This window comes from Mesoplodon bidens (assembly GCF_964165515.1).
Source record: "Mesoplodon bidens genome assembly, chromosome: 16".
Classification (NCBI taxonomy): domain Eukaryota; kingdom Metazoa; phylum Chordata; class Mammalia; order Artiodactyla; family Ziphiidae; genus Mesoplodon; species Mesoplodon bidens.
Window position 1 is genome coordinate 43,767,934 of NC_138173.1, and position 144,179 is coordinate 43,912,112.

The window sequence follows — 144,179 nt, forward strand, 5'->3', positions numbered from 1 at the left end:
TCTAAAAGGGTTTGAATACTTACATCCCACTTTTTAGGATTCCCAGATGAAATGCAACATGTGTCCAGCCCGAACGAAAAAGGTGGCAGGTCGTGGGAAGTTCATTTACTGGAAACTTTTTTTTTTTCGGCTTACCAACAACTCCAATTCTACAGCCAAGAAGACTTGCCCTGCACAGTGATCCTCCCTCCCCTGAATTCTAGCGTACTCGCTCAGCCAAGCCACCCTCTATGGGGTCTCAAGTCCTTCCATTCAATGGCTACTATTCAGTCTAACAGTTTGCTCCTGGAAATGTCATGTAAATGTTTAGGATTATTGTCAAATTTGAGAAAACCTCTATCACATCTCTTTCACATAAGAATAAGATGTCAGGGACTTCCCTGGTGGCACAGTGGTTAAGAATCCGCCTGCTAATTCAGGGGACACGGGTTCGAGCCCTGGTCCGCGAAGATCCCGCATGCCGCAGAGCAACTAAGCCCATGTGCCACAACTACTGAGCCTGTGCTCTAGAGCCTGTGAGTCACAACTACTGAAGCCCGCGCACCACAACAGAGTAGCCCCTGCTCGCCGCAAATAGAGAAAGCCCACGCGCAGCAATGAAGACCCAACGCAGCCAAAAATTAATTAATTAATTAATTAAAAGAAAAAGATTTCAGGCATTTCATATTTTCTTGTGCAGTGACTAATCATAAATATTAAATACCCTTTGAATTGATGACATTTATTAACCAATTTGTCATTGATGTCCTCCTTGAGGTTGTGTGTTAAGTTTGTTATATCTTCATTGATGCCTGTAAATTGTGTCAAATCAGCAAAGAATTTCCGCCTTCTCCTAGTGTGTTCATACAGTTACCTCCTTTTCATTAATTGGTTTATCAAACAATCCAAGAGCCTGTTCATTACTTCTGTTCAAATGAATCTCTCCACCTTCATGAACTACTGCTTTTGTTTGATCTGAAAAAATGTGGAGACCGTTAAGTGTAAGCAGTGCTGCTTTCCTTCTGGAGGCTCTGAGAATCCGTTTCCTTGCCTTCTCTAGCTTCTAGAGGCCACCTACAATCCTTGGCTCATGGCCCCTTCCTCCATGTTCAAAATCAGCAGCTTAGCATCTTTTCAGCTCTCTGACCTCTGCTTCCAACCTTGCATCTTCTCTAACTTTGACCCTCCTGCGTCTTTATAAGGACCCTTGGATTATGTTGGGCACATCTGGATAATCCAGAACAGTCCCTCCATTTCAAGGTCTTTAATTTTAATCACATCTGCAAAGTCCTTTTTACCATGCAAGTTAACGTAGTCACAGATTCTGGGGATTAGGACATGGACACCTTTAGGGGAATGTTATTCAGCCCACGGCAAGGGCCCTGAAGCTTAAACTCCATTTCCTTCAGGTAAATCTACCTTTTCTTCCTCATTACCAAAATCTGTTTGGTCCTGAGTTCTGATTTTGAGAGTTCCAACAGGGAGGAATACCTGTAATTATAAGTGGATAAGTGGGAAAAGTGTTATGAAGTAGAAGAAGAGAGATGTTATATGAGGGCAAACTGTCCAGGGCCTAATTTAGATGGAAGGGCAGCAATGCCTTTGAATAAGTGATATTTAACTGAGATACACAGGATGAGGAATTAATTATACAACAAACAGGGCAGCAATGCCTTTGAATAAGTGATATTTAACTGAGATACACAGGATGAGGAATTAATTATACCACAAACAGGGCAGCAATGCCTTTGAATAAGTGATATTTAACTGAGATACACTGGATGAGGAATTAATTATACAACAAACGGGGAGTGTTTCAGACAGAGGGGACAGCATGTGTGGCCTGGGAATACAGTGATGTCAGAAGGTCAGTGTGGCTGAATTGTGTCCCTGCCATCAAATCCTCAGCACCACCACAATGAGCGGCATATAGTTGGTACTCAAGATTATTAGCTTAGCAGTTCTTAGCCCTGGCAGCACATTACAGTCACTACAGGACTTTAAAAATACCAACACCCTAGCCGAGACCAAGTCAGAATTGTTTGGAAGTGTGGCCCAACATCCATAGTTTTTAAAGCTGCTCAGAGAATTCTAATGTGCAGTCAGCGTTAAGAGCCACTGTGTCAGATACAACCACATAAGTAAAGAATGAAAGAATGACAAAATATTTGCTTGGGGTAGGATTTTCTCTAAGGAGGTTTTCTTCTGTTTAAAGAAAAGAAGGGTTTTGGCCATCTTGATTATACATTCCTATTCAGTCTTAGAAAATGCAGAAAAGTCTTTCAAAAACATTGTTAAAATAAATAAGTTACAAGGATATATTGTACAACACGGGAATGTAGCCAATGTTTGATAAATAACATTTGTAATATAAATGGAGTACAACCTTTAAAATTTGTGAATCACTGTGTTGTACACCTGTAACATATATCAACTATACCTCAAATTTTTAAAAAGAAAAAAAACACTTTGTAATAGAACGCTTATCAGAAGAGACTCAGAGTGATCTAGCAACCACCCCAGTGTAACCAGTTGTCTCAGTAGAAAAGAGATGTGTTGGAATGGAGAGGTGTTTAAAAAACACACCATATCTACAAAGGAAAGGGCATTTCTTGGTTTTGAGTTCTATTTCCAGAAGGCATTCCAGTTTTTGGTAGTACTAACGAATGACCATCAGAGGGAGACATGCTCCCAGAAAGCTTGGCTTCCCCCAGTCTCCAGTCTACACCAGGCTAACAAGTATCAGGTGTTTTTAACAACATTGAGAGCTCTCAAGGCATAACCATGGAGTGAGCAAGTCACAGGATTAGAGATAGGTAGCATATATTTATCTATGCCAGAGTTCGGTTCATTTCAGTTCTCCAACAGTTTAAACATTTAAACCACCAGAAAAAAAATGAATTACGTATGTGTGTCAGGTATTGTATTTGCAAAACTAAGGAAAATTTTCCTTCAGCAGACAGTACAATTGGAAATGAAGTATCAAGCAAATCTTTCGGAAAGAGATCTCTTGTCTTTTGTTAATTGCAAAGAAAACATCATAGGTCTCCTTGAATTTCTGGAGTTAAAATAACAGCTAGACCCCTCGGGAAGAAGGAACGAGCTCGGCTACTTGCTAAAAACCCAATTTGTTATTTTTCTTTGCATTTACCCACACATGGCAGAACCACACAGGGTTTCACATATACGTTAGATGAAATAACGTATGTGATGGGAATGTATATAGTGCCTAGCCCTAGTTAACCTTTCTTTCCAAAAGTAAAGTAGCTGATCGTTAGCAAGGGAATACCTTTTGCAAAGGTTTAAGCAAATGCATTGCTTTGCTTAATCAGCCTATCTTCATTGTAATCCCCAGACTGCACGTCACCTGTTTTAATTTTGACAAATGAAAAGGAAAAAGAGGAGATGAGGTAAGAAAAGGGGGAAAAAAGAACATCTGTGATACAGACAACCCATAGTTAATTGCAAAAGACTAATATTTACATACATAATGGATATAAATTCAGTTACCTGTAAACATCTTAGGTTTAACCACTGTGGTATGTGTTCAGTCAATACATGAAAATAAACTCTGATGTACAATCTTCCTATTTTCTTCCTTAATGTGGTGCTATACAAGTGATGGGAGTGGAACTGCATTCCCTCTGAACATAAGGATGTGTACTTATTGGCCTAGTGCTTCTGGAAAGCATGAAGCTCCACCAGCTCTTGTGAAGCAAAATCCAGGAATCAACTCTACGATTAATTGATTTTTGAATAAAACTCGTCTCCAAGTTGTTGACTTTTGCAACATATATGTTTAATAACTGCCATTTCACTTGTCTTACTCATCATTTTTGTTCTGACCTTCCCTTGATTGGGACCCTGAAGTAGTAGATTTACATCATCTCTTCCTCTGCTCACTAGACCCCATTCCAAAGGATTGGAGCACCTCAGAAATTCCACAGGGACCAGTTTCTAGTGAGAATAAGAGCACGCATGTGGACAGCAAAGCCAACTCAGACTTTTCAGCCTGCTGCTCCGAGCGCTTCCACGCCAGACAACTGCTGTACCACAGACCCCATCAAATATGTGCTCATGTGGACAGATGGAAAACACATTAGGAAGTACAGCCAACTCTCTGTTCCCACACCCACATTTCCAGGAGAGGAACCACATTTGGTGCAAAGCAGTGCAAAACCACTAGGGTCAGTGCCTTTTTTTTTTTTTTTTTGCGGTACGCGGGCCTCTCACTGTTGTGGCCTCTCCCGTCACGGAGCACAGGCTCCAGATGCACAGGCTCAGTGGCCATGGCTCACGAGCCCAGCCGCCCCACGGTATGTGGGATCTTCCCGGACCGGGGCACGAACCCGCGTCCCCTGCATCAGCAGGCGGACTCGCAACCACTGCGCCACCAGGGAAGCCCGGGTCAGTGCCTTTAAATCAACTGAATGTCTAACCTCTTCTAAAATATTACACAAGCAAAGCCCATATGGTTAGCTAAAGACTACCCTACAAAATGTACATGTGCTGGGGCTACACCAAAGACCCAAGCCCACTATGTATTTTTTCTATAGCTCTATCTAATTTTTCTTATTTGGAAAATTGTTATACAAATGATTTGCTTATTAAGAACACTAACAGGGCTTCCCTGGTGGTGCAGTGGTTGAGAGTCCGCCTGCCGATGCAGGGGACGCGGGTTCGTGCCCTGGTCCGGGAAGATCCCACATGCCGTGGAGCGGCTGGGCCCGTGAGCCGTGGCCGCTGAGCCTGCGCGTCTGGAGCCTGTGCTCCGCAATGGGAGAGGCCACAACAATGAGAGGCCCGCGTAAAACAAAAAAAAAATAATAAACAAATACTAACAAATAGCTATTATAAAGCAACTTATAAGTACAATTATAGCTCAATAAAGTGGGGGGAAAGTAGAATTAGAAGACTTAAAAGCCATCTTATAAGGGATTATTAGTTTGCCATACTTTTTCTAAGTTAACTCAGCACATCTTATTTTGGGGGTGTTATGAGCCAGCAAAATGTACGTAACTTTTTCTGGACTTTTTTTTCTGGGATCACTGATGGCAGGATTGAGAGCTTCCTCATGAAGGAGCGAATCGCTTTCTACTCCATCTCCTCCCTGAGTCCTCATGGGCCCCTTCTTGAGCCTGCCTGGTGGACCACTGCCCACACGCTGCAGGAGGAGGGATGACCAGAAAGCATCTGGAGAAGTAGCTGCCTCCACTGTGGAGTTTTCTTTCGTTCTGTATTTTAGGGTCATTTTGGCCATTATTTTCCCACTGAGGCTTGTAACCTATTTGGTTTTCTGCAAATTAAGATCCCATAGCTCTTCTTAAAATCACTCTGAGGGGGAACGTAAGGTAATTTCTAGTTTACATATTTCACATAAAATTTGCTTCCCGATTGTCCACATGGGGACCTGTGCGAGCCGTAAGCTCACCACATACTGGTGGCTTTGGCAAGCACATCAGCTCTTCAAACAAAGCCCGCGCGTGCTTCCCTCCGTGGGACGCAAAGGGGCTCGGACCTCCGGGCCTACCTACAATTTAATCAGCTCTGTCCTTTTTTTCTCATAATTATTTTTGTGAAATTTTGAAACCCAAGTGTGTTTGCCCGCGGGCAGAGTGCTTATGACACTTATTCTAGGAGTTTGAACCTCAGTAGAAACAAATACATATGTCTACACGTGGAGAGAAGTGATGTTGGTGAATTTAGATGTAGCAGGAGAAAATCTGGCTGAGTGGGGTCCATGAGGAGTGAATCTATAGATTAAACCATATGCTAATTTGCAAAGCCACGTCGCACCCCTTAGGAGTTACTTGAAGGAATTCAACAGCTGCCTACCTTTATAACTCATGCCCTGCATGATGTCTTCTCCCCTGCTGGATGGCTGTGCTGTTGGGAAGGTCCCGACCCAGCAACACCACCTGAAGAGTGAAGGCATCACCCCCAGTGGAGACGGGGTTTCACTCTCCATCTTCTCTCGGAGCCTGCAGCAGGACACTGACAGGTGGAGCTTAGGCTTTTTACTCAACGATGAAGTGTTTTGATCCACAAGTGATTCAAACTCCCAACGCCGTCTAGAGAAAGATAGGCCCAGTAACCCCCAAAGGGGCTAACAGCCCCTTCTTCTCTTGCATAGCTGCTGAGGAATTTTATTTTCTACTATCTCAGTTCCTTTATTCTTCATGTTATATACTGTGGAATGCACTTCATCACTTGTAGTTTTCTTCACTTGTATTATTCTGATATTGATGATAATCTCAATGTCTTGGAAAAAAACTATTAAATTCAACATTTCAATTTTTGCCATCTTCAAATGGGGATAAATCGCTCTATTATATTATAGGGATGCTGCAGTCGTGTATGCATATATACTGATCCCTCTTTCCTCTTATCTCCTAATCACTCCCTTAATCTCAAACTTTGCTAGCACAGTTGCTTATCCTTCCCTAAACACTGTACTCACTCTCCCATCAGTGTCTATCCTTTCCTTTTACATGTGTGCCCCCATCTCTGCCTCTACTCGTCTCTACTCTTTCTTCAAAGTCCCTCTTCCCCTCAGGCCTTCCTGACTCACCCCACCCACCAACTTCCTATGACACACAGGTCCACACTACACATTGGACACCTAATCCATGCTGTCTTGGATTACTCGCAATTATGTATCAAGTTGCAACATATGAAATGGGTAACATTCAACTATTTTTGACCTACAAAACAGCAGTTACATATGGTTCGATCTAATATATGCATCTTCTCACCCCAAATACAAATTCTCTTTGCATTCCTAGGGTCTTCAATAGATCCTTACACAGTGTAGGCATTTGCTATTAAATAGACATAGACTTCGACTATTCTTAAACTGGCAAAATAGAGGATAAGCTTCTATTTTAATCTGAAAATGCATCCTAGCCCATTAATACACTCACCACGAGTGATCTGGGATGTTTATGATTCCCCTTGCAAAAATGTCTCACTACAGCCTAAAATATAAATGTAAAACTTTACGGTGCTAGAAGTTATGGCTAGAGACATTGCTTTATAAATATTATAGGGCTTTAATAGATTCTACACTTCAAAAAATGATGCACAGAATTTTCATCAATAAATTCTATGTTCACTAGAATATATTTCATATTTATTATATAATTAGTTACACAACCCAGTTAGAAAAGAACATTATAATATCATACTTTACCTAATTACATTGATCCCTCTGTCCCTCTCCCTTACTGCAATCTTAGTTCTATATATAATTCTATTCTATAATTCTATTAATTAGTGATGAACTGAAACTGGATAAGAAACAGTCTAGAGAAAAAGTATACATAGTTTTAAAGCTAAGGTATCTGATATCAAGTGCAGGGGCCCATTGGTTTCCAAAATAAAAATATTCAAAATAGTGTCATGACTATTGAACTGAATTCAGTATTCTAAGAACAGAATACAACTACAACAGTGGAGAAACAGAGAACTGGGTAGCCTATTACTTTGAGTACATCTATATTGGGAGGCTCAGAATTATATAAGGAAACAAATCGGTATTTCATCAACTCCTTGCTCTGGTGATGGATTAGTGAAGTCCAGATTTCTTTTTCAATGATTCCATTTCTTAGAGCCACAGCTGATGAGTCATGTCCTCAGATCTTAACCCAAAATGCATTTTTAGTGTTTTATATTAAGCCTTTCATTCATGCAATATCAGAACATATAAAAAGTTTCATGAAGCCAGGTAAATATCTATTTTAGGGGAAAAAAAACCCCAACGAACTTTGTACTAATTGGTTCAGACTTGCCATTTGTCATATATATGTCACTAAAAGCAAACTATATAACTTTGCTTTGCATTTCCTTTTAATCTTGAGATGAGCAGAGTTCTGAAGTAGTCTTGATGAATATGGTCCATCTTAATGTGAAAAAAATGGGAAGGAGTCACATTTCTTCCACTGGTGGTAGGAAGCCTATTTTCAACCCCCAAGCTCTCTCTCATGGTCAAGACAGCCTTTGAGAACATTTTAAAACGTTAGACTTTCTCTTCAAAGACCTTCTTCCTTTATGGTCCCCAAACCACAGTCAACTTCAGCTGTCTTAATCTTGCTTTTTCTTGGCAGAAAACTAGAATAGTCTTTCTGTTACGAAGTAAACAGAGAGGTTAGAAATATATATGAGAGGAAATAATTTCCATAACAACAGTAATAGTTAAAAAGCCAAAGTTTAAAATAATATAAAAAAGGCAACTAAAAGGTTGTATCTGTTAAGCACTGGTTGTTTTAAATGGCTTTATCGTGTAGAAGCTTTGTTTCTGAGGTAGGTATACATCTGTTAGTGCTGAGAATGCTTCCTATGGGTATGGAGAGGTACGCATGTCCAGAGCACCTTTCCAGGCACTGGGATCTCTCCAGGTAACACTTGAACTCTGCCTCTGTCTTTTTCCCCTCTCTTAAAGACATATGACTTTCAATTGTTAACTTCACCCAAAACCTTTAGTGCACATCCCACACAAAATTTTAAAAAGTATTATAGATATTTTTCAATATTTTAAGAAGTTATGGTTGCTGCAAACCTTCAGTAAGTGAACAGTTGGCTTTCAGTGTTTATAAAATCTCTAAGACAGGGCCATGGAGAGTGGGCTTTGGCCCTGGTGAAATAAATGTGTGGCAGCTCACAGGCAGAGCAGCTAATTTTTTTTTTTCTCTGAGAGATTTGTCTTGATAGAGAGGCCCCATGGCAGAGTGGTTAAAGGAACAAATAAACTTTATTTGTTAAATAACAAATAAAGACTGCTTGGGTACGGAGACTAACTCCATCATTTACCAGCTGTGTGACCTTGGGAAAGTTACTTAACCTTTCTGTGTTTTCAGTTCCCTTGGCTACAAACCAAGGATAATAATAATACTTGGGTTGCTGTGAAGATTAAATGAGTTATATGTGGAAAGCAACTATAACAGTGCCCATCTCAGGATAAGCTCTCTATAAAGGTTGGCTAAAATAAGTTGGAATTCAATATAATTGGACACCAGGGCCCCTTCCGACATGCTGGCCCGGCTCAGAGCATGAGGGAGGTTCGCCTGCTTTAGCATTGCCGCTCCACCCATGCTGACTATTGTGTTGTCCGTTGTTCTAGGACAGTGGCTCTCAAACTCAAACATGCATCAGACTCAACTGGAGGGCTTGCTAAATACTGATTGCTGGCCCCCAACCCCAGAGTTTCTGATCCAGTAAGTTGGGGGCCTGAGAATTTGAATTTCTAGTAAGTTCCCGAGGGATACTGACCCTTCCGGTCTAGGGACCCCACTCTGAGAACCACTGTTTTAGGATAATAGTTCCAATCCTGGCTGTACTTTAGACCACGTGGGGAGCTTTAAAGAATTCTGCTGCCAGGCCCCTCAGATCAGTTAAATCAGAATCTTTGAGGGTGCAGCCCAGCCATCATCAGCTTTTCGAGCTCTCCAGGTGATAATATGCAGCCAAGGTTGAGAACTACAGCTCTATGCCATCACTATGCTGCCGAAATGGATGGATTTAAGTGACGGAGTGATTTTCCAGATAAAGAAGCTGAAGCTTGGTACAGTGTTTCCCACTGGAGTTCTTGTTATAAATGCTGATATACTGAATCCATCTTTTGGGGTGAGGCCCAGGAATTTGTATTTCAGTAAGCACCCCAAGAGTCCCTTATACACATTTAGTTTTTTGATCTGCCTGAAGACACACAGCCAGTAATTGGTGGAGTTCTCACCTCCTGTCTCTGATGTAAGCAGCCAGAAATGCCGTTCTTATGTAGGAGAGACAGCTCTGCATTTAATCTGTTTTTAAAATTTTTCTCTGAGCTCATTCACTCAAGGAAGGACCTTATATATTTATAAATACTGTACTTATATACTATCTTTATATACACAGCAGACTCTATGACAGGAGCTGGACCAATAATAAATCCCATTCAAATGCTACTTAGAGGCTACCTTTATTTTGTTCACCCACACTAGGATTTGAACCTCGAAAGGAAGAGTTAGTTAAGGGCACAGCTCTGGAATCAGACTGCCTGCTTCCTCCTACCATTGATAACTGTACAGCCTGGAGCAAGTCACCTAACTCTCTGTGCCCCAATTTCCTCAACTGACTTACAGGATCATGGTAAGGATAAATGCATTAATCCACAGAAAAGTGCTTCAAACAGTGCCTGGCAATGAGTGTCTATTAATGCTTTCTATTATGATATTTATTGTTATTGCTATCTGCACAGCAGACCTAAATGCTTGAAAAAGTAGTTTATAAACTTAAAAGTTCTTTTATACAGAGTTCACTACAGAAAGTCGATGAAACTAAAATATACAAACTAGAAAGAGGAGTTTTAAAAAATGTATGGAGTGTAGAAGAAAATTACTAAAGAATTTTGTATGCTTCTTGGAAGTTTTCTATATATAAATTCAGGAAAGTATTTCTCCTCGCCCAACTGGGTGCCACGGTAAAAAACACTATTTCTATGATAAGTGTCCAACCGGACCAGCGTATATGGACGAACTTCTGTGAAAGACAATTCTGGCTTAACCTTAAAAGTAGAATGACTGGTTACTTAAAGGGGAAAAACGGGCAGATTTATCAGAATTATAATATATCCATTACATAATTTTACTCACAGACCTGGCTTTGTTGACTGTGGTGTTTTTTACTTTTGCCTTGTTCTGGAACTTCAATCTGCTAAATAGATTAGTGAAATGTCAGTCAGCACAGCCGGAGAAGCGAGCACACAAATAATCTATTTAACCAGCACATTTCTCCTTCCACAATAATCCTCTTAATGGTCCCGAAGGCTGCCAGTCAGCAGGACACCTGCTCATCATCTGCACAGGCCCCCTTCGTTTGCAAGTATCTCAGCGTTGCAGAAATTGAGTCCCCCAAAGTGAAGTGAAGCTTAATGTTTAACATTGGTGGCTGCCTGTGGATTTTGTGATTTAACACAGCTTTTAAAAGGACTTCACACGAAATGAACTCCTAAATCCAGAAATAAGCCACAGAGCTCCAATCCATATGCTGAACCAAAGCCAGATGGGGCTTTGATTAATAAAAGGCATCATTAATCAAGGGAAGAATCAAACCAAAGTTTAAAATACTTGAATATATCTCATGCACATAAGGTAAACTTAATATAACGGTCAGGGGCCCAGCAGAAAACAGATGGCCCACTCTTGGGGTAGCTGAGGGGAGTTTCTAAAAGGAACTGCCTAATGGAGGTGTGGGGAGGATTCAAGTGAATCAGTGACGGGGTGTGGGAGCCCTCAGAGGCTAGCAGTGAGGGGCTAGGGAGGGTGGGAGTAATTCTTACCGCTTCTAGGCCTGAAGGGGTGAGGGCAGCAGCTGGTACTGGAACCAGAGTGGCCGTAGCAGCAGGGAGGAGAGGTCACCTACAGGAACTGTGGCCCTCAGTAGAGGGCCGGGCCAACCCCAGAGACCCAGCTGGGACAGAGTTGGAGAAATAAATACCCCAGTCTCCATTTTCTCCCACTCTCCAACCTCACTGGGTTTCCCCCTGGGTGACACCAGTTGGAGGCTGGAGGTCAGAGGGCAAGGTCACAGCACACAAAGGTCAGTCTCCTAGCCAGGGTTTAGGGGAAAGTGCTCTTAGACTCTCCTTATAGAAAAAGAAAAGAACTGCTATTAAACAACTATGCATCATGTGTGTATCTCAATGTATCATTCTATAATCCTGAATGTTTCTGTACTAATTGCCTTTCTCCTTCAACAAATAAACTTCTTAACACTGGATTCTCAGTTTCTAGCCACTGTATGGTAAACATAGGCATTGGTAAATGACAGAATGAGGGGGTGAATTAACTAAGTTGTTTACTATTGCTTATTATTCATGAGACTATGGAGTGGGACATTACAAAATAAGTGGGATAAATAACATGACACTGCAAATGAGCATTATCTTTTAACTTAATTTTGCCATAAAATACATTGCTTTGAAGGCTATGTAGGACTTCCTTTAGGTTAATATTCTCAACAGAGATAGTTATATAGTTGAAGCCTATATCAATAGTTTAAAAAAATCATTATTAGGTCTTGGTAAATGAGAAATTAATGTTCTGATATCTTATGTGTTTCATTATTATTATTTTATGATATTACATTATAGTTTGTAAGTAGTCTTGTGCGACGAAATACAGAAGTTGGGAGAAACCTCCCAGAATTTTTCTCTCTCCTAGTCTCCTTCCCCTCCCCCTCCCCATGTAGAAATGAAATAAAATAGAACCCACTACAAATGTTAAGCAATTTCTGAAATAATCAGTTTCCTTGACTTATTTCAATAGGCTTTATATATTTTATATACTGGGGTAATAAAGTTGGGGGAAAAAGGTAATCCTTTTTCATAATGCAGTATCCCTGCACTCTCTCTCTCATCAACAGAATTTCTGTTAATAATATAACCCTTCATTCCTGCACAGTAACTTCCCCCTGGCTCTCTAAAACTTTGTCCTCCTGCTGTGCTCAGACCATTCTTGTGATGACTGTAATGTCAGTACATTTTCTGTTTTCTGAACTGGACCAGCTATGCAAAGGCTACCATTCTTGGGACATCAGACAGCACTCCCTTGGTGTTTCCCCTTCTCATCACGTAGCAGAAGCACACTTCAAAGCACTCATCTCTGAACCCAGCGGCCTTTTACATAGTCTGATCTTGCCCCAAATGAAAGAGGAGTGGAGAGAGAAATATTTATGGCAATGGTAGTTGGGGAGGGGATGGGAGGTATGAGGCAAGCTGGAATCAGAATGCTACCTGTTCTTTGCCATTTTTCGGAAAACCAATTTAGACATTCAGACCCACAGAAGACAGTGGAGCAGAAAGGTCTCTGGTGACATCATGGAGTCACCATCCCAGCCCCAGACTGCCTACTTCTTGGCTTCTTTTAGATGAGAGAGAAACAAACTTTTATTTTGTCCAAGACACTTATTTTGTCTTGTTTTGTTTTTTGTTACAGGATGCCAAATCTATTCCTAACTAATAGACTTTATTTTCAAATAAAATAATCTTTTAATTCTGTTCTAGTTACAAGTAGCAAATATTTAAAAAAAAACAATTTAGGTTTTTGTGTAGGAGCATAGCTCTAAGAAGAATGTTACACTTCTTTTTCCCTTTCTGGTTTTCAATTAATACTGTCTGAAGAATTTAACATGTTTTTAGTTGGGTGTTTACATTTTTCTTTAGTGCATTTGTTTGACTTCAAATTTTAATGATCAAATTTTAATGATCTCTTCATAAATGTTTCAAGTCTTACCTTTGAAAGCATTGCTTAAAGCTAACTAAGCTAATTAACTTTGTTAGCACTAAATTTCTTCTTTCACTCCTTCCTTCTTACCAGGATAAAACAGTACTATTTAATCTCCCTAGGGACCATCTGCTTTATTTATGGGGCTCATTTGGTTACAGTTTTCTTAATTTCTCTTTCCCTCCCCAGATTCTTCACAATTATCAAAATCTTAGAATTTATTCTGCCTTGCAAATTAGAGACCTCTGTATCTTAGTCCATACAAGCCTTCTATAAGTGACAGGTGTCAGTTCAGACGTTATGTGCTTACCTAGAAAATGAGTGAATGTCACAGTCAAACATTTATACGGCTACTTTAAGCTCCATAAAATGACTTGTTCTCATCAATTGTGCTTTGTGAGGAGGTCTAGAACTTAGTCGAAGTTCAAACAGCTGATCTGTCTGTTCTATTTCCCTTCCAGGGTCTCATTCTACCCAGGGGTTTGTACATGAAATTCCAGACTAAAATGTGGACTATTCCTACAACATTCGCTTGAAATGTGGACTATTCCTACAACATCCAATTTTCAAGAGGAAGGGTCTTAACTTTTCTTTCTAAGAACCAAAATAAGGGAAGAAATTAAAAGTTCATGAATAAAACTTGAATATTTGGATAAAACAGTACAAGTTTTATTGACTACCATGCTGATTTTGCTGTCAGCCACTGGGATAACTATAGATTTTAATTTGCGTGCAAATCTAAGGAATGTGGTAGCATGTTTGTTTTTCTTTAAAACTTTAAATAGATTACTACCTTCTCCTATTATAGAGCAAACTCTTTTGCTATTCACTGTACGAGTATTTCCTGCATCAAATAGCTTACACTTTACTGAACCACATTTGAGAGTAGTTCTCCCTTTTAATGGGGCTACTTTAATTACTTTTCTCTCTCTGTCTCTCTGTATCTGTCTCTCTCTCTCCCTACATATATATACACACACATATGTATAATGACGTGATATATTTATGTTTATACATATTTATCATATGTATATGTAAATATGTAAATTGGAGCCTAAGAGGGTCCATCCTGCCTAGGAGGTTAGATTTTATTAACTCTTTTAAAAAGATAATCCTTGGGACTTCCCTCGTGGCGCAGTGGTTAAGAATCTGCCTGCCAATGCAGGGGACTCAGGTTCAATCCCTGGTCCAGGAAGATCGCACACACCGTAGAGCAACTAAGCCCGTGTGCCACAACTACTGAGCCTGTGCTCTAGAGCCCACAAGCCACAACTACTGAGCCCACGCACCACAACTACTGAAGCCTGTGCGCTCTAGGGCCTGCATACCACAACTACTGAGCCAGTGTGCTGCAACTACTGAAGCTCGCGTGTCTACAGCCTGTGCTCTGCAACAAGAAAAGCCACCACAATGAGAAGCCCGTGCACCACAATGAAGAGTAGCCCCCGCTAGCCGCAACTAGAGAAAGCCCATGCGCAACAACGAAGACCCAACACAGCCAAAAAAAGAAAAAAAAAAAGACACGTTCTTAATTAAAAAATAAAAAAGCATCCTTGATTCTTTCATCGCTTTGAGTTGCTACTTTCTAGTACATTTTGAAGTGTTTGAACACCAAGGGGCAGTGAATTTTATCTTCCCTGGGAAAATATTTTCAGTTCTATAAGAAAGAGAAATAAGTATAAAATGCAAGTTTTTTCTTAGAAAAAAGCTGCTAAGTCAAGTAAAGATCAATGTTAAACTAATGGTATTATCCACCCTTTTTTTTTTTTTTTTTTTTTTTTTTGCGGTACGCGGGCCTCTCACTGTTGTGGCCTCTCCCGTTGTGGAGCACAGGCTCCAGATGCGCAGGCTCAGCAGCCATGGCTCACGGGTCTAGCCACTAAGCAGCATGTGGGATCTTCCCGGACCGGGGCATGAACCCGTGTCCCCTGCATCGGCAGGCGGACTCTCAACCACTGTGCCACCAGGGAAGCCCTGGCACAAGCTTTTTAATGATGGTGACAAGGCAAGTAGAAAGTTTAAAATCTCAGGAACTCTCTTTATAGCACCAACACTTTCAGTGAGTAATTAGGCCTTTATTGAAGACATGAAGACTAGAAAAACAAAGTAAATTTTACATTGAGGAAAAATTATAGCCTTGAGAGCTTCTTTTACTCAATGGCTTCTCCCAACTGCTAAAGGCATTTTAATTTGGCACAGTGGAAGTATTAAGAGGCTGTGAGTTCTTTCTAGAGACAAAACTGCAGAGCTTATGTAAGCTCATCGCTGCTGTGTTAAAGACCTCTTAAGATCCTGTCTTTATGATGTTGCTTTTGTGGTAAATCTGGAGTCTTCCGTTTGGGGGAAGGCAGAAATACAAGGATACAGAGTAGAGGATTAGAGAGTTCTCAGCAATCCGAGGACGACTTCTCCTTGGAAAAAATGGCTTGCATCACTTCTGGGCAGTTGGGTTCTTCCCTTGAGGACCAGACTTGCTGGCCCAGGGAATTCATCCGTGTAGTTTAGTGTCAGCTGATGGTGGAAATAAAGTGAAACATATACACAGATAAGAGCACTTACCATTTCTGGATTCTCTGCAGCTTGCTTTGCCATCTTTTCTGAGATCATCTTTTTCAAGCAGCTACTCAGCAAAAAAGCCTAAGAAACCCAGAAATAAAGAACTCTCTCAATTGAAGAGATCCTCATTCTCTTCCTTCCCTCTTCATACAGCAAAGCAGATTTTGTTCTCTGCCCTACAACAGTATGCTTTTAAGAATTTAGAGTTCTTCTTTAACTTTCATTAATTTGCATAAGATACAATTAGTAAATAACCATAAATTTTCTCAATTACATGGATATATTTGCAGTAATTTTTTAAAAGGTAGATTAAAAATGACCAGGATCTCATTTTTAATCTTTTTCCCTTTCAAAAGTCCCCCCTTACATCCCATTTGTTTCTATTACTTTGTAAACAGCTCATGTCTTATGAGCAACAAATAATAAAAACCGCTTATAATTGCAATCAAATCAACCGATGGTCAGTCTTATATTTAACTGTATGCATAATGACCGAGAGACCTATTATTACGTATACATACTAACCTGTTTGAAAGAATATATTAGTGCCTTATGGCTTTTACTGAACTAAAGACAAAATTAGTTGTTTTTCTTCATTTTTAAATTTTCTGGTATTTTTAATCATTCACTGCCAAGACAGTCAGTTGCCGCCAACATCACCTGTAGCTTATTGCTGGCTCATCACTGTTAGTGCCAAGACACACATGTCATCCATCTTGCTGCACAAAAGCCGGGGCTTCCTTTTTCCAGCAATTTCACCCCATGTGCCAAATTTAAGGTTCCCTGTGATTTTCCCATTTGCTCCTTTCCCACAAATCCTTTTTTCCCCCCTCTTTTTTCTTTTCTCAACTCTTGGCTTGTTCTTTTCTTATTCAGCCCGACTGAGGTTTGAGACAACTGAAGCTCAAAGCTTGAGGCTATAAAACTTTAGTATAAATTTGTGCTCAAGGATGGTCACTGAACAGGGTGGCTGGGGACTGGGGGAATGATGGAGAGGAGGAGGGGGAGAGGGAGAGAAAACTCAGCTGGGGGTGGTAGCCAATATACAAAACCCTTGGAGGACAGGACATAGAAAGCAGAATTAGAGGGCGACTGGGCTACACAGAGGGAGCATTCCAAAGTTTTGCAGGACTGTAGAGCATGATGGGTTACATTTTATTCAAGGGGAGAGAAAGGAGGGAAGGGAAAAGAAAGGGCTGCCACCAACAAGGAAAAGAGTCACAGATGTGGGTTTTATACACAGAAACAAAATTTGCCTTCCTGGTTTAGCTGAAAACTAACCCTGTTTATCTGTGCCTATATGTAACCTACACAAAACCAGGGTACGAAATAGTTAAACAACAAACTGAGCTGATGCAGCTAGGAAGGGTGTTTAGTGGTGTCTCACAAGGTGGGGACTGATTCCATACTCCTATACAAAGTTACAGAGATATGTACGTTAGGCTTCTGCTATAAGCCAGGTAAGGTTTATTAAATATGAAGGGACTGAGCTTCTGTTTAAAGGGCTCAGGAACGATTTGGGCCCCAGCCCTCTTTTGTATTTGCAAGGCACACAAGCCACATTTCTGTCTTTTGCAGAAGTAGCCCTTGGGTGCATATCAAAAAACCCACACTCCAAAGGAAATAAGACCTTACCAGGAATCCCTTAAAAGAATGTTTATTGCACCTCTCTATAGTGGCTTAAACTCATTTGCCTCGGACTAGATTAAAAGACCATAATAAGATTTAACTACTGCACATAACATTCTAGCGGAAGGGCGTGGTTTCACTGCCAGAATCTCTCTGTGTCTCTCCAAGTGACTGCAGATCTCGCCTCAGCAAACCATCCTATCATTTCCCTAAGAATGTTTTCTATTTAAGGTGAACCTGGGGAGACATTTCTTTAACCTAGGATGTTGGTTTAGTACTTTGTGTTTTTCAGAGGACATTGATATCTGTTATCTCCTGATCACCACTGTACCATAGGGAGTTGAAAGGGAGCTTTGTGCCTGAGACCAGAATGCTCCATGGAACACAGAAGTGAGTATGATCACCAGGGACTCAAGCTGAATACAATGTTGATGCAAAGATTACTTTGATATTTTGGTTTCATTTTAGAACTTTTGTAATTTTGACTCCAAATTGAAATAGTTTATCTCGGTAAAAAGAATTTTCAATTGGATTTGGCATTTAGAAAATTAGATTTTTTAATGGATTTTTATTTCAATTATTTCAAATTTACTTCAAATTTAATTATTGCTACCCAACAGCCGTTGTTCCTTCTTCCCTCGTAACAGAACACTGATTTTGGAAGTACCCGGCTCTAGGCAGTGATGCTTATTCTAAACTGATCATGAATCCAGTTCCTCTATGCTAAATGCTTGATTCCCAGATTCCCTTGCAGCTAGGAGTGCCCATGTGACCCAGTTCCAGCCAATGAGACAAAATGGAAAGTCTACTGGGGGGCTTCTGGGGTAAGGCTTTGGCTTTCCAGATAAAAGGGATAGCTTTTATCTACTTGGAAAATGCCAAAAGAATTACAGAGATGCCAATCATTTGCCTCCAGTATTCTTATTAAGTAAGATGACAAATGTCTGTATTGTCTAAGCCAGGGGTTGGCAAACAAATCTAGCTGCCCCACCTCTTTTTATAAATAAAGTTTTATTGAAACACCCATTCATTCATGTATTGTCTGTGGCTGCTTTTGTGCTACAATAGAGTTGACTAGTTGCAACAGAGGCCATATGAACCTCAAACCTAAAATATTTACCAACTGGTTCTTTGAGAAAAAGTTTACTGACCCATGGTCTAAGTCACTGTTAGTTGAGTCTTCTGTTACTTGGTAACTAAATTCATTTCTGACTGATATGAAAGCTTTGGTGACTAGTAAAATAAAATAAAATGAAACCAAACAAAATAAATGACATTACAGGCTCAAAGGAGCATGTGTAGCATACTCTAGTACTCTGATCCAGTTGGGTTAGGGTAATGTGCTTTGTCCACCCCAGAGTGCAAGAGAGCATTTTAGCACAGAAGGTTTTCCTGCTCTGCCCTAAGAACTTACCTGTTTGGTGTAAATAACAAACCACTGCCAGTGACTATCCTCACTATACTGAAATCTGAGCTCTAAGTTCTGGTTGAGAGTTTGCTGGGGCCCATCTGTATCCAGCAGAGTCCCCTACAAAGGAAAAGATATTATTTGATATTCAGTAGGAATGTAAGTGGCTACTATGTGCTGGGCAAAATATCAAAACAAGTGAGACTATTCCTATTCTCAAGAAACTATAAATATCAATCTATTTGGGAGCCATTAAAGCAAATCATCATAGTGTGATATAATAAGTATCAATATTATAAGGGAAATGAATACAGGTCTATGGAAGTAAATAGGATGGACACCTAATCCAGACTAGGATGTAAAGGAAGGCTGGCGGAGGCTGCGGTGGGGGGCGGGGGGGTGCGGTGTTATTTGAGCAGAAGTAGAAATTATCCAAGTTTGTTGTATGTTTTTTGGGGGGGAAGGGGGGTGATGGTGACAAGTGGTTCCCGGTAGAAGAAAAAACAAGTGCAAATGCATTGAGGCCTGAGGGAACCTGGCACACTGGAGTGTGGCTGAAGCACAGACTGCAAGGCATGGAGGGTGGTGAGAAAAGGGGCTTAGAGAAGCAGGGTAGGGCCAGATCCTGAAAGCCTGGAGAAAGCTCCTGTGGTTTTTGCTATACAGCATCTATCCCTTTCTCTTCTAGTACTAGAGTTTCAAATTCCCTTGGGAAAAATTTCCCTCTTTGCTGTGGCTCTCTAGGTAGGACTGTCAGGAAATGCTGCCCTCCTGGAGGGTGGCACATGTATTGCATGGTTTATGAATTATATCTCACTAAAACTGTTACAAAGGAAGAGAATGATGGTGTGGTATTGGTGGAGGGACAGACACAAAGATCAGTGGAACAGAGCAGAGAATCCAGAAATAAACCCACACAAATGTGCACAACTGATTTTTGACAAAGGTACAAAAGCAGTTCAGTTGAGAAAAGATAGCCTTTTCAACAAGTGGCGCTGGAGCAATTGGACTTCCATAGGCAAAAAAAGAGAACCATGTTCTAAATTTCATACCCTATATGCAAATTAACTCAAAATGGGTCATGGACTTAAATGTATAACCTATAACTATACAACTTTTAGGGGAAAAAAATGAACAAAATACCCGGGGAAAAATTCTTCAGGATTTTAGGGTTTGGCAGAGAATTCTTAGACTTGACACGAGAAACAGAATAAAAAAACAGATGAATTAGACTTCATCAAAATTAAAATCTTTTGCTCTGCAAAAGGCCCTATTAAGAAAATGAAGGGCTTCCCTGGTGGCGCAGTGGTTGAGAGTCCACCTGCCGATGCAGGGGACACGAGTTCGTGCCCCGGTCCGGGAAGATCCCACATGCCGCGGAGCGGCTGGGCCCGTGAGCCATGGCCGCTGAGCCTGCGTGTCCGGAGGCTGTGCTCCGCAACGGGAGAGGCCACAACAGTGAGAGGTCCACATACCGCAAAAAAAGAAAAAGAAAATGAAAAACTGCAAAGTGAAAGAAAATATTTGCAAACCGCATATCCAACAAAGGACTAGTATCTAGAATAAATTTAAGTACTCTCAAAACCCAACAGTAAACAAACAATCCAATTGGAAAATGGGTGAAAGATATGAAAAGACATTTCACCTAAGAAGATATACAGATGGCAAATAAGCACATGAAAAGATGTTCAACATCATTAGCCATGAGAGAAAAGCAAATCAAATCAAATCATTAAATACCATTAGACACTTATCAGGGTGGATAAAATAAAAAACAGTGAAAACACCCAGTTGCTGAGGAGGATACAGAGAGACTGGATTGCTCCTACATCACTGGTGGGAATGTAAACGGGCACAGCCCCCTTGAAAACAGTTTGGCAGTTTCTTAAAAAATTAAATATGTAACTTCCATATGACCCAGCAATTGTACTCCTGGGCATTTATCCTAGAAAAATGAAGACCTGTGCTCAGACAAAAGCTTACACATGAATATTTATAGAAGCATTATTCATAATAGCTAAAAACTGGAAATGACTAGATAGTGGTTAAACAAATTACAGCCATTCTCTACCATGGAATACTGCTCAGCAACAAAAAGAAACAAACTACTGAAATACACAACAAGCTGAATGAATTTCCAAAGAATTATGCTAAGTAAAGGAAATCCCAAAAAGCTACATAATGTTTGATTATATTCATGTAATATTTTATTTTTTAGGGTAATCAATTCCTTGCTTGTATTTATATTTTTACCTCCGAAACACAGTCAATTCTTATTATTCACAGTAGTCGTGTTCTATAATGATACCATAAGCACTAAATTAGTGGGTACTGAAAAACAGCCCAAGGGGAAATATAGGTTTAGGTTCCTGTGAACCTCTGGTCACAACATTTTCATCAACTGATCAATACATAACCTTGTTTTATGTGTGTTTGTTTTTTCAGTTGAGGTAAAATTGATATGCAAAAAACTGCACTTATTTAATGTACACAGTTTGAAGAGTTTGGACATATGCACATATACATGAAATCATCACCACAATCAAGTAATAAATATATGCATTACCTCCAAAAGTTTTATATAATATTCTTGAAATGATACAATATGAAAATGTCAAATAGATTAGTGGTTGCAAAGGTTTAAGGAGGGATGCGGGTGGGAGAAAGTGGATGCAGCTATAAAAAGCCAACATGAGAGATCCCTGTGATGATGGAAAAGTCTTGACTCTTCATTGTATCAATGTCAATACCCTGGGTGGTGATGTCATACTATAGTTTTGTAAGATGTAATAATTGGAGAAAAGTGGGTAAAGTGTATGCAGGATCTCTGTACCATTTCTTTCAACTGCATGTGAATCTACAATTACGTCAAAATTAAAAGTTTACCTAACAAATAATTAACTGTTTAAAGCAAAAATAATTATAACATAGCATGAGGCTTATATGTAGAAATAAAGTATAGCAATAAATACCACAAAGGACAGAGGTACACTGTTGTAAGGTCTTTACCCTTTTTGTGAAATAGTGTAATATTTGAAAGTAGACTGTAATAAGTTAAAGATATATATTAAAATCTCTTAAATCACCATAAATTTAAAAGGTATAGCTCAAAAAAAACCCCAATGGTGCAAATGAGTAGAATCATAAAATAGTCACTCAGTCAAAAGAAGGCAGGAAAAGAAGGAAAAAACTGATAAAACTCAAAGAAATGGACAAATCTACAATTATAGTTGAAGATTTTAACACTTCTCACAATAACTGACAGAACAAGTAGAGAAATGTGTAAGGACAGAGGCTATTTGAACACCATCAACTGCTTGACATTACTGACATTTATAGACTATTCTACCCAATAGTGGCAGCATATATTTACATTCTTTTCAAGTGCACATTGGACATTTCAAGATAGACCAAACTTTGGGCCACAAAACAAGTTCCCATAGTTTAAAAAGCCTGAAATCATATGATATATATATTTTTTCTGACCCCCAGAGGGAAAGAGTGGTGCAGAAAGAAGGGTTAGGAGGCTGTGGATTTCATCCAGGCAGGAAATGTTGAGACCAAGCTGTGAGGGCAGAGAGAAAGGGAGAGTTTTGAGGGACAGCAGGGTCATAGAATAGATAGGTTTCTATCAGCAATTAAATGTATAAGGTGGGGGGAGGATAAGTTAGGAATTTGGCATTAACAGATACACACTACTCTATGTAAAATAAACAACAAGGACCCACTGTATAGCACAGGGAACTATATTCAATATCTTATAATAACCTATAATGGATAGAATCTGAAAAAGAATATATACATATATATATATATGAAACTATCCCTTTGCTGTACACCTGAAACATTGTAAATCAACTATACTTCAATAAAAAAAATTTTTTTTAAAAACCACGTAAGGGGGCTTCCCTGGTGGCGCAGTGGTTGAGAGTCCGCCTGCCGATGCAGGGGACACGGGTTCATGCCCCAGTCCGGGAAGATCCCACATGCCGTGGAGTGGCTGGGCCCGTGAGCCATGGCCGCTGAGCCTGCACGTCTGGAGCCTGTGCTCCGCGATGGGAGAGGCCACAACAGTGAGAGGCCCACGTACCACAAAAAAAAAAAAAAAAAAAAACCATGTAAGGTAAGAGAAAAGCCAGAGATTATTTCAAGATTGCTGGTTTGGCAATTAAGGAGTGGTGGTAGAGGTTCCCTTTATCAAGATAGGGAACACAGGAGGAAGAACCTTAGGATGGGCATGAGAGGGAAAAGATGACTCTGGTTTGGGGAAAGGTTGAGTTTGAGGTGTCTATGAAACACTTGGTGAAGATGTCAAGAATGCAGTAGGAAATACTGGACTTTTAACCAGTCATCTGTACTTGATTTCAGGGAATGTGCAGAGGAAAGATGCTAGAAATGGAACCCCAGGAAGCACCAGCATGTCAGGAGTCAGAGGGAGAGGCAGCCCACAAAATTAGGGGAGGAAGCAGGGGAAGTTTTGAAAAGGAAGACATGGTTGACTGTGTCAAATGCCACAGACAGGCCTAGTACCACGCCAGCTAAAAATTCCCTGTGGGTTTCATGGATTTAGCAACTGGGTATCATGGTTGCTCTAGTAGCATTCATCCTCTACTAGTTAACCTCCATTTCCTGTGTAAAGGGGATAATCCCTCTTAGCTCACTGGGTTATTTTTAAGAACTTAATTAAATAGCAGACGTGGCATTGTCCCGCACAGCACCTGGTACAAAGTAGGCACTCAATAAGTCTGATCAGAAGGGTTTCTCTTGGGAGGAGATGGCAACGTAGGTATGATGCCAGGGATCCTTAAAAATAGCTCTGATGGGCAGCGTTCAGTTTCCAAGCATAGAGATCTTGTCGGTACTGAGAACGTATTGAGCGCTCAATAAATGGTAGCTGTTATTGCTACTCGTTGTTATTACTTTAAACACCCTTCAAGCAGTAAAGAAGCCTGAAGGTGGAAGGTGGGAAGATGGTTGTCTCTACAGCAAGGGTGGGGAACTTGTACCAGATAATAGTCAGGTTTTTACCACTAGGTGATGTTTACTGTGGCTTAGATGCCAGTCCACTCGAGGTACTGATTCAAATGGCAAATCTGTCTTCCCAATACCACTGTTGTCATCCAAGAATACTAGGATTTTAAAATCATGGGTGGAGGCTTTAAATCATGGGTAAGGCAAGCTGCCAAGATACTCACAAGGAAAGTGACCTGCCAGCGCTTCACTCTGTTCATCTGGAAAATGACATCCTGGGTCTGGTTGTCAGGCAGGGTTATGCAGCAGCTGATCTCATTATTGCCAACAGAAAGGACGGTCCCACAGCCGGGTTCTGGGTAGTCACAGGTACAGGGATCCAGCTGTACGTATCCATAGTGCCACACCTCTTGGGATAGCTCCAAAAACTGCTCCAGAGGGGGGTGGGGGATGGAGGAAGCAAAAGACTGCTTGAAGCAGATGAAAATCTCATGTCAGAAGCTACTACCATTCTAATGCAACACATGGAATGGAGTCACAGTGAAAGCACGTTTATCTTCTGGACGATACAAATGAAGACAATGCCCCTTGTGCTGACAATAAAGGCTGCTCACGTTCATGGTGTGTCCTGCCTCGTTGACCATCGTGTCCCGGCTCCTGTTACAGTGCTCAGACATCGTGGAAATAAAAATATTCGATGCGTGAATGAAGAAGGAAGAAAAGAGTAGAAGGAAATCGAATGAAGAGCTAGGATTCTATCTCAGCAGATTATAGCAGCAAAATAAACAAAAAGTGTATATTTAAAATGCTGTGTTTTAAAAAACTAAGCTGAGATCAGTATAGGAGGAAAGTAGTTCATTTTTACAGGCTGTTTTATATGCTGGTGGCATTAATTGTCAGAGACAGAGTTTTTGGAAATGGCAACGAAATGAGGGCAAGAGTGAGTCTTCTCTCTAGGTTGAGCTCCACAGCCCAAAGGTGCCAAGGGAATGTTTAATGTTAGTGATGCTTAAGGTTTAGATTTTCCCTCTGCTTCTGATGTTACTCCAGAACAGAGGATAGCTGCATTTCACACCTGTGTGCCTGGCATCCTGTCTTGTTAAGGTCTACTGAGGACTTTTTTTTTTTTAAGTGATTTTTAATGACTGCATTCAAATAACCTGAAAGAGAAAGACAAATACCGTATGCTAACACATATATATGGAATTTAAGAAGAAAAAATGTCATGAAGAACCTAGAGGTAAGACAGGAATAAAGACACAGACCTACTAGAGAATGGACTTGAGGATATGGGGAGGGGGAAGGGTAAGCTGGGACAAAGCGAGAGAGAGGCATGGACATATATACACTACCAAAAGTAAAACAGATAGCTAGTGGGAAGCAGCCGCATAGCACAGGGAGATCAGCTCGGTGCTTTGTGACCGCCTGGAGGGGTGGGATAGGGAGGGTGGGAGGGAGGGAGATGCAAGAGGGAAGAGATATGGGAACATATGTATATGTATAATTGATTCACTTTGTTATAAAGCAGAAACTAACACACCATTGTAAAGCAGTTATACTCCAATAAAGATGTAAAAAAACAAAACAAAACACCCAAATAACCTGATATCAGTTTAGTGACCTCCACCTTGTTCTTCCAGCCTTCACCATGGTCCTGCCTGATGGGGTGGGAGACGTGTGTTCAGAGAAGGTAGTTCTCACTTTACCACATGGTTAAGTCAGAAGGACCACCCAGTGACAAGCTGGCTCTCTCCCAATCCTTCCCTGAAGCAAGGTAACTTCCACCTCCCTTTCAAGGACCACGTGAGCGCTCTCTGATAAAGGGAAACCTGCTGAGACATATGTGGTGAGGGACAGCTGACGCTTGCTACTAGGTGGCAGAGGATTCCAGGCTACTCTCCCTCCCGGCCACATGTTGGACCAGCTCATTGTGCTGCAGCGCATGCATTCAGCTTAGGAGATGCGTTAAGCTGCCGGGCCTCCCTTTGGGTCAGTGGGCAACAAAAGAAATGACAGGTTGTAAGTAGATGCTACCTACCTGTGTGGGTGGGGACCGGGGCTGAGCAATCTTGCCACAGAGCATTCAGAATAGTTTCATGGCTTTTACTACAAAAGTTCTTTTTTATTATATGGTATAAATCTTTAATTTAATTAATTTAAATTAAAATAAATTTCCTTTAGTTTATTCTTTGGTAACACTTAAAACTTTTTGTAATAAACTCTTGGCTGCAATGCTCTAAAAGAGATGAAAGTATTTGTTTAATTAAAAGTTAAGCTCCATTTCTCAAGAAAGTTGTTGATGAATAAGTACTTTGCTCAAAATGCTGGCTGGCATTTGCCATTCAAAGGAGGTGCACTGATATTCCTGACTGTGTGAAAACCAGAGGACAGAAATCTAAAAGGATTATCTATTTGAAAATTAGTTCCGTTTTTGTTTTTGGCTGTGGCACACAGCTTGCAGGATCTTAGTTCCCCAACCAGGGGTTGAACATGGGCCACGGCAGTGAAAGCATAGAGTCCTACCCACTGGACCGCCAGGGAATTCCTGAAAATTAGCTCTTTTAAGAAGTACTTTAAAGGGACTTCCCTGGTGGTCCAGTGGTTAAGACTCTGTGCTCCCAGTGCAGGGGGCATGGGTTTGATCCCTGGTCTGGGAACTAAGATCCCGCATGCTGCATGGCGTGGCCTAAAAAAAAAAAAAAAGTGCCTGAAAAAGATAATTTAACATGTGTAACTGCCGAAGGTATGGTTATGTATTTTCATTTAGGTCAGGGTTTGGCAACCTTTTTTTAAAAAAATAAATGTATTTATTTATTTTTGGCTGCGTGGGGTGTTCATTGCTGCGCACGGGCTTTCTCTAGTTGTGGTGAGCGGGGGCTGCTCTTCACTGTGGAGCTGGCTTCTCATTGCGGTGGCTTCTCTTATTGTGGAGCACAGGCTCTAGGTGCCCGGGCTTCAGTAGCTGTGGCACGTGGGCTCAGTAGTTGTGGCTTACAGGCTCTAGAGCTCAGGCTCAGTAGTTGTGGCACGGGGTTTAGTTGCTCTGTGGCATGCTGGATCTTCTCGGACCAGGGCTCGAACCCATGTCCCCAGCATTGGCAGGTGGATTCTTAACCACTGTGCCACCAGGGAAGCCCTGGCAAACTTTTCTGCAGAGCCACGTAGTAAATATTTTCGGTTGTGTGGGCATATGATCTCTATCGCAGTTACTAACCTCCTCCACTCTAGCACAAAGGCAGCCTTTGATGATACATGCATGAATGAGTGTGGCTGTGTGCCCGTGGACTTCATTTACACAAACAGTGGCCCATGGGCCACAGTTAGCCTCTCTCTGGTTTAGATCAAATGACTGCTCCTTTAGATTAATCTCACTCATTTTCAATTCCAAGTTTTCTTGTACATGTGCGTAAAATTAAGCAATAGCTGTTAACGTGTTCACTCCATTAGTAGAACTTCACAAACACTTAAATAATGCTGGTTTTTTTTTTTTTTTTTTTTTTTTTTTGCGGTACGCGGGCCTCTCACTGCCGTGGCCTCTCCCATTGCGGACGCGCAGGCTCAGCGGCCATGGCTCACGGGCCCAGCCACCCCGCGGCACGTGGGATCCTCCCAGACCGGGGCACGAACCCGTATCGCCTGCATCGGCAGGCGGACTCTCAACCACTGCGCCACCAGGGAAGCCCTCAATAATGCTGGTTTTATAGCAGTATTCTCAGATGCTTCAAGAGAAAATAATTTGTTAACTTGAATAATGGTTCAATATTTTTTCAAATGAAAAAAACCCCCCACACATACCCTGTCCCAAAGCAGTATAGACGAGTCTGACAAACAAGACATATTTTAACAAAAGAAATGGCCTCTGCTTCATTGTGTTATCTTATTTTATTCTTTATATTTGGTCAACCGCTAAAGCATTGATTTTGAACAAAATGCAAAGAAAATTTAGAGGACTAAATTCATACATTCAAAGTGAGGTTTTTAAAAGACCACTATCAAAATATTATGATAAAATCAGGTAAAACATTCAACATAGAAAATAAAATTTAGGGCTTCCCTGGTGGCACCGTGGTTAAGAATCCGCCTGCCAATGCAGGGGACATGAGTTCGAGCCCTCGTCTGGGAAGATCCCACACGCCACGGAGCAACTAAGCCTATGTGCCACAACTACTGAGCCTGCGCTCTAGAGCCCGCAAGCCACAACTACTGAAGCCCGCAGCAGAGCCCATGCTCTGCAACAAGAGAAGCCACCGCAATGAGAAGCCTGCGCACCACAAGGAAGAGCAGGCCCCACTCACCACAACTAGAAGAAAGCCCATGCACAGCAATGAAGACCCAACGCAGCCAAATAAATAAATAAATAAAACATTTTTAAAGAAAAGAAAAGAAAATTTGTTTTGTGGCAAAAATACAGATACAAATTTTGGTAGAGTAAAGCAGCATGGTTAAAAACGGCATTCTTACTAAATTAAGAAGTTTATAGAGCAGAAATGTCCTTAGAATTGGTAACTGTATCCAAAGTAGTAGCAATATGCTGTCCATCAAAATAGAAGCTGTAATTGTAAAAATTTACAAATACACAGAGAAACTGAACTTCAAAATTTCTCAGACAAAGCTGTGATGGAATACTAAGGGGGGAAATACTAAATCATGGCAGTATATGCTTTTTCTCTTTTTTTGCAGCTCATCAATAAAATTCTCATGGTAGACTTTGAAGAATTACTTTCTATATCAACCTAAGTATAAATGAGTCCTCTAAATTTGTTGGCATTTTCCTCAAAATCAGTGCTTTGGTGGTGAACACTGGTGAAGTATAAAGGATAAAAAAAAGAGACAACACAATGAAGCAAAGGCCATTTCTTCTGTTAAAATATGACTTGTCAGACTCGTATACACTGCTTGGGGGAATGTGAGTTGGTATCATATTTATGGAAGTTTTTAAAATGGACATTTAGAAATATATCCTAAAGAATAATAGAACATGTATTCAAAGACAGAGGATGTTGGCTGCTGTATTCAGGGACTTTCAGCCAGGAACCATACCAGGTGTTGGGAACACACAGAGTATGTATAAATTAGACTCAGTCCTGGGCTTCGTGGTGCTCACTGCCAACGTGATTTATAGCAGCAAATCCTGGAAACAACCTGACTTCCGATAATAGGAAATTGGTTAGCTAAATGATAACATAACTATAAAATGGAATACTCTGTGTCACTAAAAATGATGTTAAAGGTCTATATTAATTAACCTGGCAAAGAACTCACAATATATTGTCTGTATTTTTTAGAATCTTTAAACAATAAGCCTTTATTAATTTTATGAAAAGAAAAATCGATGAAGGTATTCTCATCTTTAAAAAGGCCCCATTTTTAGTGCTTCATGGGTTTATAAATTACAGAAACAGCTCAATTCCAGTCTGTTTCTTTAACTCCCTTCCAAGAGATTTCTCTTGGTGCAATATTTCATTCACCTTAGTTTGGTTGTCTTCTTTCTGGAGAGCCTCTAATTTCTGCCTCTGCACCTCTGTGGGTTTGGCCCATTCTTTTTCAATGTCCTGTATTGCCTTAAAACAATATAAGTTGTAAAATTAGCAAAATTAACAGAAATGAATTAATCTGACAAAAACATACTCGTGTATGAAAGGCTATGAAAACAGACCCAAGTGGACACATATAAGGATTTAGCATGTTATAAAGGTTACTTTTTAAATTAGTTGGATGTGGGAAGCAATTTCTCAATGGTTTGGGGACAACTGGTAGCACTTAGGAAAGAAAATAAAATTAGCTGTTTCCCCACACCACCCAATCAAATAAACACAGATAGTTTAAAGATTTGAACATAAAAAACATAAAAGAACCAGAAGAAAATAAAAGGTATTTTTATCTGATCTTGTGATAGGAAATACCTTTCTAAGATACAAAGATAAAATGTCATATAAATGAATGTATAATTACATAAAAATACAAAAACTTCTGTATATAAAACCACCAAGAACAAAACTAAGAAGCAAATGGCAAACCAGGGGAAATGACTGCATCATATGTGGCAAAGAGTTGATCTTATTTACGTAAACCAACAGAAAAAATGTAAACATCCCTAATAGGAAAATGGACAAAGGATATGTATCAGCAATTAATAAAAGGAATTCCAAATGACAAATATAGATTGAACCTCACTAGTAGTCAAAGAATCTGTTTGCCTCTCAAATTGGCAAAGACAAAAAATATATATAATATTCAGAGTTGGCAAGGGTTTGGAGAAACAGGAAGTTTCATATGGATCTGATGCAATTTAAACTGGTAAAATTTTATGGAGGTGACTTGGCATATAAATCTAAAGCCACCTATAGGCATGATAAACATAGATGTGGGGAAAATGTACTGATAAGGCTATTACTACTATTGTTTGTAATACTGAAAAATTTTCAACTATTAGTAGTGGCAAACACATGTATAGTGCTTACTATGTGTCAGGCAGGCAATGTTCTAATTGCTCTAAAACAAAAGTCAATCCCACCCCCTCCCCCTCTGGTAACTACTAATTTGTTCTCGGTATCTATGCATTTGTTTTTGTTTGGTTTGGTTTGTTCATTTATTTTATCACATTATTTATTGATTATTTAATTTATATTTCAGTGAAATCATATGGCATTTGTCTTTCTCCATCTGACTTATTTCACTCAGCAAAATACTGAGTGAAATACAACATGTCCATCCATGTTGTCACAAATGGCAGGGTTTCGTCTTTTTCATGGCTGAGTAGTATTCCAGCCAAGGAATGCTCAGAGCCACCAGAAGATGGAAGAGGCAAGGAACAGAAACTTCTTTAGCACCCTGAGAGGGAACATGGTCCTGCCAGCACCTTGATTTCAGACTTATGGCCTATGGAACTGTGAGAGAATAAATTTCTATTATTTTAGCGCTCCTCCCCACCCCCCACCCCCCACATAAAGAAAAAAGTCAACCCTCACAGCCACTCTATGAAATAGGTACTATTATGAAATACCCAAAAATAGGTGATTGAGTTTAGGTACAACCAAATTATAGCTTATGCTATCATTTAAAACTATATAGAATATTTAACAACATGAGGAAAGTCTGTGATGCATTGATACATGAAAAAATGTCAAGTTGCAAAATAAGGGCATAGTAGTAGATCCTGATATTTATAAAACAAAAAATATATGTAAAACAAAAGCCAAAAGACCTTGTATCCACACTTAGGAGTCAAAAAAATGGATGTACGTATGAGTGAAATGTAGTATACAAAATAAACACATCAAAAAAGTTGAGTTTATACGTATGATTGATTTAAGATTTGGGATGATGTTTACTTTTGCGCTCTTCCATATTTCCATATTTTTATAAGATGAAAACAATTTTACAATTGAAAAACAATTAAAGGTGAATATACTGTTAGGCCCTTTTTTTTTTTTTTTTTTTTTTTTGCGGTACGCGGGCCTCTCACTGTTGTGGCCTCTCCCGTTGCGGAGCGCAGGCCCAGCGGCCGTGGCTCACGGACCCAGCTGCTCTGCGGCATGTGGGATCTTCCCAGACCGGGGCACGAACCCGTGTCCCCTGCACTGGCAGGCGGACTCTCAACCACTGCGCCACCAGGGAAGCCCGTTAGGCCCTTTTTGCTCAGCTTTGGGTAACTGCCACCAGCTAGTGTTCCCAAACTCCAACTCCCTGATGGGCTGCTCAGTTCTGTTTCCTAATCTGCACTGATGATTTAAGCAGAACAACGCTGGTCTTAAAGAGAGAAATTACCTGAAGACAACTTAAGCCCTCAGCAATTTCTTCTGTGCTCTTCCTTTCTTTTCCTGGCATCCAGCCTCCCTTACCCCTTTATCCCGCCTGGCCCCAGGGCAGGCTCTGAGATCAGCTTTCCATCTCATCAGCTGCATACACGTAGCCTATGCTATGCTGCCATCATGCTTTAAAAGAGTTTTCCAGTGGTCCTCAGACTGCTAACACCTCAAGGAAAGAGCCTGAGTCCTTTACCTCAGTGTATCTTGTCCAATGTCTTACATACAGCAAAACTGCAAACAATTCTTTGCCAATTATCAGCACTTATTTATATCTTAGTCTGAATGTAAGTCTATGTGTCATGTCCCTCGTATCACTGAAGGACAGGTTATGCCTTATCTCTAAGAGGAGAAAGAAAAGCTGAATAAATTTTTGACGTTGCTCTTTAGGTTGGAGGAAAGGAGATGGATTTAGAGAGGAGAAGAAGAAGAACTACTATTTGTTGAGAACCTGTTTTACATAAGTTTTCTCATTGACTTTTTCCAAACGGTTCTGTGGGTTAGGAACATTTACCCCTATTTTACAGATGGGTAAAATCAAGGTCCAGAGAGGTTATGACTTTCAAGACAACCCAGTAGTAAGTGGCAAGGGTTGGATTAAAACCCAGATCTGGCCACTCCACCAATCCCTTCTCCTATTGCCCAAGACACTGAATTCTGACCATGTAGGCAGCTACACACCCCAAGGCTTTTTCCTTATTGCCAACTATTCTCAAAACTGAACCTAGATACCACACCAGAACGGAATCAGCATGGGTATGAAGAAGAAAACACCTTTTTCTTTCTAGAATTCTACTTGATCTTAGAGCCCTGTAAGGACTGTTAGAACAGGGCAACAATGTCAAAGAGAAACATGCCTAAAAATACAAGGTAAACAGCAATCATGGTGGTTAGTATGTAAGTACTAACCAAAGATACATCATTCATCATTAGAAGATCTGGGAGTCTCAAACACAGAGATTTACATGTCCTACAGGAGAGGAAACATAACTGTTTTTGTTTTACTACCTTTGAAAACCTTTGCTCCTGATTATGACTTCAGAAGTCATCACTCAAATGTATTATATACAGTACCTCACTCCAGGCAATGAGAGAGTCAAGTTTAGATAAATGTCTCTATTCAGTTATATGGTTCCCCGAAGACTGGCTGATGGAGACTCACGCGGAACCTAATTTTTAAAACTGCATGAAATCACGTAAGTCAAGGTTTTCATGAGCTTCAATCACACATATGCTAGTGCCCTCTGCAGAGGCTTTTGTAGGGAGAAATGGAGAGTGCAGGCCTTTTTAAACAAGGCATCAGCCACTCGGCTCTGGGTGTTTGAGGCTGAGCAGAGCAAGGCCAGGGATGCAGGAGCAGATCGGGCCCATACAAGGGCACTGAGCCATGGGGGTATTAGGAGGCTAGTGGTCAGCCCACACTCCCCTTATGATGCAGGGCTGGGCCTGCCTGGGGGAAGGGGCACCTTTTTCTAATTTGCACAAATTGTAAATGGGCCAGTGGTGGCCCTGCTGAATGTAGGCCCAGAATTGACTGAGCCTTCAGTATTTTTTAGAAAATCCAGAAACTTATACTTTTATATGCAATCTTCCATTTTGTTTAACGTCACTCAAATTTTTAAAAAGAGGGGCTTCCCTGGTGGTGCAGTGGTTGAGAATCTGTCTGCCAATGCAGGGGGCATGGGTTCGAGCCCTGGTCTGGGAGGATCCCACATGCCGTGGAGCAACTGGGCCCGTGAGCCACAACTACTGAGCCTGCGCATCTAGAGCCTGTGTTCCGCAACAAGAGAGGCCGCGACAGTGAGAGGCCTGCGCACCACGATGAAGAGTGGCCCCCGCTCGCCGTAACTAGAGAAAGCCCTCGCACAGAAACGTAGACCCAGCACAGCCAAAAATAAATAAATAAATAAATAAATAAAATTTTTTTTAAAAGAAGGAGGAAGGAAACACCTTGCGGTAGCCCACTTGGCTTGTGGGACATCACTGGACACTCTTGCTTTAAAAAAATTGAGAGTATTCCTTAATGGTTAATTATGATGGCACTGTTATTTATCAGAACTCCTCAGAACTTTTTCCATTAACTTTTTAAAAGGATGATTGCTTCTCACTCACATATCCTAAGCACCCAGAACACAATCTGTGCCCTTGGCCATTCAGAGTCTAGCTAGGGAGATAACTATGTGAACCAGTATTCACAATACCAGGTGCGGGCACCATAATGGAGGGCAGAAAAAAATACCATGGGGGCAGGGAGGGAGAAGGCAAGTAAGGCTTCCCCAAGGAGGCAGCACTGTGGTTCCCTCCCTCCTGCTGGCCTGGGGCCCCCTTTCCATTTCTCAGTGGCTCCCTGCTATTTGCAAGTCCTCTGCCAAGGTCCAGAGAGGCAAGTCTGAATAGGACCCAGCACTGATCTAATATCATTCAAGGAATGATAATGGCACAGGTTATTATGACATCAACTACAGTTTTTTGAAGACTTTGCCAGGCAAAGAGCTAAGGTTTGAATGTCAGTCTGTTAAAGCTGGAAGAAAACTTACTTAGAGACTATTAGTTCAGTCTCGTGGCTTCACAGGGAGAAATTGTAGTTCCAGTTCCAGAAGGATGAAGGGACTGTCCCAAGGTCACCCAGAGAGAGAGAGCCAGTGACAGAGCAAGGGATAGAATGCATTTTTTTTTTTTTTTTTTTTTTGCAGTACGCGGGCCTCTCACTGTTGCGGCCTCTCCCGTTGCGGAGCACAGGCTCCGGACGCGCAGGCTCGGCGGCCATGGCTCACGGGCCCAGCCGCTCTGCGGCATGTGGGATCTTCCCGGACCGGGGCACGAACCCGCGTCCCCTGCATCGGCAGGCGGACTCTCGACCACTGCGCCACCAGGGAAGCCCTAGAATGCATTTTTGAAAGTACAGTTCAGTGTGCTTTCCGTGAAGCCATCTTTGCCCCGGCTATAAGACGAGTGGTGCACACCTCCTTAATGACGACAGGCAAAGATCATATTGTGAGGCTAGCAGTTCCGAAGGCTCACTACTCTGTGCACCTGGAAGCCACGCCACAGAAACAATAGTAGAATTAGGTGATGCATTCTCAGTGAAGGATGTGCTGCCAAACAAACGGACACTAATAACGTATCCTAACAGCAAGAAGACAGTGGCGCAGAGCCTCAGTAAACATGTAAAATGGTAAATTATGTTCCAGCTCATGTAACAGGGGTGTAAGTACACTGAACATGGTTATACATGGATCAAAGCGGGATATGAAACGAGCTCAAAACTATATCCTAGGCATAAAAAATTCCATAGTGAACCTTAACTATTTAATAAGTGATATTTTGATTTGCCTTCTTAGAATTTAGAAGAGTTTCATGGAACTCATTTACTAGATGGCCTTGGTCTCTTAAAAAATCACCTAAGGAGAAATGTGTATTAAGGTTGTGAGTCCTGTGACATTCTGCCTGCTGGGGTCTGCTCTGTTCAGTCATACACCCAGGTTCTCTGCCCTGTGCTGAAAAAGCCAAGGTCCCTGTGTGGAGTTGGTGGTCTAATGGGGGAGATATATACACAAATCATACTCTATTTTGTCAAACTGATGATTCCGTTGGTTTTTCAATATGATGGTCTTGTGTGACACTAAGAAAAAACACAGCCAATTGAATTATAACACAGTGCCAGGTGGCAGTCCTGTGCAGTGCATGAACTGCTCATGCCAGTCTCTCCCAGCTGGTAATTGCTTTCATTTCTTCTGAGGCATGTGGCAAATTCTCTCACCTTCAGCAGCACTGCTCAGCCTGTGCTAGGCAGTCCTTTTGCTTAATCTTAGTATAAAACGGAGCAGTTTCCTCTCTCTGGGAACATAAAGCACCTGGTTGTTGCTTTGCGAGAAAATGTGAAACATGGAACTGCGGTCATTTCTTCAAAGATGAACATTTGCTTTTCCAGTATAAAAGGGAACCCTGCCACCCACTCTTTGCCTCTCTGTGTAAGCAATAACTCCCATTCCATGCAGAATCATACTCTATGAAGTTTAAATGACAATTAGACTCAACACATATGTCAACAACACACCTAATCCAACTAAAGGGAAAACAGTATGAACAGCTATGTATCAGTTAGCTATTGCTGCATAACAAACGACTCCAAAATGAAGACTTGCTTAAAATAATCCAATTAAAGCAATGTAATTGCTTAAAACAAAACCAGAAGCATGTGCTTCTCCTCTTCTATGCTCTTTCGTAAACCAAAGCATCAAAATCCACCCTTTCACTTTTTTGCTACAACCAAAGTACTGCAGGAGGTTCTATCAATGTTTCCTTGTCCCCTTGCAAAGCTCATTAAAAGTAATGTCTGACCCGACACTTCTCCTCTCCCTTCAATTTTACCTACTTAGTTTATGAAAAGCCACAGAGTACAGCAGCTTAGAACCGCACTACATAAAAGCCACCTGCAAATGTGTTAAATCCCTTTTCTAAATCCTCCACCTCTAAGCCTACTCAATCCTTTGTCCGCAAACGTTATTTTTTCTTTTTCTTAAAAATGCAGATGGTACCAACTGCCTGACAGAATTATTATGAAGCTTAAATGAAACAATGCATTTAAAACAGTTAGTACTATGAGGGGCCCCCCCAGGAGGCTTAATGCTAAGGTCATGCTGGGAATAGTTCTAGTCTCTGGAGATACAGCAGTGAACAAAACAAATTCCCAATCTCATGGAGAAATCATTCTAGTAGGGACAGAGACAGTAAACAAAAATGTTATATATAGTGAAATGGTGGAAATGCTAAGGAGAAGATAAAGCAAGTAGGTCAGGATGTGGGGTTTAGTCTGAGGGAATAGAAAACCGTGGGAGGGTTTGAACAGGCCAGGAAGTCAACCCACCATTCTGCTGCTTGAGAACAAACTGAGGGATAACCTCATGGAACACCTTAAAAGAAGTTTCCAAACCTCCCTCCCACAACTGGCAAGCCAGGCCTGGGAAAGGATCAGGCCTCCGAACATGCTGCCTCCTGAGGGTGAAGAGTGGCGGGGAGCTGGGGAAGCAGGCAGGAGCTGAGATGGGGGTAACCAGTGGTGCATCACAGAGGCAGCCTCTGCTGACCACGGCTGAGCAGAGCCTTCACCACATTAAGTCGGGCAAGGAAAGGAGGCCAAACACTAAATTTACTTTTCTGGAGACGGAGGGGCAGGGGTAAGGCAGGACCAGCTACATAATTTGCAGGGCCTAGTACGAAATGAAAATGCAGGGTCCCTCGTTAAAAAATTAAGAATTTCAAGATGGGACAGCAGAGCATTCAACAAGCCTGGGGCCGTCTGAGCACGGAGGGCAGGGGCAGTGCAGCCCCACAGGCCACTTGCCCATGAGGCTGGCCCCGGGGGCAGGTACGCTACTTGTTGGTTTCGGGAAAAAGAAGATTATGCTAAAGTGAGATTTAGGGACCATGCGTGACTTTAAATTAGCAGGGATATCCTTTCCGGGCTCGTGTAAATTAGCCTAGGTGATGGAGTATCAGCTGCCAATTCGGAGAGATTGTTAGAATGGGGTAGAACTCTCTTCCCTCTAAACTCTACTTCTTTAAAAATATTTATCTATTTATCTATTTATATTCTATTTATTTAGTTACTGTGGTTAAAATATACATAACATTTATCATTCTAACCATCTATAGGTATACAATTCAGTGGCACTAGAAACACTGACAATGCTGTGTAACCATCACCACTCTCTATACCTAAAACTTTTTCATCATCCCTAGCAAAAATTCTATACCCATTAAACAATAACGCCTCCCCTTCTCCCAGCCCCGTGTAACCTCTATTCTACTTTCTGTTTATATGAATTTGCCTCTTCTAGGTATGGAGGTAGAATTCTGAACTGCCACACGTGTTCTGTAATGGTTTCAAACTCAAAAGGCCTATAGTATCTGGTGTTCTGATAGCTCTTGGTTCGCCTCACCTGCATGTAGATCAAATCTACAGCTGCTCTGCAGTCCATCAGCCTGGCGTCGAGGGATGGATCCAGGTACCTGCATGATTCAGGAGCATTCAGTTAATTCATGACACGGCTAATGGACACACCTGGGAGTACATGCTCTCTGAAGTGGTGGTCCTCAACGCCTTGAACCAAGGCCCCTTCTTCTAGCAAAGCCACAACCCTCTGCTTGCCTAGTCTTCAACTGTCCTTCCATTTCTTCTGTTTCCTATTGTCCTTATATTGTAAGCTTACCTGGTGGGCTCTGAGAATAGAAATGCAAAAAAAAAAAAAAAAAAAATCTTGAAGGGAATGGTGCACATCGCTGTTCACACCCAGCTCCCCTCTTGGCCACCAAGTCTTCACGCCCTCTCCCCACCGGCAATTCCTGGCATAACGATCTGCCCTGTACCCACATCTATATCACTGCCCGGTACCCAGGCCACGTCATCTCTTGCCTGAGCTGCTCCGGTGACCTCCTCACCAGACTTTCTGCCTTGGTTGTGTTCCCTCAGTCCCACACTCCACATTCTAACTGGAGTGGTCTTCCCCAAGTAACTTTTCAGACCCTCATAGTCCCAGGAGTTACAGCATTTACCCTGGTTGCTCCCAAGACTCTAATGTCATTTCCAGTTCCATCTCTGGCCTCTCTCCCCTCCCCCACACTCTACATTCCGACCCTGTTTTCTCTTCTCTCCCTCCACCCCGAAGGCCACTCGCCTCAGCAGCCTCCTTCCCGGCCTTACCCGCCTCTCCCACAAGCTTCATCCTCATGTGCCCTCCTCTGGTCCCTACTCCTCAAGTCTGTGTTAGCAAACACCCCCCCGCTCCCCCCCCCACCCCGTACTTCCTCAGCATGCTGAGTTTATCCTGATTTCTGCTCTGATCAAGCTGATCTTGACACCAGGTGTGAAGACCCCTTAGATCAGTGCTGGGTCCTATTCAGACCTGCCCCTCTGGACCTTGGCAAAGGGACTTGCAAATAGCAGGGCCTCACGTCTGTCTAACAGCTCTAGAATTGCCAGGATGTTACAAGTGAAGTTACAAGTACTGTGTGAGCCCAGTGGCATGCTAAGAACCGACAGAAACCACCAAGAGAGGGTGCGCCAGGGCTGGTCTATCACCAGTCTGAAGGCACAGGTGAGCAGAATCAGGGCACTCAGCAGTGGAGGGGGTGGAGACAGTGGGATCGGCCTAGACCAGGAAAAGGATGAAAATGTTGCTTAAAGATCAGCTTCATTCTAGGGGCTGGGGAGGAGAAGCTGAAGTATTCCTCCCTGTATTCCACTTAGCTATTTCACCCCTTCTCCCCAGGTGCCCTGTGTGGCAGAGAATAGCAACTGTTGCACCAGAGTTGGAGAACTCCCAGACCCACCCCAGACTGGGGCCCTGCGAGGCCAGGGCAGGCACCCTCTGGTCTGGAAGGAACTATAGCATCTTTGGAGAGATGCACCAGGGAATTCACAGACAGAGAAAAATCCCTAAAACTTGACTAGGTCTCACTGCAAGGCCTCACCAGCTGGGAATCCCACAGCTAGTGTTAGTCAAGCGAGCCTCCCTGCTCCAACCCAATAAGACCTCACTCTTGACAGAGGGCCAGGCACCTGCGGGATCCTTTCTCCAGGCTCTCCCCTTCCAGGGACCTCATCCTCAGCTCTAACAGCTGAAGTGGGACCTCCTTTCCTCCCAGTCCCCAGGAGCAAAGGCAATCTGCCCAGATCTGAGATACAGGCTGGTGATGGGGTAGACATTTTGTCTTGCACTTATGATCCAGAAGTTATCTATTTAATGAAGACGTAGGCAAAGCCCAATTTCCAATTCAAGCTTCGAGGTGAGGGACAGAATCCCCATCTCTTCTTTGACCTCAAGTTCTCTGGAGAGCCCATGGACAAAACAGTCTAAGCCCCAGGGATTTGGGTGGGGGGTTACTATGATCATCATTATTATCATCAATATAAAATAATAAACATGACCAAAATTTATTGAGCATATAGGATTACTTCATTTAACCCTCACTATAATCCTATGAGATAGACCCTATTATTATTATTTCCCATTTTACAGATAAAGAAACTGAGGCTTAGAGAGCTTGAATAACATGACTAAAGTTCAGCTAAACCCTGCGATTCACATACTCAGCTCCCAGGAACAACTATGCTTAGCCACCTGTTATTATGGGCAGCTTCCAGAAGAATAACTACTCTCTAAACTCTCAGACAGAACTGCATCCTTTTCCCCTTCTCAGGGCTCCATGCCACAGGTTTTGACCATTTCTCAGAATACTTTTGAATAGCAGTATATGAACTTCTAGCCTTGCTGGGAATCTTCTTCCAAAATTCAAAGCCACAGCCTGGAGCTCTAGCAAGGCATCACAAGGTCAAGATATCTACTATTCCTCGATGTCAAAATGCCTTTCTTTAAAAACTTCTGTGTTCAGATTATAGATTAACTGGGCTGGGCAAGAGTGAGCCAAAGAAGCAATCCAATACAGCCACAGTAATAAACATTGGGAATTACAGATTAATTCCCCCATTCCCCCATTGTTATTTTTATTATTATTATTTTTTTGCAGTACGCAGGCCTCTCACTGTTGTGGCCTCTCCCGTTGCAGAGCACAGGCTCCGGACGCACAGGCTCAGCGGCCACGGCTCACGGGCCCAGCCGCTCCGCGGCATGTGGGATCTTCCTGGACCGGGGCACGAACCCACATCCCCTGCATTGGCAGGCGGACCCTCAACCACTGCGCCACCAGGGTAGCCCCCCCCATTGTTATTTTGTTTGTTCTTCAGAGGACCCCTTCTTTCTACGAGAAATAAAAGTATTTTCTGCAAAAATACTGCAGATTTTTTTTCCTAGATTGTGTCCTATCAACCTAGGAAAATATGTCTGGCTCTAGTAAATAAGCATGTATTGTTGGGATCCTTTAGGAATATAAGCCAAATACGTAGAGTTCAAATTCACTGTGGGGGAATTCCCTGGGGGTCCAGTGTTTAGACTCTGCATTTTTACCACCGAGGGCGGGTAGGTTCAATCCTTGGTCGGGGAATTAGGATCCTGCAAGCTGTGCGGCATGGCAAAAAAAAAAAAAAAAATTCACTGCGAATCGGCTGAGTCCACTCTTTGCCTTCAGGGAATACCACAGTTCAACAGATAAATCAGACTTGCTTGTAATCATCAACAAAGTCCTTCAATTAAATACAGTCAGTCATCTATTCCAAAGCAAACACACGACCTATAATTCCTCACCATTATCTGCTTCAATCCCCAATCCCCCTACCCACAGCCTTAACTTCATGGCTGCCATCCTCATGATAATATCCCTCAAGTTTTTAACTTGAGACCAGTGAAAGTCATCCTCAGCGTCCTATTCTTTAGGACAAATGTTCTGGTTCATTCGCTCCTTTCTCTTCCTCATTGCTTTCCTGGACCTTCCCCAAGCTCCTGAGCTCCCTGGAGCTGTCAGGCTGTGAGCTGGATGTGGGAGATTCTGACAAACTCTGATCTGCAAAGCTAAGATATCCTGAGATACCTTCTGTCACAATAAATGCTTACTCACCACTTCCTGAGTCCAAGCTTGAAGTTTTCCACTTCAGAACTGTGAAGGCTAACATAAGGGAGTTCAAAGTCCACCAATTTTTTAATGACTAGAGAAAGGGAAAAGAGTCTTATTGGTTGAAACAGCACAGATAGTTTTCATACAGTGCAATGCTTTAAAATGATAAAATAGAGCATTACTATTGGAAGAATAATTAATACTGTCTTGCATTTATATGTAATTTTTAACTTTCTGAAGTTCATTTAAAAAATAAGTAGCATTTGATTCTCATAAAAGACCAATGGCTTGAGTAGGGGACATTTTCACTGTGATACAGATGAAGAAACTGGGGTCCAGAGAGGTCCAGTGCCTTCACCAGCACACCACACAGCTCCTGGTGGCCAAGCTAACTTCCATCTCCAAATCACCTCCCCACAGCTTCTGAGGACATATGTAAACTACTCGAAGACAACTGATACCATCTCACAACAAAAATAATTGTAATATCTAGAAATGCACTGTAGAGAAAAGCAAAAGCTATATGAAACAATGTCATTGGTCACTATCTCACTGCATGTATATTTTTTAAAGAACCTAAGAACTTATTTATATCATGCACATTTCATAGCAAATATTCCTCAACAAGGAGATATTCCTTAATAAGGTCTGATGGGATCTGCTGATGCCCGGAGTCCAGCACTCCATCCACAAGGGTGTTGTGGCGTGGCTGGAGAGCAGCCCCCAGCGTGCAGGGATAAAGGTGCACCGGACAGCAGCGCTGGGGCTCAGGAGGCACAAGAGGAAGTGTGGTTACTGGAGAGAACTGATGTCTTGTTCCTGACCATGCTGCCCCTCTGGAGCTGCTCACCCCCAGCTCACCTTGAACAAAGGCACAGCCCCCCATCCCCAAATGTCCGGTTCAGGGGCCGAGAGTCGTAGTAGAGACCACACACTGGGGCGTCCCCCTGGGGGGTGACTGGCCCCTCAGCTGCAACCCCGCATCTCCTGGCTGAGTGCCTGCCCACACCTGCCCACCCCATCTCAGGCTGCCTGCATTTCCTTCTCTCCTTACCAGACAGCTTGCCCTCTTTGTAAGACCGAATGAGAAATAGTCCAAAGTATCCCAGCAGCTCCTGACACAGTCCAATTTTGTGTGATACCACCTTTAACCAAAGATGAGAAAGAGGAGGGAAAAGTTATGAGTGTCCACCTGTAAATATCAATAAAAAGAGCTTTAAGGGGCCAGTGGGTATTAAGAGAAATCTTTCCTGAATCTAAAAATGGTATATACTTATTTTAGAAATTTTTTAAAATTACAGGGAAAAAAATAAAAATCAGTCCCCCCAACAATGGACATGAACTGGCCCCAGCTGAGACTGGTTTGTCCCATCTGGGATAAGGACTCGTCTCCCAGATTGGTTTGGTCTCTATTGTCCACTGGAGGGCAGTAGCCATTCTCCAGGATCATCAGCCCTTCTGTAATACCTGCCCCTGGGGCCCACTCTCCAATGTACCTTCCCTGGGGGCTGGATTACCAGATATTGGGAAAAGGGATGTTCCCCACCACTGGCTGGCATATAAAAGTATACAGGCTAATGTCCGCCTATGACACTCCAGGCCTGCTTCTCTCTGATGTCTGCTGTGATGCTCAAGTCTAATTTATGTGGCTTTTGCTCAGTGAAACCTCAGATCCCGGGCACAGGCTGCCCTCATTTCATATTCCTCTTTGACCTTTATCTCAAACAGCTTTCATTTCAACACCAGTGTTTTCGTTTTTACCAACTGGTCATGAGGCTGTAACCTCGAAACATTTCACATCCATTCACCCTCCCTTAGTAGGAACATTCATGCTTCCACAGGCTCTTTCCTCTCCACTCAGCCAGCCCACCCCCTCTTTAAGGCTGGGTTCCTGGGTGATTTCTTTGCATGCCTAGTCTGAATTTGCTAGATCACCTCTGCAACCCTCTGCGCGGGGGTCCACCTGTATGGCTCTGTGCGTGAGCTGACCCCTTGACCATGGCTCCAAGTTCTCAAGTTGGCAGCTGTACCAGGCTGAAAGGGGTACTTTCTTGTCCGAGGTCTGTAAATTACCTTGGGAGACAGTCTGATTAGGTGGATGGTATGAGTAGGTGTTCTAGTATAGCTCTGAAAATGAAGAAGAGCCTGGGAACTTTTCACAACTTTTACTCAATGTTTATCCCCATTCTCCTTCTTTCTACCTTACTCTCTTCCCCATGCCCTTGCAAAACAAAAAAACAAAACAAAGCAAAACCCTGAACCAAAACACAGGGCACCTCTGTGTGTGGGGCTGAGTGTGCACCAGTGGTAACATTGCAAAGTCGTCTTCTCCTAGAGTAAACATGAACCCATGCCCACTCAAATTAGATTTCTCTCTTCTCTGACTCATTCAGTGAAAACAGCAAGCTTACATGCCAAGGAAGATAGAGGAGTGGGAACGGAGACACTTTCTATAATTTATAAAGACATAAATACAGACACCTTTCGAGGACGAGAAAGCAGCACAAAAAGAGACACAATAGTATTTCCTTCTTAGCAAATGTTAATGATGCTTCAAGACACAAACACCACCAATAAAACTACATTAGCACAAATGCATAGAAAGCAAAAAAGAGATTTTAGTTTGTTGCTGGTCCTTAAAGAGCCCATCAGGGGCTTCCCTGGTGGCGCAGTGGTTGAGAGTCCGCCTGCCGATGCAGGGGACACGGGTTCGTGCCCCGGTCCGGGAAGATCCCACGTGCCGCAGAGCGGCTGGGCCCGTGAGCCATGGCAGCTGGGCCTGCGCGTCCGGAGCTTGTGCTCCGTGGCGGGAGAGGCCACAACAGTGAGAGGCCCGCGTACCGCAAAAAAAAAAAAAAAAAGAAAAAAAAAAGAAAAAGAAACTAAAGAGCCCATCAGGATGGCTGGAGAAGCAAAGTGAGCATGGTGACAAGTATGCTTGAGAAGATACGGACAATAATTTTTAACTACAAAATGTACGTTACATTTTGATGTCAGCTAGAGAATTTCCCAGCCCCTGGAAGAGAATTCACATCTGTGCCTGGCCAAGTGCTCACTTTACCTTATACAGAAACTCCTTTACTTCATTTTACCTCCACTGCTAATGATGTCCATGCTATGGATTTGAATTTCTCACGAGCCAATGTGATGGAAGAGGGGAAGGACATTTTTCTGAGGTTAATGTACCTCATTCAACTTCTGCTGTCAGTTACAAGGGGAACCGGACAAAACAAGTGGCACCGTGGAACCCTAGACTTACTGCCCTACTCAATACTTATTCAGCACTCCCTCTAACATCATACCAATAATGATAAAGAACCATACTCACCACTGCTGATGGATCGTGAGCTATTGCTCTAATTACTTAGACATCATTTCAAAAAATTAAATAACTTACCCAAACTCACATGTAGCAGCTCTGTAATTTGAATCTGGGACTTGTCCTAACCCCAGCAGATAGGAGACCCCATACTCCCACCAGCAGCCATCTTCAGCTACAGTTATGTCTGGTTTGGCCAGCGAGCCCAGTGCGTGTAAAACATATCAATAATGGTGGCCTTGGGCAGGGCAGCTACTCTCCAGTTCTCTGTAGGCCCAACCATTTCCAAATGAGCTTATATCCTACAGCTGCACCCCTGACTTACCTGCCTGGCCACAGAGTACCTGAGTTTGTGGTCCCTACCCTCACTATTACTGTCTTCTCCTCTTTCTTTTATGTGTCTATCTCCCACTTTGTAAGTCCTGGGAGGGCAATTTAGCGAACTGTGTTTTGTGTTTTGGGGTCTCTTGGTATAAATCCACTCAAGTGTTAAGCATCAAGGGCCCTTGATAATTTCTAGAAACATCATTCTAGAAATCCGTACAGATTAGCAAGACTGGAAGCAGGGAGATTAGTTTGGGAGCGGCTAGGGGCATGGGGATGAAGAGGAGAGAGACTTGGGATGTAGTGTCAGTAGGATTTGGGGGGTGAAGGAGGAAGACCCAGGGTAACTTGTCAATGGATGGCCTCAGCAACCAGGTGGCTGCTGATACCGTGCAACCAGGTCACAATCCAGGAGCCAAGAAAAGGGTGTATGTAGTGACTTGAGTAGGAAGAAAGGTGCAAAATAATCATTCTCGAGCAGAGCAAGATCTAGAGAAGGAGTATTTCCTAATCTGGGGATTCAACCAGGAGGGCGTATGTGGGCTCAAATCTCCAGGCTGGTAAGGGGAGCCATAATGCAGGAGGAAGGTCCCACAGTCTCAGGTAGAGGCAGGCTCAAGAGCTGGGAGCCCAGGAGGGAGCACTTCCGGTCATCGGCTCAGAAGGTGGCAGACACCAGGACCCTAGCACAAGAAACTTCCATCCTTGGAAAGGTCCTAGAAACTTTCCGACTTCCTCCTGTTTATAACTTCTTATTCTCCCTTGAATGTTTCTCTGGAGGATTAGAATTTGTGAAAGAATTTCAATCTAAATGGAACCGGAGGATATAAGATGGAAAGCCCCACAAGTGTGCCTCAGGAAGACAAGACTTAAGGACTGAGAGGCTGGTTTCCCGTAAATGCCTAATTCACAGAAAACAGATAATATTGGAATTTTCTTAAATGATAGGGAGTTAGTCCGGGGTTGCTTCGTATCAGTCTTGGGAAATTTTGCTTATGGTTTCCAGAGACCCAAACAAGATATGACCCAGGTCAGGTTGGTCTCACAAAATAAGTGGAATTGAGCTTTGTTTGTGTGACCGGACCGGTTTTGTCTGCTGGGGGAATTTTCAAATCTGGTCTCCGTTTGTTCTGATTTCAGTAGACTCTCCCCTCTTTACATCCCCGGCCCATAAATAAAGCCTCCCCCAAACCCTCAGCGGACACGTGGGCAGCCTTTCCAGCTTTCACGTCCCCAGCTGCAATTCCTCTGCTATCCCTAAACACACTCACCTCCTTGACAGTTTTGAGCTGCCTCATTTAACCTTTTTATTTAAGTTGACAAACTAAAACCCTCCAAAGGCAAGGGACCTGGGAGCTGGCCCTAGAGCAGTGTGTGGGTGAGAGAAGACGGAGTCCTCTCTGAAGCCCAGCTCGAGGAAGGAAAGGCCTCTGGGACAGAGCTGGTAATGGCTGCATCTGGAGAAGGAAGGATGCTTTCTGGGTCTCGTCCTCTGAGTCCTCAGAGAACCGACCAGAACTCAGTTCTGGCCCTGTGGACCCAGAATTAGAAGTGCTGGGCATTGGTTTCAGGGGTTTTCCCCTGTGAGGGAGGAGGGACCACTCTTTCTGGCTTTGACAACCCCACGGTCACTCTCTGCCAGAAGCTGTCACCAGCCCACCTGGGTAGTCTCATCTGGGCTCCACCCTCCTTCCTGCTCCCAAGTAGGGACACCCCGTAATAAAGCACTTGGCATATTTGCAGGGCACATCCCTGGCTGAGTTCCAGAGAACCAACAGCAGCCTAAGCAAGGACCTGGAAAGGTCCTTTCCCCCACAGAGGGGGGAAAAAACCCAAAGAGACCCTGGGGATTGGCTGTAGCTGAGATTCCTCCATCAGTCTGTCAGAAGAAGCCAGCATCTCTACAGATAAGTCATCCAGAGTAAAATGATAGGCAGGAAGCTTCTGGAAGGTAACTGAATCCTAGTCCCTGCCTTCAAACAGAATGATTCCTAAATTCAGTTCTGGGGCTGGAATTTGGATAGAATTTACCTCTAGGACTCTTTCGGCAGTATCTGATGTTAGAATTTCGACTTTAATGCTCCTTCCATCGGGCAGAAATATATCCAGAGACGCTTTCTTGGTAGTGATGCTAAATGTGTCCTATAAGCAAAAGGAAGCACAATAAGCTTTGGCGCCTTTCCGTGGGGCACATTGAGGCAGGAGACAGTCATCTTCCTCTCTGTGGGCCCTTGGGGCATACAGTATCCAAAGCAAATGAAAGCCAAGTGCAGAGATTTGGGGGACTGGTTTTGGGGGTGGGGTGGGGGTGAGGAGAGGGTGGAGAGGAGCTCAGGCAAAGCAATGACATGCAGCTTGAATAATTTCCAAATAAACAAGGCATCTGCCTTAGGAAAAAAGCTTTTGAGAAAATCATCCACGTGACTCTTGGTCATCGCAGATTTTAACTCATATTGAATATTGCCAGGCATCCCTAAAAGTTTGTAATATGCACTAATTTATGGTTCTGCTGCAGCAAAACTCTGAAGCTGCAAACTCTGAGGCCTGTGTGGGGATCAGGTCTCTATCTGGTGAATGGGCACCCAGCTAAGGGGCCAACACCCCAGCTCAGCACAGCCCTGCCTGCACTTTCGCATTCTGGCCTTCTGTGAGGGGATGCGTGTGTGCCAGAGGGGACTGCGAATCCAGGGACCTGTGAACCTCTCGGATGGAGCATTCTAGGATGTCAGAGACATGCTACAGACAGGGGAAGCCCGTCCGAGTTCAGGAAAGCGCGAGGCTGAGGTTGGCACTCAGTTACCATAGAGATAGTGACCCTGGCGGGGAGGCAGGGCCAGTGGCTGCCCACACGGGCCTCCAGGGCAGCTGTATCTGGGCGTGGCTGTTCTCAGTGCCTCTGAAAGGGACCCTGTCAGTCTACAGAGCTGCTTGTCTCTGGGAGGCTGATCCCGGTCACAGTGTTCTCATCTCAGGCTCCACGATGGACTAAACCCTGACGCAGCCACTGCATGCAATGCGTTCACTTCTCTCCTAGGCATTTAGAACAGCACTAGTGACGTGTCATCCTTGGGAGAAATGAGAAAAGAGCCATTCAAATCATTTTCTGTGTTCTGAGCCTGCTATATAAGCCAGAATATTAGTAATTAGCAACACAGTGTGTGGGGATGGGGGCAGGGGGGATAGGGGGAGAGGCAGTATCTCTTTTTAGTGACCAGAAAATTTACATCTAGGTCACCTCCTTCCTGGTATCGGTTTGGGGGAGGGAAGATCCTGATGACTGATCAGAAGATTATTGGGGGATCACGGGGTTGGGGCTCAGGTCAGCTGACCAGGTGAGACCCCCTTTCCCCTCAACAGGCAGCACCTCGCCCTCCTTAGTCCTCCTGACCACCCCCTGCCATTCACAGACACAGCGGATTAGGCACCAGGCTTTGTAGGGAACCGGGAAATCCAACAACCCAATCGCACCGCCCAGGTACCTCAAAAGGTCCATCATGTTAGTGACAGGCTTATTTCTTCCTAATTTTGTTATCCAAGGGCAAGCTTTGACTTTAAATCTTAACCACGCCTGCCCTGAACCCACTTACTTACAATCACTAAATGTCTATGATTCTGAACCTAAGTACTTTAGAAGAGAAATGCTGCTGTTTCCCAAATTCAAAGGTTCGTCCACAAAAGCAGCAGTTTGTGAATGTGTTATATCCACATACACAGGCAACTTGTAGAGATAGCATCTCATTTATGAGTAAATATAATATCTATGTATTTATTACATACAAATATATTGTTAGATCACGATACTGATAATTGTGCCCTGTGCTAACTGCTTCACATATATTGACAGTAGCGCATGTAATTCTCATAACAACTCCATGAGGGATATACACTTATTAAGCCCCCTTTTTCAGATGAAGTACAAGTCTACAAAGGTTAACTTACTCCTGCAGGACAGACTGCTAGGTGGTGGCAGAGGCAGGATTCAAGGCCAGCTCCTCATGACTCTACAGCCTGGGCTCAACTAGGTTGGACTTATCTCCTGGCTGGTCCAGCATTGCCTTGCGGTGAATGTTTGTGTCCCTCCTCCCCCATTCATATGTAAGCCCTAACCTCCAATGTGATGGTATTTGCAGATGGGGCCTTTGGGAAGTCATTAGGGTTAAGTGTCCCTCATGATGGGATTAGTTTCCTTGTAGGAAGAGACACCACAGAGTTTGCTCTCTCTGCACACACACACAAAGAATTGATTTCTCACAGTTTTAGGAATTTCTGTTCTTTAAGATTCCCAGTATGGGCTTCCCTGGTGGCACAGTGGTTGAGAGTCCGCCTGCCGGTGCAGGGGACATGGGTTCTGTGCCCCGGTCCGGGAAGATCCCACATGCCGCAGAGCGGCTGGGCCCGTGAGCCATGGCCGCTGAGCCTGCGCGTCTGGAGCCTGTGCTCCGCAACGGGAGAGGCCACAACAGTGAGAGGCCCGCGCATTTTTTTTTCTTTTAAATGATGCCATTTTTAACTCCCCCGCCAAAAGACCCACAAAAGTTGTTCAAGAAAGTAAAGGTAATCATAAACATTATTTGTTCAGTAGTAAGAAATATTTCTGTATTATAATGACCAAAATACTGACTAAGGATTTAATTTTTTTTTAATTGTAATATAACAAAATTGGGGAGAAGAGGGGAATGAAAGAAGGTGATACAAGAAAGCTGAATCCTCGTCCCCCATAACAGGCAGTCAGTGGATAATGTCTTCAAATTGAAGAACAGGGGAAAGAGATGTATATCATTAACCTCTAGATATTTAAATATCTAAAGAAAAAGCTAAAAGATTTGAAAGCCATTGCCTCTGGAAAGCAGGAGATGGTTATAGTGTAGTCCTTTCTAGCACTATTTTACTTTTAAATCCTTTGTAGCACCAGTTTACCTTTAAAACTATCAGCACATTTTGCTTTGATTAAAAAAATAAACATTTTTAGAGCAATACGGTAAACAGGAGAAATAAACCATTGAAAAACCTTTGTATTATGAGATAAAAGCAAGTGAACAACAGATAAAACATTTGGAGTGGTGATCAAGGAGGAATTTGGCTCTATTTGTGATATTTGAATTTTACTTGTATATATATAATTTATAAAATGTAAAAGCCATACAAAAACGCAATTAGAGGAAAAAAACCAAAGTGGTGGGTTCGGATTGTAGGAAAACAAAACTTAACTCATCTTGATCTAGGGCAGATCAGGAATTAAAACACACAATTCACAGTAGTAAATGGAATGCATTTATCTTTAAGAAACTTAGAAATTCTCCAGTACCATGGGCTGCCTTAACACATTTTGAAACATGTGCTAATTCTTTTCAAATCGAATGTAACACCCTGAGAAATTGTTTAATTTATCAAAGAAGCTCCATCAGTGTGCTTTATTGATACTCTGCTCTGAGGCAGAAGAATGTCTGGTAGCCACGGTGCTTATCTTGAGCTTTATTATCCAAGAAAATCCATATTTGGACTCGCTAACCTCTAAATTTCCATCACACTTAATATTCGGCCCTAATCATTTCACTCCAAGGGACACGGAAAACATTCTTAAGAGGAAATGGGGAAACAGTCATTTCCTAGAGCCCCCAGAGCTATGGTGGGCAACACCTCCCAGATACATAAATTGCCCCTAACTTCCCAAGTATACAAAAGCCATTCCAAATACCTTCTTAGTCTCCTTTTTCTCAGACATGTTGTCCACACTTTAGATTAAGAACCAGGAACATAAAAAGTCTTCAGTCTAAAGACTTTGGTTTTGCCTTTTCAAAAGTCCCTTCATCTCAGAGGCAATTGCAGGGCAAAAGCACAGAGCATGGTAAGTCGGGCGCGGGGGTGTGGTGGTGGAGGCTAGACACACACAACAAGGGGTACCTGGCAGGGGGCGGGGCTGGGGGGCTGCCACCACTCTAGAAATATCTCATGACATCAGTGGATCCAGGCTCGCTGGGCTTCCACTTATGAAGATGTGGGTCCTTGACAAATTACTTAACCTGAAAAAGAGACACTAACAGCACCATCCTCATCAAGTTGTGAGGGATAAATGAGATACCACACAGAAAGCACTGGGTCTGGTCCAGATTGAATGCCCTGTAGAGGCAACCCCCTCTGATGACTGCAGCTTGCCTTTGGCCATCCTTGATAGAGGCTCCTCGGAAGGCTCCTAGGTGGTCACATGTATCCATGTTTCTCACACAGTGTGTCCCTGCCCAGAGACAGGAAGATGTGCTTGTACTTGCTGAGTCCTGGGGAGCCACGCCCGTGAGCGTGTGATTATTTAACAATAACCACTGGGAAACTGCAGGCCAGGCACTCATCAAAGGCAGTGAAAATATTTAGGTGGGGTCTGTATAATATTGAGGTGGGGAAACTTCCCAATCCCTGCTCCTTGGGCTCCTTTAATGGTCTGGCAGACCCACACCTCACCATCTTTGAAGAAGTTGAAAATGGTCCCAAGCCTAGACAACTGGGTTTTCAGAGGGGCTGTCTCTGGTGAACACTGGGTCTGGTCAGGGAGGAGGGAAGCAGAGGTACAAAGATGCAGCGGGCAGGACTCAAGCCACATAGAAGCTGTGTTAAAGAAGCTCATCAGGAGGCACTAGGCAGGTCTGGGAGCACAACTCTGGGCCCATTTGACACCACCTAGTGTCTGGAGAGAGATGTGCTGGCCCGCCATCTTTGCCGGAAGCAATCTCTCAGCAGGCCGGGGAGAGGAAAAAGGACTGGCGTTGGTAATAGCAGGAGGACCTCATAAGTGTTATAACATTGGCCAGATTACATTTAAGTGCCTTAAGAGCACTGGCTCACTTAATCCTCTCAACAACACTAAGAGAGGAGCCATTCTCCCCATTTTAGAGATGGGGAGACTGAGATACAAAGAGACTAAGTAAACACAAATCCAAAGTAGGGCAGCCAAAATTTGAACCTTGGCCATCTCACTTTGAGCCTGCACTCCTAACCACTAAGCCAGTTCTGAGGCTGATTAGTCAGCAGGATGGTTGAAGATGTGATCTTGATAAGAGGAACTGTGGTTTGGGTTTCACTGCAGACATGCTGCTCTGGCCTGGGGCAAAGTGTTAGTGAGAAAGTCCTCAGAAATGGAGAGGCAAGATCCAGAAGTACGGCAGACAGGTTCCACCAACTCAGCTCCAGCAACTCCCAACACCATGGGTCAGCCATCAGCTGGCTCACTGAATGCACCCCCTTCAAAGTTGAGGATCACCCGGGAAGAACCAGAGGCAAAAATCCCGCAAGAAAGGAGGAAAGAAACATGACCAACTAAGGATGAAAAATATATCCCCCCCAAAATTGATGCCACCAAGGAGATGAAAACAATGGCTGTGTTAATCAAAATAAGGCTTCTCTGAACTCAGACCTCAAAGAACAGATCAAGGTCTCAAAAAAGAGGTAAGCGAATAGATGTGAAAGGAAGCTGGCCAAGTTCACGGAAGCAACAGAAGCGAAAAATAAAGCCACTGCAAAAGTGAAAATCTCATCAGAAGAAGCAGGAAGAGACGCTGCAAAATGCGGCGGGGGCAAAAGGTTTCTGTGCAGTTATACAGATAAAAAAATACTGAGAGCACTAAAATCAAATAAAACAGATGTAGAGAACAAATGTATGGACACCAAGTGGGGAAAGGTGGGGTGGGATGGATTGGGAGATTGGGATTGACATATATACGCTAATATGTATAAAATAGATAACTAATGAGAACCTGCTGTATAGCACAGGGAACTCTATTTCAATTCGCTGTACAGTAGAAACTAACACAACATTGTAAAACAACTATATCCCAATTAAAAAGAAAGAAAGAAAGAAAGGAGGAAAGAAAAACACATTAAAAAAAAAAACTCCTTTAAATTATCAGGAAAAAAAGACACTCAAAACAAAGCTCCAAACACTGCCACCCTCTGAATGACTTTTAGAAAGCATTGAAAGCAAAAACCATAATGCACACAAAGATGACAGAACCACGGCTGACTGCACCTCCATGCATTCGCACAGAATGACTTGCAAGATGTAAACTTTGAGAAACAAGGTTCAGAAAGTGGGTAGAGTGTGCGCTTATCTGTAAAGCAAAAAAGGATATGCATACATATGAATGCTTGCATGTGCATGGAAATGTGTAGAAGGGACATACATTAAACTGTAAACAACAGTTGTCTCTGAGGGGGACGCCTGGAGACCCGTGGTGGGAGCAAGATTACTTTCATCATAGACCCTTTTGTGCTGTTGGAATGTTACCACCAGCACCGCCTCAAAAACAACGTTTTCAAAGAAAAGAAAAGTATATACATATACATATATATATATACACACATACCATTAAGTGTATGTGAAAGTACGAGCAATTATACAATGGGAGGGGAGGCTCTAGGGGCATTTCTCAGTTGGCTGGGCCAGTAAGTTTGTCAACACACTTGAACAACTGAGTAAATGCAAATTTGCTCCCAGTTTTTACACGTCTGATCAAGGTACCATTCCTCCCTGACCTAAGGAGCCAGCTCAATAATATCACGTCATTGTGCAATTTCAATCCTTTTGAAGCTCTTCCATTTAGTCAAGAATGTACACGCAGGGCTTCCCTGGTGGCGCAGTGGTTAAGAATCCGCCTGCCAATGCAGGGGACACGGGTTCGAGCCCTGGTCCGGGAAGATCCCACATGCCGCGGAGCAACTAAGCCTGTGCGCCACAACTACTGAGCCTGTGCTCTAGAGCCTGCGAGTCACAGCTACTGAAGCCTGCATGCCACAACTACTGAGCCCGCACGCCTAGAGCCTGTGCTCTGCAACAAGAGAAGCCTGTGCACCACAGCGAAGAGTAGCCCCCACTCGCCGCAACTAGAGAAAGCCCGCGCACAGCAACGAAGACCCAATGCAGCCAAAAATTAATTAATTAATTAAATCTACATATTAAAAAAAAAGAATGTACATGCAGGCAAAATGTTCCTATGTGTACCACCTGAATGGGTGCTGTGCTAAACAAATGTACTTGGCCAAGTTCCAGCCTCTAGGGGACAAGAGGCCAGTTGTTCTTTAGACCAACAAAGGAAAGGGTGTTGCTGTCTGTCATTCTGTTGAGACTGAATTTTCTCCATGATCCGTTTACGATAAAGTTAGGAGCAGAGAATATACAAGTGATAGCTGGCATGGCTATTACTGCTGTCCTGAGGTCTTCACTGTGGCACACTTGGAAGTCCCAGCTACAAAAGTAGGGTCCCACAATTGTCATGGGGGCCCTTAATGGTAAAAGGTTCTCTTCTCCATGGCCAGTTTTGAGATGCACAATGTTAAGCTACAGGAAAAAAGGTATCTGCTTAAATAAAATGGGCAAAAGGTCAAGTGACACACTTAATTTTCCATCTAGAATCTAAACTTCCAAAGCAACAAAATAGGAACCATTTTCCTGTTACTCCAAACGAATGTATTTTATCTGAATCCAGGCTCTGTAGGGCTGATGACCAGAAAAGCACACATGGAGACATATTCTGCAGTGAAATAATGACCTTAGTCAAGAAAAGCAAGCTTACCAGCTGCACCAGTTTCAAAAAATCAACGAAGACATCGCTTCTCAACATGTTTGGGTCCATGGTTACTGAAAAACAGGGACAGCAAGCCAGGTTACCACTGGGCTGGGTTGACTGCTCTGTGAAACTGCTCTGTCCTCCAGGAAGCCCTCCAGGCCTTGCCAGTGCACCGCTGCCTCCTTGAAGGCGATGGAGCCTGTGACTTCTCAAATTCAAGAAAATCTACAAAGCCCGCCTCCTCCAGGCAGCATCGCAGGCAGCATGAACCCATCACACCAATCCGGCTGACTGTTTCCAGGAATCCTACTCTATTCATGCACACCCCTGGCCCAATATCCATCTAGCTGCCCCTACTAGAAGGATGATGAGGTTAATACGAGGTAGAGTAAGATCTAAAATCTTGGACCTAGACTCTGACTTTAGCAAGATGCTTGGTAATTTGAAAATTTTAAATCAACCAAGAAACACTGATTGAGAGGACCTCTTTTCACGACGGGAGCTCTCAAGAGGTTACCAAAAAAAAAGCAATTATAAGGCTGTCAGATATTTAAAATGTCATTCTTCTATACTTATAAGAGCAATTTCCTCCTTAGTTTTAAAGCTCCAGATATCAATACCCAGCGCTGTGGCCCGAGCAGATGGGCCAAGACTCTCCCCTGAGGACCTCACACTCACCCGTGAAGTGCTTCTCAGCGGCTTCCTCACTTCTTATCTTCCTCCCCACAAGTCCTCTCCTGGACCCTGCACTTGAGCTAAACTTATCCAATTTCTAAATCTGTATTAAATGTCTTTCTTTTTGTTGCTGTTTTACTGATTTTGTCAAATAACTTCTACCAGCATTCAAAGCTAGCACTGACTGAGGTCATTTGAGGTAGTGCTTCCCAAACGATGCCATGTTTTTCAAAATAAAGTAACTAAGGAGAGAGTGTTTCTGTAACAGGAGAAACTTTTCTTTTTATAAAAGGTACTCCCTCTTTTTTAAAGGTGGAAAAAGCTCTTGTCTTATTTTCTGGAGTATGTGTGCCATGTATGCAAACTAATCATTATAATCATTAGCGTGGATCCTTGGGGATGGGGAAAGCTATTGAAAAAGTGTTCATCCAACTAGTATTTACTGTACAACTGTTAAGTACCAGGTACTATGCAAAGCACTTGGTATATTTGAGCTCACTTAATCTTCACAACAAAAGAAGATTACCTGAAGCAAATAGTATCTCCATTTTACAGATAAAGACACTGAAGCTCAGAGAAGGTAAGTGTCTTGCCCCAGGTCACACAGCCAGTGAGGTGCAAACCTGGGACTTGACTCTAGGTCTGAATAGAGCCTGTGTTCACAGTCACAGCACTATGCTGCACTGTCTCCTTCCTTTACCTTCCAAGAGGATTCACGAAGCATCCTGACTACAGATAAAGGCCAGGCCTGGAGAAGTGACCCTTTAAGCAGTGTGATCATTTGTGAAAAGGCCAGCTGTTAAAAGGAGTATTTCATGAAGATATGAGAACACAAACCAAGAAGGAATGAAAATTCAAAAGATATTACATTTTGAGCTTGAAAGGGTTTATTTAACAGGTCTAAAAGAGGTATAATCTCCACTACAAAAGATGAATGGAAAATAGATGACTTCTAGAATTTCTATTTACTATGTTTAAAAAAAAATATGTGCAGCCCTGAGAAATAATGAGGTAAATCTATAATCTCTCACCTAGAATGACCTGTAAGAGTAATATTTTAAAAGGAATAAAATAGCATACAGAAGAAAAAGCTTTTTTCCTTTGTTATGAAGGACATTAGCGGGGTAGTTGGTGGAGTTTGAATAAGGTCTCTATATTAGATAGCATTATTATATCAATGCTAAGTGCCTGATTTTGATAACTATACAGTAGTTACAGAAGAGTTGTCCTCGATCTTAGGAAATGCACATAGATGTATCTAAGGGTAAACTGGCTTGTATATGCAAAACAAGCATCTCAAAAAATTATATATAATATATATGTATGCACACATTCATAAATACAAACACAGACATGGGAAAGTGAGAGAGAATGATAAAGCAAATGTAAAATGTTAACATTTGGGAAATCTGGGTAAAGAGAATACAGAAAATTTTGCATCAATTTTGCAACTTTTCTGTAAATCAGAAATTCTTTCAGAATAAAAAGTTCCAAAAACTCAGATACAGAAATGTGTATAAGGTAAGTTTCAATTTGTGTTTAACCAACAGGGATGTACCCACACACTAGAATACACATGATGGTTTCTGAGAAACACACAAGCCACTTGTAATAGTGTTTTCTTCTAGAGGCTTGGGAATCTGAGGTGGAAGGGAATGTACCTTTCATTTTATACTCTTTGGACGGGTTATATTTTTAAAACATTTTATGTCTATACCATTTCCCCCTTTTTAAACCTTTAAATATTTGAATGCCAATGTTTCTATTTCTCCCCACCCCCTTCTCTTTGTGAGAGCTCAGTCCTGCTGTGCAAAACACTTTTCAGGAACCCAGCAATGGGCCAGGACCTCTGTGTTGCCAGCCTCACAGGGCCAGAGCAGACCTCCGAGTATCCCTGGTGCCTTAGCATGGCTCCTGGGGAAGACAGAGATGGAATAACCAACTCTGGCGCTGCCAGTAAACATCTCTGCTATCTCCTGAGAGCTTTCACGTAAGCAGTTCATTTTATCCGTTTGTTCAGTCTTAATCCAGAGAGATTTCTTTGACTTCTACAATCAAAGCCAACACAGAGCCCCCGGGGGCAGGGGCTGCGGGGTGGTGAATCTAAACAAAGCATTTTTAAACCAAATACAAAGACCACATATTTTATGACTCCATTTACATGAAATATCCAGAGCAGGCAAATTTATAAAGGCAGAAATTAGTGTATAAAGACAGGGGCTGGTGGAGGAGAGAAACAGGGATTGACTGATAATAGGTATAAAATTTCTTTTTGGGGTGGTAAAAATGTTCTCAGATTAGATTATGGTGATGGTTGCACAATCCTGTAAATATACTAAAAACCACTGAGTATATATATAAAATGGGTGACTTTCACATCTCGATAAATCTGTTTTAAAAAATCCAAACACGTACCATTTTGCAAATACTGTTCCAACTGGTCCCTTCTCTCATCAGCCATAGACGCGGTCATTGCGAGATAGTACTTTGGTGGAAAGGGTGGCAGGCAATTTCCAAACACCCGCCTCAGCTGAAAGATCCAGAAAACACACGGTTAAGGCAAAGCGCCTGAAATTCAGGGTTGGTGAGATACCAAAGCCTCCTCTTAGGGCAAGTCTCTCTCCAGCACTTTATTCAAAATGAACCCTTCCTGATGGCCAAAAGGAGATACCTCGATTTTCTTAAGGAGCAGTTTATTTCTGTATAGGTTTCTAGAACACTATTAGAAATATCATGGACTGACAACTCCAGTCTGAGTTTGGTAGGTTTGGTGTACCTTTTAATTTTTCATTTGTTTTTACAAAACTGCCCCCCAGTCCCATCATACAATATCCATACAACACAATCTTAATATTACATCATACAATACTAATATTTAATTAATTCCCCAATAGTATCTGTGACGTCAATAATGAGAGTTAGGAATTTAATTCCCCCACCTTGCCCCCCACCCAATCTGAACATAACAGCAGATGTTTACAGCTGTGCTAATTTGGTAGCCACTGACAATGCAGCTAGTCCGAACTGAGATGTGCTGTAAGTGTAAAATACACTCCAGACTGTGAAGACTTAGTACAGAGAGAAGAGAATGCAAAACATCTCATTAATAATTTTTTATATTGATTACCTGTTGAAATCATATTTTGGATCTGTTGGATTAAATAAAATATATTCTTAAAATTAATTCCACCTGTTTCTTTTTATGCTTTTTAACATGTTAAAATTTTAACAGAAAATTTTATATTACATACGTGGCTCACGTTATATTTCTAGTGGACAGCGCTGGGTTCTAGAATTCCTATAATGCTGACATATGATCCTGATAGAAACCCAGCCAGGCCCCTTCCTCCTCCCCACACACATATGACCCAAGACCATGGCAGAAATTATTTTTATGCAAGTTCATAGTGGATGCATCAAAAATAATTTTTAAATTAAGATAACCAAAAGTGCATCTTCCTTCATTCTAGCCTTACGCTTACAGTGATAGCTTGTAGATAAGATACCTCATCATTCTCTTTAAAATAGGAGAAAGGAAACCAGTAAGAAACCCACTGAGATTTTAACATGGTACCTCTGGAGCAGGAAGGCTCAGTGGCTTAAAGAAAATGAAAGCAGATCTAAGAGAAATGAGACTGCAAACAAATAAGAACTTTCATTCCATGACCTTTGTCAAAAATACACTGTGTGTTTGGCAAATATTTACCTTGCATAGGCCTTAACTTCAAAATACATCCAGAATCTGACCACATCTCTCCACCCCCACTGCCATCACCCTGGCCCAAACCACCGTCATCTCTTCCAGTTTACTGCAGTAGCCTTCCAACAGATCTCTCTGCCTCTGCCCTTGCTCCCCTTCTGTCTATTCCTAATACAGAATCTGAGGTTATAACTTAAAAATGTAAGTCAGATCATTCCTCTGCCCTGTGCAAAATCCTTCATGGCATCCCATCTCACTCAAGTACAAGCCAAAATCCTTAGAGTGGCCCAGAACTGTACCATCCGATAAGATGTCCATTAACTGCCTGTGACTACTTCAATTAAAATAAAATAAAATTTAAAATTCAGTTCCTCAGTCATACAAGCCACATTTTAAATACTCAATAGCCACTGGAAACGTGGCAAGTTGCTACTGAATTGGACACAAATGATATAGAGCATTTCCACCAGCACATAAAGTTCTATTGGACAGTGTTGATCTAACACCTAGAAATGTTATTAACTGCCTACCTGTAGGGAAGATACAGCTCCCTGATTTGTTTTGTTTGGTGTGCTAGGTTGTTTGTTTGACTAGTAAAGAATTTTCATTTGATGCCAACATTTACTTTTGTAATTAAAAAATTTTTTAAGTTATGTCCTGGAGAGAATACAAAATGGTACAGCCACTTTGGAAGATAGTTTGGCAGTTTCTTACAAAGTAAACATAGTTTTACCACATAGTGCAGTAATCACACTCCTAGTTATTTACTCAACAGAGTTGAAAACTATGTCCATAAAAACCGGCACACAAATGGTGCCTTATTCATAACCACCAAAAGCTGAAAGCAACCAAGATGTCCTTCAGTATGTGAATGGATAAACAAACTCTGGTGTATCCCTACAATGGAATATTACCCAGCAATAAAAAGAAATGAGTTATCAAGCCATAAAAAGACATGGAGGAATCTTAAATACATATTGATAAATAAAAAGCCAGTCTGAAAAAGCTACATACTATATGACTTCAATTATATGATATTCTGGAAAAAAGCAAAATTATAGAGAGAGTGAAAACACCAATGATCACCAGGAGCTTGGGATGGGGGTACTGAATTGGTGAAGCACATGGAATTGTTTAGGGCAGTGAAACTAGTCTGTATGGTACTGTCATTGTGGATACATGAGACTATGCATTTGTCAAACCTACTGAATTTTACAATACAACCTTAATGTGTCCAAATATTTTTAAAAACCATTTAGGTAGTGGGGAAAAACCCAGGATGGAATGCAGAATGTGAGAAAACAATTTAACTATATTACAAATATATGAAACAACTGCAATGAAGGGAGTGAGGGAAAAGGTGCTGACCTAAGTCACTTTGCAAATGAGTGGAGTCTGTAACAGTAAAGGCAAAAGAAGCTGTACAGAAGCACTGCGCTTTAGCTGATAAACTTGTTTCCTACACAGGTACAGGTTAACAATTCTAATACCACTATATGTGTGTACAGAATAGAATAATTAAGTAAATGGATGGCAGACGGTGGGAGTCAGGTTTCTCACTGTTGGAATGAGAGTTTTCGGGTAAGTAAAGGGAATAGGCTAGAGTAAGCCATGAGGTAATGGATTATTGTCAGAGATGTTGGTATGAACTCATGTTTAACTTGATATACATACAGATGGTTACACATAGAAGTATTTACAGACATGCATATATACACATATATTTTCTTGCTGTGTCAGCTGAGAGGGCCTAGAAGAAATGACACTGCAGTAGCAGGGAACACATCTGGTGCCCAGATCTTGGTTTCTAATATCATTCTCCAAAAAGCAACTAGCGTTCCAGGGAGAAATGGTTGACTCCAGTACCAAGGCAGGAAATATACAAGGTGAGTCTGGGGCATCTTGTAGCACCAGAAAATAAGAAAGTGGGCAAAACAAACAAAAGTCAACAATAGGGGTATGTCAAAGAAACATAGGAGCAAACTGGAAGAGCTCCCATAGGACAAGCTGGAACAATTTGAACAATAAAATAAAGTCTTACTGAAGTACAACCTAAAGTATAAATTAAATATCTAGGAGTCTACATAGATATAAATTATTGAATAGGTGGGGAGTAACCATGCCGAGTCTGACCCGGTTGCTGGACTGTCGCTGCTCCGCCCCGCACAAAGGGTCCGATGGCGGCGCCTGTGCTGACGGACCCACCTCAGGGCAGTGTGACCTTTGAGGATGTGGCCATGTACTTCTCCTGGGAGGAATGGTGTCTTCTTGATGAGGTTCAGATACACCTGTACCTTGATGTCATGGTGGAGAACTTAGCACTTGTATGCATGCTGGGTAAGGCTCTCACACCCACCCCTATCCTCTGAGCTAGGTTCTGTCTTTCTCCTTTTCCCTAGGGGCTGCTGTGTCATTCTCACATCTGGACCATGGATACTGCTTTCTTCTTCAACTGCTTGGTCATGTGCTGTGGTTACTATGGCTAGCCAGAGTGCATCCCTACTCCTTAGTGCCCTAACACCAGTAGCCCCAAAGTTGCAGCTAAGGATTCAGGCTTGCAGTATCCTAGTTCCCTGACCAGGGATTGAACCCAGGCTAAAGCAGTGAAAGCTCCGAGTCCTCACCACTGGACTTCCAGGGAATTCCTGCAGGTTCTTTTCCTGGAGTTGAGGATGAAGAGACACCTTCTGAACAGAGCGTATCTGCAGAAGGAGTGTCACAGATGAGGATCCCCAGAGCAGGTTTGTCTCCTGAGAAGACCCAGCCCTGTAAGATGTGCACCCCAGTCTTGGGGGACATTTTGCACTTGGCTGAGGAGCAAGGAACAAATAGGGGGCAGAAAGCATACACACGTGGGGCATGCGGAAAACAATTCTATTTCACTGCAGACCTTCAAGAGCACCAGGAGCCGCATATTAGAGAGAATCTCATGTGATATGATATGGGGAGATCCTCATTTTGGAAGAGCTGCACAATCCACACAATAGGGAATCTACCTACCTACTGGAGATTGGGAACGACTTCGTGGCCAACATGGGACTTCAGCCACAGGCCACTAATACCAGGAAGAAACCGAACAACAGTAAGGAGTGTGGAGCTGTTTTTCACAGCGGAACAGGTCATCACAGCTGGGGAGAAGGCAAGAAAGCCTCCAGCCACACAGAAATACTTGTTCAGGATGAGAGAGTCCTTACTAGTAAAGGGTTTTGTGAGTGCAGCAAACGTGGGAAAGCCTGCACCCAAACATGTAACTTTATTCAGCATGAGCCAGTTCACACTGGAGAAAGGCCTTATGAATGCAGCCATTGTGGAAAATATTTTAGCCACAGATCTGGTCTCCTTGGACATCAGAGAGTTAACTGTGGAGGAAGGCTCTATGGCTGCAGTGACTGTGGGAAATCCTTTAGCCTAAGGAAGTACCTCAGAGCACATAGGAAAATCCACAGTGGAGAAAAGCCTTATGAATGCAAGGAATGTGCTAAATCTTTCATCCAAAAGTGCATCTTAATTGAACATCAGAGAGTTCATACTGGAGAAAAACCTTATCGATGCACCCAGTGTGGAAAATGTTTTGCCCGCAAATCCAATTTCCTTGCACATCAGAGAGTTCACAAAGGAGAAAAGCCTTATGAGTGCAGTGAATGTGGGAAATGTTTTGTTGCTAGGAGTGGCCTCCAATATCATCAGAGAGTTCACAGTGGAGAAAGGCCTTATGAGTGCAGTGAATTGGGAAATGTTTTGGTGCTAGGAGTGGCCTCCAATATCATCAGAGAGTTCACAGTGGAGAAAGGCCTTATGACTGCAGTGAATGTGGGAAATCTTTTACTGCTAGGTCAGGCCTTCATGATCATCAGAGAGTTCACAGTGGAGAAAGGCCCTATGACTGCAGAGAATGTGGGAAATGTTTTACTGGTAGCTCTAGCCTTCTTCGTCATCAGAGAGTTCACAGTGGAGAAAGGCCTTATGAGTGCAGTAAATGTGGGCAATCTTTTACTACTCGATCCTCTCTCTATGATCATCACAGAGTTCACACTGGAGAAACGCCTTACGAGTGCACTGAATGCGGGAAAGCCTTTAAGCAAAGACAGCTCCTCTGCATCCACAGGAAAATCCACACTAGAGAAAAGCCTTCTGAGTGCAAGGAATGTGGTAAATGTTTCACCCAAAGGTGCCACTTGATTAAACATCAGAGAGTTCACACTGGAGAAAGGGCCTTATGAATATCGCACATATGGCTGGCAGTGATGTTGGAGGAGTTTCAGGTGGTAAGAGAGTAAGAAGAACCTGTGCAGCTAATGGACCCTTTCTAGAGAGGAAACTGAGGCACAGAGACGATGTGTCATCTGTTTGTGATCTCCCAGAAATGGACAGGGATCTGGGCTTCAATGCCAGGTTGCCTGGTTCAGGATATCGGGAGTCTGGTCACTTCACTCCTCCCCTGCCCCCCACCCAGGTTTGGGGACTGAAAGAACACCTTGTCCATCCTGACACTTCTGCCAGCCGATCCCCACATCAGAAGTCCTGCTCATACCCCAGCCCCGCGCTCATAGACAGGATTATCTTTTCTCTGGGAACCAATATTGATGACTTTCCTGTGACTGACTCCATTTATCTACCCAACCAAACCAGTGCTGTGATTCAGTTATTATTATTGCCATTTATGAAAGGAGGGGTGTCCAGCTCAGAGAGGTTGAGGGACTTCCCCAAGGGCTCACTACTGCCAGGCCTTTGATGAGAGTGGTTCATCTACACACTGCAGCTGTCCACTGGCTTCTCTCCTGCCCCTCCGATCAAGGCCTCCATTTGCTGTGTCCTGACCATGAACTACCCACACCTGACATCTGCATCTCCACCAGGGTCTCCAGCTTCATTTTTACCAGTGCACATCTCCTGGAAACACCCTCTTGCTTGGGAAGTTCTCCACAGGGACAGCAGCACTAAGCCAGGCACTCTGGACTGGGTCATTGGTGTCACCCCAGATTTGACACTGGCTCCACTGCCATATGCAGTGATTTGTTTCCAATGTCCTGTCCGTCTTCTTTATATACCCACCTCAGGATGTCCCTGTTGCCCTGTTATGCGGTTGACCTGCTCACTGTTCTGGGCAGTGTGAGGGACATGTAAGGACTAAGAATGTCCACTGTGGCCCTACGTGGCCTGGTCCCTAAGGCTCCTCTTCCTAAGCCCCTTGATCTATTGCCTCACTGCTCCTCCTGCTGCTCCAGAAAAATGTTAATTCACCAAAATGATGATTGTTAATTAGCAAGAACTTGCCCTCCCCCGCTTGGGACCCACGCTTGATCAACTTACCTTAAAAGCTAAGGCTGAATGCAGGCTGATCCCTCCCATGAAGACTTAAAAACCCGTCTATAAAAAAATTATGATTTTAGGGACTTCCCTGGTGGCACAGTGGTTAAGAATTCACCTGCCAATGCAGGGGACGTGGGTTCGATGCCTGGCTTGGGAAGACCCCACATGCCACGGAGCAACTAAGCCCGTGTGCCACAACTACTGAGCCTGCGCTCTAGAGCCCGCGAGCCACAACTCCTGAAGCCCCCACGCCTAGAGCCCTGTGCTCCACAACAAAGAGAGGCCACCACAATGAGAAGCCTATGTATCGCAACGAAGAGTAGCCCCTGCTCGCCGCAACTAGCCCGCGCGCAGCAACAAAGACCCAACACAGGCAGAAATAAATAAATAAATAAATGTATTTTAAAAATAAATAAATTATTGAATAAATAAACAAATTGGAGAGAATAGACAAATTTCCAAATAATGTATGTAGATATTTATCCCACAAGGAGATGGAACATAAATCCTTACTCTTTAAGTGTGGGCTGTGCATGGTGACTTCCTTCCTAAGAGCACACTGTGGAAAAGGAGGGAAAAAAGTAACTTTATATGGAGGAACCTGACAAACACTACCTCAGCCCGGTGACCAAGGTAAACATCGATAGTGTTAAGTCATGTCAATATCAAGTATCCTAGCCATGATGTGATTAGAATGGCACTTGGCCCCTGTGGTTTTCCTCTCAAAACCATAATCCCAGTCTGGTCATGTGAAAAACATTGGACAAATTCCAATAGAGGGACATTCCACAAACTACCTGACCAGTCTCCTCAAAACTGTCAAAATCATTCAAAACAAGGAAAGTCTGAGAAATTGTCACCGTCAAGAGGAGCCTAAAGAGACATGACAGTTAAATGTAATGTGGGACCTGGGTGGGATCTTGGAACAGAAATAGGACATTGGGTAAACACTAAAGAAGTCTGAATAAATAACATGGTATCAATACTTCATTAACTGTAACCAAAGTATAATACTCATGGAAAACAACAGGGGAAACTGGGTGCAGGGTAGATGGGAACTCTCTGTACTATCTTCGCAATTTTTAAAAATAAATCTAAGATTGGGCCACAAAAATAATGTTTATTAAAAAAAGAAAAACTGATGTTCTGGCTTCTCTTGAAGAATCGGAAGGTCTGGAATCACCAAGTTTATATTCTCTCAGGCTGTTCCCACCACCCACCACTGCCTCTCACCTGATCCGTGCCTCTCATTTAAATTACCTGCCTGACCCCAGTAGCCATTTAGTTTGCCATCTTTCCTCTAAATCTAGTAGTATAAAATATTAGAGCAATGATATGTTTCTTTTAAATTCAAGGAAATTTTCCTGCTGTGACAGAGATGGTCCAAAGGCCCCCCAGTTAGAGCACCATCCCAGGCAGGGCTGCTCAAACGACCTGGAATTTATGCACCCCATCTCTGCTAATTCCATGAAGTAGAAGCAGGAATTTGTCTCTTTGCATGCAATTATTTCCTGATGAACTGAGTGAGTGATCGTTAAAAGGCAATTGTCTTCCTTGGCATGTAGTCATAAATGTAGCAGATGCTCCCAAATTGGTTGGAATCACAGCAGCCTTGAGCCAGTAGAGCTGCCTGGGTTACCCATCTACAGGGGGGCATCTGGAGGGGGGAGCCCTCAGGCCAAGAGCTGGGGAAAAAGTCAACGAGGATTAAGGTCCTACTACCCAACCCAGAGCAAAAACTCTCCCAGCCGGTTTTACAACCTGAGCTGACTTCTCAAGGAATCTTTCCCCTCCTTTCTTGAGCACTGGTCTAAGGGGGGAGATAAACACACAATAAACTGAACAGTTAAGTCCACCAAAAGTCAATCACCAACTCCACAAGTTCTTCAACTCTATCAAAATACAGTCTTTTCCACTGGTCTCAAATAGCACACAGTTTAGTTATTAAAACACTCACTTACTAAGAATTATCTGGCATTAGAGTTTACCTCCATCACTCTTTCAAAAACTGTTTCAAGAGATCAAAAGGAAAACACACCTCTTCCATTCATTTATTATGAGGTGTTTTTGCTTGTTTGTTTGCTTTGAAAGACCATGTTCAGATAGCATATTTTTTAAATCCCGGCACAATTTCCTGTTCTAATTTCTCCATCGTACAGGTCTGCCTCTTAACATGAAGAGAACTTCACTGGCCAATTGAAAATGTCACCTCCTTCCCCATCCCATGCACTCACAGCCCCCTATTCCCATCCCACAGTAGTGACCTGGGACAAGTAGAAGTACAGTCACAAATGCTGTCCTTTTTACAGTCTCTTTTTCTACTGTTGACTCATTCATCCCACCTCTCCAAGGCCCCTGGTAATAAAAATCTCAGATTCTCCAGATAAAGGGCCACAAGCTCAAAGCAATCTGGACTGTGATATCTTGCACCAAAGAACACTAGTCTTGTATATTATTCCACTTCTTCCTCAAAACAGTCCTGTGAGGTAGATGATCATCGCTGCCATTAACACTGTCACCCTCCCACCTTGACAACAAGGGCAATCTCACAACATCCTTCCACCTTGACAACAAGGTTACTTGACAATATGAGTAACCTGAAGCTCAGGCAGCTGAAGTGACTTAAACCAAGATCCTACAGCAGCAGAACTTGGACACAGTCTTTTTACTCTTTTGTCCTTCTACTTGCCCTCTCTTCCTCCCATCCTCCTCCTCCCTCAGATCTCTTGGGCATCTCCTAAAGCAGGATTCTGTGCCGGATACACTATGCCTACAGCCTTCATTCATTCCTTCATTTAAGTATTTGGGTTTTTCAACTAAATAAACAGGGGAAACAAGATCTTCACACACTCAAAAGGAACGTGACAAGGTCTAAACATAAAGTGGCACAGGAATCAGAGAAAGGCATCTTGTGCAATCCAGGGGGACTTCCCAGAGGAGGTGAGGCTTAAGGTGAGCCTTGAGAAAGGGCTGGTCCCTAACCCATGGGCCAGAAAGCAGGGGTCTTCTCAGAAGGGGGAAGTGAGCCAGGCAGAGGCAATGGGCTGTTTGATGAGAACAGAGGGTCTGAGTGGGGGAAAGAGGGGAGATCAGGTGAAAGAAGGGAAGAAGCGAGGCTGAGTCAGCACTCGGCAGGGTGGAGGACTGAGCGGTGTGTAGCCCTCCTCTCCCACTGAAGGATCCTTTGCAAGCTCCCATGGCTTGTCTGCGTTGCCATGTCTGGCATCGACAGGGTGTTTTCAAAGAGGCAAGCATCCTTCCCACAGAGTCTAGCCTCACTTACACAGGATGGCCAAAATGAGCTAGTTAAAGGTTTCTTTTACAGATTTCTTTAAGTCCCCTTGAGGGAGGCGGTACAGACAAGGGCATAGATCAAACTGTTTTTATTCATCTAAAGGCACAGAAAGCAGTCAGGTCAGGCAGTTCACACAGCAGAGAGATGGGCAGGACTCAGCAGCCAAGGGAAGCCGCCAGACCTTAAGGGAACCTCAGTGGGGACAGGGCTGCCAGTGATGACTTCAGAGAGCGCAGCTGACCTCTGGGAAACACACCCATCTCTCCTCAGGTCAGTCTTATGGGCATTAGCCTCCACACAGCTTGGCTGAGAGGAGCAGGGGCCACTTCACCTGGGCCAGGTTCTCCTCCTTGATTGTAGAGTTCTCCAATATACAAAACAGAAATCCAATTCGTACATTCAAAAATCACACATGTGAAAGTCAAGAGTCTTCACTTAATTGAACATAGTGCTTGGTATGTAATAGGTACTTAGTAAATATTCTTAAGTAAATGAGTAAATCAGTTAATTCTATTAAGATGAAATTTCTGTTCTATTGTGATGCAGAACTTCCCAAAAAATCAATTGGAAATGAACTTATACTCACCAAACATACACATAACACACACACACACACACACACACACACACACACACACATAAACACAGATGGGGCCTTTATACTGTTTCCCTTTTTGTAGTGCTTAGTATTAAATCAGATTAAGAATTCTGAGCCATTTCACATCTTCCATGGAATAGGAAGAATAAAAACTAGCTGAGAAGTGGCTGGGAGAAGTCACCCAACCCTTCAGTCTCAGACTTAGGGTTGCCAGATCAAATAGAGGATGACCAGTTAAGAGTACCCCAAATACTGCACGGGACATTCTTATACTAAAAAAGTGTTCGTTGTTTACCTGAAATTCACATTTAACTGGGGATCCTGTATTTTTATTTGCTAAGTCTAGCAACCTTACTTGGACTCTTCATCTTGCAATACCAACCTTACAGGGGCTTCCTGGGCAGGTGGAATAAAATCCTGTACCTGTGGGGGAGAATGGGTACATGCATATGTATAGCCGAGTCCCTTTGCTGTGCACCTGAAACTATCACAACATTGTTAATCGGCTAGACTCCAATATAAAATAAAAAGTAAAAAAAAAAAAAAAAAAAAAAAAAAAAAATCCTGTACCTGGAACTCTAATGACAGAAATAAGATGTCTGGGGCTAGAGGTGGAGGGAGGGGACCAAGGGCAAGGGGACAAGGGAACATTATGCATGTGGAAACTGTTCTCTGTCTTGATTATAGTGGTGGTAATTTTATACATTTACCAAAATTCCTCACACAATACATAAAATTGGGGGATTTTATTATGTTATGCCTCACAGGATGGTAGTTTAGGATGCAATTGTTTTTCTGATGCAATTTATTTTGTCAACTTTGATAAGGAACCACAAAATGTAATGGGTTAGAGCAGGTTCTAGAGATCAAATCCTGGCTGCAACACTTACTAACAGTATGACCTTGGGCAAGTTGTACCTCAGTTTCCTCATCTGTTAAAAGGGGCTAATTATAATCCTAACTCATAAGACGGTTGTAAAACTTAAACACGATATGACATGGAAAGCTCTTGGCACCAACCTTAGCACAGACTAACTGATGTTAGTTATTGTTTTAAATTAATAATAATACCAATAGCCACCTCCTAAGATCTAAATAGTTTCTTTAAAATGAAGTTGTTCCTACAGAAAAGGGAAGCAATGACACGTGTAAGGTAGTTAGAAACTGGATAAAGAAATCCCCACTTTAGAATTTTGAAAAACCTGGGACAGATATGAAGTATTCATTAATACCTCTTGTATACTTCACAGAGGGCACTGGGCTGTGGCAATTCCATATGTAAAACTCCACTGCAGGGACTCCCCTGGTGGTCCAGTGGTAAAGAATCTGCCTTCCAATGCGGGGGACGAGCGTTCAATCCCTGGTTGGGGAACTAAGATCCTACATGCCGCAGGGCAACTAAGCCCGCACGCCACAACTACTGAGCTCGCGTGCCTCAACTAGAGAGCCTGCGTGCTGCAAACTACAGAGTCCACGCGCTCTGGAGCCTGCGTGCCACAACTAGAGAGAGAAAACCCACACACCACAACTAGAGAGAAGCCTGCACGCCACAATGAAGATCCCATGTACTGCAACTAAGACCTGACACAGCCAAAAAAATAAAGAAAAACCAAAAAAAAGTCCACTGTACTGAATAACAGACAGTTTCCTGTTCATGGCTTCCAAAATAGAAGGTCAAAAGAACTGGCTTTATATCTCCACTTCTGGACCTTCTAAGATTGGATAGGTCCAAATTTTCCTGAAAACAAGCATTTTCCTGTGTCTGTTGGTTAATAAAGACCAGATTCAGGAATTCTGCAAGCATCTGAGCCAGTAAATGTTTACTGAGCACGTAAACTATGTGCACGCTCTGTGAGAAACTGGACCCTAATCTTCATAAGTGCTCTGTGAAGTTGACATCCATAACCAATTACCTGATTATTTCTGAAAGGGAAATTGAAGATCAGAGAAGAGGTGAAGTGTCCAGCCAGGAAGTGGTCAGTCAATCCCACGCCCTCCCTGCTCCTCCCGGCCGTTTCCTGCTTTTCCCCTGTGATAGTCACCTCCCTGATCACACCTCACACAGAGGAAGACAGATGAGGGCGGGATGTGACCCTCAAATTCCTCCTCCAAATGCCTAAACGACCCATACTTTCTCTTCCTTCGAGATCCGCATCTGCCTTCCTCTGCAGTCCTCCCAGCTCCCCAGACATGTTTCGGTCACAAGTAGCTTGTCCTCCTTCAGAGGTCTGAATCCATGCCCTTTTTATTCAGCCATTGACAATCATTCCTGAGGACCTACCAGGTCACAGGCACTGTGTTAGGTGCTACCAATTCAAAGACAAGCACAAAAATTAACTAACAACCACATGACACCTGTTTCTGTTGACTCCAAAGAAACTTAGTCATACCTTGAAAATGGACTTTTCCAATGCACTATGATGTATGAGTAAGAAGGCTCACTGCAATGATGTTTTTAATAGAACAGTGGAACTGAGCTGTCTATCAACAGAAAATGGTCTTAAAGGAAACGTGATGTATCTGCTCACTAGAAACCAGGATTGTCTGAAAGGACTCTCCCAAAAATGTTAATAGCTGTTGCCTAGGCAAGCATCTTCCTTTCCTTCCTCTCTTCCTTCCTCCCTCCGTCCATCTCTCTCTCTTTCTTCCTTTCTTTCTCTCTCTCTCTCTTTCTTTCTTTCAACTTTAGGTATGTGCTCTTTATAATCAGTACACAAAATCTTAAAAAATAAAAAAACCCCAAAAAACACTGTGCATGAGTGTGGGGGAAGGGTGGAGTTCATTTCAAACTCCCAGGTACTCCTCTAACCCACTTTGAAGACTTGCAACACTTCCTTATTAGGAAAATAAAACCCATTAGGGCAGGCTAATAAATCAGTCTACCTCCGGGAAGAAAATGCCATCAGGACTTGTGAGACACTAGAGTGAGAAATGGCCTTCTGACTTGATAAGTCGTCTGTTTCCTGGGTTTCCAGACAGCCCGTGTTTGAAGCCTATGAATACCTTCGTTGGAAAACAAAAATAAAGACACACCTTTTTAAAGAGGGGGCAATTAAACTCTGGGAGAAAGGAGATTAAATACCCATGTACAAGATTCCTAAGACTATGCCTTGATCTAGACTTGGTTTGCTCTTTTTTTTTTTTTCGAGGTACGCGGGCCTCTCACCGTTGTGGCCTCTCCCGTTGCGGAGCACAGGTTCCGGACGCGCAGGCTCAGCGGCCATGGCTCACGGGCCCAGCCGCTCCGCGGCATGTGGGATCCTCCCGGACCGGGACACGAACCCGCGTCCCCTGCATCAGCAGGCGGACTCCCAACCACTGCGCCACCAGGGAAGTCCTGGTTTGTTTATTTTGAACAGGGATATTGTCCTGGGGGAACAGCGGGCACTGAGATGGAGCCCAGGTGGGGCTGGTGGGGATCACCGGGCTGGAACGGGTTGGGATAATTGCCTGCGCCCTATTCCCTCATTTCACAGCTATAGGTGATTAGGAGCGATATCATGTACTCATTGAGCTGCATGCCAAGCAATTCACAATTAATTGTTACCACAACCTGGATTAAGAGCCTGAAGCCCTCAAGAGGTGCAGTGTCCTGCCAGAGTCAAGCATCCAGAAACCCCTGGGCGCACTTTTCCTCGCCTGCCTCAGGTGGGCGGGCTGGTACCCGCCTCGGATACGCTCACCTGTTCGTTCCAGCGATGCAGCTGGCTGTAGCGCACCTTGCAGAACAGGAACCCGTCCAGGTACACCGAGTACAGCTGCAAACAGAGTCATCACGTCCGGATTAGCCGAGCGAGGTGAGCTCCCGCCCCCGCCTTGTCACCGGCCTCCTCCTCCCTGCTCAGTCGGACCCCGACCCCCGGCGCACCACGTAGCGGCCCCCCAGCGCGTCGGGCCGCTGCTGGGACACTGGGATGCAGAAATGCATCTTCATGGCTTGGGCGGAGGCCCGGGAACGGCGCTGGGAACCCGACCCGTGGCAGCGGCGGCGGCGCTGTTAGCGAATCCGGACTCCGCTATCGGCGGGGGAGCCGGACCTGTGGCGGCGGCGGCGCGGTCCTCTGCTCTGAGCCCCGCGGCGGTGGGTGCAGTGGGCTGGCCCCGCGGTCCGGGGCGGGGCCGGGCTACCGCTGCCCCCTCGCCTCTAGTGTCCGCAGGTGGGGCCGGCCTCCTGGTCGACGCCCCGCTCTGGCTGCGCCACTCTGGTCCCGGGAAGGGAGGGAGGCGGAGCGCGGCCACAGCCAAGGGCCCGGGCCCCGTGCACAGACCCCAGGCAGGCCTGCGCCCCGGGCAGGGCTCCCAGGTGCGAGGCGGAGCCTGAGACGCAATTCAGGGTAGAGAGACTCTAGAAAGTGCCAGTGCCCCCCTCGGGCCAGGGGTTTCACCCTGGGGTCTATGGACTCCTGGGGGCTCTTTGGGGAAAGTTGTGCGTGGATGGGTGAGGTGATGGAATTCTTCTGGGGAGAAGGTCCAGGGTTTCATCGGATGTTCAGAAGGTCCCTCGAACCCACAAAAGTTAAAAATCGTTGCTCCAGCTGCATAGATGTCCCGTGCCCCTGCCTGATGAGTAATTCACTAACTACTCCCCACACCGCCCCAGCATCTCGGCTCAGGCTCCTTGCTGGGGGTTAGGGGTGAAGGAGGCACAGCTGAGGAGAAGCCCCTCTTCTCCAAGATTCCTTTGGCTCTTGGGGGTCTTTTGTGTGTCCACACAAATTTTAGGATTGTTTGTTCTATTTTTGTGGAAAATGCCATGGGAATTTTGATAGGCATTGTGTTAAATATGTAGATTGCTTTGAGTTGTATGGACATTTTTTTAAAATTAATTAACTTATTTACTTTTTTTTTTTTGGCTGCGTTGTGTCTTTGTTACTGCGTGCGGGCTTTCTCTAGTTGCATTGAGCGGTGGCTACTCTTTGTTTCAGTACTTGGGCTTCTCATTGCTGTGGCTTCTCTTGTTGTGGAGCATGGGGTCTAGGTGCGTGGGCTTCAGTAGTTGTGGCATGCAGGCTCAGTAGTTGTGGGTTTCAGGCTCTAGAGTGCAGGATCAGTAGTTGTGGTGCACGGGCTTAGTTGCTTCGCAGCATGTGGGATCTTCCCAGACCAGGGCTCGAACCTGTGTCCCCTGCATTGGCAGGCAGATTCTTAACCACTGCACCACCAGGGAAGTTCTGGTATTAACAATATTAACTCCTCTAATCCATGAACACGGAATATCTTTCCAATTATTTGTGTCTTCTTCAATTTCTTTCTTCAGTGTCTTGTAGTTTTCATTGTATAGGTCTTTTACCTTCTTGGTTAAATTTATTCCTTTTTTATGCAGTTGTAAATAGGATTGCTTTCTTCTCTTTCTGGTAGTTTGTTGTTAGTGTATAGAAACACCACAAACTTTTACATGTTGATTTTTGTATCTTTACTGAATTCATTTATTAGTTCTAACAGTTTTTTTTTTTTTTTTTTTTTTTTTTTTTTTTTTTTTTTGTGGTATGCGGGCCTCTCACTGTTGTGGCCTCTCCCGTTGCGGAGCACAGGCTCCGGACGCGCAGGCTCAGCGGCCACGGCTCACGGGCCCAGCCGCTCCGCGGCATATGGGATCCTCCCAGACCGGGGCACGAACCTGTATCCCCTGCATCGGCAGGCGGACTCTCAACCACTGCGCCACCAGGGAGGCCCTCTAACAGGTTTTTGATTGAGTCTTTAGTTTTTTTTTTTTTTTTTTTTTTTTTTTGTGGTACGTGGGCCTCTCACTGTTGTGGCCTCTCCCATTGTGGAGCACAGGCTCCGGACGCGCAGGCTCAGCGGCCATGGCTCACGGGCCCAGCCGCTCCGCGGCATGTGGGATCTTCCCAGACCAGGGCACGAACCCATGTCTCCCGCATCGGCAGGCGGACTCTCAACCACTGCGCCACCAGGGAAGCCCCAGAGTCTTTAGTTTTTTCTATGTATAATACCATGTATTGTGCAAATAGTGATAGTTTTACTTCTTCCTTTCTGATTTAGATGCCTTTTAGTTCTTTTTCTTGTCTAATTGCTCTGGCTAAGCCTTCCAATATTATGTTGAATAAAAGTGGTGAGAGTGGGCACCTTGTCTTGTTCCTGATCTTAGATGAAAAGCGTTCAGCTTTTTATCATTGATTATGATATTAACTGTGGGCTTGTCATATGTGGCCTTTATTATGTTGAGGTATGTTTCCTCTATACCCACTTTGTTGAGAGTTTTATCATAAATGAATGTTAAATTTTCTAAATGATTTTTCTTCATCTATTGAAATGATCATATGATTTTTTAAATCCTTCATTTTGTTAGTTTGGTACATCATATTATTTGATTTGAGATACTGAACCATCCTTGCTTACCTGGAATAAATCTCACTTGATCATGGTGCATGATCCTTTTGATGTATTGTTAAATCAGTTTGCTAATATTTTATTGAGAATTTTTGCATCTATATTCATCAGGGATATTGGCCTGTACCTTTCTTTTCTTGTGGTGTCCTTCTCTCATTTTGGTATCAGGGTATTGTTGGCCTTGGACAATGAGTTTCGGTGTGTTCCTTCTTCTAGATTTGGAAGATTTTAAGAAGGAATTGTGTTAATTCTTCTTTAAATGTTTGGTAGAATTCACCAGTTAAGCCATCTGGTCCTGGACTTATGTTTTTTGGGAGATTTTAAATTACTGATTCAACTGCCTTACTAGCAATTGCTCTGTTTAGATTTTCTGTTTCTTCATCATTCAGTCTTGGTAAATTGTATATTTCCAGGAATTTATCCATTTCTTCTAGGTTGCCCAGTTTGTTGGCATATAATTGTTCATAGTAGTCTTTTATGATCCTTTAAATCTGTGGTATCAGTTGTAACATCTCTTGTTTCTGATTTTATTTGAGTCCTTTCTTTTTTTCTTGGTTAGTCTAGCTAACGGTTGTCAATTTTTAAATCTTTTTAAAGAACCAGTACTTAGTTTTGTTATCTTGTCTTTTTCCTATTCTCTATTTCATTTATTTCTGCTCCAATCTTCATTATTTTCTTCCTTCAGCTAACTTTGGCCTAGTTTATTCTTTTTCTACTTCTTCAAGTCATAATGCTAAGTTGTTTGAGATCTTTCTCTTTTCTAATATAGGTATTTATGGCTATAAACTTTCCTCTTGGAACTACTTTTGCTTCATCCTTTAAGTTTGATATATTGTATTTCCATTTCTATTTGTCTCAAGAATTTTTTAATCTCCCATTTGATTTCTTCTTTGATCGATTAGTTGTTCAGGAGAGTGTTGTTTAATTTCCATGTATTTGTGAATTTTTCATATTTCCTCCTATTGATTTCTAATTTTATACCATTGAGGTCAGAAAAGATACTTGATATAATTTCGATCCTCTTGAATTTGTTGAGACTTATTTTGTGGCCTAACATGATCTATCCTAGAGATTATTCCATGTGCACTGAGAAAAATGTGTATTCTGCTGTTGTTGGATGGAATATTCTATACATGTCTGTTCAGTCTGTTTGGTCTATAGTGTTGTTCAAATCCACTGTTTCCTTATTGATTCTCTGTCTAGATGATCTATCCATGATTGAGAGTGGGGTATTAAAGTCCCCTACTATTATTCTACTGATGTTTCTCATTTTAGTTCTGTTACTATTTGCTTTATATGTTTCAGTGCTCTTATGTGAGTTGATAAATATTTACATTTGTTATACCTTCTTGATGAATTGACACCTTTGTGATTATGTAATAACCTTCCTTGTCTCTTGTTAAATTTTTAGCTTAAAGTATATTTTGTCTCGTATAACTATAGCTACCTTGCTCTCCTTTGGTTACCATTTGCTTGGAATATATATTTTCATCTCTTCTCTTTTAGCCTGTGTGTCCTTCAGTCTAAAGTGAGAGTCTCTTTGAGGGGGAATGTCATTGATTCTTTTTTTTTTTTTAATCCATTCAGCCATTCTATGTCTTTTTATTGGAGAATTTAATTCATTTACATTTAAAGTAATTATTAATAAGTAAGGACTTATTATTGCCATTTGATTAATTGTTTTCTGACTGTTTTATATGTCCTTTGTTTCAGTCTTTCTTGCTGTCTTCCTCTGTGGCTTGACACCTTTTGTGGTGGTATGCTTTGATTTTTTTATCGTAATCTTTTGCATATCTACTACAGGTTTTTCCTTTGTAGTTACCGTGTAGCTTACATAAAATATAACATCCTAGTTTAAGCTGATAACTTAAATTTGATAGCATATAGAAATTCTATGTTTTTGCTTCTTCCCCTCACATTTTAGGTTATTGATGTTACAATTTATCAAAGAACATTGTTGAGCTCCTTCTGTGTACCCAGCACTATGCAAGATACATTGCTCAAACATGTCCAAGAGATAAGTATAATAATAATAGCTAACACTTTAAGAACTTACTCTCCCAGGCATTGTTCTGAACACTTCACATAAATGAACTCATTTAATTCTCACAACAACCACATGTAGTAGGTACTAATATTATCCTGATATATGGATGAGAAAACTGAGGCACAGAACAGTTGAGAAACTTGCTCCAAATGGCAGAATTTGTAAGTGGTGGAGCTGGGATATGAAGCAGGCAGTCTGCATCTACAGCCCATGTTCTAGGAAGTTGCTTTTCAAGGGTGCCTTGTGAAATCTCTGCCATTACTTTACCATGATGCCCTTTATAGTTTTTAACAGTTAATGCAGTTTTAAGTAAATAAATTTTATGGTGCTCAATCTCTGAATCAACTCTCTCTCTCTCTCTCTCTCTCTCTCTCTCTATATATATATATATATATTTTTTTTTTTTTTTTTTTTTTTTTTTTGCAGTACACGGGCCTCTCACTGTTGTGGCCTCTCCCGATGTGGAGCACAGGCTCCGGACACGCAGGCTCAGTGGCCATGTCTCACGGGCCCAGCCGCTCCGCGGCATGTGGGATCTTCCTAGACCGGGGCACGAACCCGTGTCCCCTGCATCGGCAGGCGGACTCTCAACCACTGTGCCACCAGGGAAGCCCCAACTCTATATTATTTTTAAGGGGTATTTTAATTTACTCTGTGCCTGGCACACGGTAGGCATTCAACAAAAGCTTAACACTCCTTCAGTCAAGGACAATTTACTGAATGCCTCCTATAGGCTGGGCACTGCCGTGACAGATTCAGTATCCCAACCTCATAGAACCTACAGCCTAGTTTATAGATTTTTTTTTAAAGGCTATTTCTGTAGTGTGATCCGTAGTATTACCAAACATATACACCATTTGCTGCTTTTTTTGTTCCCACTGACTTTATTACTAATATAAAAAATGTTAACAAGAAAAATATTAATTCTCAGTTCTCCAACAGCTCTCATCCCTCCCTCTTGCCTACACAACTCCCGGCACATTTCGTCAGGGCCAGTTCAAAACTGAACCTGTTCACTGCCATTTTCACAGGAAATAACCAGTGCCAGGGATGTAGGGGAAGACGGTTGGAAGAGGGCAACAGTACTGTCGCCAAGTTCCCCCACAGGAAGACCAAGTGGAGATTCACTGAATTCAAACGAAAGGGCTGGTGGCCTAACAATAATGTAGTCTAACTAAAATGGGCTGGAGAGGAGATAGGGTAGGCCCATCCAAGCCTTTAGAGGACATCTCTCGGGCCTGTGTCAAACCCAGAGAAACCGACACCAGAAGAATGGGGAGGACCAGGGAGGCAGTCTTGTGGAAGTTTCACAGTTCTCCCATGTCAGGAGGTGGGGAAAGTTTAGAGGGCACTAACGGCCTCACGCATTTTGGCAGACAAACTTACTCTAGTGTTGGGAAGTCACAGAAATGCCGCGGACAAGGAGAAACGCCTTGAGGGGATGCACAGTTTCACAAGCTACAGTGATCACAGACCACAGTGGTGGGGATCACGCTGCTGACACAGAAACCACAAAATCCAAAAGCAGGGAACGTGGCCTCTCAGGAGTAACTCTGCACCAGTCATCCCAACTTGACCCCAGGTCAGACAACCTGGTGAGTGGCACAGAGCAGCTGACAACATTGGGGTGGGGAGGGGGTGTCACATAAAAAGGACTTAGAACAAGCAGCTTGAAGAAGGGAATGGTAGGAAACTGCTCCAGGGCTCTCAGGAATCCAGGGCAATAACGAGGGCTGGGTGGATAGATGCACAAGAAATGGCACCAAAGAGGTTTCCTGTTCCACAGTCAGCTGGCGAGGGGGAAGAGGATCCAGGAGGCAGTTGAATGGAGCAAAGATAGGGTCCGGGAGGCGAGTCTCTAGAGGCTGGATCGGAAGAAAGGGTGCACACCGTGCACCAGTGATGGAACACGATTCTGGACCCCAAGTAAGGGACGTGGTGGTGGGGTTGGACTCACTGAGGGTGGCGGGTGGAACAGCCTCATGGTAGCCATCACAGCCACAGGGAAGTATATGGCCGCTAGGTCAGAGAGCTCCTTCCAGTGTGGATGGGGAGGCACAGTCTCACAGAGGTCCATTGACGCCTGGGTGATAGAAGGCACAGAGGTCCTCGTATCGACGGTGGCCCTTTTTGGCAAAGTGTCGGCAGACAGGGCGGTCGAATTTGTCTGACTTGGGATCACCAGTCTTTCCATTGGCCCTGGGGGAGGGCCCAGAAGGCTGGGGGGTCCAATGGGACTCATCCTCCTCATCTCCCGGCTCTTCCCGCTCTGGCAGTGGGGAGGGGTGGGGGGACTGCTGCTGCGGCGGTGACGGCTGCTGATTCTGCTTCTTTCGTTTTGGCATCATGGTTGCCGCAATCCATCTACTGCTTTTTAAGCCTTTTAAATGTTATTTGCATATAGCCCCTTATCTACGTTGTGTAATTTTTTGGTCCTTTGCTGTATGGTACCCACACTCTTTTGAGGGTGTGGATAATGAGCTTGAGCTTTCTGCCTCTCCTGAGTCCTTCATACCCTTGGGCCTCTGGGATGCGCAGTGTAGTGGGGGTCCCCTAGAGAGCCAGCTGGGTGGTTCCTAATGGCTGGTGCTCTCATGTACACTGCAGGGACCCATCCAATGTGTGCATAAGTGCTCTTTGCTTCCTCCTTTCTTATAGCCCAGTCTTTGGGCACCAATAGTCAAAGCCGTGAGCCATATGAACAAAGGTACCTGAGCAAACATGCAAGAGTTTCTGGTTCGGTGGGAAGCTTTTCTGAGCAAATATACCAAGGTATAAGAGGCATAAGACAAGGGGTGTGGAATGAAATCTTCCCACCCTATTTTTCTTCATTTGTCAGCATTCTCTTTAGTCCTTTGAGGTTCAGACAGGTGAGTCAGAAAGGTAAACTGGAGAGCTTGGGCTGTGTGTCTGTCTTTGTCTTGACTCTACCTGTATTGGGCTATGTTGAGTGTTTGGGGTCCTTTGGAACTTGAGAAAACATAAGAGCTGCAAAATTTTACTAATGGGTAGTTATGAAATATCCATGGTTCCTGGGTGATTTTCTGATCTGGAACACCTAAACCCAGAGACTGACTGTAATCAGTTGGATAGTGTTCTCCCAAAATTCACGTATGCCTGGAACCTCTGAATGTGACCTTATTTGGAAACAGGATCTGTGCAGATGCATTTCAGGTAAGAGTTGAAACTTAGTGTTAGCCTTGCAGCTAAGTTCCTCCCAGGAGCCTGTGAGCAAAAGTTATGTGTGCCATTTACAGATCTTTCCTATAAAACAGTTAGTTACAAAAAATGGGTGCAAGGGCTTCCCTGGTGGCGCAGTGGTTGAGAGTCCGCCTGCCGATGCAGGGGACACGGGTTCGTGCCCCGGTCCGGGAGGATCCCACATGCCACGGAGCGGCTGGGCCCATGAGCCATGGCCACTGGGCCTGCGCGTCCAGAGTTTGTGCTCCGCAACGGGAGAGGCCACAACAGGGAGAGGCCCGCGTACCGCAAAAAAAAAAAAAGTTTCTCAAAGGAAAACTTAATCCAGGTTGTAGAAGAGTCTGAATAACCACTGCTACTTAATATTGGTCATGATAATAAGCACAGCTAAACCTGTAAGGGTTTTCTCGTGCCAAGCCCTATCTACCTTCCATATACTGTATTAACTCAGTCTTCACAGTGACCCTGAGATACATGCTATTATCCCAATTTGACCTTTGAAGAAACAGGCACAGTGTGGTTGAGAAACTTTCTTAGGGACACACACCCCTCATCCATCCCTCATGGCCTCCTCCAGCCTCCTCTCACCTCTTCAGGGACTCTCCATAGCCCCCTTCTCTATGTTCCAGGTGCGGCTCCCATTGCACCTTCAGCATGTGCGGGGCGGTTGGTCATTTCCCCTTTATACATCAGTTCTCCTCCGTGAGGGCCGTTTCGGAAGTGCGAGGCTCAGCTTTGCCTTTGCCCAGCCCTGCCTTTGGGTTCACGTAGGAGGTTCTGAGAGCAGGACGGGTGTTAGCAAACAAGAGGGAACTGTTCCCCTAAAGCTCTGTAAATTACAAGAACACAAGCAGTACTACCTGAGGACCCCCCAAACCAAGCATCTCTTGAAAAGGAGATCAACTACTATGGAGCTTTGACATCTTAACGTTACTGATCTAGGTTCTTGGACTCTCTAATCAATAGAAGTTGCTAAGAGGCCGCATGAGGGATTCAGGCAAGGCTTTATTGGGACTCCTGCTGCAGCACGAAGAAGTGAAAACGAGTAACATGTGCCCTTGCTTGCCCCCCCCCGGCGGAGTGGGCTGGTCCCTTAGATGGAGGGAGGGTGGGGGAGGACTGGTGGGTCGTGCCAGAGGGGCGGCTTAGGTGGTCTGCCCGCCCCCGGGTGGCGCCGTGTGCAGGGATCATGCGCAGCTCCTGCTTTTGCTCCTGGCACCTCAGAAGTGGAAGCTGGGTTTTTGTCTTTTTGTATCTGTTGTTCATAATTTGCCCTAACTGAGCATTCAGGCAGTTATTTTTAGTCCCTTATAGTGTCTTTGTATTGGGTTGGCCAAAACGTTCGTTCGGGTTTTATCCGTAACACCTTATGGAATTTGTTGCTCAAAGAGTTGTCTGTCCAGGTGCAAGCACTGCAGCAACGGTTCCCAAGTCCCAGCCTGTCTCATTAAAGGGTTCCATTCCTGAACCTTTTCTGCCCCCCAATCTTGCCAGGTTATTAGCATCGCATATCTTTAAATATCAACACGTTGGTCACCACCTGTGACCCATTACTACTGTGAAAACATAAACCCATGACATTTGGTTTAGACCCAGGCAGCGCTTCTCAGCCTTGACTGCCCATTAGAATCACCTGGGGAGCTTGTAATACTGAAGCCTAAGTCCCACCTCCAGGGATCCTGATTTAATTGGTTTGAGGCTACATCCTGGGCATCTGGTTTTTAAAGCTTCCCAGGTGTGAAAGTTACGGGAGGGTGAATAAAAGCCATTAGAGTCAGAGCCCCTCATAGGTTTTCAGGATTCTGAAGGTTGAGTTTGGCTCCAACTTGCTCTGTGCGAGATGATGTCTCGTCTTGAAGAGATGGCTACCTAGGAGGCTGCATTAAGAGCTTCATCCAAGCTGCTTGCTGAGATAAAACTGAAGTCTGTGAAGCATCGCCTGGGATTTTATTCAAAGTCTTTTTTCATTCATCTGCAGAATGAAGATTTGCTTCCCATGCTGCTGGGGACCTACTGAGGGAGGTAAGTGGATGCTCAAAAGCTGAGCAGAGGCGCTGGGCAGGAACAAAAATAGTTCACATGTATGAGTACTTACTGTGTGCCAGGCACGACTCAGAGCACTTTCAACATCAATTCACGTAATTCTCATACTAGTCCTAAGAAAGATATTATTGTGCCCATTTTACTGATAAAGAAACTGAGATACAGAGAAATTAAGTATCTCACCCAAGGTTACACAGCTGGTAAATCCCAGGATTTGTAATTCGACTGTTTGGGCTCTGCAGTGAAATGTAAGACAAAAGGACAATGGTGGGGCATAGCCAAAGTGGACACATGAAATGCTCCTGGGATCACCATACTTTTTAGGAAGTTCTTTGCGGTGGCTTCTGGTCTCGGTTTGAGCAGGGATGGCCATGAACTGGTGACAGTGTTTCATCACTCTTGGTGGGACCCAGTGACTAATAGTCTTGGGGGAATTCAGTATACAAGAGGAGTAGTCTCAAGCTGAGTCATACAGGTAGAAAACATGTGGGTTCAAGATGAATTGAGGTTAACGTATGGATTACAGAGCAAGATCTAGCATTAAGGGACATAAGGAGGCTTGGGGACGGCCTTATCTTTTTCATTTGGGTGTCAAGGGGCATAGCAGGACCTTCCTGAAACTACCCAGTGGCACAGGTTTCAGAGGCGGATGCCTGAGCTGACAGATCATACTTAGGCATTTTAATTCGTTTTCTGTTTACAGCTGATGTTATCTTTATTGGTTAGAGGTAACAAGAATGTTTCTTGCTTTTCTGAACAAAGGTAGCAATTCCATACCAGAAATACTTTGGTTTGGCTTTTGTTTTTTTAAGTTTCTTATTGAAAAAGTGATGTCCACTCGTAGAAAATTGAGAGAATACAGATAAGCTGAAAGAAGAAAGTAAAAAGCTTAACCCTAAGTCAAAGTGTAACCACTGTTAGTGTTTTGGTTTATACCTCTTGGCACATACTTGGTACAATTTTAGTTTGCATCTTTCCAGTCTTTTTCACTCCGGGTTTATAAACTTCCTCTCACCCCTAAAATGAGGTCTTCTAACAAGTGCTGTTTCTTGCAAACACCCCTGCAGGCTCTCTGGAGTGATACTAAACAATTGTCTTTTTCTAACACAAGGGATCAAACCAGGCCCTGCTACACCACTCAACAGCAGACTTTAACTCATCAAAGGGCAAGGGGCCCTGGCCAGAAGGAAGAAGCTTTGATAGGTAGCAGAGTCTCCACCTGGAAAATTCCTGTATAAGATGATCCAGCTAACACTGGCCATGCCTCTCCAAGTGGCCTGGCCTGGGTCCCTCAAGACTGACACCTCTGAATCCTCCTCTCCACGGCCTGATGAGTAACCATAAAAATGAGCTAAAACGGTATTCATACAAAACCCATAAATCCAAGTAGTATTTGTAAAAAGCGCTGCTTTAAGAGGTGCTTAGTATCAAACTCTGCTGGCAGACCAAGTCCTGGCAAATCCATCAGATATTCAAACGAATACAGCACATGTCAGTCCCTCGTGTTTGCCTAACACTGTACTGGAGCACTTTGATGAACATTTCCACATTCAACCTTCACAACTATCCAGAAAGGCAGGTAGATAGAATTTCCATGTTCCTGATGGAAAACATGGAGGCTCAGAGTTTGTGACTTGTCTAAGGTGAGAGCACTAGTAAGTTACAAAATCATAAATTCTCAAAAGTAGGAGAGAATCAGAAAAGCTCATCTAAACCAGGGATAACCAATAGGACTAGAATTGAGTGACTCTGATTCATTAATGACCACCTGGGGCACGGTGTAAACAAGGGTGGGATTAGTGGGAAATTGTAATGGCTGACTTTTTTTTTAAGAAGTTTTATTGAGACCTAATTGACATACAAGCCGTACATTTAAAGTGTATAATTTGATCAGTTTTGACATAGGCATACACTCCTGAAACCATCACCGCAGTCAAGACAGTAAACATATCCATCACCATCAAAAGTTCCCTTGTGCCCCTTTTTCTTCCCTCCCACCTCTCCAGTCCCAAGAAACCTCTGATGTGCCGTCACTACAGATTTGTTCGTTTTTTCACGAGTTCTGTGTAAATGGAATCATATAGTTTTTTTGGTCTAGGTTCTTTCCTTCGGCACGGTTATTTGGAGATTCATCCAGGTTCTTGTGTGTGTTAATAGTTTTTATTTTCATTGCTGAGTAGTATTCCATTGTATGTATATACCACAATTTATCCATTGGCTTGCTGATGGGCACATGGGATGTGTCTAGTTTTTGACTTAAGAGCTTAATATTTTTTGAGTACTTACTTTGGGCCAAACACCCTTCTAAGTGCAATATATATATATGTGTATATGTGTATATCTCAAATCACTTAGTCATTCAGCCAATCACACAATAGGAGGCAGGTGCTCTTCTGTTCTTCCTTTGCTGATGAGCTAACTGAAGGACTATGTGGTTGAGTAAACTGCCCAAGGTCATGCAGGTGTTAAAGGGCAGAGCCAGGATTCAAACCCAGACAGCATGATTCTAGAGCCAACATTCTCAACTGTCCTGCTTAACTGTTACCAAAACTTAGCCACCCCTGTCATATGTCGGGGTGGGGAGATGGCAGTTGTACCTTGTATTTGTAGTGCCCAGGCTTTTAATAACTGCCATAATTTGTCAGCTAAATGGTCCTGCCACATGCTTAAGTCCCCTTACAACTTCTATTTCAGGTGTTCATTGAATGGAAAATATTTCTAGGTATGAATTTGTTTAGCACTAGAAATTTCTGTTCCAGTGATAGACTACCATAACACAGCTGACCTTATCTTTTTGTTGTTGTTGTTTGTTTGTTTTTTTGTGGTACGCGGGCCTCCTACTGTTGTGGCCTCTCCCATTGTGGAGCACAGGCTCTGGACACGCAGGCTCAGCGGCCATGGCTCACGGGCCCAGCCGCTCTGTGGCATGTGGGATCTTCCCGGACCGGGGCACGAACCCGTGTCCCCTGCATCGGCAGGCGGACTCTCAACCACTGCTCCACCAGGGAAGCCCTGGCCTTATCTTTTTAAAAGAATACTTTTGACTTCTGAAAATCAACAAAAATCAGGAACACATGATTGCCACTGAATAGTATCTTTGTATTTGAAAGTTTAAAAAGAGAAAGAACTCTTTTCCCAACAGTACAACTGGAAATGACCCAAGCCACCCTTTTCTGAGGGTACAGGCTTTCTTGGAATGCCTTTTCGGAAAAGCTTTCTTTCTGCTTTTGATTCTTTTTGGCTGCTGTTCCTCAGTTGCAAGGATACCATGTGAACTGCAGTGATGCCCCGCAGCTCTGCAGCAGAGCTGGGCTCTCCCTGCCACTTGACCCTCTATTGTTTAAGGAGTCATATAAAGAAGATTTGGTTCCTTCAAGAGAAATGAGAGCCACAGGTCCATGGCTGGCGATGAAGACAGTGCGTTACCAGCCAGGCCAGGACACTCTGTAAACAATAACCTGCCTGGGTATGCCCTGCCTGCTGAGCCTGTCTTCCTATTCAACTATCAGACTTTGCTTTTGTTGAAATAAACATGAACTTGAGGACAACCAGCTTTTCTGCATCTCTAGTTGGGGAGTTGAAAGAGCAAGGTTGAGCTGGTGGTTCCAGCAGTGAGCTGGTCCAGCAAGATGGACTGGTATTCAGCCAAGAGAGAGAATGTTTAGTGGAGATCTACCATGTGTCTGTCCTGTGCCCGGGCTGTGGGTACCTGGGGACCGTGCAGATGTTGTTTCAGTGCTCATACAGTCTCAGACATTCAGCAAGAAAAAAACACAATAGATTCTAAGCACGATCTGTTCTATGCAGGACAAGCATAGAGCACAGAGCATGCATGGGGTTGGGGAAGGGGAGATCATCGCTGAGTCAGGGGCAAAGGCTAAGGCTTCCCTGAACCACGGACAGTTAGCTGAGACCTGAGGTGTGAGTCAGGATTAGTCAGATGAAGAGCCTGTGAAGAGAGTGAGAAAGAGAAGTGTTTAAGGTAGAAAAATGGGCAAGTGGGAGGAAGCCCTTAGTTCAGTTGGAGAAACAGAAATAAGGCCGTTGAATCAGAGTGGAGGAGCAGGAGGTAAGGTGGGGCCAGGTGAGGCCCATTGTGCTGATGAGGAAAATGAGGCTCTGGGAGGCCACTACTGTGCCTATGCTTTTGTAGCTGGAACTGACAGTCATCATTCATCTTCACACAGCATTTGACCATGTCGTCCCCCTTTATTCCTGTAAGTCCTTTAAAATGTGCCCAGTTTAGAGATAAACTGAGGCTCAGAAAAGGTTTTCTCAAGAGGACGTAGCCAGAGGCATCCGAGCCAAGACTTCAATGCTGAAGTTCCGCCTCCGAAGCTCTCACTGCCTTGGCAGCCACTCTCAAACTTGCATGGAGTGTGAGACAATGCTTAGAAGCTTTGGAAAAAAACAATGCTGACCTCCACCTCAAATTATCTAAGTGGGGCCTTGGGCAAGTCACTGGTCTTGAACCACTTCAGCTTCCTGATCTGCAAAATAAGGGAGCAGGTCCTCATTTTCTATAGTGAGAGGTCAATAGATGATGCCTGATCCCGAAAAATATGTGGCATTACAAGCGTGGTATTTGCTGGCATGGAGGTTATCAGCCAGATACAAGGAAAGATGGCCTCTAGGGAGGGTAAGATGGTGGTGAGGTCTAGAGACTGCTGTTTGCCTTCATAAGCCTTATAGAATTAGTTGACTCTCTAACCTATATGCAACTCTAACCTTTTAAAAATTAAAAAAAATTTAAATTAAACAGGGTGGGGATTGGACTAGATAACCTTTAAGACCCAATCCTCCTCTATCATTCTGTGCTTTGTCAGAATTTCAGATTAAAATTCAAGTGCAAGAGAGGCATTACCTGTTGTGCCGATACTGAGGAGCTGGTTAACAGCTAAGAGCAAGGTGGCAAAGAGGAAAGGGGAGGACGTAGGAGAAATATTTACTGAGCCCAGACGACTGTGCTGAGCACATTTCTGTCTTCATCTCACTGAGCTGCCGTTGCAACCCTGGGAGGCAGGTTGTCACTATTGCCCAAGTTGAAAGATCATGGGAGTTAAGTAACTTACCTAAAGAAACAGCTGATGATTGCGAAGATTTGATTCTAGATTTGATTGCGAAGGCCTGTGGTTGTTTCTTGTGTTGACCTTTGATTAAAGCCAAGGGTAAGCTGAGACGAAGTGAGAGAGTGGCATGGACATATATACACTACCAAATGTAAAATAGATAGCTAGTGGGAAGCAGCCGCATAGCACAGGGAGGGAGATCAGCTCGGTGCTTTGTGACCACCTAGAGGGGTGGGATAGGGAGGGTGGGAGGGAGACGCAAGAGGGAGGAGATATGGGAACATATGTATACGTATAACTGATTCACTTTGTTATAAAGCAGAAACTAACACACCATTGTAAAGCAATTATACTCCAATAAAGATGTTTAAAGAAAGAAAAGGAACTCTGAAAAAAAAATTAAAAGTAAAGCCAAGGGTAACACTTAGCTCCCCACCACCTCTCCCAACCCCCTGGTTCGGCAGGGACGACCCACCCCCTTACCCTCACCATGCAGTGTGGCTTCCTGGTGATCTGATTTGATGTGAGGAGAGAACTTAGAATACCTATAGGAATAAAGTGTTAGATTAGACTTCTTTAGAGACAAGTAATAGAAACCCACTGGAGATGTAAACAAAGACTGGAAATTCACTTAAAGATACAGGGCTTCTTAAAGAGCCCAAGAGCAGACTATAGTTGTTTTTTGGGAAGCAGTGGGTCTTGGAACTAGAACGTTCCTGAAACTCTGTCTCTTTCTTTTTCTTTTTTTTTTTTTTTTTTTGCGGTACGCGGGCCCCTCAGTGCTGTGGCATCTCCCGTTGCAGAGCGCAGGCTCTGGACGCGCAGGCTCAGCAGCCATGGCTCACAGGCCTAGCCGCTCCGCGGCATGTGGGATCTTCCTGGACTGGGGCACGAACCCGTGTCCCCTGCATCGGCAGGTGGACTCTCAACCACTGTGCCACCAGGGAAGCCCTGAAACTCTGTCTCTTTTCCTCTTTCTATGTATCTGCTAATCAGTTTCCCCTATCTCCCGAAGTCACCTGGCAGAATAAAGCTGCCTTACAGCTCTCCCCTTCCCCGACCCTAGTGCTCATTGTTACCTGGTAACAGTTCCAGCCCTGGAGAGAGTGCTTCAGTCCACCAGGCCCTGGGTTGAAATTCCAGGGAAAGAGAATTTGAGTGGTGCATCCCTGGTCCAATCAGTTATACCCAGAGAACGTGACCATAGTGTATGAATATGCCTGCTAGAGTTCATGAGTGTGTGTGTGTGTGGGGGGGCAGGGTGTAGATCAATTCCATGAGAAAAAGAGAAGGTAGAGTCATTTGCTCATATGCTTCACTAAGTCTGACCTACTGGAACGTAACACCCTAGAGTTCACCTTCCCTTTCTATTCCTACTTTGCAGGAGAAAAAAATAAGTCAGTAGTAATGATAAAATAAAACTGAACAAGCAAAAAAAAAGTTAAGTTGTGTCTACAACTGCCTTTTGAAGCATGTATTAGACTAAATTTTTGTTTGCACATGTCAGAAACCAAACACAACAAAAAGGACATTTAATGTTCATGTGAAGGGGGAAGTATAGATGTTAGACTGACTTCAGGCATAGCTGGATCCAGGAGCTCAAATAATATCTTGAGGACTCTGCCTTTCTCTCTTGCCCCCCTACGTTCTGCCATCCTCTCCACGTTGGCTTCATACGTAGCTTCCACAAATGGCTGCTTCCGTGAAGCTGGGAGAGAGGACCGCAGGCAGCCCTAGCGTAAAGTTCACCATCTTGGAACAGTGCTACTCAATGAGAGGAGCGGGGGTGGGGGGCAGCAGCAGCACCCCCCTAGAAGTCATCTTGGAAGTCTGTGGGGATGGTTGCAGTTGTCACAATGATAGTGGGGAGCTACTGCTTGAATTTCATGCTGGACATCCGGCAGAGTACGGAGCACTCCTATACGAAGAAGAGCTCTCATGTTCTACACAAATTTCTAACATACCACTGGACATTCATGTAGGTGGAAAGCCTATTTATAATGAACTGAGTCTAGACACAGTTTGCAGAGTCTAGACTCTGCAAATGACTTTATATATAAAATGGGGTTATCTTTAATTGAGATGTATATAACATAATGACATAACATTAGTTTCAGGCATACAACGTAATGATTCAATACGTATATATATTGTGAAATGGTCACCACAATAAGTCTAGTTAATTTCTATCACATCACATAGTTACACATTTTTTCCTTGTGATAAGAACTTTTAAGATCTATGCTCTTAACAACTTTCAAATATACAATATACTATTAACTATAGTCACCATGGCATTATATTCCCATGACTTTTTTATAACTGGAAGATTGTACCTTTTGACCTCTTTCACCCATTTTGTCCACCCTCCACTCTTGCCTCTGGCAACCACAATCTGTTCTCTGTATATGTGAGCTCAGGTTTTTATTCTTTCTTAGATTTCATAAATAAGTAAAAGCGTATGGTATTTGTCTTTCTCTGACTTATTTCATTGGCATAATGCCCTCGAGGCCTATCCATGTTGCCACATGGCAAGATTTCCTTCTTTTTTTTAAGGCTAAATATTATCCTTGTGTGTGTGTGTGTGTGGTGTGTACACATCTTTTTATCCATTCATCCATTGATGGACTTGTCCATGTCTTGGCTATGGTAAATAATGCTGCATTGAACATGGGGGTGCATATCTTTTCAAGTTAATGTTTTTGTTTCCTTTGGATAAATACCCAGAAGTGGAATTGACAGATTCATATGGTAGTTCTATTTTTAATTTTTGAGGAAACACCATACTATTTTCCATAGTGTCTGAACCAGTTTACATTCCCACCAAAAGTTCACAAGGCTTCCCTTTTCTCCACATCCATCACTAACATTTATTTCTTGTCTTTTTTTTTTTTTGCGGTACACGGGCCTCTCACTGTTGTGGCCTCTCCTGCTGCGGAGCACAGGCTCTGGACATGCAGGCCCAGCAGCCATGGCTCACGGGCCCAGCTGCTCCGCGGCATGTGGGATCCTCCCAGACCGGGACACGAACCTGCGTCCCCTGCATCGGCAGGCGGACTCTCAACCACTGCGCCACCAGGGAAGCCCTATTTCTTGTCTTTTTGATAATAACCATCCTAACAGAAGTGAGGTGATCTCTCATTGTGGCTTTGATTTACATTTCCCTGATGATTAGTGATGTTGAACATGTCTTCATGTGACTGTTGGCCATCTGTATGTCTCCTTTGGAAAAGAATGTCCTCTGCCCATTTTTTAATCAGATTTTTTTTTTTTTTTTGCTCTTGAGTTGTATGAGTTCTTTATATATTTTGGGGTGTGAACCCCTTATCACATTATATGATTTGCAGTTATTTTCTCCCATTCGGTAAGTTGCCTTTTCATTTTATTGATGGTTTCCTTTGCTGTGCAGAAGCTTTTTATTTTGACTTAGTTCCACTTATTTATCTTTGCTTTTGGTGTCACAGCCAAAAATTCATTGCAAAGACCAATGTCAAGGAGCTTACAGCCTATGTTTTCTTCTAGGAGTTTTATGGTTTCAGGTCTTATGTTTAAGTTTTTAATGCATTTTGAGTTAATTGTGGGTATGGTGTCAGTTAGTGGTCCAGTTTCATTCTTTTGCATGTGGCTGGCCAGTTTTCCCAGCACTGTGTATTGAAGAGACTGTCTTTCCCCCATTGTATATTCTTGACTCCTTTGCCATAAACTAATTGACCACATATGTGTGGGTTTATTTTGGAGCTCTCTATTCTGTTCCATTGATCGGTGTGTCTGTTTTTATGTCAATACCATACTGTTTTGATTGATTACTGGAGCATTGTAATATAATTTGAAATCAGAGCACATGATGCCTCCTGCTTTGTTCTTCTTTCTCAGGATTGCTTTGGCTATTCAGGGCCTTTTGTGGTTCCATGCAAATTTTAGAATTTTTTCTATTTCTGTGAAAAATGCCTTTGGAATTTTGATAGGGATTATGTTGAAACTGTGGATTGCTTTGGGTAGTATGGACATTTTAACAATATTTATTCTCCTAATCCATTCTTATGGAATATCTTTGCAACTAGTTGTGTCTTCAGTTTCTTTCATCAATATCTGATAGTTTTCAGTATAGAGGTCTTTTACTTCATTAGTTAAATTCATTCCTAGGTATTCTTTTTGATGTTATTTTAAATGGGATTTTTCTTAATTTCTCTTTCTGACTGTTCATTATTAGTGTATAGATGTTGTAACTTTACTGAATTCATTTATTAGTTCCAACAAGTTTTTGGATGGTATCTTTAAGATTTTATATACATAATATCGTATCATCAGCAAATAATGACAATTTATTTCTTCCTTTCCAGTTTGAATAACTTTTACTTCTTCTTAACTAATTGCTGTAGCTAGGACTTCCAACATTATGTTGAATAGAGGTGGCAAGAGTGGGGATTCTTTCTTTGTTCCTGATTTTAGGGGAAATGTTTTGTTTCTTATTCTAGGGGAAATGTTTTCACTTTTTTTTTGGGGGGGGGGTTCTTGTTTTTTGGTTTTTTGGTTTTGTTTTTTGCTGTTGAGAATGATGTTAGCTATGGGCTTGTCATATATGGCCTTTATTAAACGCACCATATATGTGTGGTACATTTCCTCTATAGCCTCTTTGTTAAGAGTTTTTATCATAAATGGATGTTGAATTCTGTCAAATCTTTTTCTGCCTCTATTGAGATAATTATATGGTTTTTATCCTTTATTTTATCAATGTGGTATCACATTGATTTGTGGATAATGAACCATTCTTACATCCCTGGAATAAATTCTACTTTATCATGTATGATACTTTTAATGTATTGTTGAATTCAGTTTGCTAATATTTTGTTGAGGATTTTTGCATCTATATTCATCAGGGGTATTGACCTTTTCTTGTGCTGTTCTTGTCTCATTCTGGTATCAGTAATGCTGGCCTCATAAAATGAGTTTGGAAGTGTACATTCTATTTTTTAGAATAGTTGAGAAGGATTGGTATTCTTTAAATGTTTGGTTGAACTCACTAGTTAAGCCACCTGGTCCTGGACTTTTGTTGGGAAGTTTTTGATTACTGACTCAATCTCCTTATTACTATTTGGTCTGTTCAGATTTTCTATTTCTTCATCATTCAGTCTTGGTAAGTTTCTAGGAATTTATTCTGGGATGTCCAATTTGTTGGTGTATGATTGTTCATAGTAATTATGATCCTTTATATTTTTGTGGTATCAGTAGAAACATCTCTTTCATTTCTGATTTTGAGTCCTTTTTTTCTTGATGAACATAGCTAATGTTCTGTCAGTTTTATCTTTTCAAAAACCTTAGGGTTTTTTTAATGTTTACTATTGTCTTTTTAGGCTTTATTTCATTTATTTCCACTCTGATCCTTGTTTTTTCCTTAGTTCTACTATGGGTTTCGTTTGTTCTTTTTCTAGTTCCTTCAGATGTAACATTGGGATGTTTTATTTGAGATTTTTCTTGTTTCTCTATGTAGGCATTTACTGTTGTGAACTTCCCACTTAGAACTGCTTTTGCTGCATCCCATAGGTTTTGGTATGTTGTATTTCCATTTTCATTTATCTCAAAGTATTTTTTTATTCTTTGACCGTTGGTTGTTCAGTAGCATGTCGTCTAATCTCCATGTATTAGTGAATTTCCAGGTTTTTTCTTGTAATTGATTTCTACTTTCATACCATTGTGGTTGGAAAAGATGCTGACATGATTTCAATCTTCTCAAATTATTGACTTGTTTGTGGCCTAACATATGATCTGTCCTGGAGGATGTTCCACATACACTTGAGAAGAATGTGTATTCTGTTACTTGGATGGAATGTTCTCTAAGTGTTTATCTAGTCTACCGTGTTGTTTATGACCAATGTTTCCTTATTGATTTTCTGTATGGATGATCTATCCATTGATGAAAGTGAAGTATTAAAGTTCTCTACTATTATTGCTATCTATTTCTTTCATCAGGTCTGTTAATATTCTATATTTAGGTTCTCCTATGTTGACTGCATAAACATTTTAAAATGTTATATCTTTTTATTGGATTGATACCTTTAGCATATGTAATGCCCTTCTTTGTCTCTTATTACAGCCTTTATCTTAAAGTTCATTTTGTCTAAGTATAGCTACTCCAGTTTTATTTTGGTTTCCATTGGCATGGAATATCTTTTTTCATCCCTTCACTTTTAGCCTGTGTGTATCCTTATATCTGAAGTGAAGCTCTAGTAGGCAGCATGTAATGAGTCTTGTTTTTTTTATATCTATTTAGCCACTCTTTTTTTGGGGGGGGCTAACTTTTAATTTTTGAATTTTATTTATTTATTTTTATACAGCAGGTTCTTATTAGTCATCCATTTTATACACATCAGTGTATACATGTCAATCCCAATCTCACAATTCACCACACCACCACCACCACCCCTCGCTGCTTTCCCCCCTTGGTGTCCATACGTTTGTTCTCTACATCTGTGTCTCAATTTCTGCCCTGAAAACTGGTTCATCTGTACCATTTTTCTAGGTTCCACATATATGTGTTAATATACAATATTTGTTTTTCTCTTTCTGATTTACTTCACTCTGTATGACAGTCTCTAGATCCATCCACGTCTCAACAAATGACCCAATTTCATTCCTTTTTATGGCTGAATAATATTCCATTGCATATATGTACCACATCTTCTTTATCCATTCATCTGTCGATGGGCATTTAGGTTGCTTCCATGACCTGGCTATTGTAAATAGTGCTGCAATGAACATTGGGGTGTATGTGTCTTTTTGAATTATGGTTTTCTCAGGGTATATGCCCAGTAGTGGGATTGCTGGGTCATATGGTAATTCTATTTTTAGTTTTTTAAGGAACCTCCATACTGTTCTCCATAGTGGCTGTATCAATTTACATTCCCACCAACAGTGCAAGAGGGTTCCCTTTTGTCCACACCCTCTCCAGCATTTGTTGTTTGTAGATTTTCTGATGATGCCCATTCTAACTGGTGTGGGGTGATACCTCATTGTAATTTTGATTTGCATTTCTCTAATAATTAGTGATGTTGAGCAGCTTTTCATGTGCTTCTGGGCCACCTATATGTCTTCTTTGGAGAAATGTCTCTTTAGGTCTTTTGCCTGTTTTTGGATTGGGTTGTTTTTTTTTTTTATATTGAGCTGCATGAGCTGTTTATATATTTTGGAGATTAATCCTTTGTCCATTGATTCATTTGCAATTATTTCCTCCCATTCTGAGGGTTGTCTTTTCATCTTGTTTATGGTTTCCTTTGCTGTGCAAAAGCTTTTAAGTTTCATTAGGTCCCATTTGTTTATTTTTGTTTTTATTTCCATTACTCTAAGAGGTGGATCAAAAAAGATCTTGCTGTGATTTATGTCAAAGAGTGTTCTTCCTATGTTTTCCTCTAAGAGTTTTATAGTGTCTGGTCTTACATTTAGGTCTCTAATTCATTTTGAGTTTATTTTTGTGTATGGTGTTAGGGAGTGTTCTAATTTCATTCTTTTACATGTAGTGGTCCAGTTTTCCCAGCACCACTTATTGAAGAGACTGTCTTTTCTCCATTGTATATCCTTGCCTCCTTTGTCATAGATTAGTTGACCATAGGTACATGGGTTTATCTCTGGGCTTTCTATCTTGTTCCATTGATCTATGTTTCTGTTTTGGTGTCAGTACCATATTGTCTTGAGTATTGTAGCTTTGTAGTGTAGTCCAAAGTCAGGTAGTCTGATTCCTCCAGCTCCATTTTTTTCCCTCAAGACTGCTTTGGCTATTTGGGGTCTTTTGTGTCTCCATACAAATTTTAAGGTTTTTTTTGTGCTAGTTTTGTAAAAAAAAAAAAAATGCCACTGGTAATTTGATAGGGATTGCACTGAATTTGTAGATTGCTTTGGGTAGTATAGTCATTTTCACAATATTGATTCTTCCAATCCAAGAACATGGTAGATCTCTCCATCTGTTGGTATCATCTTTAATTTCTTTCATCAGTGTCTTATAGTTTCCTGCATACAGGTCTTTTGTCTCCCTAGGTAGGTTTATTCCTAGGTATTTTATTCTTTTTGTTGCAGTGGTAAATGGGAGAGTTTCCTTAATTTCTCTTTCAGATTTTTCATCATTAGTGTATAGGAATGCCAGAGATTTCTGTGCATTAATTTTGTATCCTGCAACGTTACCAAATTCATTGATTAGATCTAGTGGTTTTCTGGTGGCATCTTTAGGATTTTCTATGTATAGTATCATGACATCTGCATACAGTAACAGTTTTACTTCTTCTTTTCCAATTTGTATTCCATTTATTTCTTTTTCTTTTCTGACTGCCATGGTTAGGACTTCCAAAACTATGTTGAATAATAGTGGTAAGAGTGGACATCCTTGTCTTGTTCCTGATCTTAGAGGAAATGCTTTGTTTCTCACCATTGAGAATAATGTTTGCTGTGGGTTTGTCATATATGGTCTTTATTATGTTGAGGTAGGTTCCCTCTGTGCCCACTTTCTGAAGAGTTTTTATCATAAATGGGTGTTGAATTTTGTCAAAAGCTTTTTCTACATCTATTGTGATGATCATATGGTTTTTATTCTTCAATTTGTTTATATGATGTTTCACATTGATTGAGTTGCGTATACTGAAGAATGCTTGCGTCCCTGGGATAAATCCCACTTGATCATGGTGTATGATCCTTTTAATGTGTTGTTGGATTCTGTTTGCTAGTATTTTGTTGAGGATTTTTGCATCTATATTCATCAGTGATACTGGTCTGTAATTTTCATTTTTGGAGTATCTTTGTCTGCTTTTGGTATCAGGGTGATGGTAGCCTCATAGAATGAGTTTGGGAGTGTTCCTTCCTCTGCAATTTTTGGAAGAGTTTGAGAAGGATGTGTTGTATTGTATTGTATTGTTACAAGAGACCCCTATAATGCAAATGTTGTTGCATTTAATGTTGTCCCAGTGGTCTCTTAAGCTGTCTTCATTTCTTTTCATTCCTTTTTCTTTATTCTGTTCCACAGCAGTGAATTCCACCATTCTGTCTTCCAGGTTACTTATCTGTTCTTCTGCCTCAGTTATTCTGCTATTGATTCCTTCTAGTGTATTTTTCATTTCAGTTATTGTATTGTTCATCTCTGTTTGTTTGTTCTTTCATTCTTTTAGGTCTTTGTTAAACACTTCTTGCATCTTCTCAGTCTTTGCCTCCATTCTTTTTCCGAGGTCCTGGATCATCTTCACTACCATTATTCTGAATTCCTTTTCTGGAAGGTTGCCTATCTCCACTTCATTTAGTTGTTTTTCTGGGGTTTTATCTTGTTCCTTCATCTGGTACATAGCCCTCTTCCTTTTCATCTTGTCTACCTTTCTGTGAATGTGTTTGTTCTTCCACAGGCTGCAGGATTGTAGTCTTTCTTGCCTCTGCTGTCTTCTAGCTCCTGTTGTTCTTCTTGCTTCTGTCCTTCTTTCTTCTGCTCCAGCCACTCTGCTTTTTGACTGGAGAATCTAAGGCATTTATATTTCATTATTGGTAGGCATGTACTTATTGCCTTTTTGTTAATTGTTTTATGGCTGTTTTCTTGTTCCTTTGTCCCTTTCTTCTTCTCTTGCTTTCTGCTTTTGTGATTTGATGATTTTCAATACTGGTATGTTAGATTCCTTTCTCTTTCTCTTTTGTGTATTTACTAGAAGTTTTTGCTTTGTGTTTACCATGATGCTTATATAAAACGACTTATATTTATAACAATCTATTTTAATTTGATCACTTAAGTTTGAACACATTCTAAAGCTCTACATTTTTACTCCCCACCCCTACATTTTGCTTTTAATTTCACATTTTACATCTTTTTTTCTTGTGTACCCCTTAAATTATTACAATTAGTTTTACTACTTTTGTCTTTTAACCTTCACACTTGCTTTATAGTGATTAACCCACCTCCTTTAGATTAGGTTAATCTAATTAACCCACCACAACATTAGATTATTTTGAATTTTACTAATATTTACCTTCACCAGTGAGATTTTTTATTTCACATGTCTTGTTACTAATTAGTACACTTTTGTTTTTTTAGCTTAAAGGAGTCCCTTTAACTTCTAAGACCAGTCTACTGGTGATGAACTCCTTTAGCTTTTGCTTTTCTGGAGAACTCTATCTCTTCAATTCTGAATGACAACTTTGCCTGGTAGAATATTCTTGATTGGCTTTTTGGTTTTTTTAGCAATTGAATGAATATATTGTTCTATTCCCTTCTGGTATGTGAAGTTGCTGCTAAAAAAAATCTGCTGATGGTCTTATCAGGGTTTCCTTGTATTATACATAACAAGTTGTTTTCTCTTGCTTTTAAGATTCTCTCTTTTTCTTTAACTTTTGACATGTTAATTGTAATGTATCTTGATGTAGGTCTCTTTGAGTTCCTCTTATTTAGAATTTTCTGGGATTCCTGAATCTGGATATCTGTTTTCTTCCCCAGTGTGGGAAGTTTTTCTCCATTATTTCTTCAAATAAGTTTTCTGCCCCTCTTTTTTGTTTCTGGGACACGTATAATGTGAATGTTGGTCCACATGATGTTTTCCCATAAGTCTCATAAGCTTGCTTTATTCTTTTTCATTGTTTATTTCTTTTTGCTACTCTGATAGGGTAAGTTCCATTGCCCTTTCTTTGAGCTCACTGATCCTTTCTTCTTCTACATCTAGTTTGCTGTTGAACCCCTCTAGTGTATTTTTCAGTCCAGTTATTGTATCTTCAGCCCTGTGACTTGTATTTGGTAATACCTTATATTTTCTATATCTTGTTTGAAATTCTCACTTTGTTCATCCATTCTTCCCCTCAGCTAGGTGAGCATCTTTGTGACCGTTATTTTGAACTCTTTATCAGATAAATCCCTTATCTCCATTTGATTAAGGCCTTTTTCTGAAATTTTATCTTATTCTTTCATTTGGAACATATTCCTCTGTTTCATTTGCTTTGACTCTCTGTGTTGGTTTCTATGCATTAGATAAAGCAACCACCATTTCCAGTCTTAAAGGAATAACCTCATATTGGAGATGAGCCTTTTTGTTCAACCCTGCCTAGCTCTTTTTTGTCCTCAAACATTTGTGCAGCCTTTTTTTTTTTTTTTTTTTTTAAGTGGCTCCTAGTAGTTGAGAGTGTGCAAAGACCTGTCAGGGTCTCAGAGGAGATGACCTCAGTCAGCACCTAGATTCAGGCTGATTGAAGAGTAGATCCTCAGGCTGCAGCTTTTAAAGTATGTAAATTTTTTTTTCTGGGGGAAGACTGAGATGGCTGTTTCTGTCTGCTCCCTTTGCACTGAGCCCTGGGGTTATAGCCAGTTAAGAATAGCTTCTTTCTTTGCTACAATCTTATTTAACTTGTGAACATAAGCCCCGCTGGCCACCCCAGACAGGTGACATAGGCCTGTCCCCTGGGTGGCAGCCACGAAAACCAGGGTAACAGATGTAAAAACTGGGGCACTGCCAAGAGTACCTGCATTCTGAAGCATGGCAGAGAACTAACGCGAAGATAGCACCCACACTCTGAGGCCTTTGGAGAGGGTTACGGATAGCCTTAGGTGTGTGTCTAATGAGAAGCCTGAGCCTCAAGCCATAGCTATGGAGATAAGCTAATAGGCCTCTTTCACAGAAAGACTGGGCTCCTCAGTCTGTTCCCTCTCTGCTGTTCTACTCTCCCTGCGGGTGGTAGCCAGTTAAGAACTCTTCATTTTTACAGTTCTATGGGGCCCACAAGCTTAAACCCCACTGGCCACCAGAGCCAGGTGATCTAGAGGAGTCCCCTGGATGGCAACTACCAAAATCACAGGCCAGAAGAGTATCTAAGCTCCTTTCTGGGAGATACTGGTGACCTGGAAAGAGGCAGAAGAACAGAGAGCAAAGATAGAGTACCCTGGCCCCCGTCCCGAGAGAGAACATTGGTAGGCCCCTAGATATGCTGTGCAGGTTTTTTTAAACATCTTTATTGGAGTATAATTGCTTTACAATGTTGTGTTAGTTTCTGTTGTATAACAAAGTGAATCAGCTATATGTATACATATTTTCCCATTGCTGTACAGTTTTAATATACACTGAATTGTCCATGAATACTACCATGTGTAAAGTGAGGGAAAAATTGTACTTTCTTTTGTTTGGAATTTTAACAAGGGCTGTTCACTATTTCAGGTATCACATCACCAATGGTAATGTCACTAATGGTATTAGAGGTACCATACAGCTCACCTGTACATGTCTCCTTCTGTCACTGTTCTGCTCACAGTGATTCTATATGTTTGGGGCAAGCATATAATTATCTTATATCTTCTAGTGTAGGCATGCCCATGCATGTGTATATTGATGCATTATTCTTCCATTATAAACTGTTTCTATAAACTATTTTTATTATGTTATTTTTTATGAGCGATTTTTCTCTTTTGCATTAGAGATAGGGCAACATGTTTTTAACGGCATATGTATTATCTATGAATTCCCTTTTGGTGTGTTAAAGGGATAATAACAAAATATTTATAAAAAGGAAGTGTTGGCTTTAAGAACCACTGTCCTAGAGGAAGAGGGCAGCCTGCTCCCTCCTAATGAGCATCAATTTGCCAACTCATAGTGAGGACCCTGATCATCTAGAATGGGTGAGACCCCATCACCGAACCCAGGCTCACTATGGCTAGAAGAAGGATGTGCTCTTCTTGGCTAGCCTGGGTAGCTGAACACCCCGGGGCAGGGGCAAGGAGGGAGGCAGGGGAGGCAAGACTCCAAGTTACACAGCCCGACTAGCCACACGAGGGTTGGGGAAGGGGTCCCCAAAGTAAAACTGGAGTGCTGTTTCTGCATGAAAGCAGAAGCTGGATAGGCTAAAGTGACAGTTAGGTGCAAAAATAAATACACACAACTTAGAACCTAAGTGACGGAGTAGTGTTAATGAAACATTCCCTACCACAACCTCCAGGGCTGACAACACAAACCCACAATGAACCAGATTGCCAAGGATGAAAAGAAACAAAAAGTTATCATTAAAATGCAAGAAAAAACTGCAAGAGAAAACCATGATCCTCTCTAAACAACACTGATGATGCAATAACAACAAAGCTTCCACCTAAAATTGGCAGGAATTCCACCTATGCCATGCACACGCACAGTGGGAGATGGCAACACCATCCAGGCTCCCCCATTGAATGTTAAATCAGTCCTTAGGAAACACTAGCAAAGAACTAATTTTGGTAACCCTTGGCTGCATATAAGCAATTGCACATAATAATGGCACTCTAGAGAACTGTATCCACTCCATGCCAGAAGCACTCCTCCTCCAGGCGTGACAACCAAAAATTTCTCTCCACATTGCCTGGTGCCCTGGTGTGCAAAATTACCCCTGATTGAGAAAGTGTTCCCACTGATCTAGGGGAGCGCTTTAAAAATAATTCTTGTCCACACAAACACTTATACATGAAGGTTCATAGCAGATTACTCAATAGCCTAACACTGGAAACAACCCAAACGTCCATCAAATGATGGCTTGATAAGTAGTTGATGGCCTATCCATACAATGGAATATTATTTGTCCATAAAAAGGAATTGAATATTGATATATACTACAATATAGATGAATCCTTGAAAACATTATACTAAGTGAAAGAAGCCAGTCACAAAATACAACATATTATATGATTCCATTTATATAAAATGTCCAGAATAGGTAAACCTATAGAGACAGAAGGTAGATTAGTGTATGCCTAGGGCTGGGGTGATAGCAGGATTGAAGACTGATGATGAATGGGCACAGGGTTTGTTTTAGGGGGTGATGAAAATGTTCCAAAATTGGTCATGGATTTGGTTGCATCACTCAGTGAATATACAAAAAACCACTGGATTGTACATTTTAAATGGGTGAATTGTAAAATATGTGAATTATATCTCAATAAAGCTGTTAACCAAAAGAAAAAAGAAGTCTCTGCCACATGTGCTCACTCACTTCCTATCCCAGAACTGTTGAGTGAGTTTCTATAAGGAGCAGACCCTGAGAATCAGGCATGTGTTGAAAACTTCCGATGTCATCCCTATGCAACTGGCCAGCTGTCCAGTGTTTGGGAATCTCCACCAACCCCATGGTTCTCTCCAAAACTCAGGCTGAGCCACAGACCTTTTTTTTTTAATTGAAGTGTAGTTGATTTACAATACTGTGTTAGTTTCAGGTGTACAGCAAAGTGATTCAGTTATGCATAATATATATATACCTTTCCAATTATTTTCCATTTTAGGTTATTACAAGACATTGAATATAAAACATAGTTCCCTATGTTCTACAGTAAATCCTTGTTGTTTATTTTATATATAGTAGTGTATATCTGTTAATCCCATACTCCTCCCCCAGCCCTTTCCCCTTTGGTAACCATAAATTTTTTTTCTATGTCTGTGAGTCTGTTTCTGTTTTTTAACTATATTCATTTGTATCACTTTTTAGATTCCACATGTAAGTGATATCATACAATATTTGTCTTTCTCTGTCTGACTTACTTCACTCAGTATGATAATCTCTGGGTCCATCCATGTTCCTGCAAATGGCAATACTTCATTCTTTTTTATGGCTGAGTAATAATATTCTATAGTGTATGTATATACCACATCTTGTTTATCCATTCATCTGTTGATGGACACTTAGGTTGTTTCTATGTCTTAGCTATTGTAACTAGTGCTGCTTTGAATATTGGGGTGCATGTATCTTTTTGAATGAGAATTTTCACTTTTTCCAGATCTATGCCTGGGAGTGGGATTGCAGGATCATATGGTAACTCTATTTTTAGTTTAAAGAACCTCCATACTGTTCTCCATAGTGGCTGCACCAGTTTACATTCCCACCAGCAGGATAGGAGGGTTCCCTTTTCTCTAACCCTCTCCAGCATTTATCATTTGTGGACTTTTTGATGATGGCCATTCTGACCAGTGTGAGGTGATGCCTCATTATAGTGTTTGTTTTTGTTTTTGTTTTTGTTTTTTGTGGTGAAGGAAAGTGCAGCGTTTATTGCAGGAAACCAAGTGAGGAGTCCAGACAGCTAGTGCTCGAAACACTGGGAACTCCTCAATGGGTTTCAGCAAAGCATTTTTTAAATTAATTTTTATTGGAGTATAGTTGCTTTACAATGTTGTGTTAGTTTCTGCTGTACAGAAAAGTCAATCAGCTATATGTATACATATATCCCCTCTTTTTTAGATTTCCTTCCCATTTAGGCCACTATAGAGCACTGAGTAGAGTTCCTTGTGCTATACACTAGGTTCTCATTAGTTATCTGTTTTATACATAGTAGTGTATATATGTCAGTCCCAATCTCCCAATTCATCCTACCCCTCCTTCCTCCCCTGGTATCCATACATCCATTCTCTATGTCTGTGTCTCTATTTCTGCTTGTAAATAAGATCATGTGTATCATTTTTCTAGATTCCTCATATAAGCAATATTATACAATATTTGTTTTCCTCTTTCTGACTTACTTCACTATGTATAACAGTCTCTAGGTCCATCCACATCTCTGCAAATTGCACAATTTCATTTCTTTTTATGGCTAAATAATATTCCATTGTATATATGTACCACATCTTCTTTATCCATTCTTCTGTTAATGGATATTTAGGTTGCTTCCATGTCCTGGCTATTGTAAATAGTGCTGCAATGAACACTGGGGTGCATGTATCTTTTTGAATTATGGTATTTTGCAGATATATGCCCAGGAGAGGGATTGCTGGGTCATATGGTAGTTCTATGTTTAGTTTTTTAAGGAACTCCATACTGTTCTCCATACTGGCTGTATCGATTCACATTCCCACCAACAGTGCAAGAGGATTCCCTTTTCTCCACACCCTCTCCAGCATTTATTATTTGTAGATTTTTTGATGATGGCCATTCTGACTGGTGTGAGGTGATACCTTACTGTAGTTTTGATTTGCATTTCTCTAATAATTAGTGATGATGAACATCTTATGTGCCTCTTGGCCATCTGTATGTCTTCTTTGGAGAAATATCTATTTAGCTCTTCTGCCTATTTTTTTTATTGGGTTGTTGGGGTGTTTTTTTTGATATTGAGTTGTATAGCTGTTTGTGTATTTTGGATATTAACCCCTTGTCAGTTGCATTGCATCATTTGCAAATATTTTCTCCCATTCTGTAGGTTGTCTTTGCATTTTGATGATGGTTTCCTTTGCTGTGCAAAAGCTTTTAACTTGATTAAGTCCCACTTGTTTATTTTTGCTTACACTTATTTATTTATTCATTTAGCCTTAGGAGACTGATCTAAGAAAATATCGCTACAATTTATGTCAGAGAATGTTTTGCCTATGTTTTCTTCTAGGAGTTTTATCATGTCATGTTACATTTAAGTTAAAGTATTTTTAGTTTATTTTTGTATATGGTGTTGAGAGAATATTCTAACTTCATTGATTTATGTGAGGCTATCCAGTTTTCCCAATACCACTTGCTGAAGAGACTGTCTTTTCTCCATTGTAGATTCTTGGCTCCTTTGTCAAGGATTAATTGGCCGTAGGTGTGTGGGTTTATTTCTCTAGGCCCTCTAGTCCATTCCATTGATCTATACATCTGTTTTTGTGCCAATACCATGCTGTTTTGATTACTATAGCTTTGTAGTATTGTCTGAAGTCTGGGATGGTTATGCCTCCAGTTTTGTTCTTTTTCCTCAAGATTGCTTTGGCAATTCTGGGTCTTTTGTGGTTCCATATTAATTTTAGGATTATTTTAGCTCTGTGAAAAATGTCAATGGTAATTTGATTGTGATCACATTAAATCTGTAGATTGCTTTGGGTAGTATAACCATTTAAACAATATTAATTCTTTCCAATTATAATTCTTTCCATTTCTTTGAATCATCTTCAGTTTCCTTTCTTAACATTTTATAGTTCTCAGCATATAGGTCTTTCACCTCCTTGGTTAGGTTTATTCCTAGGTATTTTCTTTTTTTTGACAGTTTTAAAGGGGATTATTTCTTTACACTAACAATAAAATATAAGAGAAAGTAAAGAAATGCAACAAATTTCTATATGTTAATCTTGTATCTTGCTACCTTGCTGAATTTATTAGTTCTAGTAGCTTTTTTGTGGAGTCCTTAGAGTTTTCTATATAGAGTATCATGTCATCTACATATGACAATTTTACCTCTTCCCTTCTAGTTTGGATACCTTTTATTTCTTTTTCTTGTCTATTGTTGTGGTTAGAACTTCCATTACTATGTTGAATAGAAGTGGTGAGAGTGGGCACCCTTATCTTGTTCCAGAATTTAGCGAGAAGTCTTTCAGCTTTTCACCGTTAAGTATTATACTGACCATGGGTTTGTCATAAATTGTTTTTTATTATGTTGAGCGTGTTCCCTCTATACCCACTTTGGTGAGAGTTTTTATCATGAATGGATGTCAAATTCTATCAAATGCTTTTTCTGCAGCTATGAAGATGATCATGTGGTTTTTGTCTTTTCTTTTGTTGATGTGGTGTATCATTGATTGATTTGTGTGTGTTGAACCCTGGATTTGTGTATCCTTGCAACCCTGGAATGAATCTAACTTGATCATGGTGTATGATCCTTTTTATGTGTTGTTGGATTAGGTTTGCTAATATTTTGTTGAGAATTTTTGCATCTGTATTCATCAAAGATATTGGCCTCTAATTTTCTTTTTTTGTAGTGTCTTTGGTTTTTGTATAAGGGTGATGGTGGCTTCATAGGATGACTTTGGGAGTGTTCCCTCCTCTTCAATTTTTTGGAAGAGTTTGAGAAGGATAGGTGAATATTCTTCTTTGTGTGTTTGGTGGAATTGCCCAGTGAAGCCATCGAGTCCTGGACTTTTGTTTGCAGGGAGGTTTTGGGGGGTTATTTATTTATTTATTACAGACTCTATTTCACTTCTAGAGACTAGTCTGTTCAAATTATCTGTTTCTTCTTGACTCAGTTTTGGCAGCCTATATGTTTCTAGAAACTTGTCCATTTCTTCTAGGATGTCCAATTTGTTGGCATATAGCTGTTCATAGTATTTTCTTATGATTTTTTTTTGTATTTCTGTGGTATCATGGTATCAATTATTTCTCCTCTTTCCTTACTTACTTTATTTGGTCCTCTCTCTTTTCTTCTTGGTGAGCCTGGCTAGAGGTTTGTTGATTTTGTTTATCCTTTCAAAAAGCCAACTCTTAGTTTTATTAATATTTTTTCTATTTTTTAAATCTCTACTTTATTTCCTCTCTGATTTTTATTTCCTTCCTGCTGCTTACTTTAGGTTTTGTTTGTTCTTCTTTTCTAATTCTTTTTTTTTTTTTTTTTTTTTTGCGGCACACAGGCCTCTCACTCTTGTGGCCTCTCCCACTGTGGAGCACAGGCTCTGGATGCACAGGCTCAGCGGCCATGGCTCACAGGCCCAGCCGCTCCGTGGCATGTGGGATCTTCCCGGACTGGGGCACGAACCCGTGTCCCCTGCATCGGCAGGTGGACTCTCAACCACTGCGCCACCAGGGAAGCCCTCTAATTCTTTTAGGTGGTGGTTTAGGTTGTTTATTTGAGATTTTTCTTGTTTTTTTGAGAAGCCTGTATTGCTATGAACTTCCCTCTTAGAGCTGCCTTTGTATTGTGTTTTCATCATCATTTGTCTCCAGATATCTTCTGATTTCCTCTTTGATTTCATGATTGACATATTGGTATTTTTTAGTAGCATGTTGTTTAGTCTCCATGTAATCATTTTTTTCTCTCTGTTTTTTTAGGCTATACTTTAATTGTTTTTTTTAATTGAAGAATAGTTAATTTACAATGTTGTGTTAGTTTCGGGTATACAGCAAAATTGTTCAGTTATACATATATACATATATTCTTTTTCATATTATTTTCCATTATAGGTTATTATAAGATATTGAGTATAGTTCACTGTGCTACACAGTAGGTTCTTGTTGTTTATCTATTTTATATACAGTAGTATATGTATATATATATAACCCCAAACTCCTAACTTATCTCTCCCCTCCCCTCATTCCCTTTGGTAACTATAAGTTTGTTTTCTATGTCTGTGAGTCTATTTCTATTTTGTAAATAAGTTCATTTGAACTTTCTTGTTTTTCTTTCTGTGGTTGATTTCTAGTTTCATACCATTGAAGTCAGAAAGGATGCTTGAAATAATTTCTATCTTCTAAAATTTGTTGAGGTTTATTTTGTGTCTTAGTATGTGGTTTTTCCTAGAGAATGTTCCATGTGCACTTCCATTCTGGGTTTTGTTTTTTTGGATGTAGTGTCCTGTAGATATCAATTAAGTTCAACTGTTCTATTGTGTCATTTAGGGTCTCTGTCTTACTGATTTTTCTGTTTGGAAGATCTGTCCATTGATGTCAGTGGGGTGTTAAAGTCTCCTTCTATTATTGTATTTCCATCAATTTCTCCTTTTATGTCTGTTAGTATTTGTTTTATATATTTAGGTGTTCCTATACTGGGTGCATATATGTTAATGAGTGTAATATCTTCTTGTATTGATCCCTTTAACATTATATAGCATCCTTCTTTTTCTTTTTTTTATGGACTTTGTTTTAAAGTCTATTGTGTCTGATATGAATATTGCTACCTCTACTTTCTTATTTCCGTTTGCATAAAATATTTTTTCCAGCCCCTCACTTTCAACCTATGTGTGTCTCTCACCCTGAAGTCGGTTTCTTGCAGGCAGCATATTGTAGGTTCTTGGGTTTTTTTGTTTGTTTGGATTTTTGTTTGTCTTTAATTAGTAAAAGTATATTGTGCACATATGAAAAAGATAGCTTGCAAACCAGGAGCACTCAAACCAAAACATGGAATGGGTCTCAGGGGTATTCTGTTATAAAGCAGCTTATATAGTGAAAAAACATTACCATTTATTCTTCACAGTGGTTGGTTACAGTATTAGAATTTTCAGTGGTTAGGTCATATCAACCTAGGGAAACAGTCCAAGTTTTGCCACAATTTCCAGAGATACATGTAAGAAATGACCCAGGTCACATTAGCCTCCAAAAATAGGCTAAATTAAGCTTTATTTCTTTGACTAAACTGGTTTTGTCTGATCAGGGAATTTTCAAGGCTGGTCTCCCTATTTTTTGTTTGTTTTTTTGAATTGAAGTATTGTTAATTTACAACATTGTGTTAGTTTCAAGTGTATGGCAAAATGATTCCATGTATGTGTATATATATATATATATATATATATGTGTGTGTGTGTATTTTTTCAGATTCTATTCCATTATAGGTTATTACAAGATATTGAATATAGTTCCCTATGCTACACAGTAAATCCTTGTTGTTTATCTATTTTAAATACAGTAGAATGTATGTTAATCTCAAACTCCTAATTTATCTCCCCCTGGCTATCCCCCCCATAAATTTGTTTTCTATGTCTTTGAGTCTATTTCTGTTTTGTAAATAAGTTCATTTGTATCATGTTTTTAGATTCCTCATATAAGTGATATCATATGATATTTGTCTTTCTCTGCCTGACTTCACTTAATGATAATCTCTAGGTCCATCCATGTTCCTGCAAATGACAATATTTCATTCTTTTATATGGCTGAGTAATATTCCTTTGTGTGTGTGTGTGTGTGTATATATATATGTATATGTATATATATATATACACCACATCTTCTTTATGGACATTTAGGTTGCTTCCATGTCTTGGCTATTGTAAATAATGCTGCTATGAACATTGGGGTTCATTTATCTTTTTGAATTAGAGTTTTCATCTTTTCCAGATATATGCCCAAAAGTGGGATTACAGGATCATATGGTAACTCTAATTTTAGTTTTTTAAGGAACCTCCATACTGCTCTCCATAGTGGCTGCACCACTTTACATTCCCATCAGGATTCCCTTCTCTCTACACCCTCTCCATCATTTATTATTTACTGTAGGTTCTTGTTCTGTTATCCAGTGTGCCATTCTATGTCTTTTAATTGGTGAACTTAGTCTATTGACATTTAAAATAATTATAAGTATGTATTGCCATTTTGATCCTTGTTTTCTAGTTGATTTTGTAGTTCTTTTTTCCTTTCTTCTTCTTGTTTTTCCTTTTGTGGTTTGATAGTCTTCTTTTGTATTATGCTTGAGTTCCTTTCTTTTTGGTTTTTGCGAATCTATTGCATGTTTTTGATTTGTGGTTACCTTGGTTTTCAAGTATGTTAAGCCATAACTACATCTACTTGCTTTTAGACTGATAGTCATGTAAGTTCAAACACATTCTAAATGATCTACATTTTCTAATTCCCTTCCCCTACATTTTGTGATTTTGATGTTCTATTTTACATCTTCATGTTTATCATTTTTCTGTTCATTGTAATTATAATCATTTTCAGAAAAATTGTTTTTTAATCTATGTACTGGCTTATGTAAGTGATCTTCAATCCTTTTATATATTTGCCTTTCCTGTTGTGATTTTTCCCTTTCCTATAGATTCTTGCTTCTCTTCTAGAAGCCCTTTTAATATTTCTTTTAGTTTAGTTTTAGTTTAAGTTTAATATTGCTGTATTCTTTTAGTTTTTGTTTATCTGAGAAATTCCTTGTATTCTAAATGATAATCTTGCTGGGTAGGGTATCCTAGGTTGCAGGTTTTTTCCTTTCAGGACTTTGAAGATATCTTGTTACTTCCTTCTGGCCTACAGAGTTTCTGTAGAGAAATCAGCTGATAGCCTTATGGGGGTTCCCTTGTATCTGACTTTGTTTTTCTCTTGCTGCCCTTAGAAGCATCTCTTCAACTTTTGCCATTTTACTTACGTTATTTTTTATTTTTATTTTTTTTGTGGTGTGCGGGCCTTGTTGTGGCCTCTTCCGTTGCGGAGCACAGGCTCCAGACGTGCAGGCTAAGCGGCCATGGCTCACAGGCCTAGCCACTCCGTGGCATGTGGGATCCTCCCAGACCGGGGCACGAACCCGTGTCCCCTGCATCAGCAGGCGGACTGTCAAACACTGTGCCACCAGGGAAGCCCTTACTTTATGTTTTGATGTGAGTCTGTGTGGGCTCATCTTGGTTGGGGCCCTCTGTGTTTCCTCTACCTGGATATCTGTTTCCTTCTTTAAGTTTGGGAAGTCTACAGCCATAATGTCTTCAAATGCATTTTTGATCCCCTTTTCCCTTTCTTCTCCTTCTGGAATCCCTGTTATGTGTAGGTTGGCATGCTTTATATTATCCCAGAGATCTCATATGTTGCTTTGATTTTTTTTTCATTTGTCTTTCTATCTGCTATTCTGATTGGGTGACTTGATTGGTTCCTCTTTATAGTTTCTAGTTCCCTGTTACAGTGATTTGCATTTCTATTGATAGTCTTTCTTAATTCCTTTAACGTTTTTATAACCTACTTTTCGAACTCAGAGTCTAGTAGACTGGTGAGGTCTATTTCATTGTTTGTTTTTTCAGGGGATTTCTCTTGTTCTTTTAATTGGGAGTAGTTCCTCTGTTTTTTCATTTAACTTAAATTTCTCTGGCTCTATGAATTTAGGAGAAACAGTTATCTACTGTTAGCCTCTGTGAGTCTAATATTTTTGGTGCGAGGGCTGTTTTTGGTATGAATGCCTGCCACATCCTTCCTCAGAGTATACTGGCCATTGTCCCCTTGATAGGAGATGTGTTTGGTGTTGTAGTGACCAGAGCTTGCACTGGACATTGGGCGGGGCCTCCTCTGCTCTGTGGCTGACACAGCCCTGTCGGGGGCATGGTCTGCTCCCCCATTGTTGGAGTAGAAGCCCCCAGATCCAGTTTTAAGCTGCAGTGTGAGGTAGGCAGGACTGGAGCACTCCTACTGGGAAAGGAGCCACTGTGTGTTCCTCCCCAGGGGCTGCCCACCAGGAGGTGAGACTCTGTGGCAAAACCCACCACCAGGTGTGCACACCAACAAAGTTTGCTGCTACTGGAGCTGCCCCAAGACCCGCCCCCCCTGCAGAAGGGCTGGTACTCAGCTCAGATGTCAGTCTCACCTCTGAAGTCCACTGAAGCCCCACCCACTGTGGGAGTGCCTATAATTGGCTCCAAGGTTGCTCCCCCTCCAGCACATGCCCACTCACAAAGCCTGAGGTGGCCCAAACCAGGCCCTGCCATAAACATGCTGACAATGAGTCTCTTATGGTGGACCTGCACCCCACCCTTTGTGCACTGATAATGGCGCTTCTTTGGTGGACCCATGCTCTGTCCTGCTCATACCCACAGTGGAGACCCAGACCACACTCCAGGCCCTTCAGGCTGTCCAGCACAGCCAAACAGAGTCCTCTCCCCAGATCTGTTAGCTGAAGCCCGAGTTTCAGCACCTAGCCACTGCAAAGGAGGTTTCCAGGGCGAGGGAAACTTTCCTCTTTCACCGCTCCCTCCCAGGGGCTCAGGTCCTGTCCTGATTTCTTTCCTTTCTTTTTTTTTTTTTTTTTCCCTTTTCATCCTACTCAACTACGTGGGGATCTTTCTTGCAGCTTTGGTTGTATAACAGATCTTCTGCTAGGTTTCAGTTGGTATTCTGTGAGAACTGTTCCACATGTTAGATGTATTTTTGATGTATTTGTGGGGGGAGGTGAGCTCCATGTTCTTCTACTCTGCCATCTTGATCTCTCCCTAACCTTTTCTGTTTTTAAAGTGTATATATATGTATATATATATATATATATATATATATATATATACACACACACACATATATATATATACACACACATAGAGAGAGAGAGAAAGAGAGAGAGAGAGAGAGAGATAATTGACATGTCACATTATACTAGTTTCAGGTATGCAACATAATGATTCAGTATTTGTATATATTGTGAAATGATCATCATAAGTCTAGTTAACATTTATCAACACACATAGCTACAAATTCTTTTCCTTATGAAGATAACTTTTAAGATCTACTCTCTTAGCAACTTTCAGATATACAATACAGTATTATTAACTATAGCACCATGCTGTACATTACATCCCCAGGATTTATTTATCTTATAACTAGTAGTTTGTACTTTTTAAATCCATTTACCCATCTTGCCCACTCCCTATCCCCCTACCTCTGGCAACTACCAATCTGTTCTCTGTACCCCTGAGGTCAATGTTTTGTTTGTTTAGTTTGGTTTGGTTTTTTAAGATTCCACAACATCTAAGTTGTGATTATTCACTGGGAATCTGATTGTGACTGGAAACCTCACTGTGGTTTTGATTTGCAGTTCCCTGATGGTTATTGATGTTGAGCACCTTTTCATATACCTGTTGGCCATCTGTATGTCTTCTTTGGAAAAATGTTTATTCAGATCCTCTGCCCATTTAAAAAAACAGATTTTTTGGTTTTTTGCTATTGAATTGTATGAGTTCTTTATATATTTTAGATGTTAACCCCTTATCAGAAACATGATTTGCAAATATTTTCTCCCATTTTTCAGGTTGCCTTTTCATTTTGTTGATGGTTTCCTCTGCTGTGCAGAATCTTTTTAGTTTAATGTAGTCCCACTTGGTTTTGCTTTTGTTGCCTTTGACTGACCTTTTTTGAAAAAAAAAAATCAACCCTTCCCATCAGAAGAGGAGTATAAGTTAATAAAGACAAGAGATACAAACAGAGTTGTCGGGGCTTCCCTGGTGGTGCAGTGGTTGAGAGTCCGCCTGCCGATGCAGGGGACGCGGGTTCGTGCCCCGGTCTGGGAGGATCCCACGTGCCGCAGAGCGGCTGGGTCCGTGAGCCATGGCCACTGAGCCTGCGCGCCCGGAGCCTGTGCTCCGCAACGGGAGAGGCCACAGCAGTGAGAGGCCCGCGTACCGCAAAAAAAAAAAAAAAAAAAAAGAGTTGTCATTTGTTTGTGTGTAGGATTTGTGTGTGATGTTCAGGTGTCTAGTGACGGAACAGAAAGTTCCATAAATTATGAATTGGCATGCAATGCCCCCCTGTGGACTATTGCAACAAGAAGTCTCGGTGTTTACATTGCTTTCATATATTTTCACCATATTACTCAATCTTTCCTGTTGGTATCATCTTCTTGTCAGTTCACCTGTCTTAGAGACAGCACACATCTTAGTCCTTGGAAATACAAGAAGAGAGAACACACCTTAAAAGGTGACATTCACAGAACTGGTGGAATTTCAAGAACAGATTTCCTCAAGGACAGAGAGATCTGGTCACATCTCGTTCTCTCCTGTTGCCATCACAAAAGGATCCAGCTACTTCACGTTTTCCTCATCCCTTCATTGGCCATTTTCAGTTGGTGATAACAAATGTTGGTGAGAATGTGGAGAAAAGGGAACCCTTATAACCTCATTAACGGGAATGCCAATTGGTAAAGCCATTATAGAAAAACTGTGTGAAGGTTCCCCAAAAAACTAGAACTACCATATGATCCAGTAATCTCACTCCTGGGCCTATATCCAGGGGAAATGGAATTAGTTGATGAAGCAGTACTATGTGGTCATGTTACTACAGCATCTTAACTCCTCTAGTGGCAGATGAACCTCCTCTCCTTTTGCTGTCTCCCTTCTTACTAGATGGACCACATGCTTCCTAACCATTCAGACAGGACTGGGCTCCAGTTCTGGCGTGCCTGGGCATGTTGGCATGTGCTTTTCTTGTATTATCGTAATCAACTATCAAAACAATCCTATGAGAGAGATGCAGTTATTATTAGGGTCTTCAGATAAGGACACTGAGCCCCCAAGAGCTTAGTTCAATTATCTGAGGGAAATTGGGTGTGAAAAACACAGGCCACAGTGCCCGCATGCAGCTGGGTCACATTATCCTTTGCCTTATTCTCCAAGTTCTATTTTGTTCTTTGCTGATTTAGTTTGATTCATCCTTGATAAGTGTTTATGTCTTCTACTGACTCATTGTGTTAGCACGTTCAAGTAACACATTTGCATTTTTACAGGGACCTTCTAGCAATCAAACCATAAACTCAAAACCTGAATCCCTAAAGCTGGGATTTCAAGTGCTCCGGCTGATGTGTGGAAGGATAGTTTTGTTTGTTTGTTTGTTTTTTGTTTTTTTAAGCAGAGGTCTTCTTAGAAGCCCATATGATTTAAATTTATTTATTTATGGCTGTGTTGGGTCTTTGTTTCTGTGCGAGGGCTCTCTCTAGTTGTGGCAAGCGGGGGCCACTCTTCATCGCAGTGCACGGGCCTCTCACTATCGTGGCCTCTCTTGTTGCGGAGCACAGGCTCCAGACGCGCAGGCTCAGTAGTTGTGGCTCATGGGCCCAGTTGCTCCGCAGCATGTAGGATCCTCCCAGACCAGGGCTCGAACCCGTGTCCCCTGCATTAGCAGGCAGATTCTCAACCACCGCGCCACCAGGGAAGCCTGGAAGGATAATTTTGGACAGAGGCTCTTTCCAGGTGGCTCTCAAAATACCATCTGGACACATAACATTAACTCCAATTTGCTGAAAGCCTTTCTGCTTGGCACTTTATATATTCCCTCTGTTTTAATCCTCCTGATAACGTGCAAAGGTCTTATTATCCCCATTAAGAACAGAGGAAACTAAGTAAGGCTCAGTGTCAGTGAGCAGAAGAGACAAAATCCACATCCAAGGCTTTCTGACTCTGACCAGCATGCTGCTGCCCTACCCATCATGCAGCCTGTCAGAAGTTAGCTATTTCCCTCAGATGGTATGGAAAGACCTGAGCAAACTTTTTGGCCAGCCTAATGCCTGACAGTAGTTCTGAGCACTTTCTATCCTGTCCACAACTGTGCCCCACAACTGTGCCCCCCTCAACAAACCATACTGTAAGTCTCTCAAGGAGACTGGATCCTATCCATCTGTGTTCCCTATGGAAACTCTGGTACACATAGTAGGTACACAATACATGTATGTTGCAAGAATGGATGGCTGGTTAAATTGGCTGCTGCTTGTTTGCTGCAGAAACGGACTCAGCCTTCGGATGAAATACTTGAACCATGCCCCAAATGCTTGCCGGCAGGTTACAGCCAACTTCCCTATGGCCGATGACCGTCAGCATTCATGCCAACTAATTGTAGCAGGCAAAATTTGGCTTATCAAATACAATTTTTTGTGTGTGTGTGGTACGTGGGCCTCTCACTGTTGTGGCCTCTCCCTGTTGTGGCCTCTCACTGTTGCGGCATCTCCCGTTGCAGAGCACAGGCTCCAGACATGCAGGCTCAGTGGCCAGGGCTCACGGGCCCAGCCGCTCCACGGCATGTGGGATCCTCCCGGACCGGGGCACGAACCCGTGTCCCCTGCATCGGCAGGCGGACTCTCAACCACTGCGCCACCAGGGAAGCCCATCAAATACAATTTTAACTTGCCTTTAGGCTGACTGTTTGTTAAAGGCCTAACATAATGTCTCTCCAGTCCTAGCTCTCTTGGCTCATGCCACCAGGTTAACTTGCCTTAGCCAAGAATCTTTCTATTGCAAGTCACAAAACCCCAACCAGATTGTATAACCTGGGGTTTTACTGGCTCTCACAGCTGGGAATGACTTGGGGAGGCTTGGAGAACTGGGGGGAGAGCTCCGAATTCAGGGCCTGGGATGGAACAAGGGATGCCACTCTGGCAGGACCTGTCTCCCGTCCACTTGCCAGGTTTCATCTTGTGGACAGGTGAGCACCATAAGGCAGGGAAGATGGTCATCTTCAACCCAGAGCCTGCCTCCTGGTAGCTCACGAGCCCAAGACAAAAGAGAGCAATTCTCCTTCACCTTTGACTTGGGAAATCTGGGGAAAGGCTCCAGTCAGCCTTTCACACCTATAGGTAGTCACCCACCTATGCTGGGTGCCCGCCACTTGGACCAATTCATCATCAGTCATTCAACAAATATACTGAGCAAAATGACACCGTAGTCGTGAAGCTCATAATCAGTAGGGGGAGACAAATGTAAATCAATGGCCACAAGTGCAAGATTGCACTGTGGCAGGTGCGTTAAGAAAGAGATAGGTGGTGTTATGAGAGTGTACATGAGGACTTGACCTTGGAGGTCAGGGAAAGCTTCCCTAAGTAAATGATGTTTGAGCTAAGATCAAAAGGATGAGTAACCTAGGTGCAGAGTTAAGGTAGAGGTATCTAGGGTGGCAGGAACAGCATGTAGAAAGCAGCATGTTAATACCAAGGACTGGGGCTGCAAGAAGGCCTGAGTAGCTGGAATGAAAGTACCCTGTGGAGAGTAGTTCAAGTGAGACAGGAGAAACGGAGAGGTAGCAGCCCATGGAGTGCCATGTGGGTGACATTAAAAAATGTGTCTTTATCCTAAGGCCATGGGAAGCCAGGATAGAAATGGGGTGACACAATCATATTTGTCCTTTGAAAGAAGGACTCCAGCTGCAGTAGACTGGATGGGGGTGGCCGTGGTGGATGTGGGAACATCTGTTAGGAAGCTATACAGTTGTTTGGGAGAGACAGTAACAGCTGGGATTAGGGCGACAGGAGAGATGGACAGGAAAGAAATGTAGGTGGTGAAATTGGCAGGCCTTGAAACCTTGGATATGGCAGGTAAGGGGGCAGTTGGTGTCAAGGACGACATACAGCTTTCCAGCTTGCTCAATAATGTCCAAATGTAGGCAGGTCCAAGACTGGCCTGGCAGGGTCATAACCTACCCCTGTAGACAGGATCAAACACAGTGGCTTGTCAAACCCACTAGAGTCACCTGGAGTTGGGGGGACATTTCCTGAAGGAAAGGGGGTACTGTTACCAGGAAAAGAGGAATGGGAAAACCGGCTGAAGAGACCCCAGTTGTAGCTACTACAGCCCACTGCAAAGACAACATGGAGGGTCCAGTCTCTGGGTTCCTTGAGACACTGGCAATCAGTGCCACGCTTATTTCCTCCATTAATCACTAGTTTGCAGTTGCCATCAGGCCAGATACCAAGGGACACAATCCGGCTGCTTCTGGGAGCCCCTGGGAGAGGTTTCCGATGGTCAAGTTCACTGTCACAGACACACACCTGTAGGGGGCGGTGTTACTCTTCTCACTTCTCTGGTTCCTGAGGTGGCCAGCCAGGTGTCATTTTTTTTTTTTTTTTTTTTTTTTTTTTTAGCAGTACGCGGGCCTCTCACTGCTGTGGCCTCTCCCATTGTGGAGCACAGGCTCCAGACGCGCAGGCTCAGCGGCCATGGCTCACGGGCCCAGCCGCTCCGTGGCATGTGGGATCTTCCCGGACCGGGGCACGAACCCATGTCCCCTGCATCGGCAGGCGGACTCTCAACCACTGCGCCACCAGGGAAGCCCGCCAGGTGTCACTTAGATCCCAGTTTAAATCACAGGTTAAAAGGGCAGAGGGATTACTTCCAACCATTTCAGCAAACTGGGAAGTGGCAGAAAGAGCTAAAGCAGAGCTGCCAGGGACATTTAGTTCTGGTTTTGCATAAACGCTTGCTCACATGTTCACACACTTGTTGGCATTCTTCAGCTCTTTCCCCATCACGGTGACACAGACTTTGGAAGAAAAAATGCTCTTTGTTTATCTTAGGAATTTCTTTCAGTGATACCTGGAAGCCATCGACAAATATGTTAGAATTACAAACCCAAATGATAAGACAGTGAGGAGGTTAAAATAACAAGAACTGGTCTTTCAAGGTCCCCTAAGATACTCGGCAAAACCAGGTGTATTAATGAGAAAGGAAAAGAAACCGGATTGCCCAGGATGTTTGTCTAAGAAAATGATAGTGTCCCTTTTCGAGTATCCAGTGATGAAGGTGGGTTTGCCAGCGTTCGCTAAGTCCTTGTGAAGGGACAGTGGTGGCTGCAGGCTTTATCATGAAAAAGCTGAGTGTAAGGTCAAATGCTCTATCTAGTATGTTGGTTTTTTGTTTAAGTGTTGTTCAATAAAATGCTTTGGGAGCAGTTCAAGTAGTCAAGAAGGGAAACAAAACTCAAGGGAAGAAAAGATACTGTGCCTTAAAATATCAACAAACAGGAAAGTCCTGGGGATTTGTCACAAAGGTGTTAAATAGTAAGTGAAGCTAGTTGCTTTCTTCTCTAAGATGGTGGGAATATTGAGTAAAAGTATTAAGTAAATCGATAGCACTTCCAAGTTGGTGGTTTCCATACTTCCTGTGCGACGGGTCTTTGCGCCCAAGTCCACTGTCGGGGTAGGCGGCCTTCTCCAGGGAGGTCATGTCTTTGCCTGTGGTAGTTCTGCTCAGTAATAGTAGCTACTGTTTGTGGAGAATTCACATGAGCCAGGTGCTCCAAGAGCTTTGCATGGGTGATTTCCATTACATCTTCACAAGAACCTGTGAGGTAGGCCTACACTCATCCCCATTTTAACACGAGGCCATTGAGGCCTAACAGATGGTAAGTGACGGTGCTGGGATGTGAACCTGGAGGTCTGCTTCTAGAGTCTTCCAGCCTAAGACACTGTGATAAACTAGGCTCCCCAGACTTTCAGTTCTACCCTGCTGCTCCTTGAATTCTGGCCCTTGCTGGGCGGAAGGTGGGGTGGGCAGGCATGATGGTACCAGAGCCTAAATGAAAGGCAGATTTTACCTCTGTGCTTCAACTCTGGGTTGGCCCTGGTGACCTCCCTACTGTCCACATATGGGTAATGGGCAGCTGTGCCCAGTGTCAGCTGCTGCTACCAACAACTTCCCTACATGCTGAGAGGACACAGAGGGATTACCAAATGAGGCCAGAGGGACAGATTCCTGTAACCTTCCCAATATGCATCCTTCCCTTTCACCCCTAGAAACAGATTGCTAATTTTATTCTGGGTGGCAATGGGCGCAGCTGGAAAATCTAGATTTTCCTGCCTCACTTGCATGCAGCCAGGTGAATAAGTTTGAAGCAATGAGCTGTGAGCAGGACTGTTGTGAGGGTTTTCTGGGATTAAAGGAAGGTGACGCAACAGGGAGGTGAGTCCTTCTGCCTTCTTCTTCCTTCCCGATGCCTTCGATGCAGCTGTGACAGCTGACACGCCAACAGCTGGCTAGGACATGGCAGTATTTACTCTAGAGGTGGGCCACGTGTCTCAAACTTTAATGTGTGTGTGAATCACCCTGGGGTTTGGTTAAAGATGTGCACTCTAATTCAGTAGGTCTTTGGTATATTTCCTAGCACTTTTCACTGAGACAGCTTAGGAGCAGAGACCCTCTTAATATATACAAGCATATATATAATATATACACCCAGGTCTTGGTTTATAAATGCTATTTTCCACTAAAAGAAACCAGCGCTCCTTAGAGAAAATGGCTCATTTTAGGGCTTGAGCAGGAAAAAGATAAGAAAAGCCTGGAATATCTTGTGGCCCAAAACAAGAAAGTGCTCAAAGCATAATGGGAACATGCCAAAAGGACACATAAGCCAGCTTGAACGGACTGCTACTAGTCACCTCATGGACAGATGGCACACAGTAATTAATAATGAGAGCAACAGATTATAACCTATTGAATAAAGGTTATAAATAAAGGTTATAAATAAAGGACAATGACTCCATACAGATATAAATGAATCAATGAATAAATGGAATGTTTGAGGAGAAACTGGGCATGTACCTAGTTTCAAAATATTCCTTACAAAATAGTTATTAATTACAAAGGGAAAAATAACTACTTTACAGGGTCAGATACCAACTTAATCAAGTGTTCAAAATGAACATCATCAGTCATGGGACAAATGGAAACTGTGGGCCACCTGACAGGATGTGATGAGAAGAAAGCACCAGTTCCATGACATTCCCACCAAAAATGTATATACTCTCAATCTCATAATGAGGAGACATCAGACAAACCCAGATTGAAGGATATGCTACGGAATAACTGGTCCATCATGCCCCACAGTGTCCAAGTCAGGAAGTTGAGAATAGACTGAGGATTGCCCCAAGTCAAAGAAGACAAAAAGGCATGACAACTAAATGTAACACGTGCTTTTAAACTAGACCCTTTTGCTATAAAGGACATCCCTGAAACAATTAGAGAAACTTACATGGGGTTCGAGGATTGTGGTATTATGGTTCTGCAGGAAAATGTCCTAAATTTTTAAGAAAACAGGCACTGAAGTATTTAGGGTAAGGGGCACCCGGTTGGCAACTAACTCTCAAATGGTTAAGAAAACAAAAATTCTTTGTACTATATTTCCAACTCTTCTATAACTTGTGATTGTTTCAAAGTATAAAACATTTAAATTTGATTTAAAAAACAATATGCTCAGCAGTATAGCAGGACATTTCCTTCTAGCTACTCCATTGCAGGGCATATTTTGATTTGGAGGTTTGACATGGACATGAGTGTTTTGATTTGGCCATGTCAATCTCTTGCTCAAAAATGTTAGAACCAGGGCTTCCCTGGTGGTGCAGTGGTTGAGAGTCTGCCTGCCGATGCAGGGGACACGGGTTCATGCCCCGGCCTGGGAAGATCCCACATGCCACGGAGCAGCGGAGCCCGTGAGCCATGGCCGCTGAGCCTGCGCGTCCGGAGCCTGTGCTCCACAACGGGAGAGGCCACAACAGTGAGAGGCCCTCGTACTGCACACACACACACACACACACACAATGTTAGAATCATTCTTTTAGGATGTAAGAGACCTTTTCAAAGTTCTCCTTCATAACTCCCCATCCCCAACACTCCCACCACCCAGTTATGAAGGCCTTTTACTTTCTGCTTTATTTTGAATAGCTTTTAAGAGGAGCTATTACTTTTAGAATAAGCGAAAGGACAAAATAATAAAGACACTTTTTAAAACACATGCTATGGGCAAAGTGAGTGAATAGGATCAAAAGGTACAAATTTCCAGTTATAAAATAAGTCATGGGGATGTAATGTACAGCATAGTGACTACAGTTAATAACAGTGTATTGTATATTTGAAAGTTGCTAAGTGAGGAGATCTTAAAAGTTCTCTCCACAAGAAAAATTATAACTACCTGTGGTGATGGATGTCAGCTAGACTTATTGTGATCAATTCGTAGTAACAAATGTTGAATCGTTGTACACTTGAAACTAATATGTTAATTACATCTCAATTTTTTAAATGCCGTAACTTATTGTCTTAGCCTCTAAGGTTTTGCTGCTTAGTGTCCCTCATCACCCTGCTCCAACAGTCATACAGGAATTTAACAATATTAAGTATAATACCTTTACTGAGTACTGAGAGAGGACCTAAATAGCATGAAGCACATAAGAAAAAATTGATATACTGAACTTTATAAAAATTAAAACCTCTGATCATCAAAAGATACCACTAAGAGAAAGAATAGGCAAATCACAGAATGGGAAAAAATAATTGAGAAACACACACACACACACACATAGGGCCTGTACTTAGAACATATAAGGAAACTTCTACATCTCAGTAATAAGGAGGAAAATAAGCCCAATTTTTAAAACTTGGGCAAAAGACTTGAACAGATATTTCACAAAACAAGATATACATACAAATGGCCAATAAGCAAGGAAAAAGTGCCCAGTATCACTAGTGGTCAGTAGGTAGGAACCTTTAAATCAAGAGAGGCTTAAGAGATGTGTCAGAGACAAGTCAACCAAGACCAATAAATTGAACTTATTTAAATCCTGATTCAAACAGACAACCTGTTGCCAAAAAAACAAAACAAAACTGAAACAATTGGATAAATATGAACACTGACTATATACTTTATGTATTAAAGAAATATTGTTAATTTCTTTTAGCTAGAATGATGGTATTGTGGTTATTTTAAGAGTCTTCTTTTATAGATACCCTCTGAAATAATTACAGATAAAGTGATATGCTGTTAGAAGTTTGCTTCAAAATAATCTGGGGGCATGTGGGTTCAGGGAAAGGTAGATGAAACAAAATTGACTAAGTGTTAATAATTGTTGAGTGTGGGTGATGGGAACATTGGATTTATTATAATATTTTCTTTATTTTTGTATACATGTACACATTTCCAAAGTAAAAATTAAAAAGGTCAAAATGACAAAAATAAAAATTTAGAGAAGGGAAAGAGAAAAAAGGGAAAGTAAAATAGGATAATTGACTGTAGGTGGTTAATACTTAGGAGTCAAAGGATAGCCTTAAAAATTCAGTTAAGGTAATCCATTACATCAATAGGCCAAAGAAGAAAAATCACATGATCACATCATTAGATGCAGAAAAAGCATTTGACAAAATCAACACATATTCTTGATACAAAGCAAACTAGGAATAAAGGGGAACTACTTCAACTTGATGAAGATTATTTACAAAAACCCTATGGTTAACATATACTTACTGGTGAGACTCTCAAAGCTTTCCCGCCAGGTACAAGGCAAGGATGTCCCACCACTGCTTTTCAACATTATACTGGAATTTCTTGCTAACATAAGAAAGACAAGAAAAGGAAATAAAAGGTATACAGACTGAAAAGGAAGACATAAAACTGTCTTTGGTTGTAGATGACATGATTGCCTATGTAGAAAAGAATATTGACAAACTCCTGTAACTAATAAATAATTATAGCAAAGTTAAAGATACAAAGTTAACATACAAAAACCAATTACTGGGACTTCTCTGGTGGCACGGTGGTTAAGAATCCACCTGCCAATGCAGGGGACCCATGTTTGATCCCTGGTCCGGGAAGATCCCACGTGCTGTGGAGCAACTAAGCCCATGTGCCACAACTACTGAGCCTGCACTCTAGAGCCCGCGAGTCACAACTACTGAGCCCACAGACCACAACTACTGAAGCTCATGCACCCTAGAGCCCATGCTCTGCAACAAGAGAAGCCACTGCAATGAGAAGACTGCACCGCAACAGAGTAGCCCCTGCTCGCTGCAACTAGAGAAAGACCGTGCGCAGTAATGAAGACCCAATGCAGCCAAAAAAGAAAAAAAACCAGTTACTTTGCTGTACACCAGTAATTAACAAGTGGAGTTTGAAATTAAAAACAATACCATTTACATTAGAACAAAAAACTTAGGTATAAATCTAACAAAATATGTACAAAATGTATATGAGGAAAACTATAAAACTCTGAATTAAATCAGAGCACTAAATAATGGAAATTTCATGTTTATGGATAGGATGATATTGTCAATATCATCAAAGGTGTCTGTTCTTCTCAACTTGGTTTATAGACTCAATGCAATCCCAATCAAATTCCCAGTGAGTAATATTGGGAAAAACAACAAAATGATTGTGAAGATATGTGGAGAGACCAAAGACCCCAAATAGTCAACCCAATATTGAAGGAGAAGAGCAAAGTTGGAGGACTGATGCGATCTGACTTTAAGACTATGAAACTACAGTAATCGAGATAGTGTGGCACTGGTCAAAAGACAAATAGATCAATGGAACAGAATAGAGTACCCAGAAATAGACTCCCAGAAATACGGCCAGCTGTTCTTTGACAAAGAAGCAAAGGCAATAAAATGGAGCAAAATAGTCTCTTCAACACATGGTGCTGGAACAGCTGAATATTTTCATGCAAAAGACAAAACAAAACAAAGCAAAAGGAACCTAGACACACAACTTATACCCTTCACAAAAATTAACTAAAAATGGATCACAGTCCTAAATGTAAAATGCAAAGCTATAAAATGTCTAGGAGATAACAGAGATATCACAGGAGAAAAACTAGATGACTTTGGATATGGTGGTGCCTTTAATTTTTTTTAGTTCTTTTTTTTTCTTCTTTGGGTTGCATCGCACAGCTTGTGGGATCTTTGTTCCCCAACCAGGGATTGAACGTGCGCCCCTGGCAGTGGAAGCGCTGAGTCCTAACCACTGGACTGCCAGGGAATTCCCTGGTGGTGCCTTTTGAGATACAACACCAAAGACACAATCCATGAAAAATAACTGGTAAGCTGGACTTCATGAAAATTAAAAAGTCTGCTCTGTGAAAGACACTGTCCAAAGAATGTGAAGACAGGCCACACACTGGGAGAAAATATTTACAAAAGACATACCTGATAAAGGACTGTTACCAAAATGTACAAATAACTCTTTAAACTCAACAATAAAAAAACAAATAGTCTGATTTAAAAATGGTCAAAGATCTTAACAGACACTTCACCCAAGAAGATATACAGATGACAGGTGATTATATGAAAAGTTGCTTCACATCATATATAATCAGGGAAATGCAAAGTCAAACAATGAGATACCACTACACACCTATTAGAATGGCCAAAATCCAGAACACGAACACCACCAAATGCTGACGAAGATGTGGAGCAACAGGAGCTCTCATACATTATTGGGGATGTAAAATAGTTTGGTCATTTTGGAAGAGTTTGGTAATTTCTTACAAAATTAAACATATTCTTACCATATGATTCAGCAATCATGCTCATTGGTATTTACCCAAATGAGTTGTAAACTTATGTCCACACAAAAACCTGCACACGGATGTTTATAGCAGCTTTATTCACAATTGCCAAAACTTGTAACCAAGGTGTCCCTCAGTAGGTGAATGGATGAGTGAATTGTGGTACATCCAGGCAATGGAATATGATTCAGTGATACAAAGAAATGAGCTATCAAGCTATGAAAAGACATGGAGGAAAGTTACACGCATGTTACTAAGTGAAAGAAGTCAATGTGAGAAGGCTACATACTGTATGATTCCAACTGTGTGAGATTCTAGAAAAGGCAAAACTATGGAGGCAGTTAACAAGATTAATGGTTGCCAGGGATGTGTGTGGGTGGGGGGAGAGATGACTAGGCAGAGCACAGTGGATTTTTAGGGCAGTGAAGATTCTCTGTATGACATTATAATGATGGATATATGTCACCGTACATTTGCCCAAACCCATTGAATATAAACCCAAGAACATACAATGTAAATCCTAAGGTAAACTGTGGACTTCAGGTGATTATAATGTGTCAATACAGGTTTATCCTTGATTAAAAAGTGTACCATTCTGATGAGCAATGTTGGTAACGAGGGAGGCTGTGCATGTGTGAGGCCACAGCAATTTTGTTATAAACCTAAAACTGCTCTAAAACAAAAAGTCTTTAAAAAAAAAGTAAATGAGGTAAAATGTTAAATTTCAGTGAATATGAGTATGTGAAAATTCTCAATACTCTTCTTGCAACTTCTCTGTAAGTTTGGGATTATTTCAATGAAAAGTAAAAACTAAAAGTATGCCAGCCTTCAAGTAATTAGTTTCTCATTTTAGAAAGTAATAACCTGAGAAGAAATAGTCTTTGATGTTTGAACCATTGATTCAGCAAGTATTTACTGAATACCCACTATGTGTCAGGCACTAAAGCTAGAGAGAACATTCGGTAAGGACCCTCCCCTTAAGTGCCCTAGCAGGGAGGGAAATCCAGCTCTATTATCTACTTTTATCTATTTTGCTGAAGTCACCTTCATCCAGAATCTTAGCAGTAGGGTCGGATTTCAATGCAAATCCCTGAATCATCATCATTACCTTTGTTATTATCATCGTTGTTGCAGTCCACTTCTTCAAAGTGCAAAAGCCCTTCCCAACAGTTAAGAAAAGGGGAATAAAGAGAAAGGAAATTATATGTAGGTTTGTTTGAAAGTCATAACAGTAAATATACACTTCAAGACATCTCATTTTATTAAGACACTAATAGTACACATTTTAAGATTTGCTCTGATTTTGCAGCACCTTGAAGACATTTTTCCCTTTGTTTTGGGGATCACCATGTAAACAATGATTATATTGCAATGAGCAATGAATTTATATTGTCTCTGGAGTTTGGGGCTTGTTCTAGAGCACTAAATCAAGTTGTAGTTTGCTGGTGGCCTTAGCAGAGTGATTATCACTACAGTATATGATATCCCACTTGTTGGGTTTTCTGTAGTTCAAAGGCCTGGTCACAAGCTTGTTTTTTCATGACAGCCGAAGACTGAAAACCCAAGTTTCCATCAACAATGGGATGAATAAATTGTGGCATATCCATACAATGGAATACTATACAGCAAAGTAAGCAAACTACTGCTACACACAATATGGATAAATCTCACAGACATAATGTTGGACAAAAGAAGCCAAGCACAAGAGCCCATTTTGTGTGAATTCCTTTTTATGAAGTTCAAAAACAGCTAACACAAATATATGGTGAGAGAGGTACGAAAAGTGTTTACCTTTGGAAAAGGGTGGGGGGTGAATATTAGCTGAGTGGGGTTGCAGGGAAGCCTCCTAGTGTACTGAAAGTGTTCTGTTTCCTGGTGTGGGTGGTGATTACACGGTGATTATAAACATTGGCTAAAAATCCTAAAGCTGTACTCTTTAGATTTTTGCACCCAAATGAATATAAATACCTCAATATAAAAAAACAGAATTCATGTAAAAATGAAATCTGGTTGTAGTAAAAACAAACAACAAAAACCCTCAAGGCAGGGCATGGGGTAATGTTCCCAAATTGCCATGTATGAAAGGTGTTATTGGAAGGAAATACACCAAGGATACCTCATTTACAGTATGCTAAAAGTCTCCTGGCTACACTCACACATGATAAATACACCATCTCTCCATAAATCCACTGGTTTGTTTCTTCATAGGGAGAGCTGGGATGAGATCTATGTTTACACTCAAATGTCACAAAACATATGTATTGGTCATCTATAAGTTTTTTAATTGAAATTTATTTGGCATATAACATTGTGTAAATTTAAGGTGTACAATGTGTGAATTTAATACATTTATATATTATGATTGCCATTGTGGCAATAATTAGCACCCCTATCATATTACATATTTACCATTTCTTTTTAGTGATTGGAAACATTAAGTTCTAGTCTCTTAGCAAGTTTTATGATTATAATACATTATTGTTGACTATGTTTGCTACCCTGTACATTAGATCTCTAGGACTTATTTACCTCTAGTTGCAAGTTTTTACCCTTAAACAATATCCGTCCTATCCTCCCAACCCCCAACCCCTAGTAACCACACCATTGATGGCTACATGAGATTGGCTTTTTAAAAACATTATTTAACTTCATATTGATGTATAATTTGCATGTAACATTATATTAGTTTCAGATGGAGAAGATAATCACTTGATATTTGTATCTACTTTGAAGTGATCATAAGTCTAGATAATATCCATCACCGCATATAGTTAAAAAATTTTTTCTTGTGATGAGAACTTTTAAGATCTACTCTCAGCAACGTTCAAATATGCAATATAGTATTACTAACAATAGTCACCATGCTCTATATTACATCCTCAGAACTTATTTATTTTATAACTGGAAGTTTGTACCTTTTGATCCCCTTCATCCATTTCACCCACTCCACACCTGACTCTGGCACCTGCCACATGTTCTCAGTATCTGTGAGCTCAGGTTTTTTATTTGCTTTTGTTTTTTGGATTCCACATATAAGGTGAGATCCTATGGTATTTGTCTCTGTCTGACTTATTTCACTTGGCATAATGCCCTCAGGGTCCATCCACGTTGTTGCAAATGGCAGGATTTCCTTCTTTTTTATGGCTGAATAATTTCCCATTTTATATATGTGGGAAATTATATATATATCTATGCATATATATATTGAACATATACACATACACACATTCAGACCTCCATATCTGAAGATTCTGCATGCATGAATTCAACTGAGACAGAAAAAAATTTTTTTTAATTCTAGAAGGTTTAAAAAAGCAAAACTTGAATTTGCTGCATGCTGGCTGCTATTTACAAAGCATTTACATTGTGTTAGTAATCTAGAGATGATTTAAAGAATATGGGAGGATGTGCATGGGTTATAAGCAAATACTATGTCATTCTATATAAGGGGCTTGAGCATTGGAGCTTTTGGTATCCATGGGGGGTCCAGAAACCAATCCCCCTCAGGTAAGAGGGATGACTGTACTACATTTTCTTTATCCATTCATCCATATTTCAGCTACTGTAAATAATGCTGCAGTGAGCATGGGGGTACGTGTATCTATTCAAGTTAGCATTTTCATTTCTTTTGGATAAATAACCAGAAGTGGAATTGCCGGATCATATGGTAGTTGTATTTTTAATCTTTCAAGGAACTTCCATACTGTTTTCTGTGGTGGGAATGTAAACTGGTGCAGCCATTAACAGTGCACAAGTTTTTCCTTTTCTCTACATCCTTGCCAACACTTGTCATTTCTTGTTTTTTGATAGTAGCCATTCTAACAGGAGTGAGGTGATATCTCATTGTGGTTTTGACTAGCATTTCCCTCATAATTGGTGATGAGCACCTTTTCATGTACCTGCTGGACATCTATATGTCTGCTTTGGGTCTTTAAGATCCTCTGCCCAATAATTAATAGAATTATTTATGTTTTTACTATTGAGTTGTATGAGTTTTTTATATATTTTGAGTGTTAACCCCTTATCAGATATATGATTTGCAAATATTATCTTTCATTTTATAGGTTGCCTTTACATTTTGTTAATTGTTTCCTTTGATGTACAGAAGGAAGACTAAAGTCAAGGAGCTTACCACCTGTTTTCCTTTAGGAGTTTTATGATTTCGGTCTTACATTTAAGTCTTTAACTCATTTTGTGTTAATTTGGGGGGTATGCTGTAAGACAGTGGTCCAGTTTTATTCTTTTGCATGGAGCTGTCCAGTATTCTCAACACTATTTATTGAAGAGACTGTCCTTTCCCTCACTGTATATTCTTGATTCCATTGTCCTAAATTAATTGGTCATATATGCATGAGTTTATTTCTGGGCTCTCAGTTCTGTTCTGTTGATCTCTGGTTTTGGCATAAAGAGAGACACATACTGTTTTGATTATAGACCTTTGTGATATAGTTTGAAATCAGAGCACATGATGCCTCTAGCTTTGTTCTTCTTTCTCAATATTGCTTTGGCTATGTGGGGGGGGTGTGTGTGTGTGTATCTCTGTGTGTGTGTGTGTGTTTTAGTTCCATACAAATTTTTGAATTGTTTTTTTCTATTTCTGTGAAAAATGCCATTAAAATTTTTATAGGGATTGTGTTGAATCTGTAGGTTGCTTTGGGTAGTATAGACATCTTAATCAATGAGCGTGGAATATCTTTCCATTTATTTGTGTCTTCTTCAGTTTCTTTCCTCAATGTCTTATAGTTTTCAGTATACAGGTCTTTCACCTCCTTAGTTAAATTTATTCCTAGTTATTTTATTATTTTTGATGCAATCGTAAATGGGATTATTTTCTTAATTTCTCTTATAGTTCATTATTAGCATATAGAATCTTGTATTAGTTCCAACAGGTATTCTGTGGTGTCTTTAAGTTTTTCTATATATAATATGTCATCTGAAAATAGTGACACTTTAACTTCTTCCTTTCCAATTTGGATGTCTTTTATTTATTTTTCTTGCCTAATTGCTGCGGCTAGAACTTCCAATACTACACTGAACAAAAGTGGGTATAGTGGGCATCCTTATATTGTTCCTGACCTTAGAAGAAAAGCTGTCAGGTTTTCTCCGTTGAATATGATGTTAGTTGTGGGCTTGTCATTTATGGCCTTCATTATGTTGAGGTATGTTTCCTCTATACCCACTTTGTTGAGAGTTTTTATCATAAATAGATGTTGAATTTTGTCAAATGTTTTTCTGTATCTATTGAAATGATCATATAATTTTTATCCTTCATATTGTAAATGTGATGTATTACATTGATTATATTATGTTGAGCCACCCTTGCATACCTGGAATAAAACCCATTTCATCATGGTGTATGATCCTTGTAATGTATTGTTGAAGTTGGTTTACTGATATTTTGTTGAAGATTATTGCATCTTTGTTCATCAGGGATATTGGCCTGTAATTATTTTTTCTTCTTCTGTCCTTGTCTTGTTTTGGTATCACGGTAATGCTGGCTTTGTAAATGAGTTTCGAAGTGTTTCTTATTCTCGTTTTGGAAGAGCCTGAGAAGGATTGCTGTTAATTTTTCTTTAAATGTTTGGTATAATTCATAAGTTAACTCATGTGGTCCTGGACTTTTGTTTTTTGAGAGGTTTTTGATTAGTGATTCAGTCTCCTTACTAGTCAGCAGTCTGTTCAGATTTCCTACTTCTTCATTTAGTCTTGCTAAGTCGTATGTCTCTAGGAATCTATCAATTTATTCTAGGTTATCTAAGTTGTTGACATATATAATTGTTCATAGCAGTTTGATGATCCTTTGTATTTCTGTGGTATCAGCTGTAACATGTCCTCTTTCACTTCTGATTTTGAGTCTTCACTCTTTTTAACCTAGTGAGTCTAGCTAAAGGTTGTCAATTTTTTCTTTTAAAAAAATCAGCTCTTAGTTTCATTAATCTTTTCTATTTCCTTTATCATCTCTATTTTATTTTTTTCTAGTTCCTTGAGATATAAAGTTAGGTTGTTTATTTGAGATCTTTCTTGTTTCTTGATGTGTAAGCATCTATTGCTGTGAACTTCCCTCTTAGAAATGCTTTTGCTGCATCCCATAAGTTTTAGTTTGTTGTATTTCCATTTTAATTCATCTCAAGGTATTTTATTTTTATTTTTTTGTGTTATGCGGGCCTCTCACTGTTGCAGCCTCTCCCATTGCGGAGCACAGGCTCCGGATGTGCAGGCTCAGCGGCCATGGCTCACGGGCCCAGCCGCTCCGCGGCATGTGGGATCTTCCCAGACCGGGGCACAGACCAGTGTCCCCTGCATCAGCAAGCGGACTCTCAACCACTGCGCCACCAGGGAAGCCCCGGTTTTTCTTTTTTTTCTTTCTGTCTGGATGATCTATCCACCGATGAAACCAAGTTATTAAAATCTCCTATTATTATTATTACATTGCTATCTATTTCTCCCTTCATGTCTGTCAATAAATATAAAATATATGCTCCTATGTTGAATGCATAAATATTTACAAATGTTATATCCTCTTGTTGGATTGATCCCTTTATCATTATGTAATTCCTTTTTTGTCTTTTATTACAGTCTTTGTCTTAAACTTTATTTTGTCTGATATAACTACCCCAGTTCTTTTGGTTCCCATTGCATGAAATATCTTTTTCCATCCCATCACTTTCAGTCTGTGTGTGTTCTTACTTCTGAAATGAGTCTCTTGTAGGCAGCATATATTGAGTCTTGGGTTTTTTGTTTGTTTTGTTTTTTGTCTTTTTGCCCATTCAGCCACTCTGTTTTATGATCGGAGAATTCAATCCATTTACATTTAATTATTGATAGGTATGTACTTATTTCCATTTTGTTAATTGTTGTGTGGCTGTTTTGCAGTGTTTCTGTTCCTTTCTTCTCTTGCTTTCTTTTGTGGTTTGATGGTTTTTCTGTGGTGGTATGCTTAGATTCTCTTTTCTCTTTTGTGTATTTACTATAAGTTTTTGCTTTGTGGCTACTGTGATGCTTATAAATAACAACTTACAACAGTCTATTTTAAGCTGATAACAACTTAAGTTTGAACACACTCTGGAAGTTTACATTCTTATTCTATGCCCCTCCCCCCCATCATTTTATGTTTTGATGTCACATTTTACATTTTTTATCTTGTGTTTCCCTTTAAAAAGTATTGTAGTTATAGTAATTTTCACTACTTTTGTATTTTAACCTTCACAGTAGCTTTATTAGTAACTAATCTACCACCTTTACAATGTTAGATTTTCTGAATATTACGGTATATTTACCTATACCAGTGAAATTTATACTTTCGTATATTTTCCTGTTGCTCATTAGCACCATTTTGTTTCATCTTAATGAAGTCCCTTTAACATTACTCATAAGGCCAGTCTAGTAATGATAAATTCCTTTAGCTTTTGCTTTTGTGGAGCCGAGTAGAGTATTACTGGTTGGCAGTTATTTTTCTTTCACACCTGAATATATTGTGCCACTCTTTTCTGGCCTGCAGTTTCTATTAAAATCTACTGATGGTCTTATGGGGGTTCCCTTGAATATAACAGGTTGTTTTTCTCTTCCCGTTTTTAACTCTATCTTTGTTTAATTTTGATACTTTGATTATACTGCGTCTTGGTGTTGCTCTTTTGGGTTCATCTTTTTTGGAACTCTCTGGGCTTCCTAGATCTAGATTTCTGTTTCCTTTTCCAGGTGTGGGAAGTTTTCAGCCATTATTTCTTCAAATAAGTTTTCTTCCCCCTTTTTTCTCCCCTTCTTCTGGGACCCCTATAATGTAAATACTGGTCTGATTGATATTGTCCCATAAGTCCCTTAAGCTATCTTAACTTTTTTTCTTTTCTGCTTTGCTTGGGTAAGTTCCACTTTCCTGTCTTTGAGTTTATTGATTCTTTCTTCTTCATCTAGTCTGCTGTTGAACCCCTCTACCTCTAGTGTATTTTTCAGTCCAGTTATTATATTCTTCAGCCCCATGATTTCTATTTGATACTATGATATATTTTATTTTAATGATTTTTTCTTCAGCTAAGACAGCAAAAGATTTGATTTATTGTACATGTGTTATATTCAGCCACAACTGAGAACAGAACTAGTCCAGAATGTCACAGGTCCAGGGCAAAGGACCAAAAGGGACGATTTTGATATGAGCAAGGTGGGTCTCTCAGAGGTGGGAGAGGCGACCAGAATGGCCACAGATGTTCTAAATCCATTGAGACAAGTTCTAGACAGTAGGTATGCAGTCCAACAATTTGTACCAGCATCCCTGGCCTCTGGCTGCCCTTGTTTCTGCTCCTGTGGCTTCCGTGGGGGTACAAGTGTACTTGGCCCTCTGTCTCATCTTTCTTCTTTTGTGCTTCAGCCTGCACATTTGCTTCGTCCTCCACTTCACTCTAATGGTGTGGAGGTTTCTCAGAAGATGGCGCTAGGGCCAAGAGCTATATTTTTTTAATCTCTGTTGACATTCTCACTGTGTTCATCCATTCTTCTCCAGAATTTGGTGAGCACTTTTATGACCATTATTTTGAACTCTTTATAAATCACTTATTCTTATCTCATTAATGGATTTTTCTGAGGTTTTATCTTGTTCTTTCTTTTGGAACATATTCCCGTTTCTTCATTTTCCTCAACACTGTGTTAGTTTCTATGTATTAGATAAAACAGCCACCTCTTCTTGTCTTGAGGAAGCAGTCTTGTGTAGGAGATGAGCCTTATCATTCAACCTTGCCCTATCTTTTATTTGTCTCTCAAACTTTTGTGATTATCCAAGGAGCCTGTTTTATTTTTCGCAGCTCCCAGTAGTTGAGGGTATGTCAAGACCTGTCAGTACTCCAAAGGGAAAGATCTCATTCAGTACCTAGATTCAGGCTGATTGAAAGCTAGACCCCCAGGCAGCAGCTTTTAAAGTATGCAGATATATACAGACCTGCGGAACTGCAAGCATAAGTCCTGCTGGCCACCAGATCCAGGTGATCTTGAGATGTTCCCTGGGTGGGAGTCACAAAAATTGAGGCAACAGATGAGTATACTATTAGGTTGGTCAAAAAGTTCATTCGGGTTTTTCTGTAACATCTGATGGAAAAACCCAAACGAACATTTTGACCAACCCAATAGCTCCTTTCAGGAGATACTGGTGACCTGGAGCAAGGTAAAAAGAATGGAAAATGTTATCCACTGGCCTCCATCCCTGGAGCTGAGCAGGCTCCTAGATGTGTCAAACCAGAAGCCTGCTCATCAGGTTGAAGCTCCAGAATAAGCAAGCTGGTCTGTCTCACAGAAAGTGTGTGTGTGCGGGGGGTGTTTCAGTCCACTTGTCTGAACAGTGCCCTGGGTATGGTAGCCAGCCAAGATCTGTGTCTCCATTTGTTTCAGTCCCATAAGACTCAGGAACACAAGCCCTGCTGGCCATCAGAGCTAGGCAATCAAGTGGCATCCCCTAGGCAACAGCCACAAAAACCAGGGCACCAGATATGTGTACAGGCTCCTCTCCAGGAGATACGGGCACTCTGGAGCATAGCAGAGGGAGAGCATGAAGATAGTGCCCACACTTGGGGTCTCTGGAGAGGAGTACAGTGGACCCTCACATGTGTGTTTAATTAGAAGCCTGCCCTTTAGGCCACAGCTATGAAGATAAACCAGTAGGCTTCTTTCACAGTAGGACTGGGTGCCTCAGTCTGTTGCTTCTTGTGCTCTGGGGGTGTTAGCCAGTTAAGAACACTTTCTCCATTGGTTACATGCCTATGAGACCTGCCAGTGTAAGCCTGATTGGTCACCAAAGCCAGTCAATCTCAAAGGTACCCCTGGTGGCAGCCACAAAAATCAGTGTTAAAGGAGGGTACAAGCTCCTTTCCCAGATACCAGCAAGCTGACATGAGGCAGAGGGAGAGAGCAAAGATAGCACCCATGAGCATCCATCTCCAGAGGGTACCCCAGCAGGTCCCTAGATGTGCGTTAAATCAGGTGCCTGCCCCTTAAGTCAGTGCTTTAAGGTAAGCAAATAAACCTTTATCACAGGACGTCTCAGTGCCTCTCAATTGGCTCCCTCTGTGGTGGTCCTTGCGGTGGGTGAGTCTGAGCACACAAGCCCTTTAGGAGTCATTTCTCAGCTCACTGTATCCTTGTATTTATTATGGACGTGAACCCCATTGGTTTTTCAAAGCTAGATGTTTGGGGGGCTCATCTATAAAGTGCAGGTCTTAAAAGTTGAGGTGTCTGATACAGGGTTCAAACCCTTCATTCTTCAAGAAGCAACTCCAGATTTTGGGTCTCCTCCAAATTCAGGGTTCTCTGTGCCAGGGGTGGGGTTTATGGTAATATTGTGTCTCAACCTCTCCTACATGCTTCAGTATGGGTTTTTTTCTCATTTGCCTGATGTGTAGGAGTTGCTCAGCCTAGTTTTGGGTAATTTCCCAGAGGAAATTGTTCCATTTGTAACTGTAGATTTGGTATATCCATAGGATAAGGTGAATTCAGGATCTTCCTACATTGCCATCTTGAACTGGAACCCTATGAGTTTGGCTTTTGTAGATTCCACATATAAGTGAGATCATATAGTATTTGTCTTTCTCTGTCTGACTTACCTCACTTAGCATAATGTCCTCAAGGCCCATATATGTTACAAATTGTAGGGTTTCCTTTTTTAAAAAAGGCTGAATAATATTCCATTGTATATATGCCACATTTTCTTTATCCATTCATCTGTTAATGGACATTTAGGTTGTTTCCATATCTTGACTATTGTGAATAAGGCTGTAATAAACATGGGAGTGCATATATCTTTTCAATATCCTGTTTTCATTTCCTTTGGGTATATACTCAGAAGTGGAATTGCTGGGTCATAGGGTTTTTGTCTTGAAAGGATGTTGTATTTTGTCAAGTGTTTTTTCTGTATCTATTGGGATGAACATGTGATTTTTATCTTTCATTCCCTTAATATGATGTATTACTTATTGTTTTACCTATGTTGAACCATTCTTGCCTCTCAGTGATAAATCCTACTTGCTCATCTTGTGTAATTCTTTTAATATGTTCTTAAATTCAGTTTGCTAAATATTTTGTTGAGAATGTTTGCATCTATATTTATCAGGGATATTGACCTAGTTTTCTTGTAGTGTCCTTATCTGGCTTTGGTGTCAGGGTAATGTTGGCCTTGTAGAATGAGTTTGGAAGTATTCCCTCCTCTTCAATGTTTTGGAAGAGTTTGAAAAACATTGGCATTAATTCTTCTTTAAATGTTTGGTAGAATTTGCCAGTGAAGCTGTCTAGTTCTGGGGTTTTCTGTGTTGGGAGGTTTTGATAATTGATTCAGTCTCTTCACTCATTATTGGTCTGTTCAGATTTTCTATTTCTTCCTGATTCAGTCTTGGTAGGTTGTGTGTTTATAGAAATTTATCCATTTCTTCTAGGTTACCTAACTTGTTGGCATATAATTTTTCGTAGTAGTCTCTTATGATCCTGTGTATGTCTGTAGCAATCAGTTGTAATGTCTCCTCTTTCATTTCTAATTTTGAGTCTGCTCTCATGTTCTTATTCTAGCTGGAGTTGTTGATTTTGTTTATCTTTCTAAAAAACCAGCACTTAGTTGTGTTGATCCTTTCTATTTTTATCTGGTCTCTATTTCACTTATTACCACTCTGATGTTATTATTTCCTTCCTTTTGCTTATTTCAGGCTTAATTTGTTCTTCTGAAGTTGTTCCTTAAGTTGTCAAGTTAGGTTGTTTATTGGAGATCTTTCTAATTTATTAATATATGCATTTATTGCTTTAAACATTCCTCTCAGAACTATTGCAGCACAGGATGATATGCTGTGTTTTCATTTTAAGATAATTTTTTATTTCCTTTTTGATTTCTTCTTTGACTCATTGGTTATTCAGAAATATGTTGTTTACTTTCCACATGTTGATTTTCCAGCTTTCCTCTTGTTTTTAGTTTACTGTTGTGATCACAAAAGATAGATGATTTAGATCTTCTCAAGTTTATAAAGACTTGTTTTGTGGCCTAATATATGATCTCTCCTGGAGAATGTTCCATGTGCACTTATAACAAAATGTATTCTCATGCTGTTGGATGAAATGTTCTATATGTCTGTTAATAAATTTGGTTGAAAGTATGGTTCCAGTGTTTTCTTAATATTTGTGGGGATGATCTATCAACTGCTGATGGTGGGGTATTGAAGTCCCCTACTATTATTGTATTGCTGTCTATTTCTCCCTTCAGATCTGTTAGTATTTGCCTAATATATATAAGGTGCTCCAATGTTGGGTGCATATAGTTTTATGATTATTATATCTTCTTGATGTATTGACCACTTTATCATCATATAATGACCATTTTTGTCTCATTACTGGCTTTGGCTTAAAGTCTATTTTGTCTAATATAAGTATGATTGCCCTTGCTTTCTTTTGGTCTCCACTTACATGGAATATCTTTTTCCATCCCTTCAACGTTGAGCCTATGTGTCTTTAGGGCTGAGATGAGTCTCTTTCAGGCAGTACATATATTTGGGTCTTTTTTTTTTTTTTTAATCCATCCAGCCATTTGGTCTTTTGATTGGTGAATTCAATGCATTTACATTTAGAGTGATTATTGATATGTAAGGACCTACTACTGCCATCGTATTGTTAGACTTCTGGTTGTATCTCTATTGTTTATTTTTCCCTCCCTTTCTGCCTTTGTCCGTCTTCCATGGTGGTATGCTCTGCCTCCTCTCCCCTGCTTTTGTTTCCTGAATCTACTTTAGATTTTTTGCTTTGTGTTTACCATAAAGCTTACTTAAACCAACTCATGGATAAAACAGTCCTTTTTATGCTGATAGCAACTTATCTTCATATGCCTTCATATATGACATATAAGTCTTCATATATAAGCCTTTATATATAAGGCTCTACCCTTTTGTTCCTCCCCTTTTATATTTTTGATGTTATAATTTACCTCTTTTATGCTGTGTATTCATTAACGAATGATAGTAGCTATTTTTTTAACTCTTTTACTTTAACCTTTATACTACAAATGGTTAACACACCATTCTAATGAGTTTTCTATTTTTCACCTTTCCCAGAGTATTGTATACTTTCATGTTTTCATGTCTCTTATTAGCATGTTAATTTCAACTTAAAAAACTCCTTTGAGCATTTCTTGCAAGGCAGGTCTAGTGATGAATTCCCTCAGCTTTTGTTTGAGAGAGTATTTTTCCTTCATATCTGAAGGATAACTTTGCCTAATACTCTTGGCTGGTATTTTTTTATCTTTCAACACTTTGAATATGTCATTTCACTCGCTCCTGGCCTGTAGAGTTTTTGCTGAGAAATCCACTGCTTGCCTAATGGGGGTTCCTTTGTAGGTTATATGTTTTTCTCCTCGTCTGCCTTTAAGATTATCATTGATTTTTAACAGTTTCATTATGTGTGTTGGAGAAGGTCTTTTTGCATTGAAGTAATAGGCTGTTCTATTAGCTTTATGGTATGTATGTCCAGGTTCTGGGAAGTTCTCAGCTTTTCTTTAAATAATGTCTTCTTATCTCTCTCTTCTCTTTCTGGTACACCAATTAATCTTGTCTTTCATATTGAATTCAATTAACTCTCATAAGGTTTTTTCACTCTTTTTAGATCTTAGTTCTCTTTCCTCTTCTGAATTATTTCTATATTCTTATTCTCCAAGTCATTTTTTCTCTTTTCCATCTGGTCTGTCCTGTTACTAATGCTCTCTATTGCATTCTTCATCTATTTATTTAATTCTTCAGCTCCAGAATTTGGTTCTTTTTCATAATTTAAATCTCTTTGTTAAAGAATTCCTTCCATAACTGAACTACTTTGCTGTGCATCTGAAACTAACACATTGTAGATCAACTATACCCCAATATAAAATAAAAATTAATTTTAAAAAACCCTTCTGTTCATTTTATTCCCTAGTTCATTGAATTATCTGAGTATTCTTGTAGCTCAGTGAATTTCTTCATCAAAGCTATTTTGAATTCTTTATCAGTTGATTGCAATCTACTGTGCCTTGTGTTCAGTTGGTGGAGAATTATTTTTTTGTGTGATACCATACGTCTTTGATTATCCATGTTTGTAGGTACGAACTCCTGCTTTCACATTTGAAGCAGTAGTCACCTTAACTAAGGTTTTATGTCCTCTTTGGTTCTTACAGTTCAACAGGCTGGCTATTGGAATCCTTTCTTTTGTATTTCAGACTGTGGTTCTAAAGCTCAAGTTTGTGGCTTTCTCCCTTGCTCACCGAGCTTGACCTGTTATCTGGGCATCCCGTGTCTGCTGGAGCTAGCTCTTGGGATGCATTCAGGAGTGTGCACAAGGAATTGGCAGTAGAGTGGGTGGAGGTGAGTCTGGCACTTGAGGCAATGGTGGTGCCCACAGCCTGGTGGGGGGATCCTTGAGTGGAATACTCCCAGAGGTTTGTTGGTGGACTTCCTGTTAAAAGTCCTGAAGCAGACACCAGGAAATGCATTTTTAATGCCCTTTGATATCCTTACCTTTCTCTTTCCTCTCCAGTCATGGATGTCTGTTCTCAGAAAACCTGGTGCTGCTGGACAGAGATGGGTTTCTCCAGCCACTCTGCACAACTGTGGTAGTCAGGCATTCATTCACCACTTTTGCTCTCCACCTACCTTCTCCATGCGCGAGGTCCCCACTTTCTACTTCCTCTACCTTAGAGGTTGCCACTGCTGCCACCAAAAGCCCAGCCCCTTGCAGTGCACTCTTGGGGAAGGCGGCTGCCTGTGAGTTCTTCCCTCCTCTCTGCATCCAAACTCATCTCTGTGTCTATGCTGTTCTGATGGCGTGCTGGAATCTCCCGAGGCAGACTGGACTTCCACCAATTCTCTCTCACCTGTGAATATCTGCCCAGTTTTGCACTTTCCAGGCTTTCCACCACCCCCCCCCCCATCATGGCAAGTGGTGGTGGGTAGGGCAGGTTCATCAAACCCCATAGATCCACAGCCCTTATTACGGACCTGTTATTTTTGCACAGGTGGGCTGGTGTGTCCCTTGGTGTAATGTGCAGAGGCACTTCTGTTTTGTTACGGAGGTCTAGTTAGTTGTTATTATAAAAGGAGAGAGAAAAGAAGAATGACTTAGACTGCCATGATTCTGACATCACTTCAGTGATCTCTGAGATCAGGTGAAAACTAAGTTTAAATGATGACCAAAAAAAAAAAAATCTGTCTTTACAAATTGTTATCTATTAATATAATTGGTAAAGAAAATACAAAGAATTCCTGTCGAAGTTTTTTCACCTTAAAGGATTAGCAAGAGAAATAAAAATTAAACCAAAACAAAATGAAAGTTAATAGCACAGACGAGTCAGAAAGCCTGGAGTTCTAGATTTGGCTTTGCCACTCACTGGCAGTACGTTACTTAAATAAACATACCTAATTTGTTGGAAATTTCTTCTTTAGCAGCAGCCAGTGGCATTTTATCTATTTGCTAATAACTGTTGAGAAAAGGTTGACATCTTCCTAATTGGCACGGAAGTACAATACAGGGTCAGAAGTTTATTCCACAAATTTTATAAAAACTCAGGATAATTAAAAGGTTTTGGTTAAGTCCATTTACAATTCCAAGGGAACCTAGAATGAGAATATGAACAAGCTCAGAAAAATGATCACAGGGTTGATAAAGGAAATGTCTGCTATTCCCAGGCAGTCCAACATGCTCCGAAGAAAGGAAAATATTCTGATTTAGAATTTTAGGTTCAGCTTGGTCAAAGACCTCTTTTTTAACTTTCTAAATAATGACTTTCTCTTTCCCTGTTTTTTGACTGCCCTAAAATGTGAAAACAAAAAAGCACCTTTATGTTTGGCTTACTCTCATGTGCTTTGATATACCTGTATCATCCCATCTCCCACGCCCAGGCTGAAGGTAGCCCGAGCATCTGAGATTTTATGGAACTTCGCTTTTTCGTAGTTCATAGGCAGTTTACACAGAAGTTGAGAGCATGAACTGTAGGTCTGGATTCTAATCCTAGCTTCACTACAACTTCCTATGTGACTTTGGGCAAGTCACAAAACTTCTTGAAGCTTTAGTTTCCTCATCTGTAGAATGAGAATATGACTGGATCAAACTTATAGGATGGTAATAAGAATTAGATATAGCGCATGTGAAGAGTTCACTTGATAAGTGAACATGTAGCACATGCTCAATATTCAAAAGCAAGCTTTTCAATGTTTAAAGAAATTCTGAGTTTCAAACAATGACCCACCCATCTTAAGAATCCCTGCTCTACAGAGGTGCCCATAACCGCTGTCTCTTAGTGCACATGATCTCCATTCCTCAGACACTTATTTCACGATTTTTGTTGCTGCCCATAATTATGGTGCCACCAAATTATCATTGTATCATAATTGGCACTGTAAATAATCACCAACATTTGCAAATGATTACTTACAAAAAATGAGATTTAACAAGGTTAAAAATTGAAAGGATGTGTTTAGCATACAATTTAGCATCTGAGTCATTTTTTTACATCACTATAACTTTTTATGCTATTACAAGAAAATGGTCAAAATGTCAATAGTTTGGGAAATATTAACTTTTTGGATGTCAGTCTGGCATGTTTACTTAGCAATTTGAAAATCAAAATATTCCAAGTACCACATTTTACTTGGGGCTGGGGGTACACAGAAACAGAACCCCATCACCAATCCATCTGCTCGTGTTTACCTTATCAACTGTTATTACTTATTTTGTGGATCTAAAAGAGATTCTTGATTTCCAATGTAAAGAGCTTTTTTCTCTACAGAGAGAATGTTAGTTTAGGCTAATGAATAACCTGTTTCACGTTTTCTGGGGAATATGTCAGTAACAACGTAAATAAATTGCATGTTTTTCTGCCTTTGCAGATAAGACAATACCCACCCCCCCAAAAAAACTTGTAATTGTGGACAGATAAAAAGGTAAATAAGGTAACATGTAAAATGTGAAATAGTTACCTTCTTATTCTGCCACGTTTACACATAGTACTTGCAACCAGGTGGCTGAGAAGACACAGCAACATCCAAGATGTAGCAAAGTAACTTAAAAACCCTTCAACTTAACTAGTTAGATTGTCTAATTGAAGATATGTTATATTCACAGAAGAGAGTCAATGTGAAGCCTAGAAAAAGGGAGGCCAGAATTCATTTCAGTGTAGCACTGGTCTCCAGCAAAGCTGCATGCGTCAGACCATCACGGCTGGTTAGAGCTGGCCAGCTCTACCCACTTTGCTTCCAACTTGAACCAAACTTCTGATTTTGTTTCCATGAGAACTGGTCTTACAGGGAGAATGCACTTATTAAGCACAACTATCCAGGTCCTCCTCTTCAGTCATTTACTCACTGCAAATGAATAGGGACCATGGTTTTACGTCAAGAGTAAGAAAATTTCAAAGTACTCTCCAAAATGTCACTCATTCACTTGTGATCCATTAGTCTGATTGACAGAAGTATAATCAAAGGTTGCATCCTGTAAACAAGACACATTACTTTAGCTTGTTTTATCCATGCAAGTCTTACTGTACATGAACTGGAGAAAAGGAGATTCTAGGCTAAACAAGCAGTTTCCAAATAGCCATTATATATCTATTACCCACAGAAAAATGTAATCAATTTAGTTTATCTCAGACCTTCCAGTAGAAGCAGCTGTACAAATGCCTTATGTACAGTAGTAGTGTCAGCTGCCTTCTTCTGCTTCACTTCAAATCCTGCATGAAGTTAGGTGCTTTAAAATAACTACTGTCGATGATGAGCCATACATTTATCAGACACTAGTCCTCATTAATTGTGGAGATTGTTTTGTGAAGTCTTGCTAACACTGAAATTAGTTAATACTGAACCACTGCTCCTAGGGGAAATAACAGGGTTAGATACCTGTGAGCCGGCACAAGAATGACCTTGAAAAGGATACTTGTTTATGAGAGCTGAAACAAGTAGGCAGACTTTTTGACCTCAGCTGGGAACATGTGCATTTCAGGTGACTCAAAATTTGATGCTCTGTGCATGTCTGCAAATGACTGAAATCTATTGTTTGCACAAGTAGATTTTTGGGGTTACAACTAACTTTTAGTGAATTTGCAAATACAGAATCATCAAATAGTGAAGACTTTTTTTGATGTCAATTCCTGCAAGTAGATCACAGACAACTACTTGATTTTGCTGCCTCCTCTAAGAAAATAGACATTTCAAAAATAGAAATGAGTTATCTTCCTATCACACAAGAAATACCGAATTCCAGCTATCCAATGTATAAAGCAAGCTACTGTCTGTGCAAACCCTATCTGTAACTCTAGATTTGGAATGGTTTCCAACTGTGAGAACTTTAGCTTGAGACATCTTAGAAGTTGCTCCTTTAAAACCTATAGGCTTGAACCATTCTGTAGTCAAATTTTGAGAAACAGTATATATTCCTCTGCCTTCCTAAAGCACTGAGGAATGCTTTCATGATGACTCAAAGATTGTTTTCATCTCAAGAAACTGTCAGAATAGGACAATGGCCAGGCAAAATACAAAATCATCACTGTAATGCCTACTAGGTGCACTGATTTAAGCCATGGGATAGGAGGTGGGGTTTGGGTATATCCGGTTCCAAATGAAGCCAAGGTGAAAAGCATTCCAGGTACAGAAGCATCATAATGCTTCAACATGCAGGGAGGGCTGCCATTGTCACAGCCAAGGTTTTATTTGGATTTATTTATTTGCTCCCAAAGGCGAGAGAGCTAGAGTTGAGACCATTCTAGCACGGTGATGAGATAATGAGATATGCAACTTAAAAAGCTAACTCTGCCAGCAGTATGTAGAGAATGGAATAGAGTTAAAACTAGGCCATCCTCTGAAGTGCACTGAAATGGCCAGGAATATCTGGTTTAATGCATATGTCCTGGGCCCCAATCCTGATCGTCTACATCTATTCTCTAGATGTAGAAGCCCTATATCTTCATTATTCACAAGTACTTTGGATGATAAGGTATTACATTGAGATAAGTCAATCATCAAATTAAAAGACTTCTAAAAAGGCTTAAAAAAACAAATCCTAAATTTTGTACACTTGATACGTCTAGTCAGTCTTCAGTGTAATTTTTCTGTTATCCATACCCTCCTATCCAACAAATACAGTAGTTGTTACTGTTTTATACCACATAAATGAGTTTAAGCTAGTTATCTGCCAGCCTAGAAACCTTAACATAGATAGTCATATACTGGCATCATCTCTAAAGATGTTAAGGTCATTTAACAAATAAAATATATGCCTTGATTCAAGAACTCACATGGAAATCTAAATTCATAAACTGCATTACAGACATTGTCTTATGCCTCTTTTCCATAAAACTAAGAACCTCTGAAGTACTTTCTCATGAAAGAGGTTCTTACACCAATTCCAGCTTATCACCTATTTACCCAAGCCAATTACAAAGAGAAATAAAATAGCATAACATCACTGTGCACTGTTTAAGGAATTTTTATTAAAGCAAGAATTTTATAATCCAAATTACGTTTCCTTGCTCAGTTATCAATTCTGTTATTTAAAACAGAAGTGACGTTCTGAGCTATGCCACAGTAAATTACAAAATTAAAGAAAGGAATGCTTTAAATTTTTGTACTTTGCTGAAAATTCTTTTTCCCAGGGTCTATAAAACATTAATTTGTTTTTATATTTTACTATTTTTTTGGGAGTTTTTTTTTTTTGTTTTTAAATCAATACGTAATCTAGGACTAGCATTATGTTTGCTAGACCTGGCATTTGCTCGGTACATAGGTTCAAAGTTTCCTTTCCTTTTTTTATTTATTTTATATTTTGCAATGTTTTTTTTCCGTAATATTTAAGTTTTTCGATGTTTAGGTATTTTTCTTCGGTGAAGCACGACTTTCTTTTCATGGTCCCTGATCATCTGTAAATGTGGGGGGAAAAAAGATTATAATCATCAAATTTAAGAGACAGAATTTAATGATTCCAACCACTAAAAAGAAAGCATCTTTACCTAAGTGGCAGAGGTGCTAACTATAGCTATAATGGCAGTCGTATTACAATATATAAATGTATCCAATTAACATGTTACACACCTTAAATTTACAGTGTTATATGTCAAATATTTTAACAAAACAAGAAAACTAACAGGACCAATACTGACACTTGTTAGTGTTAAAGCCCTTGGCCAAATTCAGCCTGTTTACAGGCTGCTTCTGTGAAGCTCTGCTGGACCCCAGCCATGCCCGCTGGTCTCCTCGTTGTCTGTGGCTGTTCTCACACTACAGGTGGAGCAGGGCAGCGTCAACATGTCACACGGCCCCCAAAGCCCCAGCCAGTTCCCATTTTACAGAAACGTTTTGCCCATCCCTGGCTCTGGCTACAGCTCCATCACCCCATTTCTTGGGGCTAACAAAAGGCAACAGCAGAGGCCAAAAGGCAACTGCCATCGCTGCCACCCAAGAAAATGTATTAAGCTATGAAAAGTCCTCCAAGAATAGCTATACAGGGCCAACCCCTGTTACAGCCATTTAATACAAATTACTACACAAAATGCTTGAAAGGGCTCTGATCTTAAAAATTCAAGTCAATACCAGGGTAACAGGTAAGTTTCCTTTAATTCCTCTGTATCTCGACTTCTCTTTGAAAAATGTGCAATGCATTTGAACTAATGGTAAAATGCGTTTTTACTATGTTTCAAAATATGCTCAAACTGTTAAAATAAAATAAGAAACAAACATAGGGGGCAGGCTCACTTTAAACAGCTGGAACCCCAGTGGCACTGTTAACTGCTTTCTGGGCAGCCTCTTTTGCTTGGTGGGCTTGTAGTACAGCTACAGCTTCATCAACCTGAAAAAAAGAAAAACTGGTTCTGAAAAATAATAATTAGACGATAATTTCAAATTGACAACACACACGTCCAACAAAGGCAAATTCCTTTCCTCAGATGAAAGTGGAAACAACTGTTATCGAAAAACATCCCAACTATATCCATATCTTTTGGGTTCCATTCCACCACTGTTCTAGAATTATGAACCTCTTGCACTTCTTAACTCTCTCCCCACCAAAAATCCCCCGAAGTTGAGAAATATCAGCAAACATCCCTTTCTCCAATAAAGATGCAGCACAGTTAAGAGAGCACGAACGCTGGAGTTACAGTGACTGGATTTGAAACCAAGCTCTGCCATTCACTAGCTGCTTTGTGAGCACTGGGCAAATTACTTAACCTCTCTATGCTTCAGTTTTTCCCCGTGTATAAAATGGGGATAATAGCACCACCATAGGTTATTATTAGGATTTTCAATTAATATTTATAAAACTCTTAGAACTGTGCATGACTTGTATAAAGCACTTATAAATGTCCTAGAAATATTAAGTTCCTACAAAACATCCTGGAATATGTACTATAAGAAGCTACTAGATAAATGATAAAATTTAAATTACTTTAGAACGGAGAGACTCTGGAGACTCAAGCATATGAAGAAGTTCTGAATTATCAATCT

At 41.3% G+C, this 144,179-nt stretch overlaps 2 protein-coding genes and 1 pseudogene across 3 annotated transcripts in view; all 3 read right to left on the bottom strand.

The window, feature by feature from the left end:
* Nucleotides 1–8,009: 8,009 nt before the first annotated feature.
* Nucleotides 8,010–71,823, bottom strand: SNX31 (sorting nexin 31; the record flags this gene model as incomplete). Its single annotated transcript, XM_081258523.1, has 14 exons — nucleotides 8,010–8,102; nucleotides 10,612–10,668; nucleotides 15,798–15,875; nucleotides 18,838–18,951; nucleotides 24,027–24,230; nucleotides 29,271–29,363; nucleotides 37,550–37,619; nucleotides 41,121–41,208; nucleotides 42,172–42,262; nucleotides 46,792–46,902; nucleotides 54,318–54,382; nucleotides 57,402–57,516; nucleotides 71,573–71,647; nucleotides 71,758–71,823. 14 exons carry the CDS (start codon nucleotides 71,821–71,823, stop codon nucleotides 8,010–8,012), a joined length of 1,320 nt encoding a protein of 439 aa, XP_081114649.1.
* Nucleotides 71,824–78,347: 6,524 nt separating this feature from the next.
* LOC308630026 (proline-rich protein 3-like) lies at nucleotides 78,348–78,629 on the bottom strand (annotated as a pseudogene). The gene has a single exon. The product of its transcript is annotated as a proline-rich protein 3-like (transcript).
* Nucleotides 78,630–142,152: 63,523 nt separating this feature from the next.
* PABPC1 (poly(A) binding protein cytoplasmic 1) overlaps nucleotides 142,153–144,179 on the bottom strand; it is a 17,634-nt gene continuing 15,607 nt past the window's right edge. The window contains exons 13-15 of the mRNA XM_081258897.1: nucleotides 144,121–144,179; nucleotides 143,433–143,526; nucleotides 142,153–142,600 (exon numbers count right to left, since the gene is read on the bottom strand). The exon at nucleotides 144,121–144,179 is cut by the window's right edge and continues 72 nt beyond it. Of these exons, the coding sequence (XP_081115023.1) occupies nucleotides 143,434–143,526; nucleotides 144,121–144,179 (152 nt within the window). The 3' untranslated portion in view covers nucleotides 142,153–142,600; nucleotide 143,433. The remainder of the gene's footprint in view (nucleotides 142,601–143,432; nucleotides 143,527–144,120) is intronic.